We start from the raw sequence: 144,179 nt of genomic DNA, 5'->3' as shown, positions 1-144,179 counted from the left end.
AGTTAGCCGGTGTTAGCAGAAGGAAAGTTGCACAGACTGTTAAAGTGGCTGGCAGGCTACCAAGCCTCACAGAAACCAGCAGCTTCTTCAACAGTGCCCTTCCTGGCAGCCATAACCACAAGCAGTTCAGCAGCACACAATGCTCAGCAGCTGGCACTGCACTTCCTTGCTGCAACTCAAGGATCTGGATAAAGTGTCTGGACATCCTAGATCTGGCACTAGCACCAGATGCACCTTTTCAAACCCCAAACAATGGGCAGCTGACTCCACCACCAGATAATGGATGTCCAAGCCATCTTCATAATTTTGGGCACCCCTGCTGCAGTCCTGAACTCCTGAACCTCAAGTATACTGAGAGAATAGTTTTGGAGAGAGTTTTGTTTGGCTTCAGCCATGTCTCCACACAAATATCCTGAAGCTGCAGACTAAAACCCACCTCCTAACCCCACCAGCAGGGGGGCAGCTGGCTTTTGCACTCCTGTCTGATTCCTGGGCCAGCTCACCTGCAGAGCCAGCACTAAGGAGGCCCCCATTCAGTAACACTCATCCGAGCATTTAAAAATCATTACTCATGCCTCCAAAAATTGGGAAGCTGGCTTGAAAATAACTCTTAGCTCTTTTTGTCTTTCCCTTCTGGTTTCTGATTTCTTTAGATTAGTGCTGTAGGGGTCATTTAGTCTAGCCCTAAAGCATATGTGATCTCTGAAACATTTGTTTACATAGGTAATCCGTGCTCAAATGAACACTCCTGTTCCACCAGATCAGACTAGTCCTATTGAGGAAGCTTTACAAATTTAGCCCTAACTTTATATGGAATAATAAAATCCATTTTGGGTGTAGAAAGTGCAATTTACAAACTTTCTTCAGAGAGGCTCCAGCCAACACATCCTTGTAAGTCCTCCAAGGGAAAAGTGGAAGGCAGCTCCTGCTAGGTCCAATTAAAGCTTTTATGCTTTTTACTGGTAGGCTGTTAGAAAAATGGAGAGAAAATAATTACAGATTAAAAAAAAAAAAAAAACAAACAAAAGAAACCACAACAAAAAAAAAAGCCCCCCCCCAGATACAAAATACCCCAGAGATGGTTCTGGGTTTGTGTATTTACATGATTACAGCATACTCAAAAGATGTGGTTGAATATGTCAGGATATCAGGTTGATTATTACAAAACTCACTAGTCTATTAATTTCTACACCTGTTTATACAGCAAGCATACTTTCTCCCTTGAATCAGCACTGATTTATCCACCTTGCTGATGAATGTGAGAGATTGGACAGGGAAGGGGAATTAATCATGAAAACTTTGGCTTCAGTATCAGTTTCAGACCCTGATACTTCCTGTCTGGTCTGAAATGAACAGAAGAAATAATGTGACTGAGGCATTGGGTGGGTATTTCTGCCTATCAAAAATAACATCTTAGTCTACTTTAAATACAGCCCAACAGTACATGCGCAAAGGAAAAACTAGGAGTAAACAAATAAGCTACAAAATGATCAGTATTCTGTGGTCCTGTAAACCCATCTGGAAAACTGCATCTGTTTCTGCTCTCCACAATTCAAGGAGTAAATTGGTAAACTGAAGAAAATTCAGAAAAGAGCTATGAAACTGAAGAAAGACCTAAATAAAACAGTTTACAGTGGAAGAACTTGGTCCTTTTAAGATTAGCAAAGGGAGGGTGTGAAGGCTCAGAGTCTGTATGCCTGAGTATGGACACAGGCTCACAGACAACGCTGTAATGAGATCCAGCAGTTGGGAGCTGAATCTAGACAAATTCAAGCTATAAAATAAGACACATTTTTAACAGTAAGGGCAATTAACCACCACAGCAACCAACCCAGCAAGGCATTACAGCAAAGCCTCCCTCTTTGGAATTCTTTAAATCAAAATCAGATGTTTTCTTCTAAAAGACATTGTATTTCAAACAGGAAGAAGCCTGATGCTGTGTGTCAAACAGGAAGGCAGGCTAGAGCATCACAGTAGCCCATCTGGCATTACGAACTATAAACTAGAATTATACTTTTGTAACACATCAAATTCTTCAGGGGAGAGTCAAGAGAAAGTTCTGCCATTGGAATTGGAAGTTAATGCTGTTGGAATCTTTTACTCATTCAGTAGATACAGTTTGATCAGCTTTTGCTAGCTTGTCTGGAGTTTTTTCCAGCTATACCCGTTCATCTAATAAAATATTTTTATCTTCTGACAAACCCAGCTTCACTTGTCATTGAAGATCACAAGTTTGTTGTTAGGAAATGAAAGGGAGAGAGAAGCAGACTTGCAGTGAAGATGATCAGCTGCAAAATGTGGAAGGGTGAAGGACAAATGGGACAAAGGTGTGTTTACGTGATGAATCTAGGGATGTATTTAAATATCTAGTGATTAGGCAGACAGTCAAAATGCAGAAACTTTGTTTACTCATTACAAAGGTGTTCAGCTTCTGAGTGTGTGTGGAATTTGGCACAAAATATTAGAAATGTGACAACAGCTCAATTGCTTCATCTGCCTTTCAGTTAGGGATTTCACCTCAACATGAGGAGAAACTTTACAGTGAGGGTGACAGAGCACTGGAACAGGCTCCCCAGGGGGGTTATGAAGTCTGCTTCTCTGGAGACTTTCAAAACCCACCTGGATGCATTCCTGTGTGGACTATCCTAGGTGATCCTGCTCTGGCAGGGGGGTTGGACCTGATGATTTCTTGAGGTCTCTTCCAACCTCTCATATACTGTGAGTGATCTCATTTATAGAAAATAAGAAGTCTAACCTCTGATGACCTGCACTGCTCTTCTCATTACTTACATATGTTTTGTATGGCATCAGGAGAAGCCTGGCAAATCAGCTGCTTACCCTCTTAATTGAGTAATTGAAATTTCACAAATCCTTAGGTGCAGTGACTTCTGTAAAACAAACCATCATGAAAATGGAAAGACATTAGCTGAACAGCAAAGAGATAAATGATTTACAAAGACAAAACTATGGATGGCTTCATACAACAAAAGGCACATCCTAATTTTCCCGAGGCAGACCTTTCCCGTGCCCTCATTATATTATGTGAAATTCCTGACCCTTCACAATGGAGACAATCATAGCTTAAAATTGCTGCTCTGGTATGAGCCATCACTAACAAGCTTGATTTTGCAGGAACATTCAATTGCAGGACCCAGGGCACTTTCAGCTGCTTATTGGCCCCTGAAGGACCAGAGATGGATCAGGAAAAGCAAATGTGATTGACTGTCCAATCATTCTTCTCATCAGCTTGCTTCTGATGCCAATAATTCTGCAAGCCCCTCACATAAATAGCAGTTTTACTGTGCCAGACAGTCAAAGTGGGCATGAAAAAAACAATCAACTGATTGACAGGGAAGATTATGTAGCTAGAAGATTAGAATGAACACAGTTATTAAGTGCATTGTGGCATTCTGAATCATTTACAGTTATGATATAATTACTCCTTTAGTCTGTCCCCTAAAATATGATTATATAGGGTAAGAAAAAAAAGATGGATTTAAAAACTAGATCTTTATCTTTGAACAAATAGAATGAGTAATTTTAAGAGGATTGAAGCCATATATAAATATATTTAAAGCACAATATCAAAAAGAAGTCCCTTCTTACAAAAGGTTATATTTAGAAGTAACTTTATTGATCTAACAGGATGATTTCTATATATAAGGCTTTCTCCTTGAGGGAATTAAAGGTTGTGACTTTCCATAGCCGAGGTTTTACCCAATTGGTTAAGCAATAACAACAAATATAAATGTCATCCTGTGCCAGATTAAAGTCTCAGAGACCCAAAATTGTGTACAAAAAGCAAAATTCACTTTCTTAGTATTCTAAATATAGTACTAACAAACTTCATGGCCATTAAAAGCAGAATGTGCACATCTCCATTATACATGCCAAATGTATCTCATTTCCAGTTGGTTGATCTCCAAACAATGAAGTATCAAAAATACAGAACAGTTCTAAGAATCTTTCCAAAATGTCAGACATAATTAATTCTGAAGTATGCTTCACTCACTACACTTGTGTAAAATATCTAAATTTAAATCTTATTTAGAACTACATGTATTCAATATTAATACATATTTCCAACTATATTTATACGCTTATTACAGGATTTTTTCTTCCTAGAACCCACTAAAAATTGTATTTTTACAACATAGCTCATATTTGTGGATATAATTACAGCAAAACAGATTAAAGTAATCAATATATCCGAAATCACCTTTGCAATGTATGTTTCTCACCACGCATAAATCCCCAGGCATGTAATGCATACGCACATGCAGGACAAGGATCACAGCACCATGAAGCTAATCTATTAGTAGAGACCTTTAAAATACATTAAAAGACAGAGTTATCAATTTATCCTGGTTTATCTTCAGGATAGCATAGTTTATATATTATGATTTATTTCTATTTTCATTCACATGGTATGACAACAGAAAACAATGCACTGATCTATTAAGAACGCTGCTTACCAAAACCCCCTTAGTGATCTTCTAGAATACAAATCACACCTATAGAAGTGTAAAGGATATTGAGGATGTGTAACAAAATTTATATTTTTATTTATTTTAGATTTACTATTTCCTGGCAGTGATATCTTCAAACACCACCATAACTTATTTACAAAGTATGTTTATAGGTTCTGTTATTCGGTTGTGAGTGATACATTTCACATATGAAGACAGCTAAATGATTTAAGCAGAAATCTAAGAATTTCCAATACAGCAATTCAAATTGGAAATAAAAGTGCTATGATCCGCAGTTTCCCACAAGGGGCATTCTGTAGCAGATTAGCTGGGGACTCATGGCTTGCTCCTCTGGTATCTTCCCAGATGCTATGGCTATAATTCGAGCGGCTCTTGGCTTGGAGAGGGCTAGGGGCCTCTCTCCTCTCATGCCCAGTTCACGGTCTGGAGCTTGCCCTTGGCTCAGAGAGGGCTAGAGGGCCTCTCTCTCTTGTGTGCTCCATTGCCAGGCTGTAGCATTTCCATGGCTCTTCTGGGATTCAGTTCTCTTGGAGCTTTTCACCTTTCTGCCTTGGTCCAGGTGCAAGGCCCAGGTATAGTTGTTGTCTGTTAGGACGAGCTCTTCAGCTGCTACTCTGGCAGCACGTGGCTCTTGTTGCTGTCTGGGTGAAAACAAGGCAAACTGCCTACCTTCTTGTCTGGTTTAAACACTGTCCCAAGAGAATGAATGCCCTTTGGTAGGAGAGAAACCTGATAACTGAACCTATAGGATAGGGCATATCCAAACATGGCCCAGGGCACACACAGTTCACAGGTGTGTTACAAAGTCAATTACACATGCTACATGTTTATCTGGACCATGAGTACCCCAGGAAGTGTCCAGGTTTGCACATTTACAGGTGCTTAACCCATTGTCTGGGTTAGGGCACGTTTTGGGGTTTGACCTTTCAGGACAGGATGGCCTGAAAAGAGATAACCCAAGCCAGAGCCCACTTGGAAACACCAACCTGAAGGAGATGTGTGGCAGTGCTGGGGAGAGGAGAGGGCACTACAATTCCAACCAGTGCTTTCCAATGACACTGTTCAAGTTTAGAAAAACATACAAACAGAAAAAGAAGTTCCTCTGCTATGAAAGAGACCTTTCAAAGGTCTCTAAATTGCCATTGATAGTCAATAGAAATCAATTACCTAAGTGCTACTTCTACTTCTGACAATCTACCTTGAGGACCATGCTGTTACCCAAAGGATGGTCAGAGAGTTTAAGCTTTTCCTAGAAAGGTTTCCTTACAAGCCACAAAACAAATCTAACAAAAGTTAGATTTCACAAGTGTCTGGATTGCCCATCTAGCTTCCTGAAGATTGGGGTGGGGTTTTTTAGTGTTTTTTTGTTTGGGGTTGTTTTGTTTTGTTTTTTCTCTTTGGTGATTGTTGTTTTAATGTGGCCTTCTAACTTTCAGTTGTGTATAAGGGCTTGTCACAGAAACCTTTGGTCAATCTCTTATTTCTCTTATTTTCTGACTATGTTTTCATATTTTCAGATGACCTCATGTTGCTTAGGTTCTGTCAATATTCAATTCTTACCTGCCACCCAACACCAAACAAGATACAGTAACTCACTTCAAGCAATACCAGAGGGAAGAGGCAGGCAAGGAGGAGAAGGCTGGTTGTGAATGGCCACATCACCAACTACAGCTGGCACTAATTCCTCCTTACTAATATCATCCAAAGAAAGGGTCATGCAAATTGCTGGTGGTGGCTGGTCGCATAGCAACAGTGGAGCAAGTGCAGAAACCCAAATATTGTCAGACTATAGAGCCACAGCAAACTCTCAGAAGGCAAGATAGTACAAGTATATAACGAATCTGCAGAGGACTAGGACAAGGAATAGGGCAAAATGGAGGAATAGTGCTTTTTTTAACAAGAAGTTAAAATCCTGAAAATCCCAAATGCCTCCACTGCTTCCATGAGAAGTGGGAAGGTTTGAGGCTAAACATTACATGCACCTACAACCATGGGATGGGTCAGGCTGCACTGGCCAGGAGGCTGATGGAGGGACTGTGCAGCTGCTCTCCCACTTCCCTGCTGCACGTGGAGCTGCTGGTGGAATTTACAGGTGGCTGTATTCTGACAGAAGTCCCTCCCTTGGACACTCATCTTGCCTCCCCATCTACAAACCTGGGCACAGACACAAGGGCATAACTTGTTCCTTTGGACTTCTGTGGGACAGTCTTCTGAGTGCTTTCACAGCTCTGGGAAATGACTTTTCACTTCTAACTCTGTGTTGTTTTTTGATGAGAACTTTAGAACTGCCACAAAAGTTTCCCATCTCTGTGAACAGCAAGCAGACCTGAAGGACATCCTCCAGTTTCCAGCATCCTGCAGAGCATTATCATGCTTGAGAGCTTAATGTGCTACCACTCAGGCCTGGGCCAGCTGCCTGCAGTACCTTCACAAACTAACCAAGGATCACTCTACATTCGCAGTAGGATTTTAAGAGTGCTCTTCAACTATTTTAAGGGCTTCAGCAACAAAAAAAACCCCACCTCCCTAGCTAGAACCTTCTGATTGTCCCAGCAAAGTACACAGGCAGCACTTCCTCCTCAGCCATGGTGACAGGACACCTAGGTGTGCTATGTGACACATAGGAATTTATGATGACACCAAACAGTCTACTGCTTTCTGCAGAAAAATACAGGGCTTCCACCTCCAGACCTGACTGACGAGCACGCAGCATGAGTGAACACTAACTTCACATGCACACACCAGGATTCTTTTGTGTGAGCTAAAACAACCCACACATGCTTTGTAGGCAGCTAAGCAATTAGCTGGAAATTTCACTTCAACAGTATATTGCTATTTTGATAGACTCAATTTCAGTTAATGGGTTCAGAAACTGTTTTTCTCTACTCCATGAAATGTAAACATATCTCATGATATATTAAGCAGTCAAATATAAACTGATATGCATTGATGTTTCATGTCCTCTTGTTTTACAACGGACTGTGTAAAGTTCTTTACTTGCTTCATAAAAGCTAATCCACCTGGGACTTCAAAGTGAGCAATGACTTTTTCTGAGAGGGACTATACCCACATCTGACAGAAGAGGTGCCACAGCCAAGTGGCTGAGAAGCAGCACAAGGATGCTGTAGTACAAACAAGCAGAAGCCAGGTCTCTCAACTCTCATAGTACCTTACATTCAGATTTCAGTTATAGGTAACTCTGGCTCTCACGACACTCCTCCCTTCTTAGTAATGAGTTTTTAAGAGTAGCATATGCCACAATGTATCCATGATATAACTTGTTTTCTCTAAGTAATGGAAGATTCACACATGCAGAGTAACATTTATCTTGGCAGAGTCTGTTTTGATAATTATTTATATTAGAAATGACTGTATTTTTACTTAGCCAAAACCCCCAGTGAGTTCTGCAAATGAAGCCTTTAATTGTTCAGCTAATGGTTCATGGTCAGAGAAGGCACAGCTAGACATGTGTTTAGTAGCAGGTATGCCAAGAGCTGCTTGAAGCCTATGGTCCAAGCAGTCAAACATTACATAGCAGCAGTAGGCTCACATCCAACGGCCAAGCACCTGCAGCTATCCAATCAATGAACTACTGAGACCTGGTTTCTCCACCAGGAAAAAAAAAAAAAGGCAAGCAGTCTGGATAATAACTGTGTCTCATTGTAGCCAAGACCCTGTTCTGGACCACTGGCCCTAAGGCCAGTTTGGATGCAGCTAGCCAGGCGACCCCTAGTGCTCCTTGCAGTCCTTCCTTTCATAGCTCATAGTCTTTAATCTCCTGCTAGTGGTGAACTATTTGACACTGGCATACAATTGACACCAGAGGTATTTTCCAACTGGTTTCCCTTCCCAGACTGTTGATGGCAGTCACAAAGCCCAGGAGTCCTTTTGATCGTTTAGGAGCTTAGCACTTGGATATGGATCTTAAGGCTGGGAAGGGGTTTGATATGGCTTAATTCTGTCTTGAATCTCAAAAACTACCACCAGAGTCAGGGGATGAACTATCCTCTGCAAGAATCCTTCTGCATGCAATTTAGAAAATCTGGTTGTTAGTGGCCATGGTGTAGTGTAAATGTGTGTGGGTGTATATATATATAAATGTTTTCTTACTAAAAAACATCTAATGAAAGCACAAATGAAACAGGTTTTCAAGTTGCTCTCACACTTATTTTTCTGACTGAAATACAACTCATGGGCTGGGGAAGTTTGTATGCAAGCTTGCACTCTCCACTACAATGCTTATTGCTTTTAGAGAGCACAAAGCAAAAGGTCTGGAAGTAAATCTTCCCCACTCCCCCCCCAAAAAAAAAAAAAAATCAGTGATAAAAAGCAGTAGCAGGAAGAAGGCTGTGGGGAACAGCAGGTGAAAGGGAGAGGTCACGGGAGGGCCTTGTCTGTGGCTGTTAGTGTGATGAACAGACCACTGGTGTCATCAAAACTCTGGCAGTCCCTGATCTATAGGAAGGCTGGATCCTGACCTTGTGAGAACACCAGAGGCACGAGACCAGGGATTTTTTTGTACAGCACTACCCCATGCACATCGGGCCAGACAAACCACTCTTGTTTCTGCTCTGATTTAGAAGGGCCCCATGATCTGCAAGAAAACATGCTGACAGTCTTGGGAAACTGCCTAGATGAATTGCAGCCACTTTATATTCTCCTTCCCTGGATCCTCTTATGTGCAAATTCAGAACTCCATCCCTTCAAACTTGGCTGCACGGAAGAGCTGTATTGTTTTATTTGTTGTATTGTTTAACAAGACTAGTTTAGAGCAATGCTCCTAATGTTTGACAAGATTATACTGCCATGAAGAGGTTCGTGTTGGGATGGCTTATTACAAATGGGTATGGAAGTTAGTTATGATGGAGAAAGGTACAACAACTTGGTATCCATGAAGGATAATAGCATAGGTTTGGGGAGGAAAGGCAAGTAGAAAAAAACCACAGGTGATAAAGCTATATCAGTGGAAAGTTATCTTTAAACCAGGCCTTAATGCATAGCACAAAATCACATCTGGAACGGAAGAAAAAAAAAAAAGAAAAAAAAAAGTGCTAGAAACTGCTTTCACATTCTCCTTACCCAAAAAAAAAAAAAAACAAACCCAAACAAACAAACAAATAAAAAACCAAACAAAACCAAAAACCCCACAAACAAAAACCCCATACAAAACCAGACAGACAGGATTTTTGTTTGATTGTTGTCTTCTGAACTCAGAGGCATATCAGATCTTTATTACTGAATAAGGAATATTAAAGGAGTTTCTATGTGGAGTAGCAAGTTCCTGGACTTTGTTCTTGAATCTGTGCCCCTCATGTGCTACAAGATCAAAGTGATCTTTTATCTGTGAGTTATCATTTACCCAGGATATTTACTGCCATTCTACAAACACAGTTTCAGCAGTGATAAAATTAGTCTCATTCACTCTTTCTTAGTGCGTACATAAGTGCCATCTTCTGGCTACAACAGGAACTGTAAAAGAAGTTAAAAAAAAAAAAAACAAACCAACAAAACTCCCCAAACTAAAGCACGTTTTAAAATCTAAAGAGTAAAGACTGTGGAGACTTATTTGCTGTAGAGACAGTAGCAGACAAAACCTAAGTGCCTATGGATTTAATGTGAAGAAATTTCATCTGGAAGGTGAAAGCTTGGTTCTTAATTTCAGAGCCATCACAATTGTTAACATCCTTCTAATGTTGGTAAAGTGGGGAAGGACAGACACAAAGCTATACTTTAAGATGCATCTTAACCAGATAATGTCATTCACCTCCTTATCCTGTGTTCCCAAGCTCAGCACGACAAAATCTGAAAAACTCAATACATGCCACAGACAAGGATTGTGCCACCAGTACTTAACAATATCAAAGAAAAATGTTCAAACCTTTCTTAGGGCACTTCAATAGAATCACAGAGAATCTGACATTTGTGCTGTTGGGCTGATGCAGCAACACAGAAACCTATTAGAAACACACTCCTGAATCAAGTGAACCTTAGCAATTTGTTGATGCATCTCCTGAGACAGCTACCTGTTGCCACATAAACTTAGGTCTATGAATTGTCGTCTCTTGTGCAGAATTTGTCTCCCCTCAAGCGTACTCTGACTAGAAATTTTAACCACTACAATGCAAAACAAAAAATGCTGAAACTTTTATTAGTTCGATACCCTCTTAGTTTTAAATACTTTGTGGTCACACCCCATGGTAAATATCATAAATAAAAATATCATAAATAAATAAAAAAATCACTGATAGTACACAGGATTTTTTTGCACCCTTAATATCCCATCTTCTGAAGTAGTGCCTACATGATGATCATGCAAACACCCTGATGTTAAAAAATACCTAACTTTCTCATCAGCATGAGGAAGAAACAATAACAAAAAAGGGCAACTTCCAAAAGCTAAAAAGCAAATAATTACAAAACAAGTATACTGTTCTTGCTGGTTAAGCCTCTCTCTCATTACAGAGGAAGAAAAAAGGACTGAACACAGTTTTGAATGCTTGACAGAGAAAATATAAAACAAGGCACTTGAACACAGGTTCAAGACAGTAACACAGAGTTACTGTAAACACAGGCTATACAGTATACTGCAAACAGATTATCCTCAAACAGAAATAACTTTAAAATCCAAACACCTTTTTACCCTAGATGACACAGAGAGGGAAGGAAGGACTCTAAAATGAACAACAGACAGCTATTTGTTGGTAGCCTGCAAGAAATTTGGCACAAACTCTTTTGAGACCTAAAGTGAGCTTGATGGGTTTAATTATAATCACGAAGGATAAAGCCCCCAGTGCTTCTTCCAGTAGGAGGCTAAGTATAGAGGAACAAAGGAGTGGAGTGCAACAAAGGAACAAAGTGGAGTGCAAGGGAACTGCAAAGGGAGTGCAATAAGGTATGTAACACCAAAACCCGTTGAAACTTGCCAGAGCTTTATCTCAGTGAAATTCAAAAGCACAGAACTCAAATAAGGACATCAGGGTTTCATCCTATTTAGAACTCATTTAGCAAGATACTAGCACTGGAAAAGGTGAATATTCCTAGGCTTTACTCACAACAAACAGTAAGCGGAAGGCTGGTTTCACAAACACAGCATTTTCTGTTTCTATTGACTGTGTAATTTGATTTTTCTTCTAACTAAGCAAACAAGACAAGAAGCAGAATCCCTATTCAGCTTATCAGGAGCAGTGTTTTGCTTCTTTCTTCATTATGGAGGGGATGGGAAAAACCCACTGAAGTAAAATTTCATTGAATTCAGAATTAAATACTGTTGTTATGAAGTACCTAACAAGAAAGGGGATAAAGAACAAGGACCACAAAGTTACCATAAAGAGGCAGAGGTTATACAAGTTGTTGCTATTGGCTTACATGCCTAGAAACTGACTCAAACTCAGAATGGCCACTGCCTTGGCACTGTAGGCATTTTTCAAATACATGATTCACTTAAAAAAAAACCCAAAACAAAAACAGAAAAAAGAAAAAAAAAAGAGTACTTTGTGATTCCTTATTAAAAAACCCAGACAACTTTCTTCCTATTGTACAGGTTTTCTAAAGGACAGAGTTGTCAAGTGACAACGTCAACACGTTTGTTGCAGTTCTTACACACTATATAATGTCCTAGACAATTAACCATCACATACAGCATCTATTTGTGTATCTGTTTCCTTGCTCTATGTCCTAAATTCCATATGTTCATATACTCTCTTAGGTTAAACACTGAATTAAAAAAAAAACGTATTTTTTTTAATTCCTCTTTGTTCCTGATAGCAGGAACAGCAGTATTAAAGTATTGCCAGAGAAGGAAGCAATTGCTAACATCTTAGTCTTGCATTTACAAGAGAAGCCTTGACTAGTCTTGTAATCTTGCCAGCCTCACATCAGACCAGAAGAGGCTGGTGAGATAACTATGGAGGCGCAAAGTGGGAAGACTGCTCTCATGCGCCTACTGGCAAAAGCAAATCTAGATTGCACAGAAAACCTAAACAGCAGTTTGTCTTCTACAAGTTAATATTCTAGCCCATAAACTTTCAAGTCCAAAACGTTCATTCACTTAACAAGAAGTTGCAGAGAAATCTTGCAAATTGGTCTCTTTTTTATCATCTTGCTATAGCAAGATTTGGAATCTCTGTAAATACCAGGGTAATAGTCAAGATCCACAGGAGACAGGGGATTAGTGCACAGTCCCGTTTCCATACAGCTGTCCAAGATACTTTATTAAAGGCAGAGGATACCTCCTGTCTGGAAAATATCAAAATAGGTGGTTACACTGAGCATCAGACACAGACAAGCCATGCGCTCAGTGGTTAGATATCAGTCAACAGCAGCTTTAGATAGTTTCATCAGCATCAGAAAGAAAAAAAAATGTTTGTGTTTTGGTTTTTGTTTGTTTGGGAATTTTTCAGTTGTTTCTTTTCAACACCAAGGCCAAGTCTACAATAGTGACATTATGGCAGAGCATAAAAATGTAAATGCTCACAATAGACAAAATCCATAAATTCCCCCTAATCCAACTTGCCTCAATAAGTAGTGCAAAACCCTCTGGCCAGAAAAAAAAAGTATTTTACAGCAGGCTAAAATCTTGGCATTCATTAATAACACAAAAGAAAGCCCCACAACTTGAATATCTGACAGCAAACATCCGATCAAGCTGTCTGTATCAGAAGGCTGCCTGCAGATTCACGTTGTTTTACTTTGGTCACTTACTTATGTCAGGTGAGAGACAGGAAGAGAGACAACCTTTAAGGTGACCTGCTGTTAAACTTCAAAGTTTTAAGGCTAGAACTTAGGGCCTAAAACTATGCCTGCATACTCGCAGTGGGATGTAAAAATCAAACCGAAAGCCAGCTCTGTCCAAAGCTTCTGCACACTCACTGACTCCACTAAGCAGGCAGGCAGAACACTCCCCATCTTATGAAGCTTCCAAAAGACTTTCAAAGCACAGTTCTGCTATGGCCTGCCTGTAATACTCAAGTATACAAAAAGTAGAAGAACAAATCAGCATCCATAAGCATCAGTTTAACTCTCAAGTACAGAACATGGTGTGAGGCATACAAGCTTAATCCTGCTACAGTATAAACAGTGAGCGAAAGGCAGAGTCTCCCTTCAAAGATCTATTGATTTCAGGGATCCGATTTTAGTGTCCCTTGTATTTGATGCCAACATTCAGAGAACAATAAGTAAATTCCTCCTCCTGATGTGAGGTAGAGTGCCAATCACAATCCAAACACTTATAAATCCTGTTAAACAGATGCAGTATTATTTTACTAAAGAATATAAAGTCACAGCCACATACAGTTCATTGCAGGAAAACCAGTTTTGCTTTCCATAGACACAGGACTCCAGGAAATTCTAGTTAAAAAAAGAAGTTGCCCCATAAGTTAAATTACACCAGCAAATTAGAGAGTGATAATGTGTGCAAGTGATAACTAATTCTTACTGAATGAGTCAGAGAAACACGGATAGGTTGTGACAGATAATCAAAGAACAGGGAATATGACATTGTTATGGATGATTGTTATAAATCACAATGCACAGTCATAATAATAATCTACGAGAGTGATAAAAATTTAGGACTTTTAACATCTTCAAAGATCAAGACTTACTACAAGAAAAAATGACAGATAAATCATTATATAAAACTTTTAAAATGCTTAAGCTAAAAAATTCAGTTAAACTCATATTTATGTATAAAGTGACAATGACTGTAATGAATTAAAAAGGATTTCAGATTTCAACAAACTTGAGTAAGACTTGCACGTGTATTTCATCAGCAGGTACAAAGACAAAAAGAATCATTACATCAAGTAACCATAATTTGTACTCAACAGTAACTTCCATACACTGGTGTGCCCATTTATTGCCCACCTGTCAGAAACAAAAGTAAGCAAGCTGAAAAACTAAACTCATGTAGCACTTAAGTCAAAACTGTTAAACATAAGACATATGAAATAACACGAAACAGTATTTTAAAATACATATTACATGAACGACAAGAATGGTATTAAATGCTCTATGAGCCATACTGAATGGCATGGTCTTTGAGACAAGGACCATCCTTGATACAAATATATAAGACAATGCTGGACATTGTACAGCATAGATTTGTCAAAGACTGTCTTGAGTTGGAAAGGACTTTAAGGATCATCTAGTTTCAACCCCCTTGCCATGGGCCCAGGTATCTCCTACCAGACCTGGTTGCTCAAAGCTTCATCCAGCCTGCTCTTTAACACTTCCAGGAATGAGGCATCCACAACTTGTCTTGGCAATCTGTTCCAGTGTCTCACCACCCTCATAATAAAGAACTTCTTCCTTATGTCTAGTCTAAATCTACCTGCTTTAGTTTAAAACCATTGCTCCTTGCCCTATTGCTACATACCTTTGTAAATAGTTCCTCCCCAGCTTTCTTGTAGGCCCCCTTGATACTGGAATGCCACTATAAGGTCTCCCTGAAGCTTTCTCTTCTCCAAGCTAAAGGACACAACTTGCTCAGCCTGTCCTTGTAAGGAGAGGTGCTCCAGCCCTCTGATCATCTGCTCTAATAGTGCTCTAAAAGCAGCTTTAAATAATAAATCAGCTGCAAGATCAAGTACATTCTGTTTGTTAAGTGAGTGAACAGGCTGCCCAGGGGGGCTGTGGAGTCTCCTCCTCTGGAGACTTTCAAAATCCACCTAGATGCATTCCTGTGCAGACTACCCTAGGTGATCCTGCTTTTGGCAGGGGGGTTGGACTTGATGATCTCTGGAGGTCCCTTTGAACCTCTAATATTCTGTGACTAAGAAGCTACATGGTTGTCTCTCTATAGGTAGTCGCCGTGCAATACAAGCGGTGGCAAATTTTACTTCACAGTTACTGACCATACTATCTTGATAAAACAGATTGGCTTTGAATGGCAAAGCCATAGCCTAGTAAAAATTAGATTTAAGTCTAAAGCTGCAATAATTAATCTACTTGAGTATACCTTCTACAGAATCACAGAATTATTGAGGCTGGAATAGACCTCTGAGATCATCAACTCCATACTTCACCTTTTCACACCCCTAAATCCTAAGATTCAGTCCATGAGGAATCAGAATTCAGTTCTCAATGAACAATAATGTTTCCAGGAATATTTTTACAGACCCTAATAACGTCTATACTGCAGGTAGAACCAGGACTGTATTATAACAGAGACAGCCACACCAGACTTTAGCTTGGTAGGTAAAGGGCAAAGGGCTTCACACAGCAAGGAAAGCACTAATACAGAAATTCCATTGAGCACCAAGGCACTGCAGCTACCAGCACTTGTGCTAGACAATTCTGAAGTACACTGGGATATACCTACAGGTCACATAAAATCCAGTTATTCACAGTGTCTCATTACGAGCATGCTACAAATTCTAATAAAGCAATACTTAATATATAAACAGCAAAGAGGAAAATTGAGAGTATTCAACACTCAATATTCAACACTCAATTTTCAGATGAGTCATCTCTAGAATCTGCAGTGACATCCTGGAAACTCAAATATATAGTACAAATAAAAGTTTTCATATGCAGCAACACCCAAGTTTAACAGCAATTTCCACAACTACTGGCAGCCTTCCCTGCCCTGGGAAGGTTTTTTCTGTACTCTGTATAACAGTTGGTTCAGAGGTGCATTTGGTTATCAAGTCTATACCAAAAGGAACATGTCAGGTATTCAGTATCAATAGAAACAGCTGTCACCATTTCACACCTAGGTTTCAAACATGAAAATTAAATCACCAATGCAGGAAGTCCATTCTAACTCGCATTCTCTATCACTAAGCCCAGAGCCCTCAAAGAAATAATTCTTACTTGTCAGAAAGCTTTTTAGCTGATGCAAGAACTAGATAGAGATACTTTACATTTTTTTCAACCTCTCACCACATACTCATTCTGTCTTTGCTATTGATATTTTTCAGGTGGCAGAACAAACTACCCTTTTGCAAACTGGGGGAAGGTGTGTGGGGTGTGGGAGGGGGGGACAGGAAAGCCAAGACACTGGCACTAGATAGGCAATATTCTCAGTCCCCCTTCTCTAGCTTAACAGCTTTCTTTAAAACGAATTGTGAAAGGTAGACTTTTGGGTTTGGGAGTTTTTTTGTGTGTGTTTTTGTTTGTTTGTGGTTTTGGTCATGTTTTTTTTGTGATCTGGTTGGGTTTTCAGTTTCGTTCTGTTTCTGATCAAGTATTAACCTGTAGAAAACAATGACATCTGGAACATTTCCTGTTACCACCAGAACTTATTTTAATGAATTCCTCTACATATCAGCCATATAACACTCACAAACTCATCCTTACGTGTTTCGTAACCTGAGTGGAACAAGAATTATTGTTACTCTTTAAACATTCTTTTAAAGTGATGCAGGCATTGGATTAGGTAGATAAATATATGTATTAGACTAGGTATTACTATGAGGATAGGAATTAGGTATATGCATTAGACTAAGTATTAGTAGATAAATATGTATAGCAAAATATAATAGCAAAATCATTTTAGGATCTGACTTTGTAGCTGTTTGAAGCGGACCCTGCAAATGTTTGGTAAACCATTTTAACTGTTTTATAATGAGAACTAGTAGGCCTGACAAAGTAGCTCATTATCAGGACATAGGCTTGATGAAATAGCTCATTATCAACTACCATATAAAGGAAAGTATCTGTTCAAGGACTGGGGGCTATGACACCTGGCAAGAAGGACAAGCAGCCAAACCAGTTCAGAGGTGAAAAGTACAATTGTACGGAAGACTAATTACTTCATCCTAAGACCCCCTACTTACGCCCACCAGATGGCTTCACCCAAGTGCAGAAGGAAGGAATTTTGGGGATGGACTATGCAAACGGTTTCTTAGAACTAATTACCTTAACCCCACCATTTCATGGAATTATAATGATTATGCATGATTTGACACTATATAAATTCCTTACTAACACTGTACAAGCTTTGTGGAGAAATCCCCTTGGTACCCCTTGTACCCAGCACTGCAAATAAACATACCTGCTTTATAACTCTCAAGAGTTGTAGAGTTTGTTTCTGCACGTCAAAAGCGGGTTCATCATTGATGAACAGGGAGAAGAGACCTCTCAAAGTAATCTGTACGTGATTTACTCAAACACCATGAACATCTTAATAGCTAAACAGGAAATAAAACCAAATACACTTTCAGTGAGGTTTCTCTAACATTCAGAGACTTCTTCCTGGCTGATGCACTGGACTAAACAATGAAATTTGAGGTTAAAAAACACTATTTTGAAAATGTCATATCGTACGATAGCCTGCAAACCTCTAACCACCATGATCTAACACTAACACACTATTACAGCACTTGACAGCGTACTTGACAAATGTGCCCTTAAACAGACGCCAATAGCTAGCTAAAGTCTTTGAAATGACACTTTGCAGCAAGCCTGCAGTTTTCTCATGACCATTAGCTCCTGTTGTTGGCATGAATGTAGTCACTGATTAACTATCTTCTTCCCGGGTGCAAAACGCTTGACTTTCAGAACAGTTTTGCAGCTTTTTTTTTAAGGAAACAGAGCGGGTGCTTCCACCATGGAGGTACTGGTCATTGTTAGCTATAAAGCATTCTCTACTGCCGGTCTTTTGCTCTATTCAGAGCTGGGTGTTAGCGTGTGCTCTGTGCCACCCGTGACACGATTACGGGGCATTAAAAAAAGAAAGCCGATTTTTAAGTGGGAACATGGAAGTGGGCATTACTTTGACCCCAGTCTACAGAAACTCCTGGGCTCAAGCACCCTTCCTCGCCCGCTGCCTCCACGTAGCCGACTCAGGCACACGCAGCCCCAGCCAACACAGGTACTAGAGAAACCCCAGCCTCCTATGAGGGGGCAAACGCAGACTCCCTAGCCCTATCCAAAAGGAGACGGCGCCGCCGCCACCACCGCACAGCCGGCCAGCGGCTGAAAGAGGAGCCTTTCAACACCTCGACGCCGCCAAGCCCTACACCTACAGGCAGAGGGGCGGGTGGGCGGAGTGCTTCATCCCCGCCATTTCCCCACCCCAGAGGCGGGGCCGGAGCTAACATGGCGGGGCCTGGGGAGTAACCAAGCCACAGGTCACGTGGTGCACGGCGCGCGCACTCCCCCCTCTTCTCTTTCCCCTCCTGCTCCCCTCCCCCCTTCTCTCCCTTCTCTCTCCTGTGGGTGGCGCGGGGCCGGGAGGCCTGCGCGATCCCAGGCTGCTGTGCGCGGCGTGGGCTCCGCCATCCCACTGGGACAGACGGTCTGTAGCGGGGCCCTATCAGCGAGACGCCGCACCGAGCACGCTAGCGAGGGCGAGGGGAGAACGCGGGGCCCGCCGCCGCCAAACGGTCATGTCCGTGCGCACCCCCTGAGGGGGACGGAGCTGCTCCTCCTCGCCCTCCCCTTTTCCCCTCCCCCGCGCGGGCGCCCGCCCGCATTAGCCGCCGCCGCCAACATGGAGGCCGTGAACGCCTTTAACCAGGAGGTGGGAGCCGGGGAAGGTGGGGGTTGGGGGGAGAGAGGATGGGAGAGCGGGCCTGGGAACCGTGGCGGTGCAGGGAGGGTCACGGTGGCCGCCATCGCTCTCCCCCAAACCGGGCTTGGCTTCCGGCTCTGGGCCGCGCGGGCCCGGTGCGGCGCCTCCAGAGGCCTGTGCTGAGGAGGGCCCGGGCGGCATTCGTCCTGGCTCGGTCCAGGGCCTCCCGCCAGCCTGAGGGGCAAAGGGTAGGGCAGATCGGTCTCCAGAGTAAAATGGAGGCGAGCGTTAGGCCCGCCGCGACAGTTGCAACGGCCTGGAGCGTTCCCTGAGCAACGCCGCAGACCAGGTTCCCGCAGGGCCCGGTCGCAGGAGGGGTATCTGAGGGAATCTTCGGGCCTCCCTCTCTGCTTTCTTCCCCGTCAGTGTTTTCGTTAACCTACTGGAGAGCGTCTGAGCAGGGATCCTTGTTACAAGGCGTTCCCACTGCATGCGCGTTGTTAAGGAGGAAGAAGCCGCATTTCGGGGCGCGAAGCAGTTCTATTTCCTCGCAGTGGTTTGGTGGGAGACCTGCCATGTGAACAGACAGCGAGCAGGATAGGCTGGAGGTTGAATGGAGAGAGGGAAAATTGCGAGGGGGCTTATCTTTATATAGAAACAAGTCTTTGGGGATGTGACTAAGATATACCCCAACGTTAAGAAGATGGTAGGTTGGAAAGACGAAAGCATTCAGTCGCCTTTCATACTTCACAGAAGGTCCCTGTCGTCTTCTCTTTTTTGTTTTGTTTTAAATCTTTAGTAGACCAGTAGGAATTGGAAACGAAATGGATCGTGATTGTTTTTTGCATAATACACAAAATACGTTAGCCTCAACTCAAACTTTTTCACACATGACTTAAAACGATTCTTACATTAGATAACACTCTTGCCTCAGTTTGACTTTTGTAGATCCTGTATGAACATGCATATTCTTGTTGCAGATAATCTGCTAAAGCTAAACCAGAACCTATTCCAGAGCGTTTAATACGTTTTGAAGGTTATGTTTCTGTGCATGTTTGCTGAACAGAAACAGGAAAAATGGCAGACTTACTCTCATGTGACGAAGTCATGCTGTGTAAAGTTCACTCTGCCACTGCTCGTCTTACACACAAACACACACAACTGAAAACCGACTCAACACAATTCTGGAAGTACAAAGGGAAAAGTAGGTGGCATACATCTCTCGTTAACGGTTTTACTGTTTTTATTTACTTTCCTATGTTACGGGTGTATTTTGCTGTTTGGAACCAGTGGTATGGAAGGATACAGAGCAACCTTCCCCCAAGCGTTAAAATAGAACGGCACACATGCAGCATTTTCAATTTTCTTGTAAACAAACAACAGAATTATATGCTGAAATACCAACAGAAGTTCTAGTAGATGATTGCTTTCACTTCATTCATTTCATCATGTTGCTACCTGCTACAGGTTTTACTTGTACAGACAGTGCGTGCTTTCTCAAACAATAAAACTCACTTCTTTTGCTGATCTGGTGGTGAAAGTATGTGTGACTTTAGAGTGAAAACGGTGTTGCTAGGTATTTTGTGACTAAACAGTTTTAGAGGTGGGCATGTATTGTTTCATACATCTTCCTCTAAGATACAGAAGTGTGGTACTGTTATTTGGTGCAATGAGAAATACTGACTGAAATTCTAATGGCCAGCTGTTCAAAGATAGTAAAGCACTGGGTTTCATTGGAACATCAGTAATGGGGAAGGAAACTATACTTGCTAAAATCCTTTTTCTGCAACAGTTTCTATGTATGACTAGTTCCATACTTATGTATAAACCTAAACCTAGCATGTTAATAAATTCAGAGGTTATGTAATTTACTGTTCTGCTCTCAGAAGACATTTATGATGTTGGCTAAGAACGGTAAGTCCAGTTCTTAAACTGTTATCAGCACATGTTGTCTCAAGCTGTGCATGGAAAACAATACATACTAAAATAAAGCATGAAACATTTCAAACTTTTTTGAGGACAGTAAGATTTACAGTCAGATATTGTTCCATTTCTGGGCTTTCTCAATGAAAGTGGGGAAAGTGACAGAGCTCAATGTTCACAGAATGGTGGGAATAGAGGAGACTACTGAGTGTGAGAGCTCTCTTCATAAAACTTGGAGTGCATAGACATTATGGGAACTACAGAGGTACCAGTCTCTGTTCACTGAATAACTATTTTATTGAGCATGGAATAGTTTCAGCAGTGAAGATTGGAGTATCTAAAGAATACTCTGCAGGAGGACAAGAATTCCTGAACTTGCTGGCTGCAACTGCTACTGTAGACCGGGAACTGTAGTTTTTTGCTGGACTGCCCATGTATGCTAGAGGTGATGTGCTTCAGGCTTACTGTCAGCCTACATGAAGGAGGAGATATGCCGCTTACTGCTTCAGGTGATCATTTGGGATTTTTTTGGGGGTGGGTTTGGCAGTTCTAGCAGTTTCTTGAATGGTGGGAGGTCCAAGTCTGCGTCATGGCTGTAAATAAGGCATCCTTGAAGCTGTTAGGTTGATATCCTTCTCTTAGATCTTGGTGCGGATGAAAAAGCACTAGCAACACTTTATTTATGAAGTTTGAACCGTTTTGTTTTGTCTGGAGCTATTCCTCCAGTCCTGTAGAAACCATTAGTAGTTTTTGTTGACTTAGGTTCCAGTTCTATTTGTAAGGTTATTTTCTTCCCTTTGGGTTATAGTCTTCTGACAGTATATATGATTATGTTGCTGTGAAGTAACAAGTTTCTGCCTGTCAACTAATTGTGATGAGTGCATGATCTTAACTGCCCATTGGAATTGTGAGGTAAAAAATACAAAGGTTTGAGCTGGCGTATTGCACTTAGCAATTGTGGCAGGCTAGGAAAGGATGCTTAAGAGTCAATTAGTTTGATTTTGGCAGTGGGAGATAACTTACACAGGTTATGTAATTTGATCATGTTTGATTGTTTTGCCCATTCCTTTTTATCCTGTTCTCTGCACCTATACTTTGAATGCAATTCTTTCCATAAACGTGCCTCTTCAAAATTCTCATTTTTCTACAGGAACAAACACATCTTTTGTGTTGACCAAACATGTTTGCCACTTTATCCAACTGCATTCTGAGCAGGTATTTCCAACTGAATAGGTGGGATTTAACAGTTATGTAGTATATTGTATTTTGGCTGTGGAAACTAGTTCAAAGTGTATCCTGGAAGAAGGAGTTACAATTTGTGTACTGTTTGGTGCATGTGTTTTGTTAAATTAACAGTACAGTGTAAGTAAATCACAAAAGGTAACTTAATGATGATGCAAAACTTTGTTTATAAGAAAACAATGAGTTTTCTTAAACCCAACCCAAACTCATACGTCTGCTGTAGTTTATAAGGGTTTTAATCCTTGTCATGTTTTAATGTAAGGGATATCTGTTTCCTTTTCTTTAATCTGGAAAATTTGGGGATAGTTTGGTGGCTAGAAAAGTTAGAAGTTTCTTCACAGTTTTGTTTCTGGAAGTAGAATAAAGTCAAGTTTCCTACTTGTAATCTTATATTTCTATTGCATAATGCAATATATTCAATTAATTGTGTGTCTCAGGTTGGTAGTAGTTAATCTGTACCATTGAAACAGCTGGTATCACACTGAAGTGTGCCTGAATCACTAGCAGGATAGGTATTTTGTGGGATTTTTCTTTATAGTTCCAGTTTTACTATTTATTCATATTCAGTAAACCAGAGAGTTGTAATTTGGATCTAGTGCAGCTATCTTACGCTAATGGCAAGACTTCATTTTGCATGTTCTGTTACAATCTGTTGCTCCCTGTTCTTCCTCTCCCCACATCCTATAAATAGAGGTTAGCAGGATATCCTTTGCAGTGGTTCTTCAGCAGTTCCTGGAACTCATGAACCCCAGTTAGATTCCCTCTGTTGTATGACAAGGACACAGTTACCAGTATCTGTGGTTGGAGGAAAGACTAACATAGTTTTTGTGGATTTTGGCACCCTTTGTCCCGAAGAAAACTGTGAAAGCTGCTGCCTGTTGTAGCTTCCTAAAATGATTCCCAAACTCCAGTAGGTACAATAGGCTGTATTTTTATGTCGGTGCTGGCTTCCATATGCTCTGCTCAATGCTGTTTGGATGGGATAGAGGGAGAGGAATATAGGAGAATGCTTCTAGTGATTCAGATTGAATTTAGTACTTTTTTTAGACTGCGAGGCCCAGACAAATTACAGAAGTAGTGTGCAGCTCTTTTGAGATGAAAGCTTGTTTGTTTTTTTTATAACTGTATCATGGTAATTGAAGTATGATTATCACTGTGATCCTGAAAGAGCTGTGTATGTTGCTTCTTAACTGAACTGTTTCCAGGAATACTGCAAGCTGTGGCATTAGGTTTAGTGTTGGTAGAGATTCTTGATGGAAATGAGATGAACAGCTTTTCAGGAGACATGCTGGACTTAGGAGCACAGCATTGGTCCAAAGAGGTAGATAAGTTTCAAAACTCTGTGGGTAGAAAACAAAAATCTGTTCCGTGTACTTTAATGATGTCATTTTCATATAAGTGTCCTTTGCAAAGGTGTTTCTTCCAGTGATTCAGAATTTGTGAATGGTCTTTCTAGGCCACAGAAATAGCTTAGTTGATAAAGTACTATTTAGCTTCCTTGCCTGGGGTTCATATCTAGTCCCATTTAAATCTCACTTTATTTTCCGAAGAATGTAGCTTGACAGCAGTGAAATTTCTGGTCTTCTCTTGCCTTCGGCAGCACCTAATACTTGGTTTGCTTCACAGCTGATGGTCAAGAATTTAAAACTTACATTGATCCTGTGAGACACAGCTTAATGACAGTTTTAGTAGACATCATTATCTTTCTTCTTTTCTTAGTCACTCAAGGCAGAGTGGGGACCTCAAAGGGGAAGGGTATCAGTTTTATAGGGGAAGGAAAATGTGTGTTGCGACAGATTTTCTTTGGACCTGTGTGTACTTTTAAAAATATCTGGCCTTTTAAAGATCTGATCACACATTGGTGTTTTGTTAACAAAATAGTATGATATCTGTGCTTAGTTGTGTCTTCCAGGATGCTTTTATTCTGTAGACACATGGACAAATACGCGAATGAATGCTTAGAGTACTGTCTGTGTTGTGTGTGTGTGGAGCCTGCTTAGAAGAATGTTCTTGGACACGTAAGACTTCATAAAATTGTTGAGGGCATGTTAGATTGCTCTGTGAAAATTAAGAGAAGGGAAGATTGAAGGAGAGTGTTGTCACAAAGACCTGAGTGCCTGATAGCCGCTAATGACTAAACACTGTTTCTTTCAGGAGATCATGTTTCTATCTGTGGTGCTGCTTTTCTGTGGGTTTTATTTACTATGTAACTTGGAGCACTACCTCTTTGTTTTGTAAATAAAGAGACTTTCTTATGTCAAAGAAACTTCAGCCAGTGAGCAAAGCTGGAGGAGTCAATTCAAGCCTTAAAAGATATTTTTACCTTCCTGCCAGCTCATGCTTAAAACAGATAAATAGATTTAAGATTGTACATCAAGCTCAAGACACCCCAAAGGATATAAACCTGAACTTTTCCTTTCTGTGTGAATGGGATAAGTCTCACTGGTTGACATCACTTCTTTCCTAGTAGTTTCAGGCTTGGAATGTGTGTAAGCTGCCTTTTTTCTCTGACTACGTGTTTTATGTTTTTGCCATGGCATCCTTGTTCCTTCTCTACTCATGTGCATGCATCATTTTTTGGTTTTGCTTCTCTTGCTGTGGATTCAGTAGAGTAGAGAAGCTCATAGCGTTCCTGCTTTTCAATTTGCTCTTGTTCTAAAGGCATGCTATGCCCAAACAGGCTGTCTTTATAGGAGTCTAAGACCAGGCTTTGCGTAAATTTGAAAAGTGATTTTTCCCTTTCACTTCAAAAAGTGTAGTTCTTGGGTTTCTGTGTAAGATGGCCCCTCAACAGGCATTTGCTACTTGAAAGACTGAAAACTAAATGCCATCATCCTATTCCCTCTCCTGTTGCCCATCCCTCCTTGAACACTTCACCCAGGGCTTAAGAACTGGAGCAAGTTCTACAGTTTGAGTTGGAAGGCCTTCTTAGTTCACTTCTGCCATGTGTTTTCCGTAGTACTTTGGTAATTTAAATTTGAGATGGTTACTGGCTTTCTCTTAAATAGCAGGCAATATCATTAGTATCCTTTTTGCTATCTACTATGGTTCAGTGAGTGGCTCATCACCTGAAAATGCACAGGTGATTTTCCTGCCTTTTAGATTCTTGACTTTATAGATACTTCATTCTGTACTTGCATACTACTGTGAAAAGTATGCAAAAACTCTTGAATCAATATTTTGTATTGTGCCTTGAGTTTAGTAGGCTCTTTAATGCCTCTGTGTTTTTGGAGCATGCAGGTTGATATGGAGCAAGAAAGAAATTACTCCTTTTAAAAACACAGTACTTGTAAAAATATGTGCAGCTAGAGTACACAGATTTCTGAAACCACTTTCCCAATAATTGAAAATGTTTGGAAATTGTATCCTAAGATACAGTTTGTGTAAAACAGAAGTGTGTTCTTTTTTAATACTACTTTGAACAGGTGAGACTATTATAACTGAACAGGAAAGGGATTTTTATGACCTTTGCCTTAATGATTTTGATAGCATTTTGTGGCTAAGCCTTTCTGCTAGTTTTTCTGTTTTTTCTTGTGTATGAAAGAATCCACACCAGACAGCAGGAAATAATTCTTCTTAAAGTCTTGAAATTATCAAAACTGCATAAAGATGCAATCCTTGAATGATCTTTGAATTAATTAGCTCTTACATAAAAATCAAGTTTCATTTAATTTCTTTTACCCAGCTGTCTCTCACTCTGTGGTGCTCTCCCCTCACCCATCCCAGTGAACTGGATACTCTGGGTGGTTTTCTTTGCCAAGTGAATGGATTTGGGACAGTGACACTAGCTAACTCCTGCTGCTTCTTTAGCCAGTGGTGTCACAACTAGGAGCACATTTTTTTTTCTCCAAACATCCAATTGTGGTCAGTAAAATCAGAAAGTAATTTCTAGCAGGCCAAGCTTTACAGGACAGAGCAGTCCAAGGACAGGATCCTTTATGAAGCATGTAAGTTGTTTTTTTTTTTTTTTTAGCTGATCATGGTGTCTTTGAGAAATCAGATGTATTATTGGAAGGGTGGTCCTCTGAAAGTAGAGGGTTTTTTTTCTCATGCATTGGTTTGCTAAATGTGTATGAAAGAAGTTCCAAATCTGATTAAACTTACAAAAATGTACACGCATGTCTTACTGAACAGTTTCTTCTTCTAGCACAATCCACAAGGAACTAGTAAGGTAGTTAAATTTTAGATTTACCCATCTTTAAAACATGGTTTTGACACCTGTAACTATGATACTGCAAATTAAATAACAATCAGCTTTAAAATAGCCATTTGGGTATTCTGAAATTTAAAAAGGCAACAAAATTTCGATGTACTATTCCTAGTGATAGCGTGTGTGTGTGTGTCTGAGGAGAAGGCAGAATATACTTCTATAAACAGACAGACATATGTATGCATTTACATATGTGTATGCATGTATGTGTGCGTGTATGTTTATATGTACATGTATTTATAGCTCATTTTGATGCATGTTTCAGCTGTAGTTCAGTTCATCCTGAGCTGGAAATATCTGTGTGTACTGACCTCATTGCTTTTACTGTATTTTTGTTGCTGTTGCCCAGAGTGCTGTCTGTAATAGCAAAGGAACAGTGCTCTGCTCGATCCTATTCTTCCAAAGATCTTTTTTTATTCCAACCTTGTTAGCCTAAGTTTTCCATTTCTCATACTCTTTAATGACTTCTTCAAGCTACCATATTCTTTATTGTGTTCTCCCTGGCTTCTTCCATGCATCCAGCTGATTTCTCTTTTTCCTGCCCTCTGGCAGTTTTTCTCCTTGGACTTCCCCCCCCCCACCCCCCTTGGTTGCAATGTCATCTTTTTGGATATCTTTTAAGACACTTAAGTTTATCTGTTTCCATGTTTCTGAAATACAAATGCTGAAGTGCTGCTTTCACTCCGGCTCCTTAGTTCTGCTATATGGGACTGGCAAGTTTTTCTGCAGGATCAGTTGCTGCCACGTGTGAAGGAAATGATACAGAGTACCTGTCTTAATGTTGGCTCCTCTAACTAATTTTTTTGAACTTCTGGTGGTGGATTGTGGATGTTTTGGAAATTTTTTTTGTTGTCTTTCATTACCTCTTGAAACAGATTTTCCTGAGGTTTAATAATATCGCTGATTTATTCCTCAGATGTCTTCACACTTACTCTAAATAAATATAATTCAAAATGGGACAAGTTTTTTTTTTTTTTTTTTAAGAAGAAAGTAACCAAGCCAACTGACAGATTTTCCTTTTTCCTTCTGTCTATTATCTGACAGCTTTTGTTCATACTGTGACTTCTCAGCAGTCAGGGATGTTAGATGAAGTATTTCTTACAGCTTGAATGGCTTTAAAGATTACACATCCTGCCATTAGAACTTGCTTTTTATGAAGATTAATAATGAAAAGTCATAGTCCTGACTTGGTATTGGAAAAGGTATCTGCCTGCCATTGTCTTGAAGGGTAACTTCTCTTCTTTCATACCTTCTGGAGTAGGAATTGAATTAAGCAAGAGAATGCCTTCTTGCCTACTCTTCGTATTTTACTGATGTAAGGCTTTAATTTTGTATTACTAAGTCTTGTTATGACTTGCCTTCTAATATTTGGACAGACTTTTTTATCTTCATTGTTTTATTCCATAACTGACACAGTGGATAAATGTGTGTAAGTAGGTATCTTCACAAAAATCTTGGACCTTTAAATTAATAGAAAAATAAGAGGTAAGTTTTTAAACAACATCTTAATGTTCATTATACTGTCACATAAAGATATTTTATTCTCTTATTTTCTGACAAATAATTGATCACATTTTTGGCTCATGTTCAAGGGCTCTATTTTTTGTTTATTGTGAAGAGCAAGTGAAAATTATGTAATGCAATACCATTTTATCTATGATTTGTGGGGAATACTTTAGAGGTAAAAAACATGACAATATAACGATTCTACCTTTAGTAAGCCACAGCTTGACTAGGAAGTTAAGTTTATGATAAGAATAGAAAATAACATTTAATGAAGCAGAGCCACCTAACCATGATCTGTGATGTAACAGGAGAAATTAAAAGTAGTACTGGAACTTCCTGGCATCTTTTTCTGCTTAGAAGATAGGGAGGAAGTTGGGAGAAGAGTGGTCCTGACAAGTCGAAGTTGATTATGCTTCCAGGTCTAATGACCAGTAGAACAAAAGTGTGCATGGTATGCCATAAAAACATAGTGTAGCATACGGTGTAGATTTTGCAACTGGTTATTGTACGACATGGAATTACAGTAGCAGCTTATGGAGCATATAGAATTCACCGTAGATCCAGAGTAGGCAAAGTGCTCTAGAAAGTGGTGAGATGTGCATTGGATTTTAGTGTCTTCCGGTGTGTGCATGCATGCTCATGAGTGTAAGATTGTTATAGTAAAAAAACCCAATAAAAATAATAAAATAAACCAGAAACCAAAACCAACTCCCCAAGTCCTTCTTTTCCCTATTCTCTTAAAATGCTCTACAGGAAGCAGAGTACAGTAAGGATGTCATGCTGTTCATGTGGTACTGGTGTCCTGAGGAAAATGTATCCCTCACCCTTCAGCTTTCTGTAGTCCACCTTTCACTGATGTTTCATCAGCTATGACAGTCCTGTGGGCAAGTTTTAGTTTCCTAGTTTCTGCAGTGTGAAACTAATACTTGTTCTCAGAGTTATGGTCAATACTGGAAGACAGCAGTGTCTTCTCTGAATGCTTAGGCTCAAGACATTTTGAAAATGTTTTGTAATCAATTTCCTCAGGCATGAGATGTAAGTCATGGTGATGCTATTTGTGAAAAGGAGGGATTTTTTGCTTGGAGTCACACTTTGAGATTTGAAGAGCTGAACTAGAGTATGTGTTCTGTGAATTCAGACTTGGAAAGAAAAAAATGTTTAAATCTAGTACTTCAGAATCCCTTTTTGTGCTTAATGGTCTTAACAGAATAGCATTCTTCTTAATGTCTGATTACAGCTCTTTGAAATAATGTGCCTGGACTATGTTTATAGGAATAAGATAAGAATTATTCTGTAATTTGGGTTCACAGAATGCCTCAAACCATCCCATATAAAGAATTAAATTTTCCACTGGGTGGTGTTCATATGGAGAATAATGCAGAGGATTCTCCAAAATAGTTGGTGCAATTTGTTTTAGTAATAATATGGCATGGTCGTAGCAAGTGAAATGGTAAGTATCTCCATTAAAGGCATTTGCAATGACTGTGTATAACAGGATAATTTGAAAAATTAGTATTGATTTGATCAGCTCGATAGATGAAAGTTGCCATACTTTTGTGTGTGTTATTTTAAGATTACAGGATTATGTTAGTCTGACTATCTGTAACGCCATCCTCAGTATTTCTCTTTGGTAAGCAGACATTCAAGACTAATGTAAATGAAGCTGCAGTTATTTCTGGTTTGTATTGGTTTTATAAATTAGCACGTTCCCATACCATAAATTAGCAGTGTCTGTACTATAAGATAACAGATAGTGATTGTTAGACACAAATGGAACTTTAAGAGCAGCCTTATCAGAATCTGGTAAATCAGTGAATATGGGTTAGTTCACAAGCTAGCCAACTTTAAACATTGCCTAGAAAGATCTGCTCCATAGTCTGTTTTCAGGGCCAGCCAGCATTGTGAGGATACCTAGCATGGAATGTCAGTAATTAGTCAATTGTCTGAAATGTCTTTTTTGTTAGCTGCTTAAACTTCAGAATATATTTTAAATATTTGTTTTCTCTGCTTAGCTCTTTTCATTGATGGAGATGAAGCCTCCTATTTCCCGAGCAAAAATGATTCTCATCACAAAAGCTGCCATTAAAGCTATTAAGGTAAAGTACAGGAGACCAAACACAAAACTGTAGAAGTAGCAATGCTTTGTTATTTTACTTCTAAGTAAATTCATCTCTGGATTTCCTGGTATTGGCTTCATGGATGTTTTATTCTAGTTGGTGTTAAGAATGTTATCTAGAAACAAGTGGGTGGTGAATATTATCTCCTGGTTTTAGACTAGTTAGTAGTACACTGCCAGCTGGATTTTTTTGATTAATTGCTTTTTAATACTAAACTCACTAGGGTGTTATGATTTCAATGTAATAGAATTTTCAGTGTTGCAGGATGCAACTAGCACATAGTGGTCTTGCTTTAAAGCAATAATTACTTTAGAAAGTAAATCCAGAAAGCTCTCACTAATAATTGTAGTAGCAGTATGTCTTTTGTGTATATACTGACACGCTTCTGACAGAAAGGATGGCTTAAGTAGCTCAGTAACATTCTTTTAGAATGTGAGTGTACTGTTTTGTAGTCTTTCCTAAATGGTAGTAAGCACAAAGAGTTAAAATACTTGTAAAATGATGTGCCACTGTGGAGTAGATGATAACATTAATTTACAAATTTATTTTCCAGCTCTACAAGCATGTTGTCCAGATTGTAGAGAAGTTTATCAAAAAGGTAAAAGTTAAAAAAGAATCTACTGATACTGTCTGCATCTGTTACTAGATGTTATTAATAATGCTAGTAAATAACCAAAAAGCCTTGTGTTATTCAGGGACTGAGAAAGAAAATTCTGTTTTGTTAGGATTTTATATATTTTAGTATCTCTTTGTATGTAATCTTCTAATTTGAATTTTCAATAGTGCATTAAGAAGTGGAGAAAAAAATTGTCAGTTTCCTCCTTTCTTCTTTACCTAGCATCTGGGGAGGAAGCTGGAGGAAATGAACTTCAAATTAATTTTCACTAGCTAAGATAATTCATATTTCGGGAAAATAATTTCCATGCTTGCCTAGACATGTAGAACAACAGACTAGAACATAATACTTGCTAAAACCAGACTGTGAGTAAACAGGAAAAATACTCTTTTTCATTCAGAGTCCTTCAGAGACCTCCAAAGAGAAGGACTTGGCATTAAATTCTGGAGAACAGAGTTGATTGGATGTAGTTCAGTCCATTGAGTGTAACATAGCTCAATGGCAGAGTTGTCACAGCCAGTACTGTAATGTAGTGGACCTGTTGTTGAGATTATAAATTGTGAATCTAAAGGTACTTCACAAGCAGTGATTGAGAGGGTAAAGGCTTCTTCAAGCTAACCAGGTATATTTACTCTGTCCCAAATGTGAAAACACATTTTTCTCTCTTTCCCATTGCTGTAAAGAAAACTAAAGCACGAATAATATTCTACATAAAACAAATTAACGTTTTTTTCTACCCAAATCCACCAAGTATGGGTTTCTTGTAAAGATGTAAGGGAATATATGCTACCTTGTTAGCATCATTACATAATAAAAAATTATTTTTGTTTTTAGTGCAAACCGGAATATAAAGTCCCTGGATTGTATGTTATTGACTCTATTGTTCGTCAGTCTCGTCACCAGTTTGGAACGGACAAAGATGTTTTTGGGCCAAGATTCTCAAAGAATATTACTGCTACATTCCAGTATTTGTATCTCTGTCCATCCGAAGACAAGGTACAACTATAATTTTTCAGGTGTTATTGTGACTTGCTAACAGGGCTACTTGGTGTTTCCACTTAAGTGAAAGCTGAGTTGGTGATTCTCCATGTCCATGGTAATGAATGTTATATTAAGTGGTAAAATATGCTGAGAAAGATTGTACAAGGTGATAGCTAAATGAAAGCTCTAGTGAAAAATATTTACTTTGCCTAACTTAATCACTTTTATTTTGCCTATGCAAACACTTCAGCAGTGTGACTATGCTAAACCTTTTTTTTCTTGATGCTCCTTCAGGAAAACTTACAGTGGAACGTAGAAAAATTTTACATTTTACAAAAATAAAGTGTTACAGAAGAAGCTGTGGTATTGTAGGCAGTGAAGTTTCTTCTCCCACATACTAAAAAAAAAAAAAAATCACCATACTGATTCTTTCAGTCTTTAAAAATTCCACACTTGAATTTCCCCCTGGAGTACTGCATCCAGTTCTGGAGCCCTTATTACAGGAATGATCTGGACATGCTGGAGCATGTCCAGAGAAGGACGATGAGGATGATTAGAGGTCTGGAGCACCTCCTATGAGGACAGACTTGAGAGAGTTGGGGCTATTCAGTCTTGAGAAGAGAAGGCTCCAAGGAGACCTTATTGTGGCCTTCCAGTATGTCAAGGGGGCCTACAAGAAAGCTGGTGGGGAACAGAAGCAGTTCATTCTTAGCCAGCAACAGTAGAAATAAAAAATACTTAAAATGTATGGGTATGCAAGTCAGGTGAATTAAGTATGCAGAAAGGAGAGGTATGTCTGTATTACCAGGTATTCTGACTTGCATCATTTTCCAACAGAAAAAAGCACGTCTGTTTGGATATTATTGTTCAATACTAGGCTAAAGAAGGAAAGACTGATTTCCAGCTTGTTCCTGAAAGCTTCATTGTTCTTAATGTTAAAAAAAGAAGTGAGCTTAAAATAACAGCTGACAACCAGAGGTTCTGATTTAATCTTTCTATAGTAATCAGTTAGAATGTTTTCCACTTGCTTTGCTGATCTTTTGAATCATCAGGGAGATGGGTTTTCTGGTGTCAATGTAGAATTCATTGGGTTAGAAAAACATTCAAGCAAGCAGTCTTCTAACTTAAAAGTTTTCTTCTAGCATTTTCACTGCCCCTTTCTTCATTAAGAGTTTTCCAGCTCCTTTTTATTTTCTCTGTCTTTTCACATTTGATGTACGTTTCACACCTTTATGACCATCTGTGAATAAATGTTGGGGTTGATGTGACTTCCTCTATTGTCTATCAAATCTGGATTTTCTGAATGGCCAGAACAGTTTTAGGAAAGTAGCGCAAGTTGCTTTTTATAAAAGTGGATAGTAAAATAAGTCATCAGTTTTTATCTTTGCCATGTAAAAGGTCTTTCTGACCTATGTGACAGCATAGGATGTCGTTCAAATATGTATGCTAAATTATGTTGGAGTCCTACACTGTTCAAACCTTATTCCTCAACGTATGGAAGATAAATACTGAGTTTGTGAACTAGGAAAGCTGTATTTAGTGTTGATATTTACCTTGTTTTAACAGAGTAAAATAGTCCGTGTCCTGAACCTTTGGCAGAAAAACGGAGTATTTAAAATTGAAATAATTCAGCCTCTTTTGGATATGGCAGCAGGAACTAGTGCCACTGCACCAGTGACAGAGAATGCTACTAATAATGAAGGTACGACTTAACATTATAGCTTCTTTTAAAAGGGTGAGTGATAATAGTTTGTTTGCTTTAAAGTGCTACTACTAGTTTCAACATTAATAAATTTGCTAAAAGCATATTGCAGCTCAAATACTGTGTTCGGTTTTGGGCCCCTCCCTACAAGAAAGACTGAGTTTCTGGAGCATGTCCAGAGAAGGGCAGTGAAGCTGGTGAAGGGTCTAGAGAGCAAGTCTTAAAAGGAGTGGCCGAGTGAACTGGCATTGTTTAGTCTGGAGAAGAGTAGGCTGAGGGGAGACAACTACCTGAAAGGAGATTGTAGTGAGGTGGGGGTTGGTCTCTTCTGCTGAGTAACTAGGGATAGGACAAGAGGAAGTGGCTTCAAGTTGCAGTAGGGGAGGTTTAGATTCAGTATTAGAGGAAATTTCTTTACTGAAAGAGTGGTCAGGCATTGAAATAGGCTGCCCAGAAAAGTGGTGGAGTCACCATTCCCTGGAGGTGTTCAAAAAACATGTGGACATGGCAGTGTTGGGTTGATGGTTGTGCTAGGTCTTAGAAGCTTTTTCCAATTTTAATGATTGTATGATTTTATGATTCTATGAACTTAACTTCATCGTCACAATTGTGTGTAGCAGCTGAACTCATTCTAAATAGATACTGGCACTGTACTTCAGCAATTACCAGAATGCGAACACTGGTTTGGAAAACGTCTGAAATGACATCATATGTATGCATATGTACACTCAATCTTGACTAGTTTTTTATTTTGGTGTGAAATATTTTTCTATTCTCAATTTTATAATTCTCAATTTTTTAACATTAAATTCTGGATAAGTGTGATCTTTCATACTAAGAGCTACATATTTTCTTTGAGTCAGCTTCGTATCTGAAAGCAGCAGCTGTCAGTCTCTTTCAGCAGCTCTGAAACATTTTAACTGGTGTTCAAAATGCACGTTTTGAACAGTAAATTTATGCCTGGCAGTAGGCTTTTACATGGGCTACTGGTTGAAAACTGCTGACCTAAAGACTAAAATAATGACATCCTGCCCACAGTATTTTCACTGACCGATTTTATGCCACATAAAAAAGCTGGTAATGAGGTTACCAAATTACGGATGGGAATATGCATACCACAATTCTCTTTCTTGAGAGGGCCTTCTTTTGGAGTTTGCACTCTGTATTTTAGACTTAGCTTTGGTAACCTCCTTATTTATAGCACTCAAGTATGTTGGAGTAGGATTGGTAAAAAAATTAAATGGAGTGGGTGGGTGTGGTGGCATACAACAAAATAATGATGCACAGTAGCATAAGTGAAATAATTTTCAGTGGTGTTAAGGAAAGCATATTCTACTGACATGCTTTATAAACATGGCAGGGCAGAGGGAGAGAATGTCTTAGCATTTGAGCAGATTCGTGGCTATACCATTTCATTCTGGTATGACAGATAAGTAGCACTATTTATTCCATCTTTGTCTTGTCACTAGTAGCTAACAGGTTGGATACCTTCTGCATAGATTTTCATGTACAGAATTACTGATTTCAGTGAAATTATTCGAATGCACCAGAGGGGATAATTTATCTCTGAAATAAATATGCTAATGAATAATAATAAATATATTAATGCATTATGTGAAGTAGAATCTGTTTCGCTTATAATGCTACAGAGTCTGCTTAGCCAAAAAAGAAAAAAAAAAACAGAGAAATGCAAATTTTTTCCCTTGAGCGAGGAAATGTGAATGTGTACAGGAAATAATCTGGGAGTTAATTTATATTTGAAAATAATCATATATCTTTTCGCAGTATTTTTATGTAGCATCTGACTTTCAGGAAAATAGTATGTTTGTCTTTGCTTTCTCCATGTCAACAGTGCAGTTATTTAAACTTCAGGCAGATGAATACCTTTAAAGCAATTGGCATTATGAGGCAAACATTTGTTTAGTGTCTCAAACTAAAAAAAAAATAAAAAAAGGTTCTATTAATGGATTTATTTTTTAAATTTCGTTTTTTTGGTAGTCCATTAAAATATGTACATGTAGACAAAGCTGTGCTCTCCATTTTACTAAAGCTCAGTGGAAATAGGAGTCTTTCCCTGAAAGAACAACAGACATCATTTTTGTGGTAGGAAGATTTATCTATCAGATGCAGGTTTGGCATGTGAATGTGCAAAGTGGCATGTGAACAAGGATGTTAAGGTGATAAGATGTTAACAAAGAAAGAATTGTTTATGAGAGCTGTTGATGAAGTATTTTAAATATCCTTTATTACCAGACATTTTAGAAAAAAATCTAGCAAAAATGTCTAAAGACTGGACATTAGGAAAAAATATTTCACAGAAAGCATGATCAGACATTGGAATGTGCTGCCCAGGGAGGTGGTTGAGTCACCAACGTTGGATGTGTGTAAAGGTCATTTAGATGTGATGCTTGGGAGTATGGTTTGGGTGAACTTTGTAGAGTAGGTTATCTGTTGGACTTAGTGATCCTGAGGGTCTTTTTCAACCTGAATGTTTCTGTGATTAAGAGAAACTCAGTTGCTTTTAAACATTAGATGGTTAATCTGAAATATGCATCTGAAAGAATGAGTCCAGAACTTTGTAACCAGAACTAATATTTGAAGTAGATTGATTGATACTTGGCGTTTAACACTTCTCTTATCTAAAATTGTGCAATTATAAATAGAGAGTTGTGATCTAAATTAACATGCTGGACTAGCTCTCAGATAGGCCATTTATCTTTGTGCTCTTTCTTAATGTATATATTGTGCAGATGTGAGCAGTAAATGGAGCAGATAAAGGGAAAATTAATATCATATGTGATTGGGTTAGTTTAAATAAGACTTATTGGGTTAATCAGAGTGTAGTAGGTTGATGCTTGTTTTGAGGAGGTAGACATGCACTGAAGAGTAAGATGAACATTTTGGAGTAATGTAGCTCTTTCTCAATTCCTCTGAAACTCTCAGGTTCGCCACCCCCTCCAGTAAAAGTTCCTTCGGAGCCTGCTCAAGTTACTGCTAACTCAGTACCTACTGTGCCACAGTTGCCCAGTTCTGATGCCTTTGCAGCTGTAGCTCAGTTGTTTCAAACAACGCAAGGACAACAGGTACCCTCTTTTTACCTGGTTCCCTTATAACTTCAGGTTTTATGTTGAATCAGGGGGAGAAGCAAAAAAAAAAAAAAAAAAAAAAAAGCCTCCTTAACATTTCAGTAGAAAACCTGTAAGAGTTAAAGGCAGTCTTTGGGTGATTTGTGATCTGCTTCTATCCAGCAATTAGTGGTGTTTGAGGAAAAAAATCAGTTATGTATTCCTAAGTAATTTGTTCTGAATGTAGTTACAAAGTTTGAAGCACAGGCAGAATACGTCAAGCAAAATGTTGAGTTCTGTTGTTCAGTCCACTTAACTGTTTGCAGTGGTGACAGGCCCAAATACTGAAATCTTGGGATATGCTGAATTTTGCCACTGAAGTATTTAAAAAGTGACTTGGTTTTGCTGCAAGTTCTTTGATATTTCAGTCAGGTTTTTGGTGGTGGTTATCCTGTGCTATAGTCCGGTTTGATGTAACATTTGTATCCTACAACTGTTTCAATACTATGTGTTTATATAAGGATATATACCTAATACTATATATGTTTTTAAAGCTTCAGCAAATTCTTCAGACTTTTCAACAGCCTCAAAAACCCCAGTCACCAGTCATAGATAACACTGTGATGGCTCAGGTTCAAGCTATTACTGCTCAATTGAAAACTACAGCAGCACAACCACCAGAACAAAAAGCTACTTTCCCAGCACCTGAGCAAAAAACATCGTTTGACAAAGTAAGTCTTCATTTGTTCTTTGTGTTTAACATGTCAAGTTCAGCAGAAGACTGATGGGTGCTGCAGCATCCTTCGTTTGTTAGAAGAAAAATGCTTCAAATTTTGATTCTTCTCTTCCAGTTTGTAGGTCAGCTTTGCTGGTTTTGTAGCCTTTGCATTTTCTAAAGCTGAGTAAACTAGTTTTGGACAGTTTCTGATTCTGTATTAGAATACAGGGTTTACTATTTTTTTTTTCCTGATTCAATCCTTGTCTTCAATCCTGAGCTGTTTGGTATATAGAAAGGCTTCAGTAATAAGGATATTTTGGCTGCCAATTATGTAAGATACAGAAAAAATGGTTGGCTCAATCTAATTTCTTACAGAAGCTGCTAGATCGGTTTGACTACGATGATGAACCAGAAGCAGTGGAAGATTCAAAGAAAGAAGATTCAGCTCCGTCTCCTTCAGTTACTCAGCCAGCTTTGTAAGTTTTGTGTCATAATTCAATGAACAAATCTTTGTTCTAAAAAAAAATCTTTACTTTAGAAAGGTGAACAAAATTTCAAGTTAGTTCTCTGCTTAACTGTTATAGTTCAAAGTTAGAATGGTGTTAACAGCTTCTGGTGGGTTGGATTTTTAGTCTTTTTACTTCAAGTCATCTCGTGTAGGTTTGGCATGTTGCATCATTGATTGAGGAATGTGTTTTGTAGAGAAAAACTCAATTTTGGTTCAAGATGAATTCCATGTTTTTATTGCACAACCAAGTGTATCAGGGCATTGTTAGTAATCAGCTGGATTGTTTTGCTGGCTGGGGAAAGGGTGCTGTTCTTAAACATTTTAACTTGGTAGTTTTAGCTACTAAAAAAACCCCTAAAAATGGCTTTGCAGCTGTACATTCTCAAACATTAAATACCCATGCAAACTAACACAGACTCCTATTTCCCTTTTGATATGCATTATGATAAAGTCTTAAATTACATGATCACATACTAGTTTTTTCCACAGGACCTCTCTCTCATTCAGTGCACAGGCTGGATGGTGCTCAATACCTGGGTTAGTCAATATTTTTTTTTTTCCCTGCTTCAGTATGTGGCCCTATGTCTTACTTGCTGTATATGCCATCCAAACCCTGCTCTCAGAAACAAACTCACTAACTCTGTCATTAGCTTTCTTACTGTATTTGTTGGCTAGAGGACTTCAGTGTTCCACAAACATTAGTTAATTAGAATGTCTTTTAAGTAAATTGGTAGTATTTTCCCCGTAATACAAATGGAACTCTAGAGTACAGAAAGGTGAGGTAGGTCAAACATAAGCACTGCTTGTGTATGCCCCATAGAGATCATTGGAATAAGCTTTTCAGCATGTTTATATTCTGTTTGCAGCACTTCAAAACCTCTGTCCTTATTACCATATAGTTGTGTAAGATGCCTTGGAGGATTAGATTCCAATAGTCTCATTTTGGGTGCACAAAATCAGTAATGCTCTGTATGAAAAACTGCTCTGTCCAGAAACATGTAAGAATTGCATGGAACCTGTGTTTTAAAATACTACAAAACTCCATTTCACCTCACCATGAAATTATTTTACCTTCCTAAAGTCCTGTTCAGGTTCTTGCACAAACTGCATCTTGTAAACAGGTCGCATTAGCTGCACAGACCTCCTTAACTGTCTGAGCACTGTCCATTCTGCGTGTTGAATCAGGAAGTGAATGGCATTACTATAATCCTTGTGTGATATATCGCTTTCTCTTCTGGCCTACGTTCCTCCCAAACTAAAGCATTTTTTGTGGGAAAATATGGCCAGTTTATTTGTCTTGAGGAAAAGGCTTGCTTCTTTTATTCCCAAAAGAAGGAGCTGGAAAGGAAGAAAATTGTCCTAAGCCAGAAAACCTTTATGAAAAATTTCCATAGACTGAGGTCTTTAGCAAGATCATAAAAATACAGGAGGAAGAGAGGGTTAAAACTTTATGTAGTGTTTCTTTAAAAGGTAATCTCTCACAGTGGAGAAAAGATAAGGAAGGTATTCTTTCTCTTTTTATATTTCAACTTTTGAGAGGAGAAACAGGACCATGATAAAGATAACTTTCTATCTAAATTTGAAGCAGGAATGTGTAAATATACATAGAAATTTGTAAAGTAAAGGCAGAAAATCTATGTGTATATATACTGACTTACCTTACCAAAATATTATTTGTTTTAGTGGATTTCCAGGAGAAGGTGTACAGCAGCCAGTATTTCCTCAAATCCCAAATATGGATCCCTTTCAGCAGCGCATGATGGGAATACAACAGGATCCAATGCGCCACCAGGTAACTTCAGGGTTTTCCCTTGTCCCTGTGTTGTGTTACTTATATTTTCTATCTTTTGTTGTTGTTTTTGGTGCACAAGTAAGTGGTATTCCTATTAGTGAAGAGTGAATAAGGCTTAGCCCTCCAGCTTTCTCAGGAAACATATTTTTAAAACACTTGACCTACTTCATCTTTTTTGGGCCTCTGATCTTTGTGACTTTGGAGCAGAAGTACAATTTTTACCTGGGGAAAGCTAATATTTTTTTTTTTTTCTTAACTGAAAGTTTTTTGTTTTTTTTCTTCCCCAAAGGTTCCACTCCCTCCTAATGGGCAAATGCCAGGTTTTGGTCTCCTGCCTACCCCACAGTTTCCCCCTATGGCTCAGCCTGTGATTCCACCAACAGCACCTGTGCAGCAAACTTTTCAGTCTCCTTTTCCAGTACAGAGTGAATCACACATGCAAAAACCACATCAGCAGGTGAGGACCTGTTGCAGTAAGCATAGTTTGTTCAGGAGAGGAAATTTCATAATAACTGTGGACAGAGATGACTGGGAGGGTAGCTCATGCATGAGAAAGTTGGATAGCTGCAATGCTACATGATGAGTTTGGTATTTCAGAAGTCTAGCAAAACCAGCATATATATACACTTCATGCCTCCTTGTTTGAAAGACATTGGCTTGCATTTTACCCTTTTTACTTTAACTCATCCTCCCTCACCTGTCCCCATCATGCTTCAGGAATATTTTGCATGGAATTCTATCAATGCATTAATCGCACGCTGGAGAGAATCTATCTGGAGAAGTCGTAAATAGCTAATATAGTGGAAATGAACTTAGAAGTCTGTAAAAGTTATAGAAAAATAAGCCAAGTGTATGTAAAACACAATTGTTCCTCAGATTTTGGAAGACACTATTGGTTCAGTAAATGGCTGCTACTAAGAAGAAATCAAAGAGCAAGTCTGTTTATGAGGCTGTATTTTATGGGAACAAACAAACACTTGAATACATTTTCCTCTTTTGTTCCAAGGAAAGGAAATCCTAAAAAGAGAAATAGGGGTTATATCAAGCTGTCTTTGTGTGGTGACCTGTGATGTCATAGATTCTAGAACTAAGTTCTTGCTTTCCACTTGGAAGAAAGGGGCAATTCTCAAGAGTATCTTTCTAGTTATATTTTTAGTTTTGAATTCTGGTGAAATGTGAGAGAAAGCTTGTTTGGGTGTTCGCTGCCAGGGTTGCATTATGGAGACTATTTAAGTTTTGTGCAGTACACACAGTGTGTTCTAGAGTGGGAAGCCATAGAAGACCTTTAAAGGTCCCTACCAATCCAGTACATTCTATGGTTAATTCTATGATTTGTAGTGGGACGGGAGAGTTGTGTTGAACTTAATTGCTGTTTTTTTTTAAAGCAGATTCTTGCATTTTGTGTGGTTTTGATCACTTACTGCCTTATTCTTCAAATTTATTGCATTAATTGGCTTATATATATGGCTTAAACTAGTTTTCTGTAACATGTTGGAGAAAAATTTTATAGTAGACCTTCGTTCTTTTGCCTGTGATTTTGATGACAGAGCAAGATGCACTGACTATGAGGAATATAATTACTCCATGGGGATATATGTGGTCCTGAGATTGACTAAGATAGGGAAAACTGGTCATTTGCAAATTGCAAAAGAGGATTTTGTGTAAATTATTTTTATGATATTTTTGCAGTGGTTAAGTTCATGTAATAGTGAACTACCTCCTTATTAGTGACTACGAAGTAATGGTGAAGCTTCTGAGGAGAATTTTGATTTTGGTTTTACATATGTGAATAGCGGATACCATTTTAGTGTTATGTAATGTAGTCTAGGTATGCAACGAAATAAAATGCCTGTGCTACTCACCTGTAACATCAGTCAACTTAATATTTTAGGATATGGAAGTGGAACAGCCACCTATTCAAGAGGGAAAACGACATGTTTCTGACAGCAGAAAGTCAAGATCCAGGTCTGCATCAAGGTAAATTAATGAAAGTTCTTACAGTGAGGGGGTAGGTATTATGTCAAGTATTGAGTTTTAATGTAAGGAACTTTAGTGTTACTTAAAGAACTAAAGACCTGAAAATGCTTTACTAATTCTGCATGATTACTGAGGAGAGTATGCTGATAATCTGGAGCTCAGAGAATCTGGTGTGTGTGGCCAATCTACTGTGGGGGTAGTAACTTCTAACTGAGAGGTGAGCTAAGTTCTTGAACTATTGGTGGTGCTTGTTTTTGCTGTCTTAGGACATAGACATGTTACCTGTGTTTTGTGCCCTGCCCATCATTCCTTTGAGGTTGTTTCTTGTAAGTGCTCATCTGTGCTGTACAATTTGGATTCTGTGACTAAATTCCAAAAGACACATTTAGCAAAAAAAAAAAAAGTCCATTTCAGTTTAACGAAAGGATTAATTACAATAAATTACTGTTTGCTTATCTTCTTCATATGAACAACACTAGTGACTTTCTTGGTAAAGTCAAAGCTGTCAAGGGCTTTATTTGAGTTCTCTTTGTGGAAGAAAGATAAAAAGAGACCCATATGATCTCTTATCTCTGAGGGCAGTTGTGTATAAATGTAGCTAAAAGTTGAATGTGCTTCAGTGCAGTGATAATGAGAAAGATTAGTGACTTTCAAACTAAGACTTGCAAACCTCTTGAAAGTCACCTACCTTCTACGGAGAATTGGGTATCTATACAGTTCTCTTTTACTGGTAGCAAGTAGCTTCCATGTCCACCAAAACTGAATAAATTTAGGGAAGCAGAATATGATGTGTCTGTGCTCTAAGGACACTTAGGAAGAAATCTGTGATCTGATGTACTATAGGACTTTGTCTGTAAAAAATCTGGCTCCAGCGTTAAAACAAAGCTATCTGGTTACTTGGGAGTCTTTGTCTTTGCCAAGCATTACATGACTTCTTTGAAGGTTTTCTTTGTCTTCTGGACCTTAAGTGGTTTAGAACTTGAACGTGATGTAAAACGCAATTTCACTTGCAGGACGTTTTAGTTTCTTTTTTAGCTATTCTTTTGTAAAAGCAATAAACATTTTTCTCATTGAATCAGATGTAATTCTTTTCTATGTTAATGTGGACATAGTTTTAAAAATCAAATTCAATATACAATTCATGGAAGGTAAATTGAAAAATAATCAACTTCATCTGGAGTGAATTAATAAGCTTCGGTAATAATTCTAGTTCTAAATGCATGTTAATGAACTTGGATTTTATTTTTTTGTGTGCTATTGACTGAACTCGTGATGATCATTTAAATAAGTATCTGAAATAGTTGTCTGCCTTTCAATGTCTGAGTCAGAAGGATTGATCATAAAGGTTTGTTGGTTTAAACTAGGTCACCTAAAAGGAGACGTTCAAGATCCGGCTCCCGATCTCGAAGGTCACGTCATCGTCGATCTCGATCTCGGTCCAGGGATAGACGCCGACACTCTCCTAAGTCTCGGTCACAAGAAAGACGTGAACGTGAGAGGGAGAGAGAGCGCAGATCAAAAGGCCTTCCTCAGATCAAGTCAGAAACTGTTAGTGGTAAGTTTGCTCTTTCCCTTTCTTGTTGATGTAACTCGCAAATTCTTGTAATACTGTTTATCAGATGCACAAGATCTTCCCGATTAACATATGGATACTTTTTGTCTGTGCCCGGTATTTAATGTCATTTTCCAGTTCTGTGAAATTTAAGGTATTGTATTAGATACTAGGCTTGTGTGTGCTGGAATACTAAGAAGACAGAGAGGTATTTTAGAAAAACTCAAAATGCGAAAGAAATACACTTCTTGTATCCATTGGACTTTTTTTAAAGAAAGCTTTAATGTTGAATAGTCCACTTACCTTCAGAATGTGACATCTGCTCAGAATATCACAGAGGACAACTCTTAAATTGAAATGTGATATTTTAACGTTTTTTGGTTCCTTTTTCTTGGGTTTAATGTTATTTAAATGTGGGCTCCAAGGCTGGTCCAAAAAGAGCAAAAATGAAACTCTACTGATTCATTTTTTGAACTGTTGTAAATCTGGTAAGAATTAAGTTCACCATCCATTCCCTGCACTGCCTTTACTCACAGTGGACAATTTGGCATTTTTAGAATGTCTCCAAGTCAGAAACATTTTGATTGTAAAATGAGTAAAGAAACAGTTGAAACACCATGTTTTTCTTTTCCTTCCTTCAAGACATAAAAGGTAAAACAGAGTGAACAACAAGAAGTTGAGTGCATCATTATGATTTTTCTAGTGATTCAGTGTTGAGTGTCTCTCAAACCTGGAGGGAAGTTTTGGCCTGGAAAACACACAAGCTAACATTCACATTTCTGAAATAATCCTGGCTTTGGCTGTGTTTATAGATAAAATTTAGTAGTTGTTTTCTGAGTATTCCTGGGGAGTGCAGAACATTCTCTGGAGTCATGAAGTAAAATAAGAGCATTCTTTTTTATATAAGATGGACAAAAATCAGAGTTTTAACTAGGCAAAACCTTTTAAATGACAATGTTATTTGTTTAAAAGGATGCAAAGACTTTGTAGCTGTTGATTAAAAGCTCACTGGCAGTGATGTTAAGATGTATTTTTGCCAGTGTCTCTCCCAGATTCTGTCACATAATGCTTTTTAGGTTTGAAGTTTTATATTGCTTAGTAGGGAAAACAAAGATGAGTTGTAAATGCTGCCATAGTAGTCTTCAGCAAATGTGATACTTTGATCTCATTTACTGTTTTATTACATTAAAGCATGAAGGGAACTGAGTGTGTTTGCTCTTTCCTGAAAGAATAAGCTTGTATCAATAATTTTGCACTTGACTGTAGAAAGAAATGGCATTGAATAGGTTACTTAAGAAGTTAAAAAGTTTGTTGCTCTTTGTAGTTGCTCCACAGTCTGGTGGAAAGTCTTGATAGTAGTGGGTGTATCGCCATAAACAATGTAGTTACCATCTTGTCAGATTAGAATATATATTTTAATGTTAGTTGGTTTTGTTGTCAATTTTGAATAACTGATTAGTTTAAAATTACTGTTTTAGCATTCTGTCTTGTGAAATGTGTATTTTCAAGTGCTCTTACAATCTGTCTATAACTCTTCATAGTGTGTAGTACTACGCTTTGGGTAGGACAGCTTGACAAAAGGACAACTCAACAGGATGTTGGAAGTCTTTTGGAGGAGTTTGGCCCAATTGAATCAATAAATGTAAGTATAAATGGTGTGGTGTAAGCTATTTTCATATACTTTGGTTACAAAAAGGCTTTTCAGGCTTTTTAGAGACAGCTTGACTTTGGATACATATAAAAGAGTCAAGAGCTCTCGTTTCCTATATGGTTGTGTTTTTTAACATGTAAAGTAAAACAGTTGGTTTGCTTTGTAGAAAACTGAGACGACAGTTGCTTTAGTTTCTTGCAATTTAAAATTGCTCTTCAGGTAATAGAGAAGATGATCCCATTTTCATAAAACATACTTTTTCTGAGGAGAAGTCATCGAAAAAGGGCTGTTGAAGCGATGGGTACTTGTCTGCTCCATTTTGTTTGACTGTAGAACTCTGGACAGCCAGCTGTTTTTTTTCTTGGTTTTTACTTGTTTGTATTCTGTCATTTTAACTCATAAACACAGAGAATCATAGAGTGGCTTAGGCTGAAAGTGACTTCCAAACCCCCTACCATGGGCAGGGACATCTCTCAACTAGACTTGGTTGCCCAGGTCCTTACAGTATTTAAAGATATTTTTATGTTTGGTTTGGGTTTTTTGTTTTGTTTGTTTGTTTTGTATTTTTTTATGCAGTAAAAATAATTACAAAACTGGAGATATAAATGTATGTGGAGGTGCATCTGGCAGCTTGTGGTAGAGAGAATGAAGCGGGGTATTAGAATGTCTTGTTTCTTCTAACAAACTAACTAATTGCCACACCACAGCATTTATATGAAAGCTCCTGGTTAACAATTTTAAAGGATTAAATATGCAACAGCCATCCATATTTTCACATAGAGCAGAGTTTAGCACTTTCCACAGAAGTTGTTTTTAATTTGCTAGAAATTTGTATTTCCAGAACATTAGGCTGGTTATCCACCTCCTAAGCTAACATTTTCTTTCTTAAATCCATAATCCTTTTTTAAACACCTGCTGATGTTCCAGTTTACTGTAATTGAGCACTATTTTGTTAATGTGCTAACAAACCCATCTTTTATCCTTAAACAGATGATACCGCCTAGAGGATGTGCCTATATTGTAATGGTTCACAGACAAGATGCTTATCGTGCCCTGCAAAAACTGAGCCGAGGAAACTTCAAAGTCAATCAGAAATCTATAAAGGTACTTCTTGGAAAATATTAAGCTGCTCTAAAGTTACTGTAATTACTGTAATCCTTTTTCACCTGTTACATACTTTGGGGTATTTCAGGCTTTTATGTATTCTGATACAGCATTCTGTAAATTTCTGTGAATGGACCACTTGCTTCAGTAATTTTGTTCTGTGACTGGTGAACCTTGAAAGACTGCCAGTAACTGTCCATTTAAACCAACAAAAACTACATTCTTTTAGTTATTACAGTGGACTGTAACTACATTTTTCTTGTTGCTGGTTGTTTGTCTTATAACTGAATGTAATTATATATGATAATCCTATAAAGAGTACTAATAAATAGTTCCTTTTGTAGCACTTCGTGTTAGAATGTGACACTGCCTTTTGAACGGAAATAGAATTACCTTTGTGTTCAAATGGGGAACATTTGAAGAAACTGCCTTTATACGTTTTTACAAATTGTGTTCAAGAGTCAAGCAAAGAAATAAGAACTAAGTCTGCTTTAAAAAACCCTCTTATTTCAGAATTGTGTAACTAACCTATTTTCCATGCTGTATCAGTTAGAGCATTATTTTTGCTTTTTAGCTGCAAATGGTAATGCTATTCTGTGAAAACTACATATTAAATCCATTAAAATGGAAACATCTTACTGACTACATGTATTTTTTCCCCCAAGATTGCATGGGCTTTGAATAAAGGAATAAAGCCAGATTACAAACAGTATTGGGATGTAGAATTAGGTGTTACGTACATACCGTGGGACAAAGTGAAACCTGAAGATCTTGAAAGCTTCTGTGAAGGAGGAATGTTGGACAATGAAACTCTTAGTCCAGGTAAAGTAATTCTACATTCAAATGCTTTTTATAAAATGTCCTTTGTGCTGATGTTCTGAAGTTGGTGTGAGATGCGTATGAAATCCTTAAAATGGCTAAGAAGTGCAGCACAAATAACCCCTACATTGGAGAGTTTGTAAAGCAGTTAATGACAGCCTAACAGTTGCTCATCAGGAGTTGTGCAGCTGTGTTAAGGGAGCTAAAAATGCAAGTGAATACCAGAGGAACTCTCAGCTGTGCTGCTGTTTGCCTTTCACTGTAGTGCACCGTTCAAGAGTGCTGTACTTAGTCCCAGAGCCAGCTTGGTGTCCTCCCCCACGGTTTGTGTGAGACATCCTCTGGCAAGGGAACCTGCCTTTGGACTTGACTGTGTAGCACCAGAGGTGACAGCAACTTTGTGATTTCTGAAGTGCCTATAGTTTTCACACTGGACTTTCAGTTCCTTTAGCAAGCCTTATATTAATAGGCACCTAATAGGTTGCTTGTTATGTTGTATGTAATCAGTGAAAATATCAGGCATCTATGGCTGTATTGAGAAAATAACACAGAAAATAGCAGCAGCATCTTCAAAGCAATTGCAGACTCTGAACCAGTATGGAGTCACTAAGTGTGCTGGCTGGTGAAATTGAAAAGGGAATATTAAATGGATGCAGTACTTAAAAACTGAACCCGCATTAAGTCCTTTGAGTTGGTACTCTAGACTGCTGTGTTGGTTTTAGCCGTTGTGTAGTGGGCTGTCTAGTTACTAAAACAACATTTCAGGATTTTGCCATTCTTTCCAGTTTTCCCTGATTAGATGGTAGTTAGTCTAAATGATCTCTTCATGATAAATGCAGTGTGTATTTTAAATAAAAGTTTAACAAATAGTAAACATTCCAGTCTTCTCAATACTGTTCCTTCCCATAATGCCTCTTCATTGATCCCATTTTTCTGCTTAGTTGTTTTCCCCACAATGTTCTGACAAACAATACAAGCCACATTTCTTCTGCAAAAAGAGTTGAAGCTGTGTATAATGTCTCCATTTTCCTACAACTCTTTACTGTTGTATTCTCCTTTTCCTTGTTCAAAACTGGAAAAATGCTGGGTTTTTTTCAGAAATTACTTCTTAAATTAGTGAAAAAGCTGCTGCCTGCTTGCTTGAGAGCAACAGAATGAATCTGTTGAAAGCTTGTCCCAAAATAGCCTTGCTGTTTTTGTTACAGATAATGTGTTTCAGAGTCCTGGGCACATCTAAATGCTGTCAGTGCAAAGAATTGTGAAATGACTAAAGGAAAAAATAAAATTACTTGCTATCTTCCAGTGATTTGCTGTGGTGTGTTTAAAATAATTCGGAATTCTTATTGTCAGAAATATATTTAAATGCATCTTATCTCTGTGCTTCTCGTTACCTGAATATTTTCAATTATGTCATTTTTGTAAACATCACAAAAGCGTGGTAGTTTTCCGTGCTAGTACTTAAATGCCTGTCAACTTCTTACTAAGCTGTTTGGTTTGAGGGGTCTTTGGTTTTGTTTTGTTTTTTTTTTTATGTAGAGTGGAAGGGGATTCCCAAGAAGTCTGAAAATGAAGTAGCTCAAAACGGAGGTTCAGAAGCTACACATAATGAGCCAGTGTCACCTATACCTAAAGCTTTACCTGTTCCAATTCCTGTTCCCATGCCTGCACCAATAACAGTACCTCCTCCACAGGTGAGAGTTGCTTCCCATTTGCTCTGGATATCTAAAAAACTTATTTTAAATAATAATTCACTATGACAGTGAAAGTTAAAGACAGGGAAGAAATACAATGAATAGTAACTAGTTGATTTTGTGTGTGTGTTTGTTAATATTGTCCTTGGTTAAAAACGCTCTTGTTAGCAGACAGCTGTGCTTCCAATTTATGAGGATAAAGTGTTCCGTGCCATAAATCCTAAAATCCATTATTCATCTAAAACAGCAATATAGCTTCAGAATAATACTCCTTTTCTTCTAAGACAGAGTGGCAGTGAAAGATGTGGAAAAAAAGCCCCAAACCTGTTAGGGGTCAGATCATATTTTGTGCCTAGCCAGAGCAGAGTGTCTGGTTTGATTTCACAGAAAAGCGATAAAGTTTATATGTACAAGAACAGCCCTGGGAGCTGTGGTTACTGAGAGTGATGAAGGATTTGCTCCAAAACCTTGTTGCTGCTCTGCTGCTGCTGTAGACAGAGTGTATGTGTGCCTGCCAAATCTTTATTTATTAGGACTGTGCTTGTAGTATCTGTTCTCTCAGACCTCTTTTTATTAATGGGCTGAATGACATACTTTTAGTTTCATGATGGCATATTTTTCCTGTTTTCCCAATTAATTTTCCTCACTGTTAGCTATAGACTTTTTAAAATATGGACATTGTTTCCATGTTTGTTGATACTCTGTGTGTCCTGTGGGAATTGAATGTGAACGTTTTCTGTTGTAATGGTTCTTCAGTCAAAACCCCACTTTGAACATTTACCATTAGTTTAATTATCATGTAATAATGATTACTCCCTCCAGTGTTTTATAATCTGTATTTCTTTTAGCTCAACTTACTGACAGATGCATTACTATTCTTAGAATAATCATTTATTTCTTGTCACTGTTAAAGTAGTAGCATAGTTTCTCCCAAGTGTGAGAAAGCATGAATAAAACCACTTTACATCTTGTGAAAATATGATTTCTAGGCTACAGCATGGCAGACACTCAGAAAAGATCAAGAAGTCAAATTATTTGAAAACATACATAATTTAGCCAATTATGTGAGAATACAGTATATTGAATTTTATGTTGTTCTGGCACAGAATTCCTTGAATGCTCTCAGTTATTATTAGTAAATGAACACATAAGTCATATTTCAAAATTCAGAGTTTTAGTAGTCATTAGCTGTGTTAAATAGTAGTGCTTTTGTTTATTTTCTGTAAACCCATACTGAAAAAGGAAGTGTAAAGGAAAATAACAAGCAGTTACAGGATATATTGAGTGTGGTGATTGCTTGTCTCTGCCTCATCAGCTTCAGTTTTTTACTATGTCAAAGAAACTTGTGACAGATTCAGGCTAGGATCAGAGAATTGTGTTTAGTCTTCATCTTTGGTTTTGCCACGAACTTCTTAATGTTATCTTACTTCACCAATTCAGTTGTCTTCCCTGGCCATAAACTTTAAATTGTTTAATTTGTGAATACTTCTTAAAACTTAATAAATTAATTTCAGCTCTGATGATGTAGTGGTGTTAGTAGTGAAAGTAACATGTTCTGTAATTTGCAAATATGACCTAATACCTGAGGGAAAAAGCTCATTATATTCCACTTTCTTCTGTTTCACTTTGTGAGGTACCACTGCATTTTAATTAGCTGATGTGGGGTTTTTTGTCCTCTGATACTAGCAGAACTGCTTTTGTTTGTATTTGGCTTCAGTGTTTGTGACTGTAAGAGGTAGAGAGGTTGTTAGGAGTGAGGGATAGATTGGACAGCATCAGCAGCTGGAATGTGCATCAGTACAGTGGCATCAGTTTTGTCAGTCTGTCCTCTTGACCTTCCCACTCTGGTCCCTTTGACTGGAGAAGCAGATGGGATGTGTATGATACGTCAGAACAGGCTTTGTCCTGATTCAGACTGCAGTGAACAGGCATAGGGCTGCCTGACAGATGACCTCAGACAGATTTGACTGCATGATTCCCATTACTCTCTGCTTTCTCACTTTTTGACCTTCTGCTTTGTTGTGCCTTCTCCTCCACTCCAAGTTAACAACTCTCCCTTGATTTTTTCCATGCGGGCCCCTAGGTAACATTCCCTATCAAGATTTGCTGTTTATTATGCTATTACCTAAGTAGTACTTGTATGGTATTCCTGGAATATGGGGCTTACACACTGTTGACCTCACAAGGAAGGTCCTTTTGCCCATAAGATTCCCAGCCTGCCTTTCTGGTTATCTGTGAAGTTTGGCTGTTGATCATGAAGCGTGCTGTTAACCACCTGCAAAATCCAGCCATCCCTTATGCCACTATCTAACTTGTCAGCTTCTCACATTGCTCTCTCGACTGGCAGTTTCTCATGTTGTGCCCAGTAGCTTTTCATGTCCTTAGTGTCCTTTATCATGAAGCTTAGCTTCAGGCCAGGACCTATTCAGACACTTTGTGATCTACCCACAGTCCTAAAGTCCCACACTTAAAGGTATGATGGGAAGGAGCTGCATCATTGCTTTCTGCAATAGAGCCTGAATGGGCCTTCTGTGCTACCCTCCTGCATGGGCTGGACACGTAGGGATGGAGTCCTGCTCTGCTGGACATTACCTGTGAGTTAGTTACCTGTAACTAACTGTGGACTGAGCTCCCGTTACTGCCAGTATCACCTTGGCCCATGTATGCAACCTCTGTGTAGTAAAGCACTTATTAACATCCTTGTAGGAGTGGTAGTCTGTGTAGGTAAGTCTGATTCTTTGGCTTCAATGGTGCACACAGCATCTCCTCAGCCACAGGGTTTGGGGTTGTTGGTGAGATAGGTGAAGTACCTCTGTTGTGTCGTGCTGCTGGAGTGAGCCCTTTTCTTGCCTATAGCTTCAGATCTCTGAGCTGATGAATCTCGTCCTACTCCTGCAGGTCTGAGTAATCCACCTCTGTGGTCCTCTCTGAGGGTAGGTCTGTGTTTAAGTTATATTACAGTGTCAAAGATCAACTTCAGTCTATTACTTGGTTATTGAGAGTCAGTTTCAGTTAATGGCACTTGTGATACCACTTGTGTTGTGCGTTCATTGACAAAGTTTTGGGCACTTGGTGTTACTCTACCAAAACTGCCATTCTTTTACAGTGAACCATGGCTCAGGCTTTGCCAGGGTTATACATTGAAGTCCAAGGGGTTTGCTGTGGCCACCCTTTCCGTAAGTTCCCCCATCCAACCCAATGTTCCTTTTCTTCATTGAATGAGTTTTCAGCCAGAAAACCAAGGTTCCAGTTGAGCGTATGCCTCTCGAATTTCCTGATGTATTTTTCAATTGTATGTGCTGCTCCTCCCTATAAATAGATGTGGGAGTGGTGCACCGGTCTGATACCCATCCCATCCCCTTCTTATGGAAACTGGCAGACTCCTGCTTTCCAGTCTCCTGCTGGAGACTCCAGGTGCACTTAAATACCTATTTACTTTTCTTGGAGCACCATAGGTAAACTGTGCTCCTTTAGTTCACAGGGCCAGTGATTCTCCTTCAAGTCTCAGTCTGAGGTGTGCAATAAGAAATAGTTGTACCTGGACAGAGGCCAGACCTCAAGACATGTTCATTGAGATGCACCTGGCAGTTTGCATTACAGTTACTGAGAGGTTAGTTATTCCAATTTCCAATGTTACTAGTAAAATACCAGGTTTTCCCATTATTTGTCTCCCTATTAATAAAGGGTGTGTCCTGTAGCATTTTTGTTACTTTGTTTTATCCAGTTCATTAGCTGTTATTCTGAAACTGTTCACCAGTCCTCTGTGTTTATCTGGCAATGTTTATTAGCCATTGGTTCCATCTCTTTAACAGAGAAACTTCACACTTCAAATTGTATTTTAAATGAGATGCTGTGACATTTATACACAGATTTTTATGGCCTTCCTTGTTTCTTTCTGCTTAAAGGAAAGGGTTTTAACATGTTACAATTACGTATTAGAGGGTTAACTTTTTAGAAAAAAAAAGTACAGCAGTTGAGCTTGAATAATTAGGCAATGAATATCCTCTAATACCATTCTAAATGAGCTTCCTTTGAGGTTACTTGTATCCTGGTTCCATCATAATAGTTCACTGTTCATTATAACTTCTCAAGACCTTGCATATACATGCTTCCTGCACAGTTTTCTCAGCTTTTAACTGCTTAAGGACTGACACTACTTAGCAAGTTTTCACTATTTTTTTTTTTAAAAACCCTTTTGCCTTCTCCATAGCCCTTCTCAGTTCCTTCTGCTGCATACATACTCCGTACGTGAGTGCTTGCTTCACAGAACATTCCTGTGATCACAGATCTGTCAGTATGTCTAGCTGCTGTTTTTGAATGAGTGACCCGTAAAACAAAAAAACCCTACCAAGACCATTAGGTTACTGCGGTTTTGGAGTACTTTTTCTAAAGCTTTAACTACACTTAAGAGAAGCACCTCTAGGGCTACTCAAAGTTAATGTTCATCCAGGTAGTCTTGGCCTTAAACGGTACTCCTAGATACACTTACCTGTGCATTACTGGCTTTGCAAGGTCCCTAATCCCCAGAAGATCCACAGTGCTCGTTTCTAGTCCTGTCTGAAGTTTGGCTGTTGTTCACCTAACACCTCCCTAATCACCTGCAGAATCCAGCTGTCCCCCATGGTGCCTTCTGTAACTTTTGTCACCTTCTCACACTGATACCTGTCATGTCTGGCAGTTTCTTGTGCCACATCCATTAGTTTCTCACATTCTGCTTAGTTAGCTTAAGTTTAACCAGGGCCTAATCAGCAGATTATTAGAAACCAAAAAATAATCTATTTAAAACTCATAATGAAAAGTGTTGGTCTAAATTCAAGTGTAATGAATTAAATTCTGTTGTAATTAATTGATTTTAAAATGCAAATAGTATGAGTTTTTATGTGCCTTATCTCACTAGCCATTAGTAAAGAGCTTTGAAGTGATGTTAGATGCTTGGCAGCTTTAATGTCTTCTCCAACTTTAAGGAGAATGTTTTTCTGACTTTGGTTTAATGCCAGTTGTTTCAGTTTTGAGAATAGCGTAGTAAAGGCTTTTTTCCTTTACTCTAGAAACAAAAAATTAGTTATGAAATGGTATAGTATTTCTGAAATGTAAAAGTCATGGACGTGAGTTAGTTGTGATCACTTGAGTACACAGCTCTTCTTTGCTTCAATAAATCAATTTTAAATGTAGAATGTATTCTGATTAAACTTTTCATTTTGACTCCCACACATTTAATGAAGTTTTTGTAGTAAGCTCATAAATATGAGGCTAAGGACCAGCTTAATTTAAATAAGTTTTCATTCAAAGCCTGATGTAAATAAGAATTAAAACCCAACATACAAGCAAACAAAAAAGGCAAGAAAACAATAGTCACTGTAATACAATCTACAAACTCAGGTAGTGAAAACGAAAAAAAAGAAACAGTTTTTAATTGCTCTAAACTTGTGTGCGTTTCAGTGCCTCATGCTGGATGGTGAAATTAATTCCAGCTACTGCGTAAAGGGTGTATTTAGATAAATCAGCATAAATTAATACTGATTTACCACAGAGAATAATTGTTTTTCTTTAAGAACAATGGTGAACAAGATCAGTGTTGATTTTTAAGTTGTAGGAGTTTTTTTGACTGTTAATTAGATGAGTTATGTAAGCCATTTTGTTGCAGAGTAATTTAAGGGAGCTTCTTGTATTGGTGCACAAAGCACAGAAGACAGCAGTCCACTGCTGAACAACAAATAATCCATTCAGTCTTAAGGTAACAGTTTTTTCTCCTTCCTTTTTTCTTAGGTTCCACCACATCCATCAGGTCCTCCTGTGGTTGGTGCACTCCAACCACCTGCTTTCACAGCACCTTTAGGAATCCCACCTCCTGGATTTGCTCCTGGAGTGCCTCCACCACCACCACCTCCATTTTTACGCCCTGGTTTCAACCCAATGCATTTACCACCAGGTATATTTATATATATTTTAGGAATATTAGTTCCTTTTTCTGACTCTATAGCAAATAAAAGCATCTGCCACATAAGCTGCATGAACGCATTTTGGTAAAGTGATGATGACTGTTTGTATGTACTCCTTTATAGGCTTCCTTCCTCCTGGACCACCACCACCTATAACTCCTCCAGTATCTGTTCCTCACACTCCAGCAGTAAACATCCCAAATTGTAAGTGTTTAGATCTCGGGCAGGCAGCAGTAGGAGGAAAGTCTCATACCAGCAAAAACACTGACTTTTTTTTTCTTTTTAATATATCAATGCATTGTCTCTTAGCTACAGCAACTGGTGTGAATGAAGACACTACAAAAGATTCATCTGTAGGCAATCCCATCCCAACAGTGGTTTCTGGAGCCAGAGGGACTGGAGAAACTGCCGATAGTTCCAAAATCTATGGGACTGTTCCACCTCCTGTAGCACCTACTAATGTACCTGCTCCTGTCACCCAAACTATTCCACTTCTCGGTAAGTTCATGTTTGCATATATTCTTCAGTTTATTGTTCCCTGAATTAAAAATACAGCTTTGATTTTGCTACTGACTTAGAGTTTGTGGGAAACTAAAGCAGATTTTTCTAAACATAGTGAAATTTCTGCTCTTCCACTGGGTTTTAAATAATTTTAGAGGTTTGATTTCTGCACAGAAGAAACAGTAATTTTTTTTTTCTATTATTGAAGATTTGTTTTCTCAGGGACAAAAACCCCATAACATTTAAGTTACAAAATTAAGACAGAATATAATGCTGTCTTATAAAAATTGTAGTTTATATCCTATAGAAAATTAACTTGCAACAAAACACCTGTATGACACAGAAGCTATGTTTTAGACTCAACTATCACATGTATAAAATTAACTTATGGAAATCCCATATATTTTAGTGTATTTTTTAGTGAAAATATGGTATACTACTTACACTTACTTGAGTGCATCCTAAGCAATTTTGCTGACACCTAGCTGTGTGGTGAGGCTGACACGCTGGAGGGAAGGGATGCCATCCAGAGGGACCTTGACAGGCTGGAGAGGTGGGCACAAGCCAATCTCATAAAGTTTAACAAGGCCAAGTGCAAGGTCCCTGCATCTGGGTTGGGGCAATTCCGGGCACCGATATAGGCTGGGCAGTGACTGGCTTGAGAACAGCCCTGAAGAAAAGAACTTGGGGGTACAGGTGGTGCTGGGGGATGAAAAGCCACCAGTGTGCACTTGCAGCCCAGAAAGCCAATCACATCCTGGGCTGCTTAAAGAGAAGTGTAGCCAGCAGGTCAAGGGAGGTGATTCTCCCCTTCTACTGGACTCTGGTCAGTCCCCACCTGGAGTACTGTGTCCAGTTCTGGAGCCTTTATTGCAAGAAAGATATGGATGTGCCAGAAGGTGTCCAGAGAAGGGCCGTGAGGGAGATCAGAGGGCTGGAGCATCTCTCCTGTGGAGACAGACTGAAAGTCTATTCAGTCTGGAGAGGAAAAGGCTCCGAGGAGATCTTATTGTGGCCTTCCAGTATCTCCAGGGGGCATACAGGAAAGCCGGTGAGGAACGTTTTAGGATGTCGGGTAGTGATAGGACTAGGGGGAATGGAGCAAAACTAGAAGTGGGTAGATTCAGATTGGATGTTAGGAAGAACTTCTTCCCCATGAGGATAGTGAGACACTGGAACAGGTTGCCCAAGGAAGTGGTGGAAGCCCCATCCCTGGAGGTGTTTAAGGCCAGGCTGGATGTGGCTGTGAGCAACCTGCTGTAGTGTGAGGTGTCCCTGCCCATGGCAGGGGGCTTGGAACTAGATGATCCTTGTGGTCCGTTTCAACCCTGGCAATTCTATGATTATGTATGACAAAATATTTTAATAAAATGAAAACAAAAGCTTTTATTTATCTGTGCAGTATTACAGGTTTTGAATGCTTTTTTACTATATATTTAAATATTACAAACAGCTATTTTTATTAGCAAAACCAGGCATACTTTGGCTATCTTATATAAATTACCTTTCGCAATATGATGTGAACTTGGTTAGACTTGTAAAGAGAGCATATGCCGTTTAATGTTGCAGAGGTCAGCTAAATACGTATTAGGATGGCCTTTTAGGGGTCAGTGTCATGAATACACTCAAGAGGCTTGTTTTCTACAAATTCTACAAAAATTGTATCATTTTTCATGAGATTACATTTGTGGGATTTCAGACCTCTAAATGAGTGTCTAATAAGTGAATGAAAAGGTAATTTTGGTTTAGTGTGATTCTGCCCAGAACTTCAGAGCCCACACTAAATAAACCCCAACAGTTTGTCTCTGAGACCTCAGTGCTTTGTGGGATTTGATGGCTAAATTTTCAAGCCATGATTAGTGGTTTTCGGATCCTTCATGTTGGAAACTTGACATAACGTTTATTTAAAAGGCATTTTTCATAATGCGAAGAGCTGCTTGTCTCCGAAAGTCAGTCTGCTTTTTAAAAATCTATCAAAGCAGGTATGCAAAACCAGTAACTAATTGTTTCAGAGAATCTTGGACACCTGGCAAACAGAAAAGCTTAAAAAAAAAATTCTACAGTGGCACCATAGATTGAGAGACTTCTGTAGTGATACGAGTTATTGCACTATACATTTAAGACATTCACATCTTAATAAGTTACACTTTTTATAACTGTAACACAGTATTACCAAGTTGGTTTTTTTTTTGAAGTTTCATGATATTACATCTTGTAAGGTTTTCCAAGACTTTGGAATGTATTATGTTACTCTGCAGTTGGCTATATCACTATCACATCAGAAAAAAGTTTTACAAAATTAAGATTGGGGTGAAGTAAATTACTACACATATTAATTACTTGGACAGTAGCTTTTTTCAATTCTTAGAAATTCAAGGAAGCTGAATTTGATAAATTTGAGGATCAGGAACTTGCCTTGGTTTTATTAACTTGTTTACAAAGTACTTGAGGCAGATGTCTTGTGTGGTCAGAGTGACTTCTCTCAACCTTCAGTCTCATCAACGGGGGCATAGGAGAGATTTTTCTTTTTGTGAAATCGCATGTGTGAGCTTACAGTGTAGTCCTTAGAGATCTGTGTGTTTCCCTAAGTAATAACATTTCAGTTTGAGCGTCTTATATCAAGAAACAATTTATAATCAAGGAGTTAGGTAAAATCCTTCCATCCTGACTTTTGGAATAAAAGAGGGGGGCTGTTCACAAAGTCATACCAGATACAAGAAAACTAGAAGAAGGTTGTAATATTTTGCATGATTAATGGTAAAAGGCTAGTCTCTATTGGCTTTGATTTTAAAACTTGTGGTAAGTTAACACAAATGAAAGTGTCTTCTTAAAACCACTTGTAGTCACTTATCAAGTGAGCTTAGCCCTGCATGTGAGAGTTGAGATCTGGTCTCTTTTTGCTGGAAGAAAACCATGAAAGCGGTGATGTGTTCCACCACTTATGCTGATCTAGATAGTAGATAAGTGTCCCTTGAAGTCTTGCCCTCCCCATCATCTGAGTTCAAGAGCTGGCAGGGTTGCATCATCATTCAGTCCTTTCATTGTGTGTGTCAGGTTTCACTGCTAGGGAAATCAAAGCATGGGAAATGGAGTGTCTCAGAGTTTCACCACGTGTACGGACATGAGATGTGATCTGCTTGTGCATCCCAGACCTGGAGCCCCGCAGCACTTGCTGATTGGACATGTAAATATAAGTGTAGCCTTAGTGTCTGATCTACAGTCTTGTATGGGTCAGAGGCAAATCAACTGGACTAAGTAAATGAGTAAGCACAGCATCACCCTCAGTTAGCCATGGGGAAGTGCAGACAAGGGACATCAAAGGCTTCAGACTAAAGGACCTCATGTTCACAAGTACATGGTTTAGCAATTTGAATAGATGTCTGATCGTGTGACTGATTTCTCACAAAGTCTTCAAACTGCTTGTTAAACATTCCCATGATGTGGCACTCCAAGCTGAGATAAGAAGGTGGAAGAAAGATTTGTTTGACAGCATCATGAGGACTCTACTTGGGGAAATAGGGATGAAGGGGCTTGAGTAGTGTAACATGAAGAAGGAAGAAATGTTATTTGGATATTTGGGCAGGATAGAAGAACTTCAGCAGGCTGAAGTCAAGGAATGAAGATTGCTCTGAAGAGACTGTCTTAGAAATCTAAACTTAACGTTGCTTGAACCTTATGTAACCTGTATAAACACAGGAACACTTTTCTAATTTTTGTAACTTCAAAATGAAGCTTATCTATCTGTCCAGTTTTTGTATGGAAGATACTTTACAAAGTAATTCAAAATGGATTATTGTGTAAGACTTCATATGCTTTCTTGGTAATGTAATTTACCTTCTGTTCCATCACCACTAATTTCATTCATTCCTCCAATGTAATTCTTTCATCACTTCCAACAAAGACATATTTGTGCTTCAGAGGAGTGATCCCTTATGGACATTGTGTCTGAATTTTCTTGTGCTTATTTCTAAAAACCACCCTTGGGTTGTTTTAATTTAGTTGTATTCTTGATCATACTCATTGCTGTTACAGCTTCTTGTTCTTAATTTGAACAAGATTATCCAGACTGCAACAGGTTTTGTGAGTGTGTGCTCATACGTCATTTTTAAGTGATCTGCAAAGCAGATATTTTTAGACTCCTTTTACATGTGCATAGTACAGAAAGTGATAGGCTTTTAAATAATTTTTATTTGCCAACTTGTTCTTAGTGTTGAGCAAATGCTGTAATTTTGACCAGTAATAAACTGCTGTTGTGGATGTTGTGTCTTGAATATTCAGATTCTGTGATCTGTTATCTTGATTAAATACACTATTGCAGTTTGTAGGTCCTGGTCTAGTGCTCTTTTTACCAAAATTCTTAAAATGATAATTACATATTCTCAAAGATGAATTACACTGTAGTTCTCATCAAACTTGGTGTTCATTTCCTGTTACTGCATGCTGAATTATTCTTTCCTTACTGGATTGTGTTTAAGTAACTACATGGTCTTTCTATAACCACATTAAATTATAAACAGACTACAGTATTCTCTGAGGTTGTCAGAATATTACTATATCAATGAGTGGGGAATACTTCCTCCTTCACAGGGAGGATGAGCTTTTTTATTCATGCTGGAATAAAAAAATTCTCAACTTCTCATGATAGCCATAACGAAACTCTGTGTTTGCTAATCGTATGTATGACTGTTGATGTCATAATGCTACTGAATGGGAATTCAGAGGTAAGGTAACATGAACTCTCAAGCATCATTCATGGAATTCAGTTTTGCCTTGATGATTCCCTTGACCAAGATCAGTTCAGTATTTGTTTTATAAAGCAGGATCTTAGAAGTCTTAGTGTCGGTAACTAACGCTGCACACATAATGTGCTTTGAGTCTTATGTCCTTGTGTATGCAGCTTATGTTAATTAGGAGCAAGCTCCTACTGGCTTCAGTGATGGACATTAACTACCCTGAAAAACGATAGTGGTATTCATGGCAAGTTACTATGCTTAGGCTTCTTTCTTTACAATCTTGGCCTTGTCTAAAGGATTCTGTACCAAACTCCAGGAAAAGACACAAGACTTACAACATTGTCTCACTATTGAGAATTTCCAGATAGTATTTAATAATGTTCTAGTTTTAAGATGCCATATTCCCTACTGGAGAGCAGCAGGAGATGTGACGTGCTAATTGTTGCAGAATATCAGCATCAAACTCAAAGTGTAAACCTTTAGCCTATTCTGTTGGAATCATAAAGCTCTTGTTCTCATATTTCCATCAGATTTGAAAAGGAGGTTTGGTCAGGTACAGAAAACACCATTCCTCCAGTGGCTGTAACAGCACATCTGACAAATAATTTAACAGGTGGTAAGAGACACTTAGCAGAGTTCAGTTAAAAAAAAAAATCAAAAAACTGAGATGCTGCATTTCTCTATTATTGTGAGCATTTGTAACACTCATACTTGTCACAAGGGAGCATGGGATTTGTCGAGCCAGGAGAGAAGATAATCAGAAATGGGATTACAGTGACACAGAAACCTGGCTTTTTAGCTTACTTGTCAAAACAGTAAGGATGATGCTCCTGTGACCTCTCTGGATAGAAGATGCTTCCTCTGGACAGCTGTAACATTTTGGGCTATGTCTTACAAGTAAAGTGAAACGGTGAAACTTTTGGCATCGTGTGGTTGTACTTGCACCTCTAAAACAACACTTGTACTTGGCAGTGTTTTTGCCCACTTGCATCTGTGTTCTTCATCGTAAACACTTTGCAAGTTCTGAGGACCTTTCACTGTGCATCACTGGTAAAAGTTGCAAATAAAAATAAGTTGTGAAAGTGGTCTGTGTTTACGCATTTGAACAGAGTAATGTATTGTGTGCTAGGCCTGAGGGTTGTGTTTCCAGCATGAAAAGGCACGTCATAGCCAAGTTATGCAGAATAAGCAGCTGGTGAAAGGGATGGCTCAGCTACTACAAAAAGGCTTAGAGTTATGAAGAAATGAATGAAATACAGTCTGGGGCATACAAATTCCCTCACTTGCCTGCAGAGGTAGGAGAGAGTCATTAAATCCCTTTGTTGTTTGTGTAGGAGCTCTGGTACTTCTTTTTCAGTTTGATAAACTGTCCAAGTTTTATATGCTGTCTTCCTCTGTATCAGACGGCAAAGGGCTATAATTTTTCCTAGCAATCTGTACCACAGATTTTACTGAGCCTTTTCAGTAAAGTTTACGTTCTTTGAGAGCAAACTCTGATTTGGTGCCTGATTTGTCAGCACAATGAGGAAACAAATAGTTCTTTCTACAGTCTATTTCAGCCTCACAGTTTGAGTGGCCTGACAAAGTAAAATGCATTCAACTACCCTGCTGAAAGAGGAGCTTCAAATACTGTTTAGGCTGCTTCTGCACTGGATGTCATGTAGAAACCAGGTTAAGAAATTAAATTGCTTGTACTTGTTAACCGAACTTATGCACACTTCCCTCTTGTTGGTGTTGCTGTAACGTACATCTGCTGCTATGGAGCCCAAGCATGCATATGCTTATTCTCTTCAGCTCATTAGATTTCAGTCATTCTTTTCTGCCTTATTTTGAACTTTCCATGGAAGAATTTACTCATCAACGAAAATATCCGAAACTTTGGAATTGAGAAAAATAATGATCTTGAAAGCTATCATTAGCCATCTGTCTGTCTTGTCAGATCTGTATTGCAAAGTCATGAGAGGAGTTTAGATGACATATAGCCCTGGCTATGGAAGAGAGGAGCAGGGAGGGCTGTACATTTCAAAATTAAAAAGGAAAACAAAAACATTGAACCAAAAAATGCACTGTTGATGCTGGAACATTTCTTTCAGAGTGTGGCCTGTTGAGCCATGTCTTAAAAGTGACCATTTGGAGGGGAAGGTAAGATGATACCAGGGACTGGAAGAATATTCACATCATTGTTGACCAAGTTCTTCTTATCAACACAATATAATTCCCATCTAATATGAGGATAATGAGCACTCCAGTAAAAAAGGCTTCGCTCAGAGATGTTCTTAAGCATAAGAACTGTCATGGTGAAATGGCAATGTGTGTTTTTCAGGAGGCTCAGCCATATTTGGGATGGAAATGCTAAACCCAGTGGAGGAAGAGGGAAGCTACACTAGCTGAGGGGAAGGTTATTGGGGTGTTGGTTCCACTGCGCTCATTAAATCTGAAAGCAGATTGCAGTTTGTACTGATGACACTCCCAGGTATTTAATTCTGTACTCACAGGATGTGATCTTCAAGTACTGTGTTTGGAATTGGAGCCCCTCGCTGCAGGAAGGACATGGAGGTGCTGGAGCATGTTCAGAGGAGGGCAACAAAGCTAGTGAGGGGTCATGAACACAAGTCCTATGAAGAGCAGCTAAGGGAGCTGGGGAGAAGAGGAGGCTGAGTGAAGACCTCATTGCTCTCTATGACTACGTGAAAGGACATTGTAGTGTGGTAGGGGCTGGTCTCTTCTCTCAGGTAACAAACGAGGAGGAGAGGAAGTGGCCTCAAATTGCACCAGGGGAGGTTTAGACTGGGTATTAGGAGAAATACATTTACTGAAAGGTCATTGGGCACTGGAACTGTCTGCCTAGGGAAGTGGTAGAGTCACCATCCTTGGAGGTATTTAAGAGAAATTTGGATGAGGTGTTTAGGGACATGGTCTAACCGTTGTGTACAGGGAGATACTAGGTTATGGTTGGACTTGATCATAAGGTCTTTTCCAAGGTTACTCTATGATTCTAGTTATTTCACATTCCAGTTTACCCAAGGAAACTTGCATTCTTTGTGGAAATAAAACATTATAGTCTCACCAGAGATAAAGGAACGCAGGATGGATTAGGAGAGATTTGTGCTTGTTCTGCTGGCAAATTTTGATTCCTTTAAATTTCAAATTGGGAGTTTAAAAAACACCATGTGCTTTCACAGAGAGGCAGCTTGTTTACAGGTAAATAACTGCTAGTGAGCAGAAAGCAGATGGATCCAGCAAAGAGGCTACAGAGAGCATGAGAACACTGAATAGTCCAGTCAAAAGGAGGCACGGGAGATAAGCTGCCACATGCTTATCAGTATGAAGTCTTCTTCTGGAGCTCAGTAATCCTTGTTCATTTTGCCTCATCATGTTGATGTCAACTGTCTTTCACAAACAGTATGTTTTGAGAGTTCAATTATGGTTTTTCCCCTCTTGTGACAACCATGCTAAAAACAAAGTCCAGGAATAAAATTGCCAGATAGTTGGGTGTTGGGTAGGTGCTATAAAGGATGGAAAATTGTACATTAAATAAAAAATAAGCAAATCCACAAATTACTTTGTTGCATTTCATTTTAGTTTACATTGCAAGGTTTACTCTACTGAAATTAAACTTTGTTGTATCCCTTTTCTCTGGAACAGTGAATTGATCTCTCTGTGATTTCGGGGCTCCTTGTTCTGACCTTACCTCTCCCTTTGCAGCTTACTATACCTACCACCTCTTCCGTGTGTTGAAAGTCTTGTTGATGACCACTTCGAGTCTCACGTATTTCAACTAGAGATGATTTTGCTGATGTTTGTAAGAGAAGAGAAAGGTTTAAAAGCTAACTGAAGGAGGAGATCTGTCTCTAATTAGAAGCCTGGGAAGCACAACCTATTAGGAAGGTGTTTTGTTAGCAGTCAGTTGAAGAGGCAAGACACACAGCTGCTGGAGATTAGGAAGAGCTGTGACCTGCAAAGTAGCGATGGCTTTTTCACAGAAGAAAGCCTTTAGGATATGTGATTAGTTACTACCATTGCAATATTGATTACTTCTAGCATGACACAAACTTTTGTTTAAAGACGATGCTCTACAGCATGTAAGCTGGCACAGGAAGGTTTGCTCTCCTGCCCTGCCCTCATTTCATCAAAGAATTTCAGAATGTTTTTGTAATTATGCAAATGCCTTTTTTTTAATGCTCCTGCCAGCCTCTGATTTTACTTTGTGTGTGTTCTTATTTTTTTCAGGCACTCAAGGAGTTGCACCACCCCCACCAGCCCCTGTTGTTGGGTTGCAGACTCCATCCACTGGCCTCTTGGGTGCCCGGCCTGGTTTGATACCTCTCCAGCGTCCTCCAGGAATGCCACCACCTCCTCTGCAGCGGTTTCCCTTGATGCCACCACGACACATGCCTCCCCACATGATGCACAGAGGGCCCCCGCCGGGGCCAGGAGGCTTTGGCATGCCTCCACCCCATGGAATGAAAACCCCCTTCCCACCGCCAGGTCACTTTGTGAGACCTGGGGGAATGCCAGGAAGTGGGGGGCCAGGCGGACCCGAGGAGAACAGAGACGGGAGGCAGTTTAGAAATGACAGGCAGACGTTCACATCTAACAGAGACCAGGAAAGGTTTGGAAGGAGATCTTTTGGAAATCGGGTAGAAAACGATCGTGAGCGCTACGGTAACCGCAACGATGACAGAGATCATGAGCGACTCAGTAATCGTGACAGGCGAGACTGGGGACGGAGGAGCCCTGAGCGGGAGAGACACAGAGACTTGGAGGACAGAAACAGGCGGTCCAGTGGCCATCGAGACAGAGAGAGAGATTCGAGAGATAGGGAGTCTCGCAGAGACAAGGAAGAAAACCGAGGAAAGGAAAAATCAGAGATGACAGACAGGGCAGATGGTGACAAAAACCACGAATCTCATAGCAGCAAAACAGAAGACGCAGACATTGTTTCAGAACTCGCTGCGGGAGAGTCTGAACCTACAAGCGTAAAACCTGTTGAAGAGTTAACACCCGAGGCTACCTCATCTGTGGAACAAGCAGACAAGGACACAGGCTCCGTGGCGGAGGCTCCTCGCTAGTGACTGGAACTCGCTGCAAGCTGACAGTGACATTTGTTGGGAGTGTAGAGCTTTAGAGTTGTACAGTCTGCTGTATTATATTTGCTTCTGCTTATCTCACAGCCCCTCAGTAGTTGGTGGGGAATTGTAAGCAATTTGATTGCTTTCCCTTCTATTTAAAATAGCCACAACATAACATGACATATTGAAGATATGATTAAAATATTACCCATTTTTGCTGTAACTTTTTTAAAGTTTTGACTTTAAAAAGTTTACAAATCAGAAGTAGAAGTGCTATTTTTTTTTTTAATTTAAGAAAAGGTAACGGTGAAAGCTCCTCAAAACAATAGGGATGTGTTTTTAATAAACTCTATTTTCGTAACAAACTTTAACGTGTGCTATTCTTCCTACACTGCACTGAAGTGGCAAAGGAGTGTTCAACATCTTAAAAAGTTTGAACTGTTAAATGCTGTACTGCAGTCTAAATTAGACTGTTTTGTTTATATTTGTTAAAAGGAATACATCTGGTTGTGTAGCTATTCACAGAAGCAAATTTTTATTTGTAATAGTCATCTTGATTTTTAGATTGCTGCATTTTAATGATCTACTTGACCATACTAGATAAAAGTTAGTGGTTTTAAAATGTTAATTGAAGAGTTAACTGTTTAGTGTTTGCAATGCAATCAATTGGTTTTCCTTAATTTTATTTTTGTTTCCTTCTTTTTTGCCTCCCTTCCAACTGGGTCTGTGGTAAATGTTGCCCTAAATTTGCCTTTTTTAAAGAAGTGGACACCTGCAGACATACTTTTAAGTCTGCTCTGCTTGTGATGTTATGAAACTGCTGTGTACGGTGGGCTCAGAAGCACACCAGTACAGCATGTTTTGTACCTGGTATTGATGCTTTTTGGAAAGAGAAATCAAAGACCCCAAAACACAATATAAAATGCTAACCTATTTTTTTTAAACAGGGCTGGGAAAAGGAAGGGAGGCGGGAGGGTGTGCAAGGATTTTAAACTTCTGCCTCTTAATCCTTCACATGAATCTGGGTTGCTGCCCTTGTCTGTGTTAACGATGTGATGTCTACCTCCTGTAATCCTGCAAGAGGTAGGTTTAAAATTTTTACCCACCAAGTTTTGTACCTAGTCAGACTGATTGATGGATAAAGGGTGCATATTCTTGCATTTGTGTTAAGTTTTACCATCTCTTCTCCACATCAGTCAAGTAATGCTGTCAGATTTTAAGAGGGCAGATGCTAAATCTTGGTGAGCTCTTGAGGCTCAGTTTTGCCAGAGGGCTCCACTGAACTGAGGTGCAGTCAAGGCCCTGGCAGTTCTGCCCTCACACATGGTGGCCCTGTTGCTCAGCCAGCACCAGGCCTTCCCTCAAAGCTTGTTTTAACTCTAGAAGTCTAGAGGAAAAATTGTATGAATCCTGTGCATATTTAATTTTATTTTTTTTCTCCTTGATATAGGTGTGTTCTACTTTTAAAGTTGGACTTTTATCCCTTAAGGGCAGCTGGCTTCTTACACCAGTACTTTTTGACAGCTGCTCTGTGGCAGAGGAATTTTTTTCTGGGGGGTAGGGGAGTGGGAAAGCAAATGTGGAGTTACGGACTGGGGAGAGGACATATATTTTTATGTTCTTGCAATAGCAGAATAAAGAGACAAACCTGTTTACATACTTGTAGTGAACTCAACTTCCATGTTAAAATTTGTGTCCTTAATGTTTGTTTCATGCTGGGCCAGTGGAACTAACTTTTTCTCACACAAAACCAGATGTTTGTCTTATGTTTAAGACTTGGCTTAGTAAAAATTGCCATAATTCTGTAAGGAGGTAGGATTTTCTAAAATGAATACACTATTAAAAGATTTGAAGAAAAGAATGAAAGACACAGGCAGCTTTATCTGTTCACACAAATGCCACCTCAGTCTTTCCATTTCCCTTACTAAGAATTTGAAGACAAAGCCCAGTAAAAACAGATCTCCTTTGTGGACAACTCCTTGCTGCCTTCCGAAGCAGATACTTTGTAGTAAACCTATGAGCAATACATCAAGCTTTACAGCATCACCAGTGTAACTGCCCTACCCCCTCTACAATTACCATGTTTCTGGCTTTAAAGTAAGACAAACCAGACATCTACAGGCAAAGATTAACTACATAGATCACCCAGTGCTGATATGTAACACCTTGGTTATTAGGCCTATGGCAGCCAGTTACACTGATTTGTACATGAACCAAGCATTACTGTTGCGTCCTTCAATACAGCATTGACATCTAGGCTAACGTGCCATCAGACATTTAACAGGCTTGGGAGGAAAGCTCTACCTACACCAGCCTTTCAGAGCAGCAGGGTTCAGCACTGAGACTTGCGAGGGAGAGGAAGCAAGCAAGAGCTTGCAGAGCTCTTATTCCACTCTAGCTCACATTACTTGTTTTTCACGCTTAGGGAAATGTGGACAGTATGGAACTGTCCTCTGAACTTCTGAAATGCAAAGAGGTGAAGGTGGTATTTGTGGGTGTTCAGTATTTGGCATGCCCAGACTTCAGAAGGAAGCTTGAAGGTGCAGCTAGTATCTTTATTCTGCTGCAGCAGCAGAAGCAGAAGCAGAGCATAGGCTCATGCATGGGAAGAGGTAGAGGTGGGTAGAGAGTATACACCCCATTGTTTGCCACCTGCAATGAATGTAAGTTTGAAGTGTTCTTTTACAGTATTCTTGCTCTACTACCAAAAGCCATTTGTAACATGCTACACTGGAATCTTGAGTGTCTAGAACAACCACCAACTACTTCCATGAATATCTTTTCTGTACAAGATAAAGGAATGTTGATACAAGTCTTCATTAAAATTAATAATATCTATTAAAAAGACTTGGAGATCTGTGTTTAAGAGGTATACACAAGAAAATAAAAGTTGGCACCACTATACAGTGATTACAATGCTGGAAAGCTTTATGAAATTAAATATGGAACTTCTAGCTCTCTAAATCCTTTTTAAGGAAAGACCCATTGCACAGTAGACGCTCCTTGCAAAGGTTGAAGCAAGGAGTTGTCTTCAACATATCCAGGCTTTCACTGCATAACAACCCTGCAGCCAGAGGTACAGATGAAGCACAAGGACACATCAGCCAGCCCATTTTACATGCCCAGGGCTTCCCCAGCTGCAATCACACCCCCATTACATTTTACAGCAAGAAAGCATTTCTGCAAAGCAGCAATTGCTCTTATGTAGAGAAACCACTGGCTGTAACATGCAAAGGATGGCAGGTTGGTGCCTCAGAAGATGGGATTCTATCACAAGAGAACATATGACAAGGCAAATATTCTGACCGAGCTGAGGTCTTAAATATTCCAGGATGACTGTCCGGAAGCAACCTGGATGCCACTGGTGTCCAGGAAGTTAGCTAATGACAGGCCTACTTCATGTAAGGAAGCCAGCAGGTAGGTTTATTCTGATATAGACAGCAAGACCAAGACATTTGCCCAGCAAGTTTATTACACAAGTTTGAAACCTACAAGTGCTGCAACTTTGCCAGGAGGAAGCCCTGATACATACAGTTGCCTACTGCTCTTTGGTGAGTAATCTTGCCAAAGCTTGTAAGGCTAATCCTCCAAATCACATGGTGTACACTAGAAGTTCTGCTGTTCAGGGTATGACCTACTACACATCTTCCATTACACAGGAGTCCAGTCAGTGAATTTGTACTTAGTGGTTACAACAGATGCTTTAGCAGAAGGCTACAGAGACATTCCATCAGGGTCACTTTAATTGCAATATACATCATACAAAATTAAGTCAGTCTTCACCAGTTGAAGTGATACTCAGAATGCAGAGTAGTAATGAGATTAAGTGACAAATCTTTTGTTTGCACAAGGAAGAGCAAGTGCAACATCTGCAATGAAATACAGCCCATTCTTCACTGTCATTTTAAGCATTTCAGGTACAATACTTAGCTCTTCGCTATCCCAATTACACCACAAGCTAAACGAGGACCAGCATTTCCAGTTAATTTGCTTTCATTATCTCCCCCTCTACCCAGGTCATCGCATTTTTCATGGACCTAGAAGAGAATTGAAGATTTCTTAATTCATGTTATTGCATAGCTACTTCACATTTTTCACTACTCACCTTACTAGCAGCAGTGGCAAGCAGTACTGCCAGCTATCAGCAGGGTTTTACACAACAGCACCTACTGTAACTGTACTCAGTTTGCCTGAATGCCAAATTGACACTGTGGCTGAAATACTTAGAACTAGATTTTTCTAAAAAAATTCAGCTGAAAGCAACTTGTTTGAACTGGAAGCCGTTACACTCCTGTTACCTCAAGTTCCTACTAGTCCAAAAGCAAGCCTGGACTTAAGGTCACCCATAACACACAAGGCTGACTGCTCCACTGCAGGCACAGTGCCTTGGCTGCACCATCCAAAGTGCTCCACTACATATCTTCCTGCTCCCTGTTTCATGCACAAGTGCAGGGCCTCACCACAGAGTCCCAAGGAAAACAAGACTGACAATTCTCACATGTGGCTGAGTCCACTCCAGCTTTGCTTTCCTCTTTCCCACTGCAGCCATAACAAGTTATGCCACCAGCTACCAGCGTGCCCTGAAGTGCCCATTACCATGCCTTTCAGTGACAGCTTCTGTGCCAGACTGCCACTTCCCTCCTCAAATCAGACTGCTTTAGTCACTCAGCTGGGAGAAGCAAAGTTAAATGGAGGGGAATATCTTTGAAGGCAGACAGAAAACTAAAGATCTCATGACAGTGAAGTGCCATACTATTGCCCAGGACTTCCAGACAGTTTCAAAGAACTCCCCATGTTGGAAATCTTGCACTGTAAGTTCTATAACAAACACCAGGCACTGGCCTCCAGGATCACTTTAGTCTCCATGCACAGTCAAGACCGTTCTTTAAAGCGTCCAAGTAGGCACTAAGACACTTACCACCATGGTACGTCCAATGATGCAGTGTGGCCCGCTAAGAGAAATGACCGAATCTTCTATTGCCACTTCTGCCACTCCTCCTTTAGCAGTCACATTGCCAAGGTCTCCCACGTGCCTACACAGAGATACAGAGGAACTCAAACTTGTTTGAATTGAAAGCTCCAAGGGACATCCTGGACAACACCACAGTCAAGTAGTCTACCACCTTAAACAGAAAATGTGTTCTACCACCCCTAGTTAACCTTGAACCCTTCCACTATTTTAACTCCTTAATTCAAGGGATGATTAAAATTCAGTCCTAGTTAGAACTTGAAACTACAAGGCTAATCAGCTCTGGGGAAAGGAAGGCCACTCCAACAAGCCACACCCACAGTGTATAACTCTCACAATCAAAAATCCCCTCATGCTGATCAGGTCTCCCTCTGCTCAAAGAGCATCTCTCAAATTAGGCAAAATAACTTTCCTGCACAGACAAGGTTTGGTGTAAGCACCACTGCTGTTCTTAAGAGCCTTTAATGTCTGTCACAAATCAGATATTTTGCAAGCAGCTGCAGGCTTTAAGTTTAAACAGGATTAGTAAAAGCAGTCTGTCAAGTAACAGGTTAAAAGCAGCTGCATCAAGTGCTAGCTAAGTTCTCCACTGTACCAGGGGTGACTATTCAAGTTTGTTTGGTGTTTTCCCCACACAGTTGACATTACAACCTACAACATTCTGTTTCATCAGAACTAGATCTTCATTAGTATCATTCCAGTATATTGTCCCTACACATCCAACCCAAAGAAACCGCTCAAACAAATCAATAATGTTCTGCAAGACTCTTCTACACATACTCAACCTTGAATACCAAGTAATTTCTAAAACTATCCATGCATACAGGGTGATCAGCTCAGCTCCCTGGATGCTGACTACCAGCTTCTTAGACAGCAATTTCATATTTTTAACAAAGTTCTACAGAATCAGGTCAAGGGCAGTTTTCCCTTTAGAAGTTTTCTTGATTTAAGCTTCCAGGAATTTTCAGTCCAATTGTTTCAACCCTACACCAATAGTTCTTATATCCTCCCTAGGGGTACAGCAGCCTAGATCTGCCTGAGCAGGCAGGTGACATCAGGAGCAGGATTTGACAAAGCAGAACAGACAGAAGCCATCATGGTTCATGCAGTTTCAACCTTTAGCACTGGAGCAGTTCACTGCTAGCGAAGCCTGTGGGCACACCATTTTATGCTACTCTGTCATCCACACAGATGGCTAAAGCCAGCTTGCTTGATCTAGCATGCAACTGACCCCTCAGGTACGAATTTATCAGTCACGGAAGATACAGTTATGGATGTCAATGTGATCATCTGAAGGCTAATCACAATGCCAAGTTGGTTCCAATGCCAGTCCAGACCCTACCCATGCAAGACCAGCCTGTCTTCTGCACCTAGCTCCACTCACTACCATACTGGCAGCATTCAGTGCTTGGACAGCCCCCTCCCACTCTGCAAACCCAGTCAGCATACTCTTTCAGCCAGTTGCTCAGACTTCAGGTTTCAAAGATGCAAGGGTTCTCTGAAGGTAACTGGACAATGAAAACTGCTTCTAGGGCAAGAGCTAGCTCTCAGCTCCCACAGCAGCAGACAATCAGCATAAGCATCAGATCCTGTGCTGACACACAGCACACAGTCCCCAAGGAGTACACACTACACTAGCTATTACAGTACCTGTGCAAACAGGCTAAGAACAGCCGAGCACATGCAACAGAGCCACTGTGCCCAGGCACAGAGTCTCCCATGAAGTCTCAGCACCTTCCAGCTGATCCTGACTTGTCAAGTGACAAGTATGTATACAGCTCAAAAACTGACAGTTTAGGGTCTCAGTTGCCAAAAACAGGCCCTGAAAGAGCAGCTGATCAACAATGACCAAATAAAGCTTTAACACATGAATCCCATACACATCCTGAAGAACCTTCACTCAGTAGGAGCCTAATTTTCTCTTCTCTCCAAGCTAGGATAACAATCAAGAATATGATCCAAAACCTACATTTCACCCATACTCTTGGAGTCAAGATGTCCAACAAATCACTGTATAATCATCTAAGCCATTAAGTGACCCTAGAAGTCCTGCAGGAATTACCAGTTTTCTTTTGTTGTCCTGGCACTGTTCATGACCTCCCAAGCATAAAGTAGCACTTAGATGGCTGCTCCTTTAAGTAGCTAGCCAGTAAAAGTCCAGGCACATTAAACTCACCTTTCTGCATCACTTGGTCCACCATGCTGCTTGCCTTCAGGATTGAAGTGAGGACCTGCACTGATACATCCTGAAATACAACACAGCCATAGGAAGTTTGGTTTTGGAGTTGTTCAGGGAGTTTTGTTTGTTTTTCAGTAGCCAGTTTAAATTTGTTGCTTATACAGTATACTAAGGTAATCCTCCTATAGGCAGAGCTATGTAAAGTCACTAATGATGAAGCAGCTACTGTCCTGTTAGATATTCTACTAATCCTCTGGATGTAAGTAACCTACAAGTTCAATAAAATGAGTACCTGTTCTAGAACACTGTGCTTAGTTGAAAGCTTTCTGATTTTTTAACATGTTTTTAAAGCATTTAGGTTAGTGCTTGATGTATGAGAACTTGAACACCAACCTAAACATGTTCCAAGTATTAAATGGGAAGAAATTCCTTACAAAATGTTTTAATTTTTTAGCACAAGATTTGCAGTCATGAGACCCAAAGTATACTCATAGTTGTTGCTGCAATACTGGAAGATCTCTAAAGCTGAGCAACCACATTACAGCTGTAACTTATAAACTTGGCTAGACATCTTACCATTTGTATTGTCACCAAATTCATGGACATGGAAGCCATGCTCTCCATCAGCCAAGCCACTGATTTTTCCAGTAACTTTTACTGGTCCGTCACCCTTTAACAGAAATAATTTATCATCAAAATGACTACAGCATTAAATGGTTGTGTCAAATCAAGCTCCCTAGTCAACAGGAAGCACAGGCTTTTCACTACATGAACGATTACCTTACATAACTTAATTCTATATGCTAATACAGTACTTCACAGAACACTTGCGTTTATTTGGCCTTCACCTAAACCACACTCTATTATGTAACAAGAAACAAACGCAATGCCTTTTATCAGAAGGCTTGCTTTCGGGATGTTCATTTACCTCCATTTGGAAGCACCAGTAACTCCTCTACAGATACAACGCAGCCTGTACACACCCCCTTTTCTAAGGGGCACAAGTGAGTATGAAAGGGGCTCTGGCCATTCAGCAATGAAAGCTCAGCTAAGTCCTACTTAGTGGTAGTGGTAAACAAGCTCCGTAGGAAGTCTTGAGGCCGCCTCCAGCACCGTGTTCGGCGGGACGCCCCCAAGCAGGGCAAAAGCTGCCAGCCCCACTCCGCGCTGCTAAGGCTCCTGGGCCGCCACACGGTGCCCCGGGCGCCCCAACGCTCCCAGCAGCAGGCGGGCCCAGCCTCAGGGCAGCCGCTCCCTACGGCCCCCGCAGCACCTGGATGTGCAGCCCCACCCCCTCCGGTCACCGCGGCGGGGCCGCGGCCCAGGGAAAGCCCGCCCAGCACAGCTCCCGCTGCCCTCCGCAGCCGCCAGGGAGGAGGAGAAAGGGGAATCGCGCCGCCCGCCCCACGTAATGACTCAGCACCGCGGCTGGGCAAGCCCCCGCAGGAAGAGCAGAGCCACAAGGTTGCGCCCGCCGCCAGCCCTTGCCTGCTGCTGGAAGTGGATGACGCCCTGCACGGGGCCATCCCCCTTCATCACGCATACGGCCTTCAGTGTCGCCATGTTCTCGCAATGACCGGAGAGCTGCACTCAGCACAAACCCCAACCACCAGCTGCTGAGGACTAGGGGTCCGCCCCTCCCGCAGCCCTTATATAAGGCGGGCCGTCAGCGCCGCGGCCAATCGCGGAGCGCTCGCGGGTCACTTGGCGCAGTTATTACACGGGGTTCGGCCAATTGAGGGGAACGAGTCGCGGCAGCGCGCGGACGCGCGCCAATCGGCGGCACCAGTTTCTGAGCCAATGGGCGCTCCTGGCTGCGCGCGTTGTGTAACGCCGGCGGCTGAAGGCGCCACCGGGGGTACCATCGCCGCGGGCGACATGGCCGGGCCGGGACTCGCTGCGTGACCGTAAAGGGGAAGCAGGGCCTGCCCCTCGGCTGGTGGTCAAGTGGTGCCCGATCATTGTCAAGCTGTGGAGTGGGGCAGAAGTAGATAGACCTCCATGTTTTGGCCTGCTCCGCGTTGCCTTTCCAGAGCTTGAGGGAATTTACGCCTGCGTTTCACATTGTGGTGTCTTCCGGGCCAAAGGAGATGGTGTCCTTTAAAGCAGGCTCAGGCTTCCAACGTCATGATTTCACCCAGACATACGGGGTTTCTTTCAGGCATGCCCTCAAGCAGAGACATGGAGAGAAGCAGCTGCCATGTCGTTTTCTGCAAATGTTTTTCTTTTACTATCTTTGCATCTTTTTCCCTGCCCTGGAGGCTTATTTTCCAGTATTACTGTGACTGAGGTGTGTCACATCACATCAAGAACTCTCATCTAAAATGGGAATGCAGTTTTGAAGTTGCCTTTGAAGCTTTGCATTTCAAAACAGTTGCCCTTCACAGAAGAGGTTTTGTACAGAAACTACCGAAGTTACAACCTGAAGCCTGCATTGCTCACCTTTCTTAGACCTTTTCACATAGGTTGCTCACAGGGTACATGTATGCATGACATGGCTGGGTATGTAGTATGCAGCTTAGAGCTCTGCTTAAGGTGCAAAGCGTCTTAGTGTAGCCATAGATCACTCTTTGTCTGAGGGAAGCGTAAGGGGAGACATGACAAAATAGATTCCCTCTATGCTGATACCACTGATAAACCTTAGCCTCCAAGGGAAATTTAGCACCTGAGCTAAGGAGCATACACCTCTGCAGTTCTCTTCGGTGATCTGCAGCCTTCAAGCATTTTGAGAATGACAGATTGCATTTAATTAATTCCTTTGGCAAACTCATGTTGCTTGTTTTTCTGCTGTGTTATTGAGAGATGTGTTAAGTCATAGGCACAAAATGATTTCACAGTTGCTGGGACTTCAGGTAGCCTGTGTGTGTGGCTGAGGTATAAATGACTTAAAGCCCAGATGGTTTGTATGTTGGAAACATAGAAGGTTTATTTCACACATCAGACTCAGCCATGACACCTGAGTCGTGGCTCAGGTCATATGACTGAAACAAACAGGGATTTGTCTGCTTGCATGGCATATTTCTCCACATTAAATATATGGAGGCTATTTGTCTGAGAAATAGATAAAAAAATTGTAGTTTAGTCCTGTAAAGAATCTGAGACAATGAAAGCTGGGTGGCTTCCTATCTAGGAAGCATCTTGGCACCATGAGTTAGACTTCCGAGAATTTCATTCCTGATGTGCCTGGAGAGAAGAGACTTTGTAAGTTACTTGTGAGCAAACAGGTTTGTGCTCATGGCACAACACACAGCATCCTGAGTGCTTATTAGATCAAGAGCAAAGATTCCAGTGCCCTCGAGGCAAATCTTACTTGATTTTAAATAGCTTGTAAACTTCGAGGGATAGTAGTGACTCATTCTACTTTCAGTTACCTTTGTGTTCCCATCTCACTGTCTTCACTTGTCTGTGCCCTTTCATAAAGAGGGGCATCTTGAGTGCTGTGTTCCAGTGCTTTCTCTTATTTTTATCACTGTCTTCAAATCTGCCTGTGTTTTCATTGGGCAGGTTTATGCCTTCCTTCCTGGAAGTAAGTTTTCAAGATCTGGCCTTCTTCATGCCTCTAGATGAATGTAGGATAAACAGATAGACAAGAGCCAGACATGTCAGCTTCTTAATATGTGAAGTGAAATTATCTGAAGTAATGACTTCAGAGATCTATAACATTAGGCATCAAAGCCAGGTTACCTGTGAAGGTACCCAGTGCCCAATGCCTAGGTCAGGCAGAATGCAGCTAACAAAGGTGATATGCTAAGAGACACCATGTGGTAGAGATCAGCAGTAGGAGGCCAAACAAGACGTGAATTTCAAGGACTTAACATGCAAGAGTTTGTATGGTGCATGCAGAAAGAGATCAGTAATTTTATACAAGTCATGGCCTTACCATTTAGAATGTTTCCCATTATTCTTTTCTTTCAGAAGTACAAAAGTATTAATTTGCACGTGTACCCTTTCACATAACTCTTACACAAGAAGCCAGGGAAAGGGTTTGGTTTTGTTTTCTCCCACATACTTCCTTTTGACTCATTTATTTTTTTAAATCTCACCAGTAGGTGAAAAGCTCCACCCCAAAGAAACTGAACAGGGTGTTTGGCAGCAATACATTATTTTGCTGTTTGAGGTATCAGAATCAAAGCAGAGAGGAAAGAAGAAAAAAATGCAAGATGGGAGTACAAACTTTCATAGTAGGACAGAGAATCTCTCAGGCATGAGAAAGTGTGGCATCTCTTGCAACTCTGGCACCTCTTTGTTTGACATCACTCTCTTTTTGCCCCATAACCTGGTTCTGCCCTCCCAGCTTGGAAGAAGCCCAAGTCTTGGGCTTAGCCACACTTTTATAGGCAAACTGGTGATAAAGTGGTCTGAACTGGTGATGAAGTGGCCTGATCTGGAGCCCAGAGAGTTGAAGTGAATGCAGGAGGGACAAACGTAGGGCTGGGAGGACAGACAGCTTTGTCTATTCACCCTGCAATACATATCCATTGTAGCCTGGGAGCAAAGCAGTTTTTAGTGAAAATCAAAACTGTTGCTGTCTCTGTGTAAGGGTAGGCACATATGAATCTCTGAACAACTAGGATTCAAGACAGTCTTTGTTATTTTCCTAATTTGCCAACTTAAATGGCAAATAAAATAATTACTGTATGATGTAGGTTAACAGAAGTCTAATCTCTGCAGATAGAAGCTAATAAACATCTAAGCAAAATCTGCAAAAGTAACAAAAAATCCCAAATCCTTATGTACTGCATCAAGCCTATGCAGCACTGTAACATGATTTCTGACTGAGATTTTATAGGGATTAAAAAATTAGTGGGAATTTTGAGGGTTGTAGTTTCTATGGCAACCCTACCCCTGGTGCCATGTTTTCCACTTCTGATTACTCTTCTAGAAAAACTGAGAGTGAAACTAAGATTGCAGTGCTAAACATCACTCCAGATTGCCTGAGCTTGTGTTCATAGGGGCTTACTCAGGAAGATCACTGTCCACAAATCTGCACTTAGGTAATTTTTAATATTTATTCTCTTACACTAAAAAAAGCAAACAGAAAAAAAAAAAGGAAACCCACAAGCATTTTGAATACTAATTCTTCCTGTAGGCCCATTTTATCCTTGGACGTGTGCCTCTGGAGGGGAGACTGCTGGTGAGGTAAGAACAGGTGTGCTAATTCCAGCACGCAGGAAAGCAGACAACTGTCTCTTCTCCACAACCTTGTGCTCTAGCAACTGAGTATCCCAGTGAGACTGGATTCTCCTGCTCCTGGAGCTTAGCTTTGGCTATTCTTAACTCATTTTTCTAGCTCAGCGGGTGAGTAACCCCCCTTGTGGGAAGGCGATAAGCAGTGGCTTCCCCATGCAGTAATGGACAGGTGCACAGTCCTGTCATCTAGAATTTTGCTGTGGAAAGGTGGATGCTACATTTCCAGTGTTAGTGTGACCTTGTGCTGTGGCACCATAGAAGACTTGCTGCATTTGAGAGCCACCTAATGCACAGAGAACACAATACATGTGTGTTTTTACAGGCTTGCTCAGTAAGGAGGGTGCTGCATCACATGTAGATTATTGTTCTGTATTCTGAATGGTCTAGAAGAGGCTTGCAGGTTTGTTAGGGTTTTGGTATGTTTATTTGTTTTGACTCTTTGCTATGCCACAGTCTAGATGCTGGAATCTCTACTATCCAAAACTTTGGACTCAGCTGTCTCCACATCAGTGTCTAGCACCATCTGAGATACTCCAGGCTATCTCCTCTGGCCTCTGTCTGCTACCAAAGGGGTCCTGGAGCTGCTGTTCCCTACCTGCCAGCCTCCTGTGCATCCCTGAAGACACTCTACAGTGTCACGAAGAGCACTAGATGTCTATGCTGAGAAACCAAAACAAACCCCAAGCCTTTGTGTTGTCCTGGGCAAGACATCATGTGTTACTGAAGTCTTCCCCTTTGATTACACATGGGTGATGACACTTCCCTGCTGCTAATGGATGCTGGGAGAGGTAATTAACTGAGTGTATGCTTGTATAGCATTTTGAAGATGAAATGTGCTGTGGAAATTATTTAAGTATTATTTCACTAGAAACTTTGTGATGGTAGCTCCCTAGTGGAAAGCCTGCTGTTCCAATTAAGGGGCAGTGGTGCTTATAACCAAAGCCTTATTTCATGTAATTAAAGTAGTGTCAGCTGGAAAGCCTTTACATGGAACATACAAGATTAAAAATAACATTCACTTTTAACAGCTGAACTGTGCTAATCTGTCTGCTGCAAGGCCCTCATCCTCCACTGCTCGACAAACTGGGTTAACGTGAAACATGAGAATCAAAGGAGAGGTTGTGTAAATGTTGATGAAGACCTTTGTACCCAGTTTGGGGCTTGCAGCCTCAGATTACTACAACCCTCCTAGCGCACTGGTGCTATTCAAGATCTGCTTGTTAATATTCACCAAGGGCTGGACTTCAAATATTTCATGCACCACTAAAGCCTGTGCATGTTATTCCACTCTGTATTTCTAGTGAATTTGTGGATCATACCAATCCCCTTCTGAACGATGTATGGTGGTTGGCAGCAGATGCTCTGTGAGAGCAGTGCAAACCTGATGCTCAACGTCCCCTCTCATCCCTGCACCCTCATGAGGCCATGCTCTGGGTGGTAGGTGCCTGAGCAGAGCAGGAGCAGACACAGGAGAGGGTGCTCCTGGCAGTGCCCACTTCCAGGGGATTTCAGACCAGGTTCCTAGCAGCTGCTAGCACTGCATTAAAATGCTGACATTTTAAAAATTATGTTAGTTCAATATAATATTGTTTACCTCTGTCTGCCCTAAAGAGCAGAACTAGCTTGTAAAAGAAACTGTAGCCCTTTGTATCTGCTCAAAAGGCTGTGTGACCTTTAGCTAAAAAATATCCTGAGAAAAGGAGTTCTTGACAGGTATCCCTCAAAGGAATTTCCTCATCACAACATCCAACAGGCTGAAACTGGGAGCATGAAGCAGCTGGCAGTGACTAGCAGCATTGCCACACACAAGCTGGATGCACACATGCATCTGGGGATTCTCCAATGTTTGCAGAAAAAAATAGTTTGCTGACGTCTTTATGGGAGGTGCTGCTGTAGTACAGTGTTGACTAAATAATCTAGAGAATGTTTTGGTTAAAGAAATTAAACCTGTAATCTCCTGCATGTACCTGTTTTAAACTGGCATTGCACTATCAGCCTCAGTACCTTGACCAGTTTGTTTGACAACTTGGCCTGCAGGCAGAGAAGCACAACCACAACTAGCAGACACAGAAAACTGCTGCCTTAGTGTGCATTCCACCTCTCCTCTGGCCACGGCAGCCTCCCTCAGCCCCAAACCTCCTGCTGCTTCTGGGATTGGGGCAGAAAGCTGTGGGCAAACCCCAGGGTTGTGTGCTGCAGCTGGAAGAAAACTCAGGCCCAGTGGGTTAAGGTTTCTGCTATCAGAGAAACAGGGAGCTGTTGGCATGACCAGTGTAGGGTAGACCAAAGTCCTTTGAGTGTTTCACCCCTTTTCTAGCAAATAGATATCTCTGGAGGCTGCGCCAGAAGAGCTTCCTGGCATGATGCCAGGCTCTTGGCCCACCCCATGCCAAGGCCAGGAGCAGCAGAGAGGTGCTTGAGCTCTGGCATCGTGGCCAGTGCTTATCAGGCATTTGCACTGTCAGGAGGAAAATGGGTGCCATGTGTTTGAAGGTGCTCTGTGGTGTCTAGCAAAGCTGCTACTGTCAGGGAGCAGAACCAAGACTACAGAGCAAGGCACACTTCACGTTGCTGGTGATTAAACGTTTTTGTCATGAGAAACTAAGAATACTACCTCTGAAAGTGGTCAAAGACAGAACATTGTCCAGAAAGCTCATCTGAAAGACTTTGTTTGTTTAAATTAGAGACTGTAAAAATGTCGATGCATTTAGGAATGTTAGTTTGTCCCTGCCAGGCACCTACATGGATGCAACCACAACATTGTATGTGTGTGTATAAATATATAGTAGGAAAATACATTTAAAACATCAAGTGGATTAAAAAAAATCATAAACTCTCCAACAAGCTTCTACTTTTTCATACATTGTATGAAATGTGACCTAATAAAGATTTCATTCACAGCATAGGAAAAAAACAACAACAACAACAACAAAAATCAAATCCAGCATATTCTTGGATTTTTACCTAGAATATTATTTGCAAAATCCTTATAAGTGTAGCTAAACTCCTAATGTCACTTGATATATAAGCAGCTTTGCAAATCCCAACCCACATAAGCATATGCCAGAGGTAACTTCCCCATGCAGTTTCTTTTTGACGTATTTTTCAGCACTCCCTGACACAAACTGTCCTGTGCTCACCCTTCAGTGTTTACTACATTTACTCTTTAGTAGTACAGCAGGTGTCAGGACACCAAAGGATGAGGTAGTTTGGTTTTGTTTGGGGTTTTTTGTTTGTTGTTTGTTGGTTTTGTTTTGTTCATTTCTTTTTATTTTAACTTAACTGTGCTGTGTTGGGTGATCCTAGAGATGCAATCATTTGATTCAATACAAAGCCACAGTGAAAATGCTAATTAATAAACAAGTAGGAAATACTAAATGATACAAGAGGGTAAAATACCCCATTTCTGCACTGCGAAATGAAGACTGCCACACAGAATACATCTAGGCAGGTCTCCAGAATAACAAGGGTGTGTTTTTATGTGCATTTTAAAACACATGGTATCTTCTCTGGGGACACTGGGTGGCTGGGGAGCGGCTGGGTTCTTTCATGAGCAAGAAGACCTCAGCTTGGGCTTGTGCACCTGTCAGTGAAATGAGGCTTCTGGGTGCTGTTTTAATACAAGCAATTAATAAATGGGTATGCAGCTGCAAAATGCATTAGCCAGGTATTGTAATACAATTTTCACAATACTGTGTAATAAATATTTATTGCGACCACTTGGCATCTGTTAGGAATTTTTTTTTTTCCCATAGATCAGCAGATATCTCCAGCCTTGCCAAAAGGACAAAGGGCACCAGAGGAGAAAGCCTGCAGAGTTGGCACTCAGTGTGCATGGCAGCAACCATTGTCCCCTCAGGGTTTGTGTGATCTGGAATGGGAAAGCCTTCATAAAATGTGTCCAGAGCAGATATGCAAGTTCTCAGTCAGGACTTGAGCACCATTGTTTGTTTTGGTGGACAGAAGAAAAAAAATCTCTTTCCACATTCACTTGTCAGTGTTGAGAGACCTTAAAAGCCTTCCTGTGTGTCTCTGCTAGGGCCAAGCTTTGTTCCTGTCCTGGAGCAGGCTGCAGCATCCACTGAAACTCGCGTCTGCGTGGAATGGTCTCCAGCCCTGTTGGCACGCTCATTAGCATGTTGACACCAGGGACTCTGGATGGACACGTGCACCTGGCGGGACAGTCCTCATACCCTTCCAAAACAGAAGTAATTTAAACCTAATGGTCTCTGGCAGGCAGCCCACCACATCACATGCCTGCAAACAGTTTGGCTATGCCATCCTGTCCATGACTGTGAAGGAAGACAGGTTACGGCACCCAGCTACTGGTGTGCAGCACCACTTCCTTGCTTCATGCATAGTTATTCCTTAATCTGGTCCTGTCACTATGATCCAGGCTAATTTGCACACTTAATAGCAAGGACTTTCTAGCTGGGATCACTCTGATACAACACTGTCTGAAAAGTGAAAGAGAATTCCCCACAGGGGACTGCCTTTCTGCTTTCTTCCTTCTCTGTGAAAGCAGAGGACACCTCTAGGGCCCTGCTAGGAGTGTACTGCAAGTGTCCCACACAAATGCTTGAGCAGATGCAGGAACATGTCCTGACCAGGTTTTGTCAACCTGCAGCTCTGCCTGCTCTTACTGAGCAGATGTGGGAGAGAATCATAGAATCATAGAATAGAGAGGAGCAGACCAGAACAGGATGCAGATGACTGTGATTTGACTGTGGTGGCTGTTGACTAATTTGGGTTTTTTGTTTGTTTGTTTGTTTTTTTTTGTTTGTTTTGTTTGGTTTGCTTTTGGTTTTCTTTTTTTTTGGAGGATGTAGCAGTAGGTGCTGGGCTAATCTCTCTAGTACAAGCCATTGCAACTACAGCTCCTGCCAGCTGACACTGCATGTTCCTGTTGCACCGAGCTGTTTTATAGGGGCTTCATGAACTAAGTAGGGGCACCAGTGTGTGACTGTGTAACACGCTATTACACAAAGTCACTTGTGCTCTGTACCCCAAATTTACTTTAATGCATTTCCCCCATGACTCTTGGCTGAAGGTGCTCACTGTAAAAGGGCAGGGCAGCTTATTGCATCAGGTACATCAAGAAAGATCACATACAAACTCAGCAGCATGTACAGCATTTATGGGGATTACTTCACTGAGACTAAGCTCTGGATGATACTTTCTAAAGAAAACAGTAGTGTGAAAGGAAGAATTACTTAAAACAAGCATGTGTGGTTTCTTACAATTTTTTATTATAAGCCTGGGCTCTGATGGGACCAAATGAAAAAAAAAATGTGTGAATGATTGTAAACAACGTAGGGGGAAGAGTTTGGAGTTGTTTATGAGCAATGGCAAGTGTGTTAATGCGTGCCAACCACTGGATGGCATTAGTGGTCCAGGTTTTGTTTGACAGACTCTACCCTTCCACTCTACTACTCTTCATTTGCTAAAACACTGGAAAATTTCTAGTAGCTAGAAAAAAAAGTAAGATAAGCAGGGCTTGTTGGTTATTTTATACATATGCACACCTATCCTTGCCTTCTCTCTTCATCATTCTTTAGGAAACCCAGAAGAGAGTTTTTAGGAAACGCAGAGGTGATAGTTTTCTGGATGCAAGAATCTGTATCATGAGGGTTGAAAACGTCTATAGAATTCTCATGGACAAACTGGCTGCTCGTGGCTTGGATGAGCACACACTCTGCTGGATAAAGCACTGGCTTGGGTGAACAGGCCCAGAGAGTGGTGGTCAATGGAGTTAAAACCAGCTGGTGGCTGGTCACAAGTGGTGTTCCTCAGGGCTCAGTGTTGGGACCAGTTCTGTTTAACATCTTTATTGATGACCTTGATGAAGACATAGTGTGTCATCAGTAAGTTTGCAGATGACACCAAGTTAAATGGGAGTGTTGATCTTCATGAGGGTAGGGAAGCGTACAGAGAGACTTGGATAGATTGGATTGATGGGCCAATGTTAATGGGATGAGCTTCAACAAGGCCAGATGCCTGGTCCTGCACTTGGGTTACAACAACCCCAAGCAATGCTACAGGCTTGGGGAAGTTTGCCTGGAAATCTGTCTGGCAGCGAGGGACCTGGGGGTTCTAATTGACAAGCAACTGAATATGAGCAAGGAGTGTGCCCAGGTGGCCAAGAAAGCCAATGGCATCCTGGCTTGTATTAGAAATGCTGTGTGCAGCAGAAGCAGGGAGGTGATCATCCCCCTGTACTCAGCTCTGGTGAGGCCACACCTCGAGTACTGTGTCCATTTTTGGGCATTTTTGAGCAAGAGAGATGTCGAGGTGCTAGAGCCAGTGCAGAGGAGGGCAAGGAAGCTGGTGAAGGGCCCAGAGAATAAATCTGATGAGGAGCAACTGAGGGAACTGGGACTGTTTAGTTTGGAGAAGAGGATGCTGAGGGGAGACCTCATTGCTGTCTACAACTACCTGAAAGGACATTGTGGAGAGGCTGGTGCTGGTCTCTTCTCACAGAAAATTAGTGATAGAACAAGAGGGAATGGCCTCAAGCAATGACTGGGTAGGGTTAGACTGGACATTAGGAAATTTTTTTTCACAGAAAGAATGGTCAGGCATTGGAATGGGCTGCCCAGTCACCAACCCTGGATGTGTTTAAAGGTGTTTTGGATGTGGTGCTTGGGGATATGGTTTAGGAGTGAACCTTGTAGAGTAGGGTTATTGGTTGGACTTGGTGATCCTGAGGGTTTTTTCCAATCTGAATGTTTCTGTGATTCTGAAGAGAGATCAGAAGGCCTTCACATCCATACAAATGACTGCTCTAATTCTGCTGCGGACACAGAGATCTTTATATGGCATCTTACACCAGACTGAATAAAAACAAGGTTGAAAGACCCCCACTGCAGAACACAGAACCATTCTGTCATGTTCACCTGATCTCTCTGGGGAAAAAGGATTTTAAAGTGAATGGCACAGAGGTATTTTGTGTGTTGTCTAATACTGCAATAATCACTCAATATCAAGAGCTTCAGTAGAAACGGCAGGATGTGATCTCTTGCCCTTTGGCAACATGTAGGACCTTGCCAGGACAGAGAGAAGTGAGGAATGCAACAACCTGATGTAACAGAAATCCCTTTGTGTGCATTAGATGCCAATACCAATTTAGGCAACACCTGGCTGCTCCAACATACCATTTCTTGATTATACAGACCACTAAACAACCCACCCTGCCTCAAAAATGAAAGCAAAATGCCAAGGACACATATGAGCTAATCCCATAAAAGGATTTACCAAGGCTGGTACTGCCCCTGCACCCACTTAACATTGCAGAGGCCAAATTCCACGAGAAGCCTCCAAGGTTTTTTCCTCTCCCCTTGCTCAGTCAAACTCTGCAAAAGCAGCGCCTATGGCTGGTCATACATACTGTGCTTGGAACAGAGCCATTTTATTCCCCCTGCTTCCAGCACACACACCGACTGTAGTTTGACTGTAGGCAGAAAACAAACACCCACCATGGAGAGGCCATTTGCTGGAATCAGAACGTAGAGTGACTTATTACCTGCATCAGCCTGACAGGGTTGAGTTATGGGAGGACAGCAAAAGCGCTTGTGTAAATAGATGTAATGGAACTAATAAACACAAATCAATAGGCACAAGCATTCAGCAACACCTAACACCCTCTGGTCCCCTCTAAGCTATAGGATCTAACATCCATCACAGCAGGTGAGGGCAAGATGGATGGGTATGTCCAGCCCAGCCAGTTCTGAACTCGCAGGCTAGCCAAGACTGTGTTGGCAAATTGCCTATATCAAAGATTCTCAGAGCTTTAGAATCCAAGCAGAAAAATTCATAAAAGCCTGAATTCATAAAAGTTTCAAGGTTGTTTAAAATGTCCTAGAGAAGCTAATTTGGAGCCTGGTTTTGCCTGTTTTCTGCCTTTCCCCCAAATCTACGGCACATATTCTGGTTTGCAGGGTAGCACTTCTGTCCCTAGCCCCTCAAGAAGGGAGAAGGTATGCCTACACTTGCTGATTATAGGAGGACCAGGGAGTCAATTCAAGTGCTGAATTCCTTATTATCTGCACTGAGTAATTATTAGGTCAATGTTTTCAAAGATTCACAGATTGTATTGGGTTGGAAGGGACCCTCAAAGGTCATCTTGTTCAATGCCCCCTGCACTGAGCAGGGACACCTCCAAATAGATCGGGCTGCTCAGGGCCACATAGAGTCTGATCTTGAATGTCTCCAGGGATGGGCCTGAACCACATCCCTGGGCAACCTGTTCCAGTATTTTACCAATGTCATTTTAAAGAATTTCTTATGTCCAACCTGAATATCTCCTGATCCAGTTTAAAACCATTGCCCCTGATGCTATTGCCACAAGCCCTTCTAAACAATCTTTCTCCCAGCCTTCCTGTAGGTCTCATATACTCAGTTTTCTTGGTAAGGTGGCCTATAGCAGACTCCCACTATGATGTCACCTTCCCTTGCTTTCCTTTTAACCCTCACCCATAAGCTCTCTGTCATCTCTTCTGTCCCTAGGTAAAGCTCCGCAGACTTCAGTCGGTCTTTGATGTAGAAGGCCACACCCCCTCCTCTCCTTCCCTGGCTGGCTTTCCTAAAGAGCTTATACCCATCTAATCCCACACTCCAGTCATGGGACCCATCCCACCATGTTTCAGTAATGCCAATGATACCATAGCCCTGCAGGCATGCACATCTCTGTAGCTTTTCTGGCTTGTTCCCCATGCTCTGTGCATTAGTGTACAGGCATTTAAGTTGGGGCTTCATTGAAGCTGGTTCACTGACTGGGGGTTCCCTTATCCTGCTCTTCAGGTGCTGTCTTCACAGCCTGCTATCCAGCTTCAGGCCCAGGATAGTCATTAAGGTCATTTGCTTTGATGTGGGATGGATTGATTGCCCCTTCCCACAGCAACTCTCATTTAAAGCCCTCCTCACTAGATTGGAAAGCTTCTGTCCAAAGATGAGTTCTTTCTCTTCTCTGAAAGAGAGAGAGCCCACAGGCTTACAAACTGAGTAGCACCATTTTCAAGATAAGCGTCAGCCCCCAGAAGACCAGATTTCTGAAAGGAAATTTTGTGACTTAGATAGACAAAGCCCTGTCTATGACACCACTCCCTCAACCATTTATTGAGGCTTGTGGGTTGGGACAGCAGATGGGTGCCTCGGTGCCACTCATCAGAGTCGCCCACTGCTGTCACCCATCGCTTTTTCTTTGTGGCTGAAGTAGTTATACAGCAGGGAGCTGATCTGGCTACCTTGCTTGGGTCTGTGGACCTACCAGATGCAGGCTCCTTGTCCTCCATCTGCAGAGTGCTGAATTGGTACTGCAGGGTCACCTCAGACTTTGATGGAGGTTTCTTCCTCCTGCTAGTTCTAGTTCCTTGCAAATTGCCATTCCCCACCCTTGGCTTTCCCTGTATCTGGTTGTGCTGGTGAGGGAGTTTGGAGCTGTTTGGCCACAGGCTGTGGCTTCAGTACAGATTGCATTGGAGTCCAGTTGTCTTAATTTCTACCTTCCTTATACTACACAACCTTTTTGACTGTCTTCCTGCAGCTCAGCCATGCAGGAGGTCCTCTACCTGAACATACCTTTTGCAGATAAATTTGCCGCCCATCTTGGTCAAGGCACTGCCCACAGCTCAAGGTCTGCAGTTTCTACCTTTGGTAGCTCCATCTGGGTGGAAGCATCAATCCTACCAGAATGTGCTTGTCTGCCGTCTAGTACTCAACCCTTCTGCCTGAGGGGTGGGTTAGGACTCACCCTGCCTTACCTGCAGGGCACCATGCCCATTTCATGTAGGCATGGCCCTGCTGCCACCTCAGCTCCTTGCACTGCCTGAGGCTGTATGCACAAACCCATGCCTGCCATCACCGGCAAAGTCCTCTCTTTGTCTCGGTCTTGGCTTTGGACCTTTTCCAGTAGCCCTTAGCATTGCTGCTTCCAGCACATCTTAACCATACCTCAAATCCTTTCAAGACCATGTTCTTCCTAAGCAACTGCAGATGCAAGTCTACCAAACCACTTTTTAAGCTGTGTCTTCAATTATAGTAAGTGAATCCAGGCTCATGTTTGACCTTGGGAAGTGCCATGAAAAAAAAGAAAGGATTACACCTGGATTGTTTGTGGCACCATGGATAGCAGGAGTAGGAATGACAGGGGCTTGCACTGTCTGCTTGATTTATTTTGAGGAAAGGTAGTGATCCCATAATTGGCCACCTACAGAATCAGTGATGCTAAGAGTGGCCTAAATATTTAGATAAATTAAAGGAAAACTCATTGAGGTGTTCTTTTTTACCCTCCACTCCCCTCCAATTCCATCCTTCCCCACTCCACAGCTACACGTGTGGAAGATGATCTGGAGCAACTCTGACCACTGTTTTTGCCCTCCATACTGCCACCTCCAAAGGACTAGGCTGCTGGGAATGCTTCCCATTGCTTTCCACCCTCAGGGTAAGGATGGCAAGGGCAGGCCGTGCTCTAACTGTTAAGTCAAAGTTAACTTCTTTAAGCATTTTAAATTAATTACTCAGAGAGTCTGCAGGCAGAATCATCTTTTTTGTACAGGACAAGGAAACAGGAAAACATTAATATTTGAAGAAGGAAAGCTCTAGGCTAATGATTTAGACAGGGATGGCAGGAGCAGTTTCTCCCCATCCTTTCATAAACAGCTTTGTGCTTCTGTCTCACAGTCCTGACACATTATGGGGTGAAGTATGATTAATTCTCCATAAATACGCTTCTGCTGTAAGTTTTCCTAAAAGAGGCAAACTGATTTGACATCACTGGGAACAGAAGGCTTGAAGGTTTGCGTGAGGCTTGCTGCAGCCTGCTTACCTTTGAGCAGTGGGATCACTTACACCTTTCCCCTGACATTCTACAGGCTACAAGCATGTTTCCTTCCGTGGCCTTTTCAGGAGACAGGCCAGCAGGCAAGTCCAATGGACTACAAAGCTATGCACATGAGACTAGTTCTGGGAGTGTGTTCCTGCAGATCTCCTCGCTGCTCAGAGTCAGCTTTAGTAATCAGGAAAACAAGTTGTGGAGAGCTGTGCTCAATGCTCCCTGCAGGTGTGTCCTGCTGCTGGGCTAGGGAGCACACAGGTTAAAAATCCTCTCTGCACAGCCAAGACTGAGGCATACCCAGCTTTTCCCATTTCCGCTCAGGGAAGGTAACAAGGCCCTGTGCTCAGCAGTCTAGACCTCAGCACAGCAAGCCACCTGAGCATGTAACAAGGCATGCCAAAGCCAGGCCCACAGCATCCCCATGGCTATCAGTGTCTCAAGTTCACCAGATGAACACAAACATGGTGGTGCTCACCTACTGCAAGCAAGCCAACTGATGGCAACACAGTCAACAGGTTGCATCTTAGTCCCCAGCCCCTCATGCTCCTGGGGGGAGCTTAAAGCTGCGTTCTTTCTCCCTCAGGGGTTTGTCCTTAGCTAAGGTGCTGCTCGCTTGGCCTTCACCATGCTCAGCTGGCACAGGAGCAGCAGGCCTGCAGGAACTGCCCCTCTCCTCCACCTGGGAGACAATGGTGAGATATCTTATCCATCTACTGCTCAGGCTGTAAGGGAAAATTCAGCTCTGTAGCACAACACAACATTAATTTCTCTGTTCTCCAAGATTCAGCTGTGTCTGCTGTTCACATAGTAAGAGTGTGATTATTGCTTTCACTGAGGACTGTGAAGTTTGTGATCTGTATAAATCCTACACAGCTTCCCAAAGGGGTTCAAATATATGTTTGGCCCCTGCTAAACCTCTGCCAAAGCACAAGGTTCACACAATATCAGCTGTGGGACCAGCAGTCTTTCAGAGTTGCCTGAACCAAGTACTCTAGGAGGAATAACTTATTTCTAGGAGAAGAGGGAGCGGTAGCGATGACAAAAAGAGGCAGGGAGGTCATGAGGCGCTACATTTATGGAGGATACAGAAATGAGAGACGCTGGAGAAGTTATTTTTCCCTTCTTCTACCACCAGATGATGCTGCAAAGCAAGCCATCAGATGCATTGAAGGTTCCATCTGTAGGAGCCCACAGGCTTACCAACTGAGTATCATCATTTTCAAGATAAAATCACTTTTAAAAGTGCATTCTTATTACTCATACAGGTACTTCTTAGACATCATCTCTGCAGAACATCAATGTCTCTCCTGAATTACTCAGCTGAGCTCTTTCCTAGACCTCCCTGTAAGGGGTATCACTGCACAGCACCAGATGGAAAGCTTGCCATCAAGACAGTCAGGGATGCAGTATGCACATGCACATACCAGGATGCACACACCACTCATTGCACTACTGCCCTTGAAGAAGTAACGTAGGAAGGTTCTCTTTTCATTTTTACTTGTACCAGCACCTACCTGTCCATCCTTTCAGCCTACTCAGTGAGATAGACCAAGACAAAGCTGATGCCTTGGTTTTAGAAAGTTAATTTTAGGGTGACTGAGCTTGCTCATAGCAGGGTTGAATTGTGCAATTCAGTGGTGAGGAAGTGGAACTAAACTGTCCCTTTGCATTGTCATTTGCTGTCAAGGGTGCCTTAGATTTAATATCAAGCTGCATTCCAATAGAAGTGAGACTGGTTAACCACTGTTAACAGCTTAAAGTTAAGCCAGTGGCAGAGCTCCCTACATCTGCTAGGCTCTTTTTTGGTCTGCTGTTTATAAGGGGTATCTTTCATGTAGGCACTCCCCTTACATCTACCTTTCAAAATGTTTGTTATTTCTATCCTCTAAATGTCCATCCTGAGCATTTCAGACAGCACTGGCGCTCCTTATGAAATTGTCACTCATGCATTCAACTCACCAGTCTCTTGCTGGCTTTTCCCCACACCTCTGTGTTAGTGTATTTGCAGATGGAAGGGTAGAAGAGCAAATTGCTGCCACAAAGTGAGCCATCCTTGTCCTCTCCTCTGTCAACCTTTTTGAGTTCCCTGTGGTTCCTTTCACAAAGGCAAAAGCCAGACCAAAGCCAGCTGGGTTCATAGTGAAGTGGTTGCAAGGGCAAATGTCCCCTTTGGGATTTAGTAAAGGACAGTAAATTATTTTCTGTATGTGACCTAGAATAGGGCTGAGGCCAGGTTTACAGCAGTGAAAGGTTAATGCCGTAACACAGATTTTGCTTACGTTTACATGTTTGGGTTAACCTAATCCAACAAGAGTCAAATATTTTCAGTGATGGTCCCTGCTCATAGAACCCTTTCAGTAATGCATTCATTATGTGTAAACTGACATCACGATCAGACCGATCACTGGTCTGCTGAGGGCTGATGGGGTCCATCTGTCAGAGAAGAGGGTCATACGTTTGCCAAAGTGGTGAAGAGGGCTTTAAACTAAAGTTGCTGGGGAAAGGGGAACCTCAATCCATCCCACTCCTACCAATTTGGTATCAGTGCCAGCAAATGACACCCAGAGCCTGGAGAGGGATCATGGAACAGCAGAAGAGCATATGAAGAGCAGCACAAAGGAATTCCACTCAGTAAGTCAGCTTCATTGGGGGCCCACCTTAAATGCCTCTATGGAAATGCACTTAGCATGGGGAACAAACAAGAGGAGTTAGAGTTGTGTGTATGCCTGCAGGGCTATAATCCTGTTGGCATCACAGAGACATGATGGGATAGCTCCTTTGACTGGAGTGTTGGAAAGGAAGGATACAGGCTCTTTAGGAAGGATAGGCAGGGGAGACAGAGAGTGTCACCCTCTATGTCAGTGATCAGCTGGAGTGCATAGAGCCCTGCCTGGGGTGGATGAAGAGTTGACTCAGAGTTTATGGGTCAGGATTAAACGTAGGACAGGGATAGGTGACATTATAGAGGAGGCCTGCTACAGGCCACCTGACCAGGGAGATTGAGTGGGTGAGGTCCTCTATAAACAGATAGGAGCAGCCTGTCATTCACAATCCCTGGTCCTCATGGGGGACCTCAACCACCCTGACATCTGTTGGAAGGACAACACAGCAGGACAAAAGCAATCCAGGAGATTTCTGGAATGTGTTACTGGTAACTTCCTTCTCCAAATGCTAGAGGAGCCAACGAGGAGAGGTGCTATGCTGAACTTTATTTTCACCAAGATGGAAGGGCTGGTGGGGACTATGAAGCTCAGGGTCAGCCTTGGTTATAGTGACCATGAAACGATAGAGTTGAAGATCCTCAGGGCACCAAGGGCCCTCTGGAGGGCCTCTTTAGGGACCTGCTTGGTAGAATACCATGGGATAAAGCCCTGGAGGGAAGAGGGGCCCAAGAAAGCTGGTTAATATTCAAGGATCACCTCCTCCGAGCACAGGAACAATACATCCCAACAAAAAAGAAGTAATACAAAAATACTGGAGGCCTGCACAGATGAACAAGGAGCTCCTGGACAAACTCAAACTCAAAAATGAGGCCTACAGAACGTGGAAGCAAGGACAGGTAGCCTGGGAGGAATACAGAGAAACTGTCTGAGCAAACAAGGATCAGACTAAGAAAGCCGAAGTCCTGACAGAATTAAATCTATCCAGGGACATCAAGGACAGGAAAAGCTTCTATAGATTTATCAGTGATAAAAGGAAAAGTAGGGAAAGAGTGGGCCCTGCATGGAAGGAAATGGGAGACCTGAATGGAGAAGTCTGAGGTACTCAACAACTTTTTTGCCTCAGTCTTCACTGGAAAGTGCTCCAGCCACACCAACCAAGTCACAGAAGGCAAAAGGAGGGACTGGGAGAATGAACCTTTGAGACCATCTAAGGAACATGAAAGTGCTTAAGCCCATGGGACCTGAAGAGATGCATCCACAGATCCTGAGGGAACTGGAGAATTAAGTGGCTAAGACATTATCCATCACATTTGAGAAGCTGTGTCAGTCTAGTGAGGTTCTCACTGACTGGACAAGGGGAAACATAACTCCCATTTTTAAAAGGGGAAAAAAGGAAGACTGAGGAACTACAGGCCAGTCAATCTCATCTATGTGCTTGGCGAGATCATGGAAACTGTGTTAATATACACAGAAAATAAGGAGGCGATTGGTGGCAGCCAGTGTGGTTTCACTATGGGCAAATCATGCCTGACAAATACGGCAGTCTTCTACAATGAGGTGACAGTGTTGGTGAATAATGGAAGAACAACTGATGTAATCTACCCAGACTTGTGCAAAGCATTTGACACTGTCCTGCATGACATCAGCTCTAAATTGGAGAGACGTGGATTTGATGGATGAACCACTCATTGTATATGAAGTTGGCTGGATGGTCAGTGGGTCAATGTCTCAGTGGAGACCAGTGACAAATGGCATTCCTCAGGAGTCAGTATTGGGACTGGCATTTTTTAATGTCTTTGCAACATGGACAGTGAGATTGAGTGCACCCTCAGAAAGTTTGCTGATGACACCAAGCTGTGTGGTGCAGTTGACATGCTGGAGAGAAGGGATGGCATCCAGAGGGACCTTGACAGGCTTGAGAGGTGAGCTTGTGCGAACCTTATGAAGTCAGAAAGCCAACTGTATTCGGGGCTGCATCAAAAGAAGCGTGGCCAGCAGATTGAGGGAGATGTTTCTGCCACTCTGCTCTGCTCTTGTGAGACCTCACCTGGAGTACTGTGTTCAGCTCCAGGGCCCACATTTGAGAAAGACACCAACCTGTTGGAATGGGCCCAGAGAATGGTTGCAAAGATAATCAGATGGTTGGAGGACCTCTCCTATGAAGACAGGCTGAGAGAGTTGGGATTGGTCAGCCTGGAGAAGAGAAGGCTCTGGGGAGACATTATAGCAGCCTTCTGGTACCTAAAGAAGGCCTGTAAGACAGCTGGAGAGCGATGTTTTGCAAGGGCATGGAGCGACCCAGGATATTGATTTTAAACCGAAAGAGGGTAGATTTAGATTTGATTTAAGGAAGAAATTTTTCACTATGTGGGTGGTGAGACACTGGAGCAGCTTGTCCAGAGAAGTCATTACTGAGGGAAAGCTCAGTTTTAGTCTTTATCCAAAGTACTCTGGTTTTAAATATTACTTCACTTGCAATCAGCAGCAAACACAGATAGCAGTGTTTTTCAAAAGAGAGGCTAGGGTGGACAATAATTCATCAAATGCATCTTCTCTTTTACATGATCCTAGATGTGTGAGGATGGGATCCTACTATAAGCTTTGCTGCAGCCTAAAAATGATTCCAATACCATCTGAAAGGAACAGAAATCTTGTTATAATTTTTGAAGTATGCAAAGGCCTGGGAGAACTTCTCCAAGAGACTGTAAGGGGTAATTGAGATTTTGCACTCATGCAAGCAGACCATTCTTGCTAAAGAGAATAGTAAGCAGGGGTAATAACGTTCTTTGTGTGGAATTCAAGGTCTTGGAACCAGACTGAGTTACTTTTACTTAAAAGTCAGAAAGAAACTTCCATTATTAGATTGTTGTTCACATTTTCAAAGATAAAAAGAAGACAACAACTTCTGGGTTGTGGTGAACATTTTTTCTAAGCTACAGGCAAAACTGACAGGAAAATAAGTGGAAGGCATCATGTTCAGCAGAGTCCTAATTCAATCCAGTTTTGATGGCCTGGTTAGGACTTTGGCAGTAAGCAATCCTTCCATTAACTGTGTGCAGGACATAAAATGTCAGCTTACACACGTGCAGCAGCACGTCCTTGAAAGGATTTACTGATAAAAGTCAACAACTATTTTTCAAAGAACAATTTCACTGATTTTTTTTTTTAACCCCCTTTTTCAGTTTTTCAACTTGAAATGTCCTCTGCCGTTCCTGTTGCTCAGGTACATGAGTGCACTGCTCAGGAATACAAACATTCTTTTGTGTAGCGGAGAAATAACAAAACATGCATTACAAAAAGAAAAAATGCTTTGTTTACAGATAATGAATTTTACAAATGGAGAAGGAATGTCTGGAGCAGAGATACAGCTTTGCTTTTGAGCTTTTCTTATCCATACAATTTTTTTTTTATAAGAAAAGGCTATTTTGTATTTTCAGTCACAGAATTACTGTCCTTGCAAGAAGTTATACTTTATTCAAGTATAACTGCCAAGTAGCTACTCCTGTGTGCCCTTGTCAAAAATGACATTTTTTTGCAACTCAATCGTTCATAAAATCAGACAGAATTCTCATAGGAAGTTGCTTTACTTCTGCTATATTACCTGAAAACAAGATTTGCTGGTGCTGGGCAAGAGGAATTTTCTGCTCAGTTCCATGTTCTGCTTCCTTTTAAAATCTTTTGGAGGAAACTAAACTTTTTATGCACACAATCAGTGTAAGCCAAAAATAACAACCCTTAAATTAGCACTGAGTAGGTGGAGGGGCACAACGAGCACACCAGCGTGCCATAACAGTCTGGATATATAAATGAAGAGATAGGACTTGACATGCAGAATAACTAGAACTGTCAGATGACTAATGGATTTCACTCATTATATGCTGGGGCTCTAGAAAAGTAGCTAATAAAGTGGGATTAGTTAAAAATATGCTTTTATTAGCTGGAATAAACCTCAGCTGCACAGTCAGGTCTGTCCAGATGCAGTTGCCTGCCCACAGCACATGACCATAGGAGCCACATCCTGTGTGTGCAAGGCCACAGCAGGGAAGGGGCATGGCAGCATGGAGAGAGCTGGAGGGTTGTTCTGTGCTGTTGTTTGATGTGTGCCCAAGCCTGCAATGTGGCAAAGAACCTGCCGGGATTTCAGCCTCTGGACCCTTTCTGCCCCACTGGTGCTGTGCATCTGTAGAGTGGAGAGGTGAACAGGATGCAGGGCGCTGGTCAGGGTAGGGGTCAGTTCCTCACTTCCTCAGACACCTGGAGCTTTCTGTGGAAACAGAAATATTTCCTGGTTCTGTCTGATGGTTCACCCCTGTTGTGGGGCAGCTGCTGAAAACTGCACCAGTGGTTAAGCATGACCATGCCAGTGTTGGGCACTGTGTTGGCAGGAGGCAACAGCACCTCTCTAGCATCAGACTCTTGTACATCGCAGGGTATGTCTTGCTACTGTTTTGCTTTACAAGCTACTAGAAAATGTCCTGTCCTTTCTTCACCATTGTGTCTTCCTCACCATTCTTCCCCACATACCACAGAGGATCTGTAGGACAGAGAAGATACTGGGTGTGAGAGGAGCCTGAAGGACTATATGGTACTGTGTTGTACAACGCTTTGCAGCAGACATAGATTGAGAAATGGAGGAGACAGGTTGCAACAGGACCTGCCAGACGACTGCCTGATTTATTGCCTTGTATTTGTCTCAAACCATGCTGATAGCTGTGGGATTTCTCCTTTGGACAGGTTTGAAATCTGCCATGCCACAGGAAGACTGGCAGACTGGAGTGTATCCAGTGGAAGGACACCGAGGAAGGGGCTGGAGCTCGTGGTATGCAAGGAGCATAGACTGCCCAGAAGCTGTGAAACTTCCAGCCTTGAGATATTAAAACCCTGATGAGGCAAGTCAGTGCACAACCTCCCTGACTGAAATTAACCTTGCTTTCAGTGAGAGATTGGTCTAGAGTCTCCCTGACATCCCTTCTGGCTTCACTTCCCTGTGGTTTAGTCCTGTTGATGTCCATGTAGAACTTCTGCACCATATTGCCTTCCTTGGCTCTCCTTAAAGTACCTCATCTCTCCTCTTTGCTTTTCTCCCTTTGCTGTGACTCATTTCAGTGAAACTCTTTGAATTGCTTTACTTACCTTGTGGGGTGGTGGCAGCTTGGTAGTCACATTTGTAATGCATGGACAATAGAGTGTGCTCAATTTAATCCATTCCAGGCTTTTTTTTTGCAGAACCACATAAAGTGGGAGCATGGGGCTCCTTGTCCTGATTTTGCTGTTTGAGGACAGCTCATCATCAAAGTAGTCCACTGCTGGATAGTACTGGGCAAACTTAGGAAGTGATACAGCAACTGCTTGGGCAAAGTAGCTGTGCTATATGGAGGATCTTCTGCTGATTTCGGTAGCTTGGTTGAGAGTTGAATTGACATTCTTTTTTGTCTTCTTTTTTTATTTTTCGTATGCCTTATCCCTTCCTTTTCACTAGAAGTTTTCCAAAATGGCAAATCAAATCAGAGCTATAAGCTCATTAACCATACAACTAATAGCCAAGCTGTGAGATATTAAAGATTCACAAGTTGTTGTTACAAAAGAATGTGTTTATCAAGTGTGCCCTGATGTTGGCTGAGGAGCCAAGTGTATCCTGCTAACGAAGGGGACAGGTTTTCACTGGGTTGCGGAGGTGCCTGCAACATGGAAAAAAGATTGATTCTGGGCTGTAGAATATACAGAAATAAATCAGTGCTGTGCTGGGCACACTTGCCTGGTGGGACAGCAGATTGCCAGACTTAGTTGACACATGATGACAAAGCAAGATTTCCTGGTTTCACTTGGCCAAGTCAGTGACTTGCACCTGCTCAGTGGCCAGGTTGCACTTGTGACCAAAGGTGCTGGTGATGCTAATGAGGCAAATATCACATAAAAAGAGCCCAAAGTGGAAGAAGTACATATAACTACAGGAGGGGAGGGAGGCCAGGGTACATAGGATTTGTGACAGAATGGGAAGAAGAGAGCTCTGGAGGGCATCTGGTCCAACCCCCCTGCTCAAGCAGGGCCACCTAGAGCCAGTTTCTCAGACAGATTTTGAACATGTCCAGTATGGGGCACTCGGTAGCCTCTCTGGGCAACCTGTGCCTGTTGTCAGTTTCCCTCACAGAGGGAAGCTCCTTTGTTTCAGTTTGCGCTCATTGCCTCTGATCTTGTCACTGGGCATCACTGAGCAGAGCCTGGCTCCGTCCTCCTTGCACAGGCCCTTCAGATATGTATGTACATTGATAAGATCAACCTGATCCTTCTATTCTCCAGGCCGAACAGCCTCAGTTCTCTTAGCCTTTCCTCATAGGAGAGATGCCTCAGTCCCTTCATCACCTTCACGGCCCTTCACTGGACTCTTTGTAGTGTGCCCACATCTCTCTTTTACTGAGGAGTCCAGTGCTCCAGGTGTGGCCTCACCAGCACTTAATAAAGGGGAAGGATTTTCAGCCTTGACCTGCTGGCAATGCTTTGCCTAATTCAGCCCAGGATACCATATGCTGCTTTTGCTACAAGGGCACAAAGTCCTTTATTGCCAAGCTGCTTCCCAGTTGGGTGGCCCCCTGCCTATACTGGTGCATAGGATTGTTCTTCCCTGGGTGGGGGAGTTTGAACTTCCCCTTGCTGAACTTCATTAAGTTCCTGTCAGCTCATTTCTCCAGCCTGTCTAGGTCCCTCTGGATGGCACCACAGCTCTCCATTTTATGTCACTCTGCAGTTTTGTGTCACCTTCAGTGTTGCAGGCTATACCCTTCTCCATCATTCAGATCAGTAACGAAGATGTGGAACAGGAACGAACCCAGTATTAAGTTCTGGGGTATACCACTAGTCACTGGCCTCCAACTAGACTTCATACCACTGATCACCACCCTCTGGGCCCAGCTGTTCAGCCAATTTTCACTCTACTTCTCTGCTCAACCAGCCCATACTTTATCAGCATGTTTATGAGGGTCTTATGGAAACAGTGTTATCAGGTCAGTCAAGAGTGACTTTCCATTGTGATTGAAGGGCTAAGGTGGCTGAGGACCAGGGCTGTCCTCCTGGTCTGGGGCATTGCAGGAGGTGCAGCAGCCCTACACAGGGCTAGGGTGGCTCTCGGGTACATGGAGATTTTGACATGTAGCCCATAGCCTGATGGGATACGTTTGTTTATAAATTGATGGACACCTTGAAGATCTGGTTTTAAGTCATTCTACTTATTGCATCTATAAACCAAACTGCACATCAGGGGTAGTTGTCACTTGCTTGGGTTTTTATGATTATTCTGAGGGGCTACCTGATCAGCTGATCTTTCCTAAGCCTGGGCTGTAGCACACTATCAAACTTACTAAGACCTTTTGGCTGAATCAGTGGGTAATTTTACCTAAAAATCAATGTCAAGAAAGAACCTTGCTTATTATTAAATGCTTTGATGAAAATGCTTGATGTGGTAATGCCACTTAAAACCTGCCATTAATGATCAATGCCTTGATGAAATAAACAGATGTTTTATATCTAGATTTGATTTGCAAGCAACATGGTGATTACGTAGATAGTTGAGGTTTTGTACTTGATTTTTAAAGGTAGAACAAATATGCAGTATTTGAAAATAAATATTATTCATTTGATACACAACCAAGCATTAAAATTAAAAAAAAGTTAATTGATTTGAATTTCTCCATCTTGACTTTCAAAGTTGATGGGGAAGTGCTTCCACCCTTTTGTCTTTAAAAATCAGCTTATGTAGTTTGGCTGGTTTTGTAAAATACTTTGAGTAAAGACATAATTCATGTTTATTTATTAATGCTTTTTAGAATGTACTTTTCTAAATTTGAGCTATTACTTAAAAACAACAACAACCAACCAACCAAAACCCCAACCAACACTTCGGCAGCCCAAGCAATGCTTGTGACAAGATGCTCTCCCTGGCTTCCTTACGTCCTGTTGAACTGAGCCTGTGCATGTGATGCACAGCTAAATCACTAGCTTAAATCCCCTCAAAATCTTCAGATGCAGAAATAGCTCAAGAGCCACTGGCACGGGGAAAAGCTGTTGCAGCTTCTTTGCCTCTCTGAGCCATGCAGACAGCTGTTGGTGCTTTGGGAGAAAAAGGGTAACGTGGTGTAGGACGGTGCCTGCAGTGAGTGAAGTCAAGTGTTGGGGCAAGGCTTGGGTGAAAGATCTGGTGCCACCAACATGTGCTGGGCAATGGCTTCTTGTGCCTGATGGTGAACGTGAAGGAGAGAGAGACAGGGACTGGCTCAGCACCGCACCAGGGTACTTTGAAATGGGTGGGGGCCATAACCCTCCCTTTCGCAGTTCCTGAGTCCCTGGAAGTAAAACCCACCTCTGAGGCGGTCAGGTCCCCTTCTTTCGCGGATCCTGAGCCCCTCAAAACCAAGCCTACCTCTGAGGTGGTCCGGCACCTTCTCCTCATGGCTTCCAAAGCCCTCGCAACGGTTAGGAACCTTCTTCCCCGGACGGGGCGGTGCAGCGGAGGACGCAGCAGCGAAAGCACAACTCCCCAGGACCTCAGAAGCCGGCCTGGCTTCGAAGCCAAGCTTTCCCCGCACGCAGCCAATCACGTTCGCCGTCGCAGTGCGCGCCAACTTCGCCCTTCGCCCCCGGCTTCCCTTTCCCCCTCCCGCCCCAGGTTGGCCGTACGCCCCGACGCGACGGGCAGCCCGTGCGCCCCGCTGTCCGCTTTTATTGCGGACTCCGCGGCGCGGAGAGCGGCCCGCACGTGGTACCGCCCGCCCCCGCTGCCCCGGGGAGCCGCCCCTCCCCTCCCGCCTGGATGCCGCGTGGGCCATTGTCACACAACATTCCAACTCCGAACGCCCCGCTGTTCGCCGCCGCTGCTGCCCATTGGCTTGCCCGGCCCGGATTGACTCACCAGACAGCCAATGGCCGCCGGTTTCCAAGGCGGCCGCCGGTGCCGCCCCTCGCAGCGCCGGCAGTAACAATATGGCAGCGGCGCCTATTGGTGGCGGTGCGCTCTGAGCGGCGGCGGCCGCGGGCGCCCGGCGGCGGCGACGGGGAGCAGCTCCCTGGGCGGGCGACAGTGGCGGCGACCCCCGGTGCCGAGCCTAGCCGCGGCAGGTCAGTGGGCAGTGGATCGCGTCCCCGGCCCTCGCGCACGGTATCCCCTCTCATGCCGATGCGCTCTGGCGGAGCGCCCCGCGCCGCGGTCGTTGTGCGGCGCCGCGGCCCGGCTCGCAGCCCCTCCGCCGCCGCCGCCCGCACCGGTGGGGCCGGGCAGGATGTGTGTGGAGGTGCGGCCGCTCTGCTCCGCTGAGGGTGGGTGGGCTCCCGGCACGCCATGGCCCGCTTTATTGTTCGCGGTGTGGGCTGTCGGCAGCCGGCGCCGCTACCCCCGCCGGTGCAGCGGCGCCGGAGGGGGCCCGCCAGGATGCCCGGGTCTTTGCCGCGGTCTCGCCCCCTAAGTGCACGTCTCCCGAGCCGGCCTTGCGGCAGACGGCCTCCGAGAACGCGCCTAAAATGTCACCGTGGTTCCCCAGGGAGGCTGCGCGGGGTGTGTGTGTGGGCTGTCGGGCCCCTTCGGAGACCCCCAGCATCCGGCGCTGCCCGTTGAGGGCCCCGTGCGGAGAGCGGCCGCCGGGTCACTTCTCCGCCGGGTGATGCTGCTGCTGCGGGGGAGCCGTGCCGGTCGCGGTGCGGGGCCGCAGCTGGAGTGTCATTTGGGGAGCGCACACCGCTTAATGAGCGTGTAGCAGGTACAGCTGGTGTGTTTTGGATGGCGGGTCACTGAGGGCAAGGCACAGCCTGCCATTGCTGCCCTGGCTGAAGCTGGGGACACTTAGGGGCTGATCTTCGCTGTCTTGGGCTCGAAGGGCAGCGCTGGCATAAATGTGGTCTTAGAGTTGCAGGAACGAGTAACTCCAGCGCGCAGCTCACTACTACCACGTTGGACTGGGAAAAGCTGGGAGAAATTGGCTTTCCGTTCCTTGTTGGTCCTTCATTCCCACTTTCCTCTCTTCATGAAAGCTGGCTAGAACTAGGAAATAGGTACTATTTATGACTTGTTAATCATTATGCTATGTATGAAATTCTGATTAAAAACCGTATTGGAATAAATTAGGGGAGGCTGAGATCTATGGAGTGATTACTTGGGTGCCTAATTTGTGATTAGAGCATCTTTCCCCCTTCTTGTATTATTAAAATCTGTCAATTTCAATGATGCTTCAATGGTGTGATATAAATTATTGAACAAGGGCAAACAAGATCTCCTTCACCTTAGCTGTGAGGACATCATTCCACAAAGAGAAACATCCTTCCATCTCTCCTGGTTTGGCAGCTGTGGGATCCACTCTTCTGAGTCCTTGCTCCCGTCCTTCTGCAAACCTGGGCTGCCCTTCCCCTTTTAAAAGCTGCCTTGTATTGCTTATTGGATTGCATGTAAAGGTTGTTCTTGCTGCTTCCTGATGAGTCCACAGGGATGGGGCAGTCCTGTGGGATTTTGAATGTGTGACTGACCTTGGAAAGTGCTTTGGTTTTTCCTCTTGGGTTTTGCTTTAATTGCCCTTATGTGCCTCAAGCACTTTAATTTGGGGATCGATGTGTGCATAGGTCCTGAGAAGTGTCTTAAAACCTGATCATCATCCTTGTGGTAGTTACTGTGTGTATTTGGTAGTGGCAGTGAACATGTTATCGTAGCACCTCCATACTTCTGGAGGTAAAATATGATTTAGGAGCGGGTGGGAATGGGACTGTTTCTTCCCTTCTGGGCTCTGGAATGGTGGAGGGGGAGGAGGAATGTGACATACCCATGGGGACTTGGCTCACCTCTGCCTTGGTTACAGGCAGATTTATCCTACTCCTGCTTAGGCTGCAGGAACACTTAGAGTTCCAGAATCATGTTTCCCATGAAGGAAAAAGCTTTTTCTTTCTTGAACAGAAGAACAACTTGAAAATGATTTTTTTTTTAAAGGGATTTTCCTAACAGGAGTTTGATCTGTAGCCTTTTGGTTATTGTTGCTCTTGCATTAATGATCCAGTCGTGCTTTTCGGTATATTAATGGCGATATTTTAGAGTCCTTAAACAAATGCTCATAATCTTTAATGATAACTGGCATTAGGTTCTGGCCTGCCATAATCTCAAGCAATGCTGACTGATTTGCCTGAAGGGAAACAAGATACACTGCTCTTTTAAATACCCTTTTTTTGGCTTCTCTGGTTGCTCTTGACAGAAGTAGAATTCAGTGAATCCTATCCAATGTCTGTCTAGTGATTCACCTGGTTTTGCTTGGAAGAGGAAAGACACTAATGGGGTTTTTTTTTTGTATCTGAAGTTTTGTATCTGAAGCTGTGTAGTCATTCAGTGGCTATGCACATAAAAAAAAAACAAACCCGTGAGGCATCGTTTGAAAGGATCATTGCATGTCACAGGGGAAAAAAACTACGTTTGGCTGGTACTAGAGCTCTCTGTTTCTCAGATGAAGTTCTAGTACTGTAGCAAGGAGCATGGTATAAATAGCACTGCTAGGCTTTAGCCACTGAATTCAAAGTTATGGTTTCCACAGCAACCAGCACTCAGGCTGTTGTTATGTATGTACTACTTCCCCCTTTTTTAAAATTAAAAGATGTATCTAGCTTTTGGTGTTGTGCTGTGTCCAGTCCTCCTCCGCAAACATCTTCCGCTTATTCCTCCCACTCTGGTTTTGAGTATCCCCCTCTGCTTTCCTTGTTCTGATGGCTGTAATCTTGCTCCCTTCCCAGCTCCAGGATTTCTGCTGCCTTCTTCTGGGCCAGTGGCTGAGGGCTCTGTGTACCAGATCCCAGCCTGTCCGCTGTGTTCATTTATCTTCTAAATCTTCCTTTCCGTACCAGCATTTGCTTCCAGTTTTGCCTGTGGTGTGATAGGCACCACAACTGTGGGAAGAAACAGCCTTGCTTTGAATCTGTGGCATATTCCTCAAATACCCACCTATGTTTCCTACCTTATCTGGAGGGTTGGTGTCTTGATGGTAGGTCCACATGCTTTCTTGGCTCTTGCTCAGTCATTTCTCTGAGGCTTAAAGGAAATGCAAACAGAGAACTGTGCCCTGTGTGGAGGGCTGCAGGATGTGCCCTTCCTATATGAGGATCAGGATGCAATGCTTGTTTTAAAAAATATTTGTCACATGATAGTGCAGTGTTGCTAAAGTGTTTTCATTTATAGCCAGGGGGTTGATGTATCTCCATGGTTGTGTCCAAGTTACAGTTTCCAGAGCAACTGGAGCTTTGTATCTTGGAGAACTGTTAACTAAAGCATGAAACATCACATCAAAATTTCCTTTCTTAAATTCTGTAATTTTAGCTACTATTAAAAATGCAGCTGTGCTTATCTGAGAACATATTTAAAAATCTTAAATGTCCACATAGGTCTTCTTCAGATATGTACCTGTGTAATAAGAACAAGATTGGGAAATTTCAGCCCCCAAGGTAATTACCCTTAGAATTACAACAAAAAAGCACTTTAGAAAAAAACAAAACCAAACCCAGCCAACCCAAAACCCAAGAATGAAATGGAAGTGCTGTCTCATCTGTGTCTCTAACCAGAACTAATGATGAAAGTGTAGTCTGACAAAATTGAGTGAAAGGACTGATGTTGGTAGAAAGCAAGCATCAAATGATGCATTTTCATGTCTGGAGAACTGATCCTAACAAGAAAAGGAACTCAGGATTCCCTATACTTGGGAGCAATTGGGCAGGCCATGGTTATGGAGACTGATCTGATATTAATTTTTTTTTTGTTTCCTTCTCTTCCCCCTTGGCTCCTGGTCCTTGTGAAACTTGGTACCTTTTGCAGTGTCTCCCAGATGCCTTTTTGTCTGAGCACTGATGCCAAGGACTTTTGGTATCAAAACAGGCCACTTTCCCATTATAATTCAATTTCAGCTAATGTTACTTTCAAAAAAGTTGATGCACCTGCATTGTAGGTTTTCTCCTTGCTCTGTGAAGAATTCTGTCAATAATAGGGATGTCATTTGTTTATAAGCTGCCCTTCTGGATACTCAGATTGGTGAGCACACTGATCTCGTAAAATGATTTGTAGGTAACCTGGGGAATCTCAGCCAGTTGATAGCATTGTTTGTAAGTGTGGGCTTGTGTAAAAAGAAATTGCAAGGACAATGTCTCAGGGGTCTGCCTTTCTATTTTTGTTAGTAACCTTCCAGCTCAATGTTGTTCCTTTTCATATTTTATATAGATAGTGTTTCACTGATGTCGCTGCCTACAGTGGCATTATCAGCAACCTATGGTTTTTCCTTAATAAAATGGAGGAATGATTCCACTCCTATGAGGTGGTTTCTAAATGAAACTTAAACCCAAACCTTGTGATCTTTGGTGTGCTGCCCAGGTTATACAAATGAAATGATTGAAACAGCAGCTGCCTGTGGCTTGAAATGAGTTGAAATACCTTGAGCTTCTCTCTGGGTCTCTGAGCAAAGGTAGGAATTTTGTTTTCTCTGTAGTCAGCCCATACCTTATGATATGGTACAGACCAAAAAAAATTATTTTAGCTTGTTCACACAGGAGCAGGCTGTTGCTCAGTAGTCATAGTCCACTGCTGTGGTAGGCAATGTTGAATGCTTGGTGGTAATACCAAGGCAGAGAAATCTGGTAACAAGCTGGGAGAAGGGCCAGATTCTTTGCTGGAATAAGAACTGCCTGTTGGTTTTCTTGCATGATCAGAAAGCTGCAGTGTCTGCTGTGCTATCAGTTTAATTGGCTAAGTCTTTGTAAGTGAAGGTAGTGATGCTACCTTCAGCATCATATAAATGCATCTATCTTGGCAGCAGGACACCTAGTTTTACTTTTCTTCAGTGCACAGTGTAAATACACCACTTTCTTGATCTTCTCCATTAATTTCAGCAGATAAAGCGAAGTCATTAGAGAGTATGAACAAAATACCTAATCCATGAAAATTAAAGCAGACTTAAAAGAATTTCTTCCTTTGAAAAAGCAGGTAGTAAGGGTGGTGGGAAGGTCTTGTACTCTTAGCCAAGTGTCCTAATGTGTCACCACAGCTATTCAGTCCAGTGGGGGACCTACAGCTTTAGTGCCTGGGGAAATGCTCTAACAAGCCTGCAGTGGGCTGGAATGTTGTTCCCACCCTGTGTACCTTCCACATAGGAGGCTTCCTTTGCAGCTTGGGTTTGAAAAGTAAGATAGAAGAGGAGAAGGGTACGATAACAAAGAAAGGTAAGAGGTTATTTTCTTTGTGTAAGTGATGAGTAATCATAGAGTCGTTTAGGTTGGAAGAGACCTTTAATACTATCGAGTCCAACTGCTAACTTAGCACTGCCAAGTCCACCGCTAAATCATGTCCTGAAGCACCACATGTACATGTCTTTTAGATACATCCAGGGAGGACAGCTCAACCATTTATCTAGGTAGCCTGTTCCAGTGCCCCACAACCCTTTTGGTGAAGAAAATTTTCCTAACATCCAATCAAAAACTCTCGTGATGCAACTTGATGCTGTTTCTTCTTGTCCTATTACTTTTTGCCTTGGAGAAGATAGTGGCACCCACTGAGTTACAATGTCCTTTCAAGAAGTTGTAGAATGAGATAAGCTCTCCCTCTCATTTTCTTCAGACTAAACAGCTCCAGTTCACTCAGCTGCTCCACACAAGATGTGCCCTATAGCCTTCAGCAGTTCTGTTTCCCTTCTTTGGACATGCTGAAGCACCTCAATGTCTTTCTTGTAGTGATGCACCCAAAATTGTACACAGTATTCCAGGTGCAGCCTCACCAGTGCTGAGTGGAGTGGGGCAGTCTCTTCCCTAGTCTTGCTGGTCACACTGTTTCTGATACAGGCCAGAATGCTGCTGGCCTTCTTGGCCACCTGGGCATGCTGCTGGCTCATGTTCAGTTGGCTGTTGACCAGCACCTTTTCCCCAGGACTGTAGCGTTGCACAGGGTTGCTATGACACAAGTGCAGGACCCTACACTTGGCCTCGTTGAACCTCACACCACTGTCCATGGTTGTACCTGCAACATTGCTGAAGATGCACTTCATCTCCTTGTACAGATCATTTAATACCTTTGATAAAGATATTAAAGAGAACAGGCCCCAATACTGAGCCCTGGGGATCACTTGTGACCAGCTGCCACCTGAATTTAACTATTCACCACTACTCTCTGGGCCCAGACATCCAGCCATTTTTTTTACCCAGTGAAGTGTTCTTCCATCCAAGCCACAAGCAGCCAGTTTCTCCGGGAGGATGCTGTGGGAAACAGTGTCGAAACAGCTTTATTAAAGTCCAGGTAGACAACATCCACAATCTTTCCCTTGCCCACTGAGGGGGTCACCTTGTTATAGGAGGAGATCAGGTTAGTCGAGCAAGACCTGCCTTTCATGAACCTATGCAGACTAGGCCTGATCCTCTGGTTTTCCTGTACATGCCATGTGATGTCACTCAAGATTATCTGCTCCATGATCTTTCCTGGTACCGAGGTCAGACTGACAGGCCTGCAGTTCCTTGTATGCTCCTTCTGGCCTGTCTTGCAGATGCGCATCTTGTTTGCTGACCTCTAGTTGACTGGGACGTCCCCAGTTAGTCAAGACTGCTGATACATGATGGAAAGTGTCTTGGCAAATACTTCCACCAGATCCTTTAGTATCCTCGGGTGGATTCCATCTGGCCCATAGACCTGTGTGCATCTAAGTCATGCAGCAGGTCACTAACCATCTCCTCTTGGATTATGAGAGCTTCATTCTGCTCCCTCTCCATGTTTTCCAACTTAGGGGGCTGGGCACTCAAAGAAAAACTGGTATTTCTATTAAAGATTGAAGCAAAGAAAGCATTTAGTACCTCAGTCTTTTCCTCACTGTGTTTCCCCCTTGCATTCAATAAAGGGTAGAGTTTCTCCTCAGTCCTCTTTTTGTTGCTAATGTATTTACAGAAACGTTTGTTATTGTCTTTTATGACAGTAGCCGGCTCAGTTCTAATTGGGCTTTGGACCTTCTAATTTTCTCCTTGTATAACCTCACGATGTCCTTGTAGTCCTGATTTGCCTGATCCCTTCTTGCAAAGGTAATAAACTCTTTTTTTACCTGCTATGTTCCCATCCGAGCTCCTAGTTCCGGCAGGCTGGTCTTCTTCCCCTCCTGCTCATCGTTTTGCCAGGTGGGAATATCCTGCTCTTTTGGCTTTAAGATTTTTTTTTTTTTTAAGAGTATCCACCTTTTTTGGACTCCTTTGCCCTTCAGAAGAGTCTGTCTGGTCCTGTCCACTGGGAGTCACAGAAGAAGAGTTTATGAATTATTCTGGTTTTTCCTAGTTACTGCTTTTGTTTTTGAAAAAATATTTTAAAAGGTCTGGTCTTTCAAACTAGGGAAAGTGACAGCCTTTGACTGGGGTTTTGTCCTTGTTGAAAACAATAATTTTTGCCTTATGGTTGGGAAACAGCAAATCTCAGTATTTTGAGTTTTGCAGCCTGAATTGCTGCAAAACATTAAATACTTGGACAATACAGTAACATTAAATGCTTGGAATCCTTGGTCACATTTATCTTGTTCATGAGAGAATTCTCTACTGCTTTATGTTATTTAGCATGTCTTTATGTCTAATTATTTTTCTCCTTCATATGCCATGTTCTTAAGATTAGTGCAGCTTTCCTCTTCATGGATAAATAATTCAAACACCTGGACTGACGAAATGCATGCTTCTGAGCACAGAACAATCATGACTTTTTTTTTTTTTAATGACTGACTTTTCTGAGGAAGATTAAAAGCAACTGAAAATAGCTGCATCACAGAAACATCAAGCATAACTTGAAAATTATCTCTATCATGTCATGGATTCTGGCAGTGTACATTTGCCTTCCTATTAGTTATGTCTCATTGAACAATCAAGGGTTTATTGACAACTCGTTTACTTTGCCTAATTGCATGACTTACTGGAGGGTAGGACTGTCCTTCCTTTCGCAGAGTGCTGGCAAAGATGTCAATGCAAAGTGGGTCTGTGTTGCACAGTAACTTGATTGTTTTGTTGGAGGCTGTTTCCTGAGGATGAAATTGACTGCAGATGTTTTGAGGCAACCTCCAGTGCTGGATTTGGCCATGCATTACCTGCAATGCACCTCTTACCTGGCATGGCATGGGAAGATATCAGTGTCATTTGGGCCACATGTGATGCTCTGGTGAAGTGGCAGAGCTCATGGTGGGTGGGTGACTGCTCCACAAGGTCTGGCGTTGGCTTGGTGGTGCTAGGAGCAGCTGCTCAGGGGTGGCAACAGTGGGTGCTAGTGGGAAGAGAGCTGTTGGACAGGTTTAGGAGCCAGGACCTGTCAAGTTCCCCTCTGTTGTTGCTGTTCCCACTGGTTTGGGCTCATCTGAGGGCTCATACAAAACCCTTGTGCTGGTGGGGGCAGATGTGCCTCTTGCCAGGTAGGGTGGAAGAGCTGCAGCAGTGCCTCCCTATCTGGAAAGAATGCCCTGCTAATTTTCTTTCCAAAATGTCTTTTCAAAGAGGAACAGCTCTCCTGTTTTCCCCATGTAAAGCCGTATGTGCTCCACAGCCTCCTGTGGAGGACTGCAACCCAAACCAACTACCTAAGGGAAGACATCGTTTTTCCTAATGTGAGAGAGCCATCTCATCCTGCATCGTTATCAGTCAGTGCTCTGCTGTTTCATCTCAGACTGGCTGACAGTAGCACTCTCAGATGACTGGAGTTTCCTCTCCCTTTGTTGTAAGAAATACTCTTAGGAACTACCTCTATAGAGCAACTGCATATCTATAGGCTAAAGTTAAACCACAGCTGGAAAACATCTCTCATCTCTCATTCAAAACATCTTACATCTAGGGATTTAAAACCTCCTGCCAGAAATCTGTGGCCTAATACTTTGCCCACGATTTCCTGCTTATACTAGTGCTACTCTACAAGAACATGAATGCCTTGGTTGCCTGCATCTTGTCTGCCTTATTTGCAGAGAAAAACATGGAGAAAACTAGTGATGTTGTGAAAATTTCACTTTGCATTTTGATTCCTCCCCTGACTCCTCCCCCTTCCTCCCCTCCCCAATAATCCAACTAATTTATCATCACATTAGCCTTCTGTCTGTCTGACTTTCTACCCTCTCTGAAAAGCGGTGTTCAGTCAGGCACTAGTTTTTCAGCAAGCCAGGGCAATTCCTGCTTGGATCCAGTTACTGCTTGTCTGACAGACCTATCCATTATCATAGCAGCAGGCATTTTTCGTTGTTTCAAATGATCTCTTACCCTAGTCCGTCACAGGTATTTCCCTTTGCTTCTTCTGAAGGAAATTCTAGGTTTGCCTTTATCTCTTGGCATGGTTTGGGGAGAGATGGGGGTCTCCTCATTAACCCCAAGCAGGCTTTCTGACTGTTTCCCATCTGACTTCAGCTCTCACCATCCACATCTCTAAACAAGCCCCTCTCTTGCCTGTATGCCACCTCCTCCCACTCCAGCACTGTTTTGATCTTCCAGGCCCTGGAAACCCCCTGAGCGCCGACAGCTTACTGACCTGCTGCCATCCATTCCTTCACAATGAATGGCCTCGGGAATGGGCCAGACTGTCTGTGCTCTATCCCACCACTCTCTTCTCTGCTTTCTCTAGGACTTGCTGCCCATAGTCACCAGTGAAGCCTTGGGCGAAAGGCATCTTCCTCCATGTGCCAGCAAAAGGCATGTTCCTCTGTGTCTCAGCCTCAGCAGGGGTCTGTTCAGTTGCATCAGCTTTTCAGCTCAGTTTGCTTATTAAAACCATGTCTTAAAACTTTGAGTCCTGCTTCCTAACCACCTGACTAGTTCCTGCAGAGTGTTGGTGCTGTTTGAAACTTTTATGAATGCTGTAATTCATACCCCATCTGCATTTCTGTCTCCACAGCTGTGTAACTTGCAGGAGGCCTCCACTTGCAGCTTGTTCCTTCATCATGGTCCTTCCCTAGAATTTGGTTAGATGCCTGTGTCACACATGATTGCAGAGGCACTTTAGAAACTGGTCTCCACTGACTGTGTGACAGGTGATCTGAAGAGCCACAGTAAAAAAAAAATGCAGAGAGGGCTGATTAAATTAAAATTTTCCACTTCCTATCATGTTCTTTTATCATCATGCTTTTTAGAGACAACAGTGGGTTTTGATCAGGAGGGTTTGATAGGTGCTGTTGTGGGAGACCAAGAGCTGTTAACGGTGACAAAGTAGCATGACATGTGATAGCAATACCTGTTCCAGCTTGGGAGTGGAAAAAAGTTAAACATCTTCCCTAAAGAGACTGCGCTTCCCTGCAGTATTAGCCAAGACCAAGTGAGGGAGGAAAAATGCAAAACAATGCAGAAAGTGCAGAAATTAGATGTGAAAAACACTGAGCTGAGGTCTTTGATTGTTTGTTAGTTTTGTTTAAGCCACTTCTTGGCTGCTTAGTTACAGCTGAAGCAAAAGAGCCTCAAAAGGATCTCTGCCACCATTGCTGCCTCTCATACCTGAGCTGTCTTTTTCAGATGAAGCAAAGGTTTTCAGCCTGGCACTGTCCTACATTGTGTATCCCCTGTGTCCGTGGCAGCTGGGACAGATGAGACATGAGTTAGCTGCAGTGATTTTGGAGGCAGGAAGAAACCAGAGGAGCTTGGCAGATGTTGTGCTTGTTTAGCTCCTGGGAAGGTCTCTCTAGAGTTGTACTGGTACTGATGCCTGCTTGTATGTGGGGTTAGGGGTGCAGGATGCTCAAAGCACACACTGACTGATTTGGGCCATGCAGGTCCAAGTTACTTATCATTTTGGAGAGCTGTTTTGGCAGGATTTTTGTCTTAAAACTAGCCAAGAAGAAAGACTGTCATCATGAAATGACTTTCTGGCTTTCCCCCTCCACACACCCCCCATACTTGTCTTGTTTTGCTTGTAGACATTAATGGACTTGTGTAAAAAAAAAATCAAGACTTGTTAATGGGGTGGTGGTTGATGAGCTACAGTGTGGTGATATGGAGTGCAGGAAGAGAAAACCTCTTTTGAAGACTCAGCATGTGGTGGTGAGAAAACCTGTGGCACTCCTACACCAAAGGAGGACAAAATGTGTCTTACATTTACTCTATGGTATCTGTACGGCTATCTTGTGTTTAAGAAAAACTGAACATAAATTGTTCTATGTTTGCTTGCTGCTAGTAAAATAGATTTCCTCATTTGGTCATCATTGTCTCCTGGGAAAGCCACACCAGTTGAATGAGCTCCTAATGGAGCCGGTGGGTTTGGGATTTCACCCTGTGACTCAGAAAACTGTTTATTCTGTTGCTATAGGCTGTGGGGTTATAAAAATGTGATTGCTTCGTGCTGTCAGCTTGCAAAAGGATAGTTGTGAAGAAGGAAACTTGAGCTGACAGAATTACCTGCCAAAATAATTAAGTGCATAGTTAAATGGCTATAAAAAGACCAGACAAGTAAATTGCTTTTGTACAAATAGCCTTTTTTCTTTATGCTTCCTTTTTTTTTTTTTTTTCCCATTGAAGCTTGCTGTAGTGCAAAGACCCCTCTGTGAAAATAAGGTGAGCAATTAGTAGTAGTTGATTTGGTTTTTAATATAGGTTGGAATGGACTTGGTGCGGATTAGTGTGGAAATGTATGCGATTTCAGGAGAAATTGATCGTGTTTCATCTCTTCCATTTGTAGCTTTCCCTTAAACTGCTGATGGAAGTTCAATAACTAATGAACAGAACGTTTCATTAAATGTGCTCAGCTCAGAACAGCTACCAAGTGGCTTTTTGGAATCCCTTTTCCTTTCTAGTCCCCTGGTTTGCTAGTTATAGAGTCTTTTGATAATTTTTTTTCCTTTACATTTTAAAGATCTAAGTGGAGATAGTAAGACTTTGTGTCCATTCCTATATTCCTCTTTTGGGAGTATTTTGCATGGAAAGGCTGTGGGTTTTTGTTGTTGTTTTTTTTTTTAATGTTTTGCCTGTGGTAGAAATTACTGCTGCTTGCAGTTGTGGCTTCCAGTTCAGAGCAAAGCTGTTCTGTGAGCCTAGGCAGTAATAATTGTTGACAGTTGATAATGTTGAAGACCTCTCATTGTGGTTAGGATCTGAATTACACCAACTTCTGCTGAACCCAAATTACAGGTTTTTAATTTTGACTTCAATACTCCCATGCTGGAATATTCTCTTTCCTCTGGTAATAAACAAAACAACAAAAAAGTTGGTGTTAGTGGTCTTTTCTAAACCTGCTAGTTGAGACACAGAACTGAAGTGTTGCAAAGACTGCCTAAGTTTCTATTCTTACTCTTGTCCACTCTTTCAGACTTTCCTGGTAACATCTAGTTATTGCATCTCATGGGTTGGTTACATTTGTTCACTCTATGTTTAAATCTGCAATAGATATGTTAGGTGTAATACATTGAGTAAGAGAGGAATTTCTGTGGGACTTGTCATATCCAGTACCTAATGCAGCTTATGGACTACAAGCCACTTAAAAGCCAGCCAGAACAGCTGAAGAGGAGCGTATCCACTGCAGTGGGCAAGGGTGGCTTGGCCATGAGACCCCTCAGTGGGGGAGCTCTTGGTGCCTGCCCCAGCCACAGTGAGTTGCTACTGTAGACAAGGCTTTGGCTGTGAATCTCTCCTGCTTCTACCTTTGAATGAGATAACTGGTGTTACCTGGACATTTTTTAATTTATTTTTTTAGTTAAATTTTCATGAGTAGGATGGTAGGAAAATGAATGTGTCATTAACAAATGTCCAGGAATGCTGTTTGCTCAGAAATGATTAGGAGATTCAATAATGGATTAATTGTAATTATTCTGCCAGAACCTTCCTAATGTGCAAAGACACAAGGCATGTGTCTTTCTGTCTCTCTGTCATGTCTCTCTGACAGGGGTGTGTCTGGAGCTTGTTCCCATGGGGCTGTGAGAGGAGGTTGTGTTACTTTGGAGAATTATTTATTGACAATTTGCATTTTCATCCTTGTTTCCCAAATTAAAATTGTTTAGCATTCACCTTTGAATTGGTCTGAAATTTTTACTTTCTTATGCGTGTAGAAATGGTTTGTTGGCAAGACATAATGTGATTTCAGGAAAATGTTCTTTTTGCATTACAGGAAGGTTTAAGAAGCTTCTGAGAAGAAACCAGTTTTTCTTTGGTCACCTGTGAGTTTCCAGAGCTACCTTCTTGGTCATGACATGAAGGACTCGATGCTTATTCCTCAAACTCTCACATCATGTTTGATTTTTTTTTTTTTTCGTTTTTCTCTCTTGAGAAATATGTCTGTGGAAGGCTACTAAATAGTGCCAGATTCTTCTGTCATAGGCATAAGACCAGGGCAGGTACAACCGACACTTCTTTGAAGTGGTCTCTCAGCACTGTGCAATCTGAGGATTTCACAGGCCAGCAGCAGCCTCTGTGTTTAAGAGTTTTTTTCCCAAGTGAGCCAAGCAATGTGATATTTTGCCCTTCCTATGAGTGGCAGTGGCTGTGACACCTTTGAGTGGTGTGAGTCCCTAAGGTGGCCCTGACTGGCATGACCCTGGAGCTTACCTAGGTGGACCATCAATCAGGTTCTACCTGGCCACTCCATCTCCAGCCTAGCCATAGTCCAACAATGGGTAAAAAATTACGCTTTAGACACAAGTGAAACTTTACATCACAACCACCTTGGGTTTTTATGTTTCAACTAGCTGTGTGAGCAGTGATGCTTGGGTTAAACATCTACATATCAGCTTAGAATCAGAATAATTTTGGTTGGAGGAGACCTTTAAGATCACAAAGTCCACTTGTTAACCTAACACTGCCAAGTCCACCCCTAAACCATGTCCCTAAGCACCACATCTATGTGTCTTTTAAGTACCTCCAGGAATTGTGACTCAGGCAGCTCATTCCAGTTTCTCACAACCCTTTGGTGCTGTCATCATGAATGCCATCCATATCAGGTAAAGGTTATGTAAAAGTCCTATAATGTGCCAAGGAAAGGCCTGGATGGCACTGGGTATCAGTCATCAGTTTATTTGATGACCAAATCCATGGTGTGGGTGGGGTTATTTTTGTGCCTTAGGTCAAGGATGAATTAATTTCAATGATAAAAGCTCCAGCATAGCTGCGGTGGGCCATTCACGCTTTCTGAAGACAGTCACTGAAGCATGTGACTGTGGAGGTACTTAGTGGTTCACTAATTACATTACTCACTTCAGCTTGCTTAAGCCATCTGTGGTTGATGCGCTGCTGGCTCTGTAGCACAGTGTTAAATGGCATAGATGTTGCTTATGCAGTTCTCCCGTGGCAGTGCTCAGAAGAAGAGCTGGGTTTCAACTCTCTGCCTGCCCCCTACAAATAGACATCCTTTGACAGGGAGGTGTGGGACAAGTCTGAACAGAAGGTGCTCCAGCCTTCTAGGAAGAAGCCAAGTATGAAAGAAATCTGCAAAATGCTTCTGAAATATTAATACTTTAAACAAAGGCTGGTGGTTTACTGAGGAAACTCAGTATCTTTCCTGTATTTATTTGTCTGCCCACAAACAATCCCTCTGTCTCGTATGCAAGTGTGCCTGGACTGGGCCAGCTGTGGAAAAGTGGAGGGACTGAAGGACAGGGGACAGGTGAAAAAAGCCCCAAGCAAGTGCAATTAGTGGCAGTTGGGGGGTGTGTGTTTGGTAGGTGAATTTCTTGGAATTTGTGGATATATATTGTATAAATAAGGTATTCTGTCGGTGTCAAATTAGAAAGTACACTGGTTTTAACAAAGCAGATCTTGTTAAAACAAAGGCTGTGAGCATAGGCACCCTTGAATTAAAATAAAAAGAAAAACATACCCATTTGGTGTTTGGATACAGTTGTGAAGCCAAATGCTTGACATGCTGGCCCTTTCCCTCACCTTTTCTTCCCATTGCAGGGTGTAATCACCCCTGATGTCCTCCACCTAAGTCCTTGACTGGAGGGTGAGAGAGCCTAGGGGACAGTGAGGAGACATTTAGAGAATGTGATGAATCAAGGGTGAGCGGAAAAAGCACTTTTGGGTTTGGCCAACAGAGAGTAGGTCTGGGCTTTTTTTTTTTTTTTTTTTTTAACTGAGAGTGGCAAAAAGACGTTCCCCCTTCTTTTCTCTTCTTGGGAAACAAGAAAAACAGCCTTCAGAAGGTAACACCCCCAGGTATGATAAATAAGCTGTCTGCATTTTTGTGGTGGGGAGAGATCACCTTGATCCCCTACCTCATGTAGGTGACCACCTGAGACTCACCATCTGAGTCCTAGTGCTCTCTAGTTTTATTCTCATTTTTAAGCAGAACTAAGCTGTTGGCCAAATCCCACAAAACCTTCTCACGCAGATGGATGTGACTATGGCAGCTGCCATTGGGGTCCCAAAATACTTGAAGGCTTCTCTTGTCTTCTCTGGTTTTGCATAGATCTGTGTTGGGCAGGTATGTGGCAAACTCAGACTACTGCTGGAATGAAAAGCAAGCCCTTTACAAGGGTTTTTCTTCTTGCCGGACACCTGAAAGACAAGATAGGTGAGTTTGTGCTCTTGATCACTTGTGGCTGACCTTTGGTGGCTGTTTCTGGCTCTGGCCCTTCTAGTTTGTTTCCTCGATCTGGCTTTCTGTTTCTGTGGAGCTCAGACATGAAATACAGGCTTGCCAGGGGAGTATCTACTCTCTTTGCCTAGGATTGTTCCATTCAAATGGAATAGTCTTACAAGTTCTAATGACTTTTTTTTTTCCCCCAGCACTTGGCCTGTTCCTTTTGTCCTGCAGTGGGAGCAGCAGCATCAGCAAAGATGACTGAACCTTATGGTTAAAAACAATCTTTCAATTTGCTGTGGCTGTAGAAGCAAATCCATACTTTTTCTGCAGTGTAATTAAAACGTCTTGAAATATGAGAGGAGAAGAAGAGAAATTGTGCTTCAGGTTGCTCCTTGGGCTGGAAGTGTGGGAGGACATCATGAAATCATCATAGAATGGCTTGAGTTGGAAGGGACTTTAAAGATCATCTAGTTCCAGCCCTAGTTCCAGCCCCCTGCCATGGGAAGACACACCTTCCATTAGACCACGTTGCTGAAAGCCTCATTGAGCCTGGTCTTAAACACTTCTAGGGATGAGGCATCCACAACTTCTCTGGGCAGGCCGTTCCAGTGTCTCACCACCCCTAGAGTAAAGAACTTCCTCCAAATGTCTAATCTAAATCTACCCTACTGTAATTTAAAACCGTTGCCCCTTATCACCACATGCCCTTATAAAAAGTCCCTCTCCAGCTTTCCTGTAGGCCCCTTCAAGTACTGGAAGGCTGCTATAAGGTCTCCCTGGAGCCTTTTCTTCTCCAAGCTGGCTAGACTGAACTCGCTCAGCCTGTCCTTGTAAGGAGAGGTGCTCCAGCCCTACGATCATCTTGGTGGCCCTCCTCTAGACCCTCTCCAACAGATCCAACATGCCCTCGGGCCTGGATCTTGCCTGACCTGTTTGTGCCATCCTGGGTTGAAGATTCAAAAAATCCCAAAGGTATTAACAGAGTTCTATGTCAGAAACAAAAAAAGACTGTTTTTCTAGAATGATTTGAGCTGTCCCCTCTTGGCATGCTTTAAGGATCATCAGCAGTAGTGGAAACATGGTCTTGGTGCCGGTACAGAGGGCTCTCAGGATCCATGCCAGCTTAAATCCTAGTTGAGGTTTGTGGAGGAGGTGGAGGCACCCTGCTGGGAATCATCATGTGGCAGAAGTGGGAATGGCGGCACATGAAATGTCTTGGGAGATTTGCCTGCTGCAAAAGCCTGAGGTCTCTGGAATCAGCGAACAACTGGGTCTCAATCCACTGAGAGGTAATTTATTCCTTCTTTTGATGGACAGGAGGGGGAAGAGCTCATGCATGGTCCCTGCTGGCAAGTGCAAGAGGGAGCGAGCAGCAGTGTAATGCCAGTGTCTTGTGCTGTTGATCCTGCTCAGCAACTTGCACAGCCCAGGGGCTGTGCTCTGTGACAGCCAGCAAAAGCAGCAGCCCTGAGGGGAGCTCCCAAGGCTCAGTTTGACGCTGGGAGCTGTGGCCAGCAGTGCACAGCAGACATGCCTGTGTAATCCCAGGTGAGCTAACAGCACTGGTCCCGGTGGATTGTCAGGTGTGGGTGGGAGGGAAGGAAGGAGGCTGCTTCAGGAAGTGTGCAGACCTGCTGTAGGGTGAGATGTCCTGAGCTTGTCAACTGGGCAGGTAAAAAGGACTGACAGCAAACTGAGGCTGCTGGTACGAACAGAGCTGGGTGAGGGGTGGAAGATCAGAGGGATGCCTGATCTCTGAGCTAGGCAGCCCATAGGCCAAGAGCAGGCTTGTTTATGTCAGCACAGTCCAACACATCTTCAGGGGCTTTCACTCATGACTGATGGTAGTAAACATTTCTCTTGGATCTTCCCAATCCTTGTTGACAGAAGGAATGTGCCAGATTCTTGCCTCCTGCCTCTTCTGCTCCAGTACACCTTGTATGCACGTACAGATGAGGACCTGTTTATCCAGCTTTCTTCTGGGCCACAGATAATCTTTAGGTTTTGGGGGCTGGGAAGCCTCCTGCTGCTTTCTTGGAACAGGAAAGGCTCATTTGAAGAGGTATCACAGAATGTTAGGGGTTGGAAGAGGCCTCTAAAGATAATCTAGTCCAAGTCCCCTGCCAGAGCAGGATCACCTAGAGTAGATTACACAGGAATGCATCCAGGCAGGTTTTGAGTATCTCCAGAGTAGGAGACTCCACAACCCCCCTGGGCAGCCTGTTCTGGTGTTCCATCACCCTCACAGTGAAAAAAATTTTCCTCATGTTTACATAGAAACTTGCTGTGCCTCAACTTCCACCCATTGCTCCTTGTCCTGTCATTGGGCATCACCAAGAAGAGCCTGACTCCATCCTCTTGGCACTCATACTTTACATATTTATAAACATTAACGAGGTCACCCCTCAGTCTCATCTTCTCCAAGCTAAAGAGACCCAGCTCCCTCAGTCTGTCCTCATAAGGAAGATGTTCTACTCCCTTAATCATCTTTGTTACTCTGTGCTGAACTCTTTCAAGCAGTTCCCTGTCCTCCTTGAACTGAGGGGTCTGGAACTGGACACAATATTTGAGATGCAGTCTTACCAGGGCAGAGTAAAGGGGGATGAGAATGTCTCTCTACCTACTAACCACACCCCTTCTAATTCACCCAAGAATGGCATTGGCCTTCTTGGCCACAAGAGCACATTGCTGGCTCATGGTCACCCTTCCATATACTAGGTCCCCCAGGTCCTCTTCCTCTTCACTGCTCTCTCAACAGCATATGGCTGCACACTGGGGAGCCTTACAGTGTTGTTGCTGAGCAAGGGTCTTCTGTAGATACTTGTACTATGTGACCCTATTTGTAGGCAGATACGGTTTTTGGCTGCAAGAATACTGTGTATTGAAGCTGCTGAGAGCATACCCTGTATTGGAACAGGGGAAAAAATGATGGAACAGATGAGGATTAAACATGTCTGTGATGGACAGAAATCTCTCTTAAAGGCTGGTGGCTATCCTTAAAAAGATGTATACTTTCTCTCAAGCTGAAGCTAGAAATTGCTTTTATTTTTATACTTTTGAAAGGTTTCCAAGGAAGCAACAAGAGTTGTCAAGCGTTTTGAAAGTTACCCAAGAGTGTTGCCCTGCCTGAAATCTGCATATGACTTTTCTAGTACCAATGTGCTCATTAGCTGATCTGCTAAGCTAGGCAACTCTCTATGGCGCTTAATTATTTTTTTGGTCTTGGCTGTCAGTTGTATCTCAGTGGTAAAACTGCTTCCTTTAGAGATGTGCCTAAAACTGCTTGGAGCTGAATGCAGTAAGAGAGGACTAGCTATAGTCTATAGAAGTTAGTGAAAGAACACCAATACCTTAACTGTGCAATTACAGCAGATGACAAGCAACAGGCCGAGAGTAAGATTGGTAACCCCAAACTGCGTGAAAGAGATCAGCCAATGCCAGCGGGTCGCAGCGTGGGCATATGCGGAGGCCTTCAAGGATCAGTCCTGGGACCAGTCTTGTGTAACATCTCTGTTGGTGACATGGACAGCGGCATTGAGTGCACCCTCAGCAAGTTTGCTGATGACACCAAGCTGTGTGGTGCAGCAGATGTGCTGGAAGGAAGGGGTGGCATCCAGAGGGACCTGGACAGGCTGGATAGGTGGGCCCATGACAACCTCATGAAGTTCAAGATGACCCAAGTGCATCTGGGTCAGAGCAATCCCAAGCACTGATACAGACTGTGCAGTGTCTGTCTTGAGAGCAGCCCTGAAGAAAAGGACTTGGGGGTGTTGGTGGATGAGAAGTTCAATATGAGCTGTCAGTGTGCACTTGCAGCCCAGAAAGCCAACCAGATCCTGGGCTGCATCAAGAGAAGTGTGGCCAGCAGGTCAAGGGAGGTGATTCTTTCTCTGTACTCCACTCTGGTGAGACCCCACCTTGAGTACTGCATCCAGTGCAGGAGCCCCTGTTACAAGAAAGATACGGACATATGGGAATGTGTCCAGTGAAGGGCCACCAGGATGATCAGAGGGCTGGAGCACCTCTCCTGTGGAGACAGACTGAGAGAGTTGGGGCTGTTCAGTCTGGAGAGAAGGCTCCGAGGAGACCTTATTGTGGCCTTCCGGTATCTTAAGGAGGCTTACTAGAAAGCTGGTGAGGGACTTTTTAAGGCATCAGGTAGTGATAGGACTAGGGGGAATGGAGCAAAACTAGAAGTGGGTGGGTTCAAGTTGGATGTTAGGAAGAAGTTCTTCACCATGAAGGTGGTGGGACATTGGAACAGGTTGCCCAAGGAGATGGTGGAAGCCTCATCCCTGGAGGTGTTTAAGGCCAGGCTGGATGTGGCTCTGAGCAACGTGATCTAGTCGGAGGTGACTCTGCCCATGGCAGGGGGGGGTGTGGAACTAGATGATCCTTGAGGTTTCTTCCAACCCTGGGAATTTTATGATTGTATGTGTGTTTCTGAGATGGGGAGAATTCTGTGCTTGATTTACTTTGTTTCTAGGCTTGCTTTAGTCTGTGTGAAAAGGAATAATTTAATTACCATGACCATAGTGTTAGCATTAAATGTATTGTTAGTCTAGTTTTCAGGTATTAAGATAGCCTTTTTTTCTGAAATGATTAAAAAATACATGGGGAGACAAGAAGTTTGAAGTGCCTTTACCCAGTTGGGCCTGGAAGCTCTGGATTTCTCCTCATTGTGGATAGAAAAACAGGTTTTAGGGAAAAGAAAACACTTGTAAAATTTTTATTTCTATTATATCTGTGCACTTCAATAAATACCTAGGTAAACATGAAGTATAGTGCAGTCTTAACCTGAGTAATATCAGAGAGGGGTATTTCACTATGTTTCTGTATGCCAGCTTCCCATTTGCCTTTCTTTTTCGGTCCCTCCATTTTCCATGGTCAACACCTACCATCGTTAGAGTGCTACATATGTGAAGCTGTAAAAGACCTTGCCTTACCCAGGAGCTCGAGAGTCTTGGGTTGTCCTCCAGTGTACATATTGCATGCTATGTTTGGTGAGGCCTGTTGTCTGTTTTCACTCTTGCATGGTAGCCATAGTCGTATCTTTAATAAATGTGGGTATATAGAAGTGTTTGTATCATCAAAGTGTTTGTGCAAATATGCAGTCTTCTCTTGGCACATCCTTCCTTCCCCGAGTACTTTAAAGCCTCCTTGAGATGGTGGGAGGAGCTGTATGTGAAATGCTCTTTATCTTTCTAGGAGATGGTGTCTGAACGTGTTTGTACTTCAGGGGCGGGTACTATAACTCCTTCTTTTATCCTTATGAAAGACCGGCTTTTCTTCTTTTGCCTGCAGGATAGTTTGGGCTTTCCCTTTGCTTGGTGGTGTCACAAGCCACACAAGATAGGGCAATGCCATAAATACAGGAAAGGAGAGGCAATTGTGTTTTGGAGGTTGTTGTTTTCTTCTTCCTTGCAGTTGACTGTGGCAGGTAAATTAATCTCTGATCCGTAGCCATATCTGGCCACTAAATGCTTGCCTGATGGATTTTAAGCAGCCAGAAATTTGAAGATAACAGGTGTTGAGAAACACCACTTGCTTCTCACCCTGCTATCTGGTGGGTTAAGGGTGGGGGATGCCTTGGGGTGTCCCTGGAGCATGGGTGAAGCACCATGCACTCGGCTTTGGCAAAGGTTGTGGAGCACCCCAGCCTACTCCTTGCCTGTTGCACAGGCTGATGCTTTAAGAAGAAAGCACCAACAGAGACAGGACAGATTTTGTTGAGAAAGGGGATGTTTTTGCTGTAATTCACCTTTATGCCATTTCCAGTCTTGTATTTGGAGGAAGCACTTTGTTCCCCCTGTGCTGTACCCTGTCTGCTAATCGCTTTCTTTCCAGGGATTCTTGGTGCATGTTCCCTTCCCTCCCAATGTTTAGACACCTGTTGAAGAAAATACTTTTCTTCTCTCTTACCAAGTGTTGGCAGCCGAACGCTGCTGGAATGGCCTCTTTTTTGAGGCATTAAAGGTGACTGCGTTTCTGAAGGAATTGAGTGCCAGGTTCTGACTCGTCTCTCAGATTAAGTTGATCATATTTTTTACATGTACAATTGCATAATTCAAGGCTAGGATGACAATTGTTGCTGGTTTGACTTGGTGGCATATTGAGATGGAAGATTTGGCTGAGTCCATAGGCTTTAGTGCTTCAGTGGTTCACACTGTTCCTATCTAACGCAAGCTCAAAACTGAGGTCACTTTGTGCAGTGCCATAAAACCAGTCCTGGCTTTGTGTAAGGGAGTAGGGCAGTTGATATCGATGGAGTTCCTCCAGCTTGCCAACAAAACTTAATCTAGCCTTAAATCTTGTCTTTCAAGTTAGGCATAGCAGTGTCTCTTGTCAGTAGCTGTTTTCCTTTAAAATTGCTTCCGTAGTGCTTGGTGGAAGAAGACAATTTCTGCTCTTCTAAGCTTTTGAAGAGATTGAATCAATTAATCTTTTGTTAACCCATGCCAACATTTCTCTTAGCTGAGATTAAAATGTTCAGTTTCCCATTCTCCTTTAATGTAAAACCATTCTAGATTTCAGAGGCTGAAAGTGTGCAGCACAGGAGACTGAAATACCTGTAGCCTTTGTTGCAGAGTAAACATTGAAAAGCAGAGTCACTTTGTGAAACTTCTTTTTACAGAATAAAATTTGAAATCCTCAAGAGGATTTAACCACTGATACCTATCCATCCATCTACAGCTACAGCGATGTCAGTGATTGTCAGACCTTGTGTTTTCCCCTTCAGATTCTTCAAAGGTTTGTACTGATAATTGAGTGTGTTTAAATCTCCCTGTCTCATTATCAAGAGTCCTGTTGCCACTTATGACTCTGTACTTGGGTTGTAATACCTGCTCCCACTCCAGATGCCTAAAGTGAACCTGCTACTTTTGCTCAAGTAGTCTCTTTAGATGTTGTTGTGGAGGTGAATATAACCTGACGTACTCTCAGTATTTATTCGTATTAAAGCGGTGTCAGGCTGGTGACCCGAAGGCCAAGTGTGCTTAAACATTTCACATAAAGAAGCTAAAGAAAACACTAATAAATAAAATAAATCAAATAAATCAAAACCTAACCCTGAGGTTGTGAGGATCACAAGATACTGCTGCCCCGTGGTTCAGTTTCACTGCTTGCATGCTAGGTAACAACCCTGGCAGAGCTTGCAAGATCACAGTTCTGTAAAGGGAGAATAAGGGACTCAGCTGCTGATGCTGGGTACTTTTGTTATCTGCCACAGTGAGTGAAACTTCTCATAGTGCCTGGAATGTGGCTGCTGCTCCAGGTGTTGCAGCCAGCCCCAGCAAGGGTACAGGAGACAGCTGCCGTGCCTGCAGCTGGTGTGGGTTTACATGACCCCATGGCTGTCATGGGAGTTTGGTGTAGATAAGTCTGTGTGCCCCACAGTGTTGATTGGGCCTCATCTACAAAAGGAAATGAGATTTGTTTTCCCCACTTCCTCACTGTCTTTTGAAAATGCAGCTGGTGGTCCCTTCAGTTCTGGAAAGCTTGTCTGAGAAAGAGAGTACTGAGCTTTCTTAAAATAGCTAATTAAGTATGAATTTAAGCTTGTCTGCGTAAAAAACTAGCCAGCATAGCTGTAATAGGATTGTTCTGGCTCGTTTTAATTGTTCAGATCTAACTTGTGTGGATGTTTTAATACAGGGTAACATTAGGCAGCAGACTTTTTTATGAAACATGCAGTCAAACCAGCCTATTTTGACTGTCTGAACCCTTCTTGGATGCCTGGTAGCTTTGAGACCTACCAGCAGTTCTGAGTGAGCCAGGTTGCAAAAAATAATTTTTGCTATTCATTCTTACTAGTTCTGGCTAGTTGAACTGTGGATCTGAATGTCTTTGCACTGCAAATGACCCATGTAAGGGGTAATGATAATAGTCTTTCATAAATATTTTAAGTCAGGAGTTACTCATGCATACAGTATTCAGTTTTATTTATTTATTTTATTCCGTGTTAAGAGCAGAAGAGTTGAACACTCGGAAGTTCAGAGGAAACCCTGCCTGAAGACTGCTTGTGTGTATTCATCACAGTGGTCTTACACAGGTGGTATGCAATTGTGTAATGAATTTATTTATTTATATTTTTCTACCTAGGACATTCATTCAGGATGTTTCCTTTTAGCAATTTTTTTTTTTAATAAAAAAACATTCCTTATATAACCTCCAAAGAATATTTTAAGCAACAGTTTGCTTTTTCTCTCCCCTTTTTATTTCTAAGAGTAGTTTGGCCAGAAATAGCAGGATGTATCTTTGCTCAGTTATGGTTGCTCTGTTTTGGATCTCCTTTGTGCCTTATGGAATTGCTGTGGTTCTCCCTTACTCAGCTTTGATAGTTCCATTGTGAAATGATTTAGATTATGGGAGAATTTGGGCTGTACTTCATGTCAAATCTTTGCTGGCCTAGAGGGAAGGCTGTCTTGTCTAACTGTTAAATTTCTGCAAGGAGATCACTACTAACTCCTGAGTTTTAAAGCAAGGAGAGCATCTCGCTGAGAGAAGTTTTTAGCTTCTTCCCTGGGGAAAGAGCCTGCCTCTGTGACTGGGACTGCTACATGATGGAGGGGCCAAAAATCTCCTTCTGCAGCTTAAACAGGGCCTCTGTTGGTATTTTTGCCTTTGGGATTTAGATCAAACTTTTGATAAAACATTGTCACCAACTGGAGAGAATTAAAAAAAAAAAAAACATAAAAGACTCAAAACACTACCTCTGAACACTGCAGAATTATTTGACTTTAATGGCTTGTTTTAAGACTTGGCTTCTGAGCTCCTTTCAATTCAGATGTAATGCTGAAGCCAGTTTGCAATATTTATAGAGCTTTGCCACGGAGTTTGCTCTGTGCGAGAGGGAATACCTTTATTTTTCCATTGTGAATGAAGTGCTAGCAAGTCACTTCTCTTCTTTTATGGAAGAAGGTTTGCTTCAAAAGACTAAAAATACAAATTCTCTGTCTCTTACTTGACTTGAATGGGTAGAATTACTAAAAAATTAATGGAATGTAATAGCCTGGATGATGATTTCTCTTCTGATGTGAAGAAGTTTTATGTTCTTCTCTTTTTAATTGCTTGATGAGGTTTCTTCTTAACTATCCATATATCTAATTTTTCCTTTGCATCCAATTCACTTCGATTCTTGTGCTTGCAGTGTGGTTGGCAACTTAGTCTGCCAGCGCTGGCATTGCTTCTAGAGATCTGACTGGGCCAGCTCCTGATGTGTTTAATATGGTTCTGTACATTTGATGTTTGTATTGATAACCCCAGGCAGTTTGGGATGCTTCAACTATATAAAAATGGAGCAGAAATAAAAACTTTTTATACTTGAAAACAGTTTTCTGCACTGGAAGTAATAGTGATTTCCAGTCATGTTTTTTTTTTTGGTTTTTTTTTTTTTTTTTTTTTTTTTGTTTGTTTGTTTTGTTTTTTGTTTTCCCCTGGTGTATTGGCTGACCTTTGGTTGCCCACCATAAGCATCTGTGTTGGCTTTGTTGCTGTTTCCTGTGGGGATGTCCGACAGCCATCTGAGGCAGCCCCAGGTACCTACCTCTGTGACAGGTGACATGAGATAGACTGGCCACAGCATTGCTTCTGCCTCCAGCCATACCCCTGGGTGTCCTGGCATGAAGGATGGCAGGCTCCCATAGGGAGCAAAAGGCAGTGTGGCCCCTTCTGTGTGCTTCTGGAGAGAGGTGGTACTTGGCCTGGGAAAGGGAGAAGGGTCATCATCTCTGCTTGTGTGAGGTTACCCACTGTTCATGTGCACACAGAATTATTTTTTTTTTCCCAAGGAATAAGTAGGACAGGGCAGAGACAGATTTTATACACTGAAACAAGTATTATGTAACTTCGCAACATTTATTTCTCATGTGTAAATACCCAGTAGATTGCAAAGAAACATTAATTTCTGTAACATATTTGTCTCTGGCTCAACTCTTGCCATTTAAAAAGTTGTGATACGGCATTCTCTATAGCTTGGATTTGTTTGTGTGTGAAGTCAGGGTTATACAATTAAACTTATTTTCCCTTAAATAAGCACTGTCTGTAGCTGGGTAAAAATAAGCAATGTCGCCACTGAAGTTATTTTTCTTCTTTGAAGTTTTTTTTATATCTTGTACCTAATTAGCCATTTTCAATATTATTCTTTGCAATTGTTTTGTGGCCGTTGTCTGCTCTGGTTTGGAAAGGCTCATTAAGGAGAAAAGCACTTGGTCCCCGGCTGAAGAGTGGTATTTATGATGTGTTACGTGCTCTTAATTTGGTGAGGGTGGTTTGCAGAAGGTGTTTTTGCTGCTTTGGGTCCCATCACTAACAAAAGCAGTACTGATGAGGAAATAGTTTTTTTTTTTTTTTTTTCTTTTTTTTCTCTCTACTGTGCTGCTTAGAAATGGAAGACTGTCCTGGGTCTGGGCTTTCTGAGTTGGAAGGCAAGCAGCTCTGCTGCAGTCCCTTGCTTCTGGAGAACCTGACCTAAAGCTCGGGGCAGAAATCAGGATGGGACTGCTATTGCTGTGTTCAGGCTGGACAGGGAGCTCAGTGGGCCTCTGAGCAAGTGGGAGTCCATGTGGTTGGGATTATCAGGTATTAAATGAAACAACAAATGTGCACATGAAATCTGAGTGTTTGGTATTCTTGCACATCTTAAAGGTTTATGCTGTGCCATGGCACGTCTGAGGTCTGTATGGCATGTCCATGTGTGGCTGTGCAAGTAGACTCATTAGGTTGTTATGTTTCTGCACCAAGAATGGGAGTTGAGGATGTGTTTTGCAGGAGCAGGACCTAGTTTAATCCAGGCTTCACAAAACAATGTTTTGCAGAAAAGGCTATGTTGGCAAGGGAATGTGGAAACATCTTTCTTCTTGGTTGCTTCCTAGAAGTGTGCAGATATGCCAGCCAGCAGACTGGTTTGGTGTCCCTGGCTGAGGAAGCAACCAAGGAAGGAGCTGAAGCAGGCCTTGCAAAAGGAGGAGGGGAGGCATGCACCAGCCCCATTGCTGTGGCAATCTGCCTGCATAGCTAGGGGACAGGGACAGTACTTACTTATGGTGGCTCTCTGGAGACAGGGGCTGGGGGGCTGTGTTTGTACATGTGTACACCTGAGATGTGGCTGCAGCTCTTGGGGGCTTCAAGAGAAGGTGTGTCTGAAAATAATAATAGAGCTGCCTTTGAAGAGGCTTTTCACTTTCCTCAGTGTTATGATGATGTTTATATGTGGTATACCTTTTTGAGGTACACCTCAGCTGTTCCTTTTTCATACATATCTCCTTATTTTATAGTGTCTTGATGCTGGTATCCATTTGAGCCGCCTCTTGTATGAAATTTTGTAATTAATTCCAGCTGAAAACCAAGAGCTTCATTCAGCTCCACGGTGGTAACCAAGCTCGCTAGAGCCATACTGTATTTGAGATAAAGAGATAAACTCCCTTGGGTGTGGTATTGAAACACTAACTGCTGTCCTGCTAAGATTTAGGCATCTGCTTAACTGTGAAGCTTATGGTGTGTAAACACAGACCAGGCATAACTATGTAAAGCCAAACATGTCTTGGCCTCTGCAGGACTTAAACCATCAAATACAGTAGGGATCAGCTTGAACTGAAATGGAAAAAGTATCTAATGGCTATATATCAAGAAACAAACCACAGGTCTTAAAATCTGACTATTCCACAAGAGTTGCATTTCTGTTGGTGCACTGTTGTATACCTCTGCACATGTGTCTGTAGGCATTATGGAAGTGCTAGCCTCTGAACTGTGTTTACGGAGCAGCAACCCATCAGGAAGTGACCTGGGGTCCTACAGAGCTGAAGGCATGAATTACGACAGCCTGTGAGATATGGATCCTTAATTGAGGTTTTGCATCCTTTGTGCTTCGGCAGCAGAAGGGGACTTAGCAGTTGGCTAGGTTCACAAAGACAGCGAGTTCATGGAGATGGGCACGGGAGGAAGAGAGACCAGACGGAGCAGTTCTTCTTGTTCCTGCTATCCACATTCTCCATCTTTTCAGAGCCTGTGTTTCCAGCAACAAACATGCCTGTGCTGTTACTTGGCTGAGTGGTTTATGTCTTGCCAAGTGAAGAACTGATCCTGAAAGGCTCCTGTAGGGTACCCTGAGGAGTGTTCTCCTGTTCCCTCTGTAAGGAAAAGTTCTGCACAGTGTTAGCACAGGCATCAATTCAGACACTGCTGACTTCAGTGGAACATGAGGGTGTTCGGGGAGAGCAGGGTGGGGGGGTTAAAATCTAGCCCTAAAAGTTTGCTGTGGTTTGTGTGTTGTTATTTTTGGCTGTGCAGAATCGGAAAGGTGTATTAACCTTTTCTTCTTTGCCTAATTTCAACATGGCTGTTACACTTTCTGCAGTCTGGCTGCCTGGTTGAGTATGCTAATGTCTTGGGATATATCTGTTACCTGGTCTCTTTGAGTAACCATATGCAGACCATCTTCCTATCATTATCTCAGCCTAAATAGCCCTCTGCAGCTGAACAAACTGGTAGCTGAATATAAGGGTATAAGATACTTTTGCTCTCATATTTTATTCCAGTACTAACTGCATCAGTGGGCTGTTGGGCATGGGAGGACGTTGCCTTTGAAATTGTCATCATTGTCCCAATCACTGATTTCAGATGCTTTTTGCCATTGAAACAAGAAGCAAAAATCTCACTTTCCAGAATCTTTCCCTTCTGATTTAATGAGAAAATGTCCATAGTTGTGGTATGTATCACAGTGTTTTTTTTACAGCAGAGCTCTGCCGTAAACGTGAATCTGAACTCAGTGGTTGTGTTGATCTGGTGCTCGCTCATCCTATCTCCCTCCCTGATGGTCAGGCCCTCAAGTGAGATATGCCTTGTGTTCAGTGCAGGGCCATCTGTTTCCCTGTATGTTCTCTCTTTTGCTGTAGCCTGATTTGAATGGAAAGGTGAGTTTAAATGCACATGATGAGGAGCAGCTCTGTTGTGCTTCGAAGAGCTTGTTTTCCAGCAGAGGAGGGAAGCAATAAAATAAATGCTGTGTTTTTAGCTGTCCTGCAAATGTGCTCCTAATGCAAGAGTCCAGGGAATTACTGGGAGTAGACCTTAAGGGCACCTGCATTTTGGTATTAATTTGGCACTTCAGAAATAAATATCTCTAGTGATTGGGCCTGAGCAGATTTTCCAAGATGCTGAAATCTGTATGGTGACCTAAAGCTACTGCCAGATAGTGCCCACCCCCCCATGTCCTAATTCATGCAGAGGAGAGAGTTGTTGCTGCTTTTTAGATTTTTCTTTGCTATCTCCTTTTACACTGTAAATGATAATTTAATTTCCACCTTTAGACACCTTAATTGTGAACAAAATAATTGGTGTGAATTTTAGAGCTAAAAGATGGTGGATTAAGTGTTTCCTGAAAACACGAGGGCACTTTACCAGAAGGGATTCAGCACAGGAATAGCTGCACCACCTCTGCCTTGTTCTGCCCAATGTGACATGGAGTGGGAGGAGAAGGAGGAGGATTTCTATCCCCTGACATCTTAGAGAGGCTGATGCAAGGGAGAGGACAAGAAAAATGTTAGCAACCATGGGGTAAGGTGTTGAGGGAGCCAGTCCCCTTGAAACCATACTTGGTAGAGTTAATTTGCATCAAGGGTTCATTCCCACTTGCACACCCTGAGCTGTGTGGGTGTTGCATCCAGGACTGCAGAGGCAGAGTCCAGCACATGAGGTGCAGATGGGAGGACTTGTCATCTCTGGCAGGAGTGTGGGCTTTGAGCAATCCAAGACACCTGGAGTAGCAAGCATCTCCATCTCCGCTGTGTTATGGAAGTGGTCTTGTGCACTCATTTTCTACTTTGTCCTGTAGGTGCCCCTGCCTGCCTACTCTGATGTCTCATGTCCATGGCCTGGTGCTTGCTTGTATATAGTAGGTTGAGGCTTTCCTTCAACCTACTATATACAGGTTGGTTTTAATTTGGTTCCAAATGCATGTAGTTGTATTTTATGTATGGTTGGATTTGCTTCCTGCACTTTCAGCACTGTGTAGACCAGCTCTAGTTGTCTTTCTGTGCCTTTCATTTTTTTTTTCCTTTTTCTTTCTTCTTTCTTTAGGAATCATGGAGTTCACTGAAACTTCTAGGCTTGGTCCTGAGGTCTTGGTACAGGCAAAACTTCCAATAATCTCAGGAGTCACCTCTGATTTTGATGCAAGGCTGGTTGCTTGCTTGATGCCTGCAGCATCAATCATTTCACAGCTGAGGTGTTTATCATGTGCTGCTCGAATCCCTCTCTTCCTCCAAGAAGTGTTTTGTGTTGTGGAGATCTTTACAGTTCCTTTTTCTTTTGTTACTGTTCTGTAGAAGCCAGTGGGCCTAAAATTACTTCTGCCGTCTGTCTCCTGGCTTCTGAACAGCAGTGCCTCTTTGATGCCTGTGTGCGCACACATATTGCACTGTCCTTGTGTCCTCCTTGCCTCATCCTTTTTGTTCTCAGGGACAGGCAGGGTACAGAGCTGATCAGGTCCAGGTTTTGTAGTCCAGGTGCTTCTAGGACCAAAAATGGTTTGTTTTTTTTTCCTAGAAGCTTTGCTTGCAAAAGTGATCAGTGAACAATCCAGCTCCTAGCAGTTTTACTTGGCAAAGTTTCCTTCTCTGGGTTGTCTTCAGCACTTCCTCTGCAGAATCAGTGGAAATGTTATTGTTTAATCGCAGCAGCCTTCCCAAAGTCACTGTTTTGTGTTCCTGGCTCATCACCTTCCCATGTGCTGTGAGTGTTTATCTCCGGTTAGCAATCCTGCTGGGTGATGCCTTGGCTTTGGCTGCGGGTTGGGTGTTGCGCAAGGTCTGTCTGTCTGGAAGGCAGATTGCCATCAACAAGCTACAGTATTTTTTCATGAAACAATACTTAATTTCCAGGGGTCAGCTGGAGGTGATGGTATTGTATTGCTTGGAGTGACTGACAAGGCAGTGACAAAGCCTTATGCTGCATAAATTGTTTTAGTGTCACCAAGTGTGATAAACAGCTCATTTGGACCCAGTGTCACCAAGCTGGGTTAAGATTTTGAGTCTTTTGTTACAAACCATCAAAAAATAGTCTGAAGAGAAGCATTCAAATTACTCATGGGGCCCCCGGGTTCTATATTACATCTTCATACTTCTTCATTTATTTTCCAGGGTAAAAATTTCTTTCACGAGATTTTTAAACAAAGGCTAAGTGAAACAAATGCCAAGTGTTTGCTGAGATTGTAGGTGAATGTGGGGGCATAGGTAATGCACATCTCTGCCTGAAGGCTTCAGCTGGTGCTCATGGGGCTGAAAATTCGCCTGTGATGAAGTTGGGGCCAAGTCTTAGGAGCTCCTCATCAGTTTTCTCATTGCCCTGGCTTATCCAGCAAGGAACACTGGTCATGGGGAAGACTCAGCAATGAGGAGCCCCTTGTCCTGTTGTGTGTCTGGCTAGAGCCCCTCCAGGTGATGGCCAACAGCTTCATTAAGTGTTTGTTGACTTCTTGATCCTCATACTTCAGTGCTTTTTTTTGTACTTTGTCCCTGGATATCATCTGACTGACCAAGCCTTTTTCACCCTCTTTACAAAATCAGCTTACATTGTTCTTTAACACATCTCATTTACTCCCAAAACATTGGTATTGTAGCCCAGGCTACTTTCGGTGAAAGAAGATTCCTGACAATGAAAGGGAGGCACAAGCTGGAAGGCTTTACTGGGTTTGTGTGTATTTGCCCCAGTTCTTGTTGGTCTAGGCTGTTCTTAAAGTTCTCTTGAAGGTTTAAAGGGTTAAAAAAAAAAAAAAAAAGAACAAACAAACCCCCAAAAAAACAAAACCAAAAACCCAGGACATGCTTGCAAACAAAACAAAACCAAAAACCCAGGACATGCTTGCATAAGTGTATTCAACTGATAGGCAGCCTGTTCTGAAAAGAAGAAAATAAGACATGTTCAGCTACTGGAGCATCCACTCTGGCATATAGCCATAGCACCTCTTACTGAATTATTGAGCTGCTTTGTGAACCTGATGATAAAGGTCTAATTTACACTAGTTACACTAGTAACTGTAACTACTGCTACAACCTACACTAGCAGGTATGCTAGCAACCATGAAAAAGTCAGAAAAAGCTGAGCTTTGAAGCTTTCCTGTCCACATGTTCCTCCCAAATCCTGCAGCTTTTCTAGTTACTTCTTGACAATTAAGGTGGTTGCTCAGTCTTGCTTCTATTTAAATCTGTCACATTTTAACCACTGGTTTCTATAAGACAAACCCCAAGTTTCTGTGGCTAATAACAACATGCCATAGTGGTTAATGAGACAGTGATACATGAGTGAAATACCAAGATGAGAATAACGAATCATAGAATTGTCAGGGTTGGAAGGGATCTCAAGGATCATCTAGTTCCAACCCCAATGTCGTGGGCAGGAACACCTCACACTAGATCAGGTTGCTCAGAGCCACATCCAGCCTGGCCTTAAAAACCTCCGGAGATGGGGCTTCTACCACCTCCTTGGGCAACCTGTTCCAGTGTCTCAAGCTGCGCCAGGGCAAGTTTAGGCTCAAAGTGAGGAGAAAGTTGGAATGTGCTGCCCAGGGAGGTGGTGGAGTCACCATCCCTGGAGGTGTTCAAGAGGCGATTGGATGTGGCACTTGGTGCCATGGTTTAGTAGTCCTGAGGTCTTGGGTGACAGGTTGGACTTGATGATCCCTGAGGTCTTTTCCAACCATATTGATTCTGTGTGTCACCACCCTCAAGGTGAAGAACTTCTTCCTAACATCCAGTCTGAATCTACCCACTTCTAGTTTTGCTCCATTCCCCCCTAGTCCTATCACCACCCAACATCCTAAAAAGTCCCTCCCCAGCTTTCTTGTAGGCCCCCTTAAGATACTGGAAGGCCACAATAAAGGTCTCCTTGGAGCCTTTTCCTCTCCACACAGAATAGCCCCAACTCTCTCAGTCTGTCTTCATAGGAGAGGTGCTCCAGCCCTCTGATCATCTTTGTGGCTGTGTTTTAGACACATTCCAATGCATCCATATCCTTCTTGTAATAGGGGCTCCAGAACCAGATGCAGTACTGAAGGTGGGGGTCTCACCAGAGCAGAGTAGAGAAGGACATGCTTCTGTGAGATGATATAACACAGTAAGTATGGTTCCTCTTTATTCAGGGTATTTTTTTCAAAACATAAAAAAAGAAGAAAAAACAGAGATAGCATTCACAGCCCTCTCTATCTATCTCTGTTGCACATAATGTAGTTTCCTAGAAGATTGAAAAGCCCAGAGTTTTGAGGTCACTTCCTGCAAGCCCTGAAGAGCACAGCAAACTCATAAGTACTCAGGCCCCAGCCTGTTGAAGGGAGCAGCAAAAATAGTTTGGCTGCCTAATGGACCACTTGCTCGGCACTCAGCACACAGTTGGGTGCTGGCAGGGCATGCTTGCCAGCATAGCTGCTGACAGGGTTGCTGGGAAGGGAGGGCCGTGGGGTGCCATGGACACAGAAGCACAGGCTGGACAATTTCTACCCTCTGCTTGATTGACTCCACCTGATGATTTCTAATCATTGGTATGTAGAAAGGACCTGCACTCCTGGTTGGAAGAGTAAATATATTCCCATTAGCTTTCAAGGAACAGTGTGGTTTTCCCTAATAAAACCCTGTGTGTATTTCTGAAGGCTCTTCTTGTTTGGTGTTGTCCTTTGTGTGCCTACAAGCATTGGTCTGGAGGACATCTCCTGTCACCTCTGGGCTCTGTTTCAGCTGAAGATGTTTGGGCTCACCACCCATGTGGGCACAGAGGGGTATCTGCCTCCTTGCACCTCCCAGACATGGGTGTGACTCCTGGGGGAGGGCTTACCACCGAGGTCTGGCTCCCTCACCTCTTACCTTCTTGTGTCAGCACTTCCACAGGAGTTAGTTTAGAAGCAGGAGGCAATTAATTTCGCAGTTCAGGAGATGTGTGAGCTGTGTTGAGGCTGCAGCAAGACTTCTTTAAACAGTGTTCATATGTAGCAAAGTGGCATTGAATATTATTACTCTTCTCATAAAGGTGTGGATTAGTCTCACATGCTTGCTATGCTTGCACCTCCACCTCAGATTTGTCTGCAATAGTCTCAGTATTCACTTTCTTGACTTTTGGCCCTTTCTAAACTGACTTCAAAAAGTATCTGGAGCTAAACCAGGTTGCTTAGCAACCCGCTCTGGCCAAGGGCTGCTGGAGAATGGGTCAGTGATTAACAATTATGTACAGTTGAGGTTAAAAATGCAGGACAGTCTGCGACATTGCTGCTCTGATGGCTGCAAGTTTTCAGCATTACAATGCTAGGATTTATGGTGGTGGTAATTAAATTTATACCAGTTGTAGTTCTGACCTCATGAACATGACGATTCAAGACTTCGGTGTTACGAAACTGGACTGAAGTCTTTTCTTCACCAGTGTATTACAAAAGAGAAGTGTTAAATAACCATTGTATGAATAACAGCCATGGTCTATGGTTTACATATATATTCTTTTTTCCCCCAAGGCTCTGGGCTTTCCCCATGCTGTGTGACTTCCCAAATAAACAGAAATAGATCTGCATGGAAGAGTGAAAAATTCAGAGTATAGATATAAAGCAGAAATGTGGAGGAAAGGTGGGTTTCTGGTTTTGGACACCCACCTGGAGGTCGATGCACTGTTCCTCCAAGCAAGGAGACAATAAATGCCATGTAAGCCTGATGAATATATTTTGATGAGCCTTATTTTGACAACCTAATAATTTTCTTACGTCCTTTGTTGGTGCTTTTGTTTTTGCATGAAGAGATTCTTTTTAGCTTTATCTCCTTTCACAGAGTAGAAAAAGGGGGTGGCTTGGTTGTGATTTCATTTACTCCAATAAATGTCCCAGTACTTATCCTTTCTGTAGGAACATACAGTGAAAATATTAATCATCGAAATGACACTCCATCTCTTAAATGTTTTTATAACTCTGGCAGTGAAATCAAGATTGTTTCGCCAAGTAATTTACTTTAATTGTCTAATCAATTTCTAAAGGCTCTTGCCCGTTTCTTCTTTGTTTGATTAACCCTTCTTTTCAGCCTTATCCCATGCCAGTCATCATCTCAAAGTTGAGAAATAAGGATCAGCTGAGATCAGCTGACAGTGCCTCTTAAGAAGTCATGGGAAGTGCTGAATTCCAGGAGTCCTGACTGGAGGTGATTTATATTCCTAAGGACTAATCTTCCATCAGTGTCTGAAGTTGACAATGTCAAGAGCAAGTGGGCAGCTCTTTCTTTTCACTACCTTGATTTCTTTTTTTCTTTTGTTTTTTTCTTTTCTTCTTCTTCCACTGAATAGGCTTATTCCCTGCCAACTTAAAAAAGACATAGTTATTTTTAAAAGATTACTTTCCGGGTAATATTATTCATCACCTTACTCACTTGCCATCACTGGGCCAGGAGAAAAATCACAGTAATGCTCCCTTCCATAAGAGTGAGAGGATGACTTAATGAATGCTTTCCTTTATTCATTTTGATCATTAAACATACTTTACCATTGTCAGCTCTCTGTGGCTTTGGACTAAGTGGTAAAATCCATACTTGAAACTTTGCAGATGCTTTTAGGTGTCATTAAGGACCATTAATATGCAGAACAATGCCACGCAACAGAGGCTGCTGGGGTAGGAAATGAGATCCATCATCTATTGTTAGAACTGCAGGAGGACTTTAGGTCAGCACAAATCGGCTACTTCGACTAGATTTGGGCAAGGATTCCTCTTTAGTATATTGAGAGAGGATGGGGATGGAAGAAGGCAAACCTGAGGAGCTTTGGGGTTCCTTTTATCCTTCATACAGCAGTGCTGATCTGAAACATATTTTGAATCTCATAGCTCTTGCACTCACTCCAGTGTCTCCTGACTACAGAAAGACTATACCTAAACTTGATAGCTTGGACTACATTTGTATAAATTGAATTAATATCCAGTTCCAGGCTGTCTACTGCCTGCTTCCACAGGCTGAAGACTTTTTCTTCCTTCCTGGCTTCTTGATTAATGTCTTAATTTCAGTTTTCTGAGGCTTTTCCTGGTTTTGCTTGTTTGTTTGCCACCAGAGATTGATTTCTACACCCACTTACCTGAGGCAGATGGTTGCATTGGGAAGACTTGCACATGTTTGTGGTGGTACTGATATATTTGCATAATTTTACTATTGGATCAACTTGGCAGCGACCACTGCTGACTTCCCTATGCCAGTTGTGTGCTCACCTTCCTGGGATGAAACGGAAGTTTTAACCCAACAAACTCCTTCTTTGTTGAAAAGAAATTGGATGCTGCTGCTGCCTGCTGGGTTTCCTGCTTGCTTTCAGTAGTGCATCATAGTTTATTAAGGCTTTCCATCTCCTGCAGTACAAGCCTATTTTTTTATCAGGCAAGCACTTTGTGGCTTGTTAGTGTAGTGTGGAGGGGTGCTCATGATGAAGTGTCTGCTGCCTGTTAACCTGTGGCTTGCTCAGTAGTTGATGTGAGCTTTAAGTCTTTCTTCCCTTGCTCTGAAAGGACTGGGAATATTGGGGCTCAGGGTGGGAGGGAGCAGAAGCATTTCCTGTAGTCTGTCATGGGTCAGCAAGGAGGGGAGAGTGGCTGAACAGTGAATGATTTATCTCCTCTTTATTTACTTCATGAGCGCTTCTCCACCTTGCAAAGTTCAAAAGATTATTCTATGTGCTGGTTTCTGATACTGAACAAGCTGGAAATGTTAGTGGTTATGTTAATGCTGCTTCTGGGTCTCGTGGCATTCACTTTTGAAAAATAAAAATTATTTTAATGTGCTTGGCATGGGAGTTTTGATTTGAAATGAATACTGTCAGCCATTATTAAAAAGAAGATAAATTGCATTGAAAATCATGTGTTCATTTGTAGAAGCAGCAGAAATAGAATAAAAGAAGAATAATTTAAAATGCAGGTATTTGCCTCTCCTGGCTCTTACCATGCTGTACTGCACTGTGTTGTCCCATGGTTGCTTTTTGCTGGTGGTAAAGCTGCCACCCTGTGCGATGTCTCCTAGTCATGTGGGGCACTGGGCATGGCTAGCAGCAGGGGTTGTCATACTATCCTTTGTGGCCTTTCCCAAGGTTCCCTGCTCTCTGCTGTACCACGAGGGTTTCTGCAGGCATCCTCAGTGTGTGGGCTCCCTTGGTGTTGTCATGTTGGATTTGGCTTTGCACTATGTCATGGGTTGAGTTGAATCCTCTCATTATCTCACCTCTCTTGTTTCCTGCCAAAATAGACTGTCTTGGTTAAGACAGCTTGCTTTTCAAGCCCCACATTGGGTGCCAAATGGACTGTCCTGGGTTAACACAGCCTGCTCAAAAAAGCAAGACCCCCTCCCTTACACAGACAGGAGGGAAATTAACACAAAAAAACCCTCTGGCTTGAGATAAGGAGTTTAATGAGATCACACACTATACAATTGCCTTAGCCAGTGATAAAACATTTCCCCCCACCCAAGCACGCAGAAGCCAGCCCGGCAGAAAAGACCAACACCCCAAACTGGAAACTGGAAGTAGTGAGGAGAACAGGCAGCCTCTCATGTTACAGTCTGAACAGCAAGCCCGATGATGCTTTGCTCTAGCCAGCTCTTTCATTTTGAGGCTGGCATGTTGGCAGCGTGGTATTGAGTATACATCAGCAGATGTAACTTCAACCATAACTTAGTGGAGATGGCGAAAGCTCTGTGACCAGGCAGAGAGATGCCTATGAGAGGGCTGCACCTGGGCTACTGCCTGCTCCCCTGGAGTCCTGCTTTTTGGGCTATTTCTGCCTGTTGCTGGTTGCTTTATTTGCTCATTAAAAGCAATGGGAATTCATAGGTGAAAGAGAAGATAGAAAATGTAACCCAAAGTAAGCTGTAATGGATTTGTTGATGAAATCTAACTTCAGATATTTCTGTGTTTGAGATTTATAATCTAATCATTCCTTCAGCTGCACAGCAGCATGTAGTTATTTACATACAGGGAACATTAAACAGCCACTTCTTTAGACCATATGTGAGCATAAAATCCAACAACCACTGCTGAGTAATGAGTATCTGCAAAAGATGAGAACAAAAATAAAGCAGAAACAAACATAATGGAAAGGTGTTATTGCAAGAACTAGCTGTGACAGCAGCATATTACATCCCAATACTGAAGTGAAAATATGACTCTCTAAATCTGTATCCACTTGCCTCTTGAATCAACACACCAAACACATGAAGATGGTTTGCTTTGTATTCCTTTCTAACTGTAGTGAGCTGGTGGGGGTTTTGTGATGGATGGCATGCTACTTTGGTCCAGACTGCTTCAGACTTATTGTCATTGCTCCTTTGGGGCAGTTGCCTCAGGAACCTGAAGCCTTTTTTAAATCTACCATCAGCTACCCTTGGGGCTGGGCTTGGTTACTCAGTGTACTACCCTCCTAGCCAATTTGATGTCTGCCTGTCTTTAGAGACACAGTACCAGGTAGCTGGCTCCTGAAGCAGTTCTGGACCTTCAGGGATTGGGTTTAACTTGTCCAGGTGCTGAGACACACTCCCGTGACTGTGTTGCCTGGATTGCAATGCTGCCCACAGTGCTGGCATGGACACCTTGGCTTTGCCATAGTTGCTGTGGATACTTGACAACTCCCATGGCTGTCAACAGGCTGCCCCAATATAAGGGTACATGCTTCAGATGCTTTAGTTTTGAGATTGGCCAAAGGACTAAGGGTTGTTGGTGGTTCTTCCTTTCTCTTTCAGGAGAGAAATATAGAGAGGGGCACTCTTGGAGAAATCACTGCTCTCTCTATGTAATATTAAGTAAATATATGTAGAGGCTTTCCCTAAAATATTATGGGTTATGTATTCTTTCCATTTGTTGCTTAATTTCTTGAAACATGCTACCTATTCTCCTGTCCTTTTCCATTTATAACACTAATTATGAACAGAAACTTGGAAATAATTCCCTCATAAAGGATAGGCATCCCTAGATGAATGCAACTGCATCCTCTGGAAACCATGCTTATCCCATAGGCATGTTTTGATGATACATCTAGATACTGGGGTCTCAGCATGAAGGTCAGATTAGAAAGCCATTGTAAGGACTGTATTCCCTCCCAATAAATGCACATCTGAATCTCCTCATTGATGGAGTCCTTTATGGTACTGGTGATGGTGAGCCTGAGAAGAGTTAGCTTTTGTTGTGTTTTAGGATAAAAGCAAAAGCTAATTTCTGTGATACAGGGGGATAAGACGGTGAGTTTCTATTGCAGAACTAAAACACTGCTTCCTACTACTAAAACACTGTTTCTACTGCAATTCATCAAAATACTGCCCTTTGTACTTCTGTCATCTTTTAACCCTCTGCATTCCTATGCCCTGAAGGGAAAGTGATTAAAAATGTGGGTGACAGTAGGCTTAAGGAATTTTTTTGTTCTTAAATCCCCACTATTTTTAAGTAGGATTTTAGAAATCTCAACTGTATTTTAATTTGGTTTGTCAAAGTATAATTACCGCAAATGAGGTAAGAAACTAATTTAAACACAGCAAGTGTAGGGGAGAATCCAATTTTCAGAAATCAGTGGAAATGTAATTGGAGTCATTAAGTGCTGACTTCAGTAATTAAGAGTCAAGTTTTGACGTTTCAGGCTTGCATTGCTAATCATCTGTGGAGAAGGTGGAAAAATATTTTGTTCACTGTGAACCTGGTCTTTTCCTAGACCTGTGTAGTCAACAGCATGGACACTGCCTTGAGGCTCAGGTGAACCCACAGCGTTCAATATTTGCTCGCTCAGATTCTAAGCCACTTGTCCCTCCCTGCCTGCTGCTGGCTACAGCGGGGAACATGTGGGAGCACTTTTTGGGGCTTCCCCATGGTGTGGGAGGCTAATTCTGCCTCTGCTCCTGCTGGGCAACCCGTCATACTGGGACACAGATGAGTTGCTGTACCCAATGTTGAGGCATCTTTGGGGTGGAAAAAATCTGTGGCTGGGCAGGCATGGGCTTCAGCTGCCTTATGTCTGTGAAGGCAATTCAGCTACACCCTGGGTCTTCTCTGGTCCAGAGTAGCCCCTGGCATGGGAGCTGGACAAGTTGCAGGAGCTAATCTGTCTCAAAACAGGGCCTGGCCACAGTCAGCCAAAGTGCTTTGATAGCGTGGCAAACAGCTACTAAGAGGTGGCTTCATTGATAGATGACACCATGCAGTGTCATGTCACAGAATATAGAGTGAAAGTGAATCCTTTGTGATAATATTCAGGAGAAAGATTTTTCTAAGCCACGGATGGATGCCCAGCTCCTTAACCTAGCTTGCTTTCAAATTTTGATCTTGGATTGCAGTCCCATTTTGATAAAATAACTGGATCTCTCTGCCAACTTAGAGTGCTATAAAAGTTATTCATATAAGAAATCAGTGGTAGAAGGGCATTCTTGTTACTCTTTGTTTGCAAAATTATCTCTAAGAAGTCTGGCTGCTATGCATGTTTAACTCCTGCAGTTCAACCAAGATGCTCAGCATGCTTTTGTTATGGTAATGGAGAAACCATAAAAAAAACCCTGACATGCTGATAGTTATCAGAATATAAAACAAGCCTTATGTTTACTTTCCTATTAAAAATGCTAATTTTCCAGAGCAATGGCATTTGTAAGGTTTTTTTTTTCCTTTCATTTTGTAGTTTTTTTTTTCTCCTCCTCAGATAATGCTGTTGTTTGGGCCTCCAGCATGGAAGCTGATTCCATAGTTTTGTGCTTTTGAGCTTTCACACCCACAAATTCATTGGAAGCTGAGATTTCTTGCTCTGTGTTTGAGTTTGTAATTACCTTAGGGCCCTTAGAGAAAGTTGCAGCTCAGCTAGGAAGTTGCTTAAAACATGTTTTAAAAAACTTTGGCTGTGCTCTTTTCTTAGGTGTGTGAAAACTGCTGGCAATTTAAACATTTGTTTTAACCAGAACCCCCCTTTTTTCAGTTGTAATATTTTTCCCAGTGCCTTAAAATATTGTGTTTCCCTTCTTTTCTCAGGGGTTCTGACTTTTAAAACTGAATGGGTGGTTTCCCGTGCAGTTGTTCACGTTTTTGCTAGATATGGGGCATCCTCCAAAAAGTACTGGGATAGTCTCTGGGGTTGGGCAGTTGGGTTGGGCACCCTGAGGAAGTGCTCATGGGAGCAGCCTCTGCCATCCTGCTGTTTAGAAGAAGTAATCTTGGTGTGACTCCCCCGTCCCTTAGCATCCATGTTATCTTCTGGGTAACACACCTAGCAATGGCTCAACATGATACAATAAAAGCCAGGGAAGCACTTTGAACAGCTAGGCTGGAGAAATCATGACAAGCTTTACTGACCAGACTGCTTGGAAAGGACTCTCTCTTCACTGCCTGGTCTTCCATATACACAGTGAGCAGCAGTGGTGTTTGGTGGCAGGGGGTTTCCAGGCTGGAGGGCAGGCTGGGCTTTCTGTAGCACGTTGTCTCCCTCTCCCAGGCACTGGGTACCCAGCTAAGCTCCTCCTTGCAGCTGCAGATTAGAGGAGTAATGAGGATATGCTTCGCTTTAGGGATAATTTCTTTCTTGTTACTTTTCCCTTTCCTGTTTCCTTTTGTTTTATTTCTTTAGACAGCCTGTGTTGCTGCCTAATTGGATTACTAGGTCACTTACCAACTGACTGTGGGCTCTACGGATCGGGACCGGTCCCTGAGGCCTAGCAATTTAGGGGACTGATGTAGGCTGGCAGCCTGCCGAGCCTGCTAGAATCCTGTGGGGACTCAGTGGAAAATGGCATTTCCTGCTGAACCCTACAACTGTCACATATAGGAGCTGATTGATTGTGTTTCACCTGGCTTTTTATCTTTAAGGAGGCCAAACTTGAAAGTTTTTTGTTTTAAAGTGCACCACTCAGTGCACAGCCTCCAAGTAGGACTGGCTGTCTTCTGGGAAACATGTCTAAATGTAAAACCTTGAATGCAGTTCAAATGTTTGCACATTAGAGATGAACAGCTCTTACTGAAAAAGTGTGTAGTGTATCTTAAACAAAATACCTCCTTGCAGTTTCCATGGTAAGTTCTCCTTCATGATTGAATCACAGTCATAAATGGTTACATAAAACACAAGCAAAATGCCTCACCGTAGCTGAAAGCTGCACTTGTCTCAGCGATGTGTTTGCTGTTTGTGCAGGGGAGCGTGCTGCTACCTGACGGCGAGGCTTGACCCAGAGTGCAGCCATTTGGTGCATCAGTCCTGCACCCCTGATTGCCAAAGCCCAGCTCCACTGAGAGGTGTCTTGTGTTTGTCTCAGAGCTGCCCCACCACTCGTCTCCAGATCCTTCTGCTAAGAAGAAGCCAACTGGAGGAGCTTGTGAAGGCCAAAATCTGTTAATGGGACTACACAGTGGAAAAGCTCAGACCTTCTTCTTTCAAGGTATCTCTCTCTGCAGATAGCACTATCAAATTCTTCCTTCCTGAAGCTGCTACATTCATCTAGAAGCTGTCAGACCTTTGAAAAATAAAAAAGCCTTGCCAAGGTGAGTAAAATTAATGTGTCAGACCATGTTTTTAAAACTTTCTTTTTTTTTAAGTGACTGAAGTGTTTTCAAGAAAGAAAAAAAAAATAAAGCTTTGCTACTTCTAGGAGACAAACTTGCTATTCTACCTCTTAGATTTTTACAGTTTAAGTGTGTGGATGTCTGACATGTTATTGTGTGTTATTTCCATGCCACTTTAATTATGAGGATTTGAGTTTTGCATACTTAAAATTTGCCACAGGATCCAGCAGCTGTTTAAAAACTCCCACTACAAAAATCTCCCCAAAACCCCTTGGAAAACCCTTGGAAAATTAGACCTCAAGGTTTTGATACCTGAGGCTTGGCAGTGCTACATTCCCACTGGTGAATCTCCTTAAAAGGAGGAGATTTCTTGTCCTAGGCAAGAGGATGCTCAATGCACCTGCTGTGTGCGTTGCTGACCACTGCTGAGGGCTCTTCTGCTGGCACCCTGTTCTCATGCCTGGAGCAGGTCCCTGTCAGCAGCAATTCTGAAAACGTGCCAGTGGGATTCCCAGCCAGAGATCCCAGCGGTATGGCTGTAGGCTGGGGGGACAGGACAGAGCCACTGTGCTCAGCTGGGTGTGGGATACAGCCATCAATGTGTACAGTGCCCTTGGGTCTGCTGCCCAGACCTTGCCTGTCGCTGCGTGGGATGCTGGACCCTGTGGGCTGCATGGCGGTGAATGCTGTATTCTGGGTTTGTCACTGCCCGTAGTGCCACAGGTGCAAGCGGGGGATGCTAACATGTGCCCTTTGTCCACGTGCCTTTCATATTGGGCTGGGAGCATGTCCAGGGCCGTTATGTCACCTTGGAAAGACTGCGTGTGGCAGATTACTTGTGGATGTTGTTTTGCTGTTTCTCCTTCCCCACAGCACCACTGATTTGCAGGCAGTGGCTGCTCCTCTAGCCCTGTGCTCTTGGTGCTTGCCGATTGTCGCGCATATGGCGTGTGAAATCACCCGGCGCTCGGCGGCCCGCCTGGCACCCACGGCAGCGCCACCAACTAGCAGCAGAGTGGCAGACTGAACTCTGAATTCTCCCCTCTTCTCCAGAGTGAGGGGGTGAGAGTATTTGTTCTTTTGTTCATCTGAGTTTGTATCACAAAGCGTGTTGGAAATAAGCCCATTGCCTGTGTGTGGAGGGGAGAGGAAGGGACGCAAGGAAGGTGAAAACAAAGCCGTCGTCTTGCTTTGCTCCGTCCAGGGAGCAAGGTGTGGTAGGGTTTCCTAGTTCCCACTGCAGCACTGGGTGCAAATTGCTCCTGTGCTGACGGACTGGGCCTGAGCATCCCAAGGTGAAGCCTGCGGCATCAGTAGCACCTCTGTGCAGTGAGTCCCAGTGCTTGGGGCCAGTGGTGAGCTTGCCCTCTGACACAGGACTTGGGATTTTCCATGGCTGTCACTGGCACTCAGGTAAGATGAACATGGCTCTTGACAGTCCCCACTTTTTAAGGTCGCTCGTCCCTACTTGTGGCACCAGGGGCTGGGTGAGGAGTGGGGTTCAAAGCAGGAGTTTTGCAGTTTGGAGTTGCTGTGTAACCCTCACTTCTCCTTTTTTGGAGGGCATTAAGAGGAGGGAAGGGAGGAAGAAGAATGGATGGTGTTGCCTCCATCCATCTTGTGGGCATTGTGTTCCCTCCACAGTGCTGCATGCCTTCAGGACACCAGCCTTTCTCTGAAGGACTTACTTCCCTGTGTCAGTTCCCACCCCTGACGTGTTCTGCACAGCCTGGAAGTGTGGAAAGCTGAAGCCCTGCTGAAAAGGGAGCGTTCTCTGAGAACGCTTCCTGGCCTCGGACATATCTGAGAGGGGCTGCTGACCCCTCCTTGCCCCCACCCTTCTCTTTTTATCCCTTGGGTTTTTGCTAACTGCAAAGCTGCTAATTTAAAATGAAGGCATGGAAATTTCATATTGTAGCAATTAATCAGCCCTCCCTAATACTTTCCAGTTGTAAATTGCCAGCACTAACAGATGTGTGCTATTGCAGCCGAGCAGCTGATCCTGCCAGGAGCCCATGGTGGGTTATGTTTGCTTGGTTACAGTGTCGTAGGAAGCCCCTACCCAGGTATAGTGCTCTGATTAGTTTAACAGAAGGTTTCCAGTTATTGGTTATATACATTTTTACCGATTTATTTATTTTTTCCCCTCCTGTGCTTAAGTGAAACTAAAAGAGAAAAGGTGTTATACTGTCACAAGACAGCCAGTGTAAGTTTCTAGGCTTTGACTCGGTCCCTGCAGTGCGTGGGAGCTGGTCAGTAAATTCCTGTTTGATTTTGGTAGGCATAGGATTATTTCTGCTGTGGTCCATAAACACACAGATCTCCTTGTCAAGGATTTAGAGGAAAGAAAAAAAAACTGAGGAATTTTCCCTTTAACAATGTCTTGTTGCACAGAGGCAGGATTTCTTGCCCTCTGGCATCCTCAAGTCAGAGACCTCTGAGCAGCAGAGGTCAGGATTTGGGGAAGAAGGGGGGTGTTGGTTGAGGCTGCACCCCGCTGATACGACTAGTGCAGTGCAATCTGTACAAAGTGGTGCTGTTCCCATCTGCCCCTCTGTCTGCTGGATGTAGCTGGCTGATTTGTTTTGATTAAAACGTTGCAGGGAGGGGAAAGTGAAGCATCTAAGCGCATTTCCTATCTTAGATTTTTAGGAGACACTTAAGGGAGTACACTTGGATGAATAAGGGCAGAGGCAAATTGCAGAAAGCACTTACTAAACTTGTCTGGGGATTTCAGCCCTGTGGTTTGTAATGTGAAAGCTGGGCTTTTCTTTAAGAAATGGCAATAAAAGCTGACAAGCCTGAAGACCCAGATTAATTTAGAAACTCTGCAGCTGAGGGAGAAGGGGTGAAACCAGAAGTGTAGAAACACAGACTGACCTTTCCGTCAACTCCACTGCTCTTCTAAAAACTCATGCGGCATCCAAGCTGTGGTTGAACTGCAGGGTCCCCTGGGCAGCACAGGGCAGGCTATAACTTGGAGACTGGGGTACCTCCTTGCACCCCACATGGTATTGAACTTCTACATGCAAG

General features: G+C 42.2%; 2 protein-coding genes across 3 annotated transcripts; one reads left to right on the top strand and one right to left on the bottom strand.

Annotated features, from left to right (window-relative positions):
• Nucleotides 1–29,255: 29,255 nt before the first annotated feature.
• SCAF4 (SR-related CTD associated factor 4) lies at nucleotides 29,256–64,620 on the top strand. The gene is made up of 21 exons (XM_054393317.1): nucleotides 29,256–29,276; nucleotides 29,839–29,922; nucleotides 30,497–30,541; nucleotides 31,394–31,555; nucleotides 33,107–33,242; nucleotides 36,186–36,325; nucleotides 36,862–37,038; nucleotides 37,401–37,501; nucleotides 38,023–38,070; nucleotides 39,217–39,325; nucleotides 39,615–39,782; nucleotides 41,217–41,302; nucleotides 42,667–42,857; nucleotides 44,396–44,496; nucleotides 45,496–45,609; nucleotides 46,275–46,431; nucleotides 47,965–48,119; nucleotides 53,886–54,048; nucleotides 54,182–54,262; nucleotides 54,368–54,556; nucleotides 63,523–64,620. Exons 1-21 carry the CDS (start codon nucleotides 29,256–29,258, stop codon nucleotides 64,362–64,364), a joined length of 3,270 nt encoding a protein of 1,089 aa, XP_054249292.1. The 3' UTR covers nucleotides 64,365–64,620.
• Nucleotides 64,621–67,780: 3,160 nt separating this feature from the next.
• SOD1 (superoxide dismutase 1) lies at nucleotides 67,781–73,120 on the bottom strand. Of its 2 annotated transcripts, none has more exons than XM_054399666.1 (5): nucleotides 73,000–73,120; nucleotides 72,089–72,184; nucleotides 71,510–71,579; nucleotides 69,283–69,397; nucleotides 67,781–68,401 (listed from the first exon to the last, which is right to left on the bottom strand). In XM_054399666.1, the coding sequence occupies exons 1-5, from the start codon at nucleotides 73,073–73,075 to the stop codon at nucleotides 68,291–68,293; spliced, it is 468 nt and encodes a 155-aa protein (XP_054255641.1). In that variant the 5' UTR covers nucleotides 73,076–73,120; the 3' UTR covers nucleotides 67,781–68,290. The 2 variants fall into 2 exon arrangements, with proteins under 2 accessions (XP_054255641.1, XP_054255650.1); XM_054399675.1 differs by lacking the exon at nucleotides 73,000–73,120 and adding an exon at nucleotides 72,441–72,682 and having other exon boundaries at nucleotides 72,089–72,182.
• Between the last annotated feature and the right edge of the window lie 71,059 nt (nucleotides 73,121–144,179).

Source organism: Indicator indicator, chromosome 1, assembly GCF_027791375.1.
Source record: "Indicator indicator isolate 239-I01 chromosome 1, UM_Iind_1.1, whole genome shotgun sequence".
Lineage (NCBI taxonomy): Eukaryota > Metazoa > Chordata > Aves > Piciformes > Indicatoridae > Indicator > Indicator indicator.
The sequence above is the reverse complement of the archived record's forward strand: the minus strand, read 5'-3'. Positions and strand labels throughout refer to the sequence as shown.

Excerpts from the sequence above, each read along its gene's own strand:
- SOD1 (XM_054399666.1), bottom strand. The coding sequence starts at position 73,075 with ATGGCGACACTGAAGGCCGTATGCGTGATGAAGGGGGATGGCCCCGTG. Across the intron at positions 71,580-72,088 it reads ATTTGGTGACAATACAAATG|GATGTATCAGTGCAGGTCCT; the intron begins GTAAGATGTCTA and ends GTTGTATTTCAG. Across the intron at positions 68,402-69,282 it reads TCATTGGACGTACCATGGTG|GTCCATGAAAAATGCGATGA; the intron begins GTAAGTGTCTTA and ends ATTCTCTTCTAG.
- SCAF4 (XM_054393317.1), top strand. The coding sequence starts at position 29,256 with ATGGTCGTAGCAAGTGAAATG. Across the intron at positions 45,610-46,274 it reads TCAATCAGAAATCTATAAAG|ATTGCATGGGCTTTGAATAA; the intron begins GTACTTCTTGGA and ends TTTTCCCCCAAG. Across the intron at positions 48,120-53,885 it reads TAACAGTACCTCCTCCACAG|GTTCCACCACATCCATCAGG; the intron begins GTGAGAGTTGCT and ends CTTTTTTCTTAG.